Raw genomic sequence first — 139,240 nt, 5'->3', positions numbered from 1 at the left:
CAGAAATAAGAGAAAGACGATACAAGTTCCAGGAGGTACGTTTGGCTTTGGGTACCGAGCCTGGCCAGGGGACCACAGCGCTCACCTTGGTCTGGTACAGCGCCTCCGCCTCCTCCTTGCTCTTCTGGGCGATCATCTCGTACTGGGCCCGCACGGCGCTGATGATACTGTCCAGGTCCAGGGAGCGGTTGTTGTCCATGGACACGATGACTCTGGTGTCACTGACGTGGGTCTGCATCTGGGACAGCTCCTGCGAGGCAGGGACCACAGGTTAACTCCTTCCACTGTCCTCTTAGGGCCTCAGTTTCCCTTTTCTGCCCACCCACCCCCCTTGAGGCTCTGTGGAGAAGCCAGAAGCCTGGGCCAGGTAGGAGTCTTAGGGGAAATTTCTTTGAATTTTTGTTGTCCACTGACAGGTACCTTAGCTAAAGGTAAAGGCACCCAGACCTAGTTCCAGGAAGAAGAGAGAGCCTGAATTCAGAGCCCCTGTAGACACCACCTGCCCAGCATGCTGCTCCTGGGCCCTGTATACCTGCTTTACTCTGGCTTGGCTACCATCTTGAGCTGGGCCCTCTGATAGGCAGACTTGCTCCTTGAAACCACAGGAGCTCTCAAAGGCCATGGGAAAAAACTACACCTCTGCGGCCACTCACCCTCACTTCTGAGTCTGGGCTGTACCGTTGACTAGCTAGGTAATCTAGCAAGTGACTGACTCTCTCAGTGCCTCAGTTTTCTCATCTGTAGAGTGGAGATACCCAGGATATATGAAGCTTCTAGCACAGCATCTGGCCCAAAGCAGTGTTCCCAGTTTAGACATGGGTGACTGTAGGACCAGGTGCTAAGAGCATATTATCTGTCACCACTGCAGTCTTCATCCTCCTTCCCTCTAAGATCCACTCTGTCCTCTTCTATGGAGTTCCTCAATAGCCCCCATCAACTTGCCAGTGCCGATGAAGATTTCTGGTTGGTTTTGCCCATATATGTCCCAGGTATTAACCTCATTTCTTAGACAGAAGTGGGGACGGTTTCACCTTCTCCTACCTCAGGACTCTCCATGCCTCCCTTCTCCAGTACCCCCATCCAGGAATCATAAGCACTGAGGGTTAAGAGAATGGCTGACTCCTGCTCCACAGAGTTGAGGTGACTGGGGAGAGGTGTCCCTAGTAGGCAACGTTGGGTTGCAGGCCTCCCCCTTTCACAGCCCATTCCCCATGTAAGATGAGAAAAGACAAGGGTTTCTTATGAGGACTGAACTCACGATCTCAAATAATTGCTTCAGGAAATTGAGCTCCCCAAACAGAGAGTCCACCTTGGACTGCAGGTCCACTTTGTTCATAAAGGCAGAATCCACATCCTGAAGAGAAGGAAAGACAGTCTGACTTTTTGCCTGGTGTTGCCTGATACCAGCCGGCTGGGTGGCCCAGGCAAGTGGCAGGGCCCCTCTGGGTTTGTTTCCTCCCCTTATTCAAATAAGAGACCTGCAAACCTTGGTTTTTCTGGCCAGAAGGAAGTGTGACACCAAGCTGTTCATCTTGGTCAATCACACACGACACCCCAGGTCACTCCCCAGTCCCAAGGCCACAAATAACTGACACTCAAAAGCTGTCCGTTAATTTAATTTCACTTTCAGGCCCCTGGAGAGGTTAAAAACTCACGGATTCCTAAAGATTCATATTAACATCGCTTTCAAACTTTCCCCTTCAGTGTAAGCGTCCCAGCATTTGGCCAGCACACTCCACAAGCTGGCCCCCAAGGTCACCCTGTCTATCCCTCAGTCACACAGCATTTCACAGGAATTCCTCGCTCTATTCAGCCTCCTGGGCCAACTGTCCCCTTCGGGATACCCCCATTCCTCACCTTCTTCAGGATGACAAAGTCATTCTCATTGTTGGTCCTCCGGTTGATTTCTTCCTCATATCTGTGGGGGGAGGTAAGAAACAAGACAGGCTGCAGGGGCTGACCTTGACGCTTTGAGATTTCTCCTGCAGTGGAAGGCTTGGAATTCCTTAAGTGTTTACTGTCTTGGACGCTGGCTTCCCCCTCCCAGGGCTGCTGCTGTCACTGACAAGCAGCTGGAGCCAGGTCCTGGTTCTGCGGGTCAACAAAGGGGACAAGGACCCAACGTGGAAAACCTAGAGCCCCATTTGTATTTGTAAATTTGTCGAGCTCAATCATTTATTTTTTTTAATTGAGAACTTAAAGTAACCACTTTTGCTAAATCTTTTTAAAGAGAAAAAAATGTCACCTATGATTCTGCCCCCCAACACCTTCAGTGCGAATTTCATTTCTCCCTGTGAACTCACACACACTTGACTGTGTACTGGCCCAAGGCAATAAGCATGTCAGGGTGATGTTTAGAGAAGCGCCCTGCGCCCCTCAGCATGGGGAGGGAGAGGCCCCTTGTCTGCAGGTGTAGGAGCAGCTGGCCTAGAATAGACAGGTCCTGTTACTCCTATCGTTATGAATAATAGCCAGTGCCTACTGAGTACTTAGCAAGTGCAGGCACAGCCTACGAACTTGTTCAGAATAATTTCATCTAAACCAGTGGCTCTCCAAATGTGATCCCCAGTACCCACCATGAGTGTCACTTGGAAACATTAGAAGCGAAAACACTGCAGCCCCATCCCAGACCTACTTGATCAATCTGATTTTCACAAGCTAAGGCACGCTCACATTCGAAAGTGACAGATCTACCCCTCACGACAATCCAACAAGGAGGGTACTCACTATCCCCACTTTACTAATGTGAAAACTAAAGGCTTAGACAGCCAGAAAGTGGCAAAGTCCACACCAGAACCGAGACGTATCTGGTGCCAACACCCGTGAAGCTAGTCTGCCTCTCCCCACGCAATGCAATTGAGAGCTTACTGGCAATACCATCCTACTGGGGCGACCATGTGTAAAATGCCCCCCACCCCACAGCTGTGCGGTGCGGAGCCTGCATGGCTGTGTCTGGTGGGCCTGCTCCCACCCCTTACACATTAACACTGGAGCAGAAGGTCTTGCCCTGTGAATCAGTTCCCTGCCATGCTTCTCCCCAGGCCGTTCACCCCGCCTGGAGCCTTACTTGTTCTTGTAGTCCTCCACCATATCTTGCATGCTCATGACCTCCGAGTTCTGGCTCATCTGCTGCGCGTTGAGAAAATCCACCTGCCTCCTCAGCTCGCTGATGTAGTTCTCTAAGAAGGGTTCCAGGTTGTTGGTCCAAGTCGAGGTGTTTACCTGTTGCAGCAGCTCCCATTTTGTTTGTAGCACCTGATTCTGCTGTTCCAGGAATCGCACCTAAGAGGAAGAGACCTCCAACTTCACCCCAGGCTGTGGATCTGAGAAGCACCCCACGGGGAGGAGGATGGGCAGCCCCACAGCATGTCCAGGACTCAGAGAATCAGGATGGCCCCTCTAGGGGTCAGAGAGCTCCCCTTTCTCTGGGACCAGAACACATGGGCACAGTGTGGGGGCTGATGGTTGATAAATGGCTATCAGGTCAACTCACCTGAAATTAACACTAAGCTAACTTTGGTGTTGAAGGTAAATCCCTCCAACAGGCTCCTTGTTTCCCCTAACAACCCCCATTTACATCATAGAGCTGTCACTCAGTGTATTCATGCCAACATGAGGAAATGGTGATCAGCGCATCTGACACAGCCAAGGCTCATTTCTCTTTGTGGTTGAACTACGTTATGTGACTGAGGAAGGAAGGAACAATTTGACTTCGAGTATTACACTGATTCCTGAGCAAACTTGCCTGGGTGTCCCCTCCCTGCAGGCCCCACCACCCCTGCTGTCTGCCAGTATGTTTTTCAGGAAGGTTACCTCACGTAAATGTTCTTATAACCCAGACAGAATTTTAACAGTCAATAAATATTCTCTCTTTTTTTTCATGTTATATAATGCATTCCAGTGCCCCACAGTCAGAACTTTGGGGTTAGCTAGTATTCAGGTTCTATTTCCTCCATTCTCACGGAGAATGGAAAGTGGACATCATCCTATAGTCTTACCATCTGTTCCCCAAAACTGTGGCCACAAAGGTCAGGTACAGCGTCCAGAGAGCTGGGGGCTGTGCAGACCAAGTGCGTGGACTGTCAGTTGCCTGATAACGATCAACCCTCAGCTTACCTCTACTGGCTGCACACACATGGAGCCCCCCATGTCTTAGGTGAAGACCATGGATGCCTCTATGCTTTGTTCAGGTATACACACACACACTCCCCAGGACCTGTCTAGGGACAAACCCCCTGCTTCAGAATGCTGAAGACAGCCCCCTTCAACACGGCACTAAGGAGGGTGCTCAGAGTCCCCAGCCCTTGAGACGGCCCATCTGAGGATCCTGTCCTTGTCAACCACCTTGGGTTCTGACTCTAGGCTGCAAAATGAGTGCAGAGAACACGGTTACTCATGGCTTATTTTTGTTCAACTTATCAAAGCCAGAGATAAGGCAACTAGCTCTCACAGGTTTGTCCACACAGCTCGTAACAGCCCTGTGAGAAATTCTTGCCACCTGGCCTATTTTTCACTCTGGCAGCACTCCCAGGGAGTGGAGAAATCTGTTGAACACTTGTTCACAGCCCTGTGCTCTGCGTTGTGGGGATCAAAAGAAAGAATCCTAGGGGCCCACGGTGAATTTCCACATCAAGCAATGAGGGGACAGTAGGACACCTCTGGGTACTTTGGGTTTCTTTGAGTCCCCCTAGTCAAAGAAAGCATGGTGCTCATCAGGTCACCCAAACTGCAAAGGCAGAGGCTGGCATCACAGACTGCCAGACAATTTTAATGAGATTAAACCACTAAACAAGTCATTGAAAGTCACTGTGATCTTTCGCCAGGCCCCAAAACACTCCTGAGCTGTGTTCCCCATCGGCAATACTCAGGGGAAGCTCAGCTAACACAGATAAAACTTACAGCATGCTGAGCTAACCCTCTTACTGGAAAAAGCACACCCCACTCAGCCTCTCGTGCTTCTCTCCCTCCCACTCATGACTCTGTAGCCACAGAGACCTCCTGGTGCCTCCAGCAGCCCAGTCTCCCCAATTCTTAGCCTGGTACCTCCTATTCACCCTTTAGACCTCCACTGAAGTGGCATCCCCTGGTGTCTCACCTCTGCTTTTCCCCTGCAGCATCTTTCATGATTTACAGTCTTTTGGTGTGAGCCCCAGGAAGGCAAACCATGTCTGCTTTGTTCTCCAGTAAACAAGGTGTTTAGATCAGTGGACACATAGTGGCCGACACAGAGAAGACAGTTCGTAAGCATCACAGACTAAAGAAATGCTAACCGCTTTGAAATTGTCTGCTGGTGTAGACTTTCCAGGCTACTCGCTACCCTGGCATAGAGGACTCAAGTTTAGCTGAACAAATACAAGCCAGTATCCCCATGAAAAAGGCTGAAATCCCCCCCTTTCCTTCCTGAGATCCCTTTCTCTTGTCATTGGTTCTTGAAAAAAGCCTTTGTTCCCATTCCCACTCTCTGAGGGTCAAGCCCGATAGCTGAAGGGCTGACTCAGTTTTTCATTCAACACAGATTTATTGAACGATTATCATGTGCCAGACACCATTCTGGATGCTTAGAGATTCAATAATAAACAAAACAGAAAAAAAAACCTGCTTTCCAGGAGTTTGCATTCTATTCAGAGAGACAACTGTAAAGAAATTGTTGACATATACAGTGTATCAAATGGCGATAGCAGCTGTGGAGAAAAATTACACAGGAATAGCAGACAGAGATGCTGGAGTGGGCGTGTTACTTTAAATAGAGAGTTCAGGGAAGACCTCACTGAGACAGTGGCATCTGAGCAAAGACCTGAAGTAGATGAGGGGGGAAGCCAACCCATTCTTTGGAAGAGAGGAGTTCCAAGCAGAGGAAATAGCAAGTGCAAAGGCCCTGATGCAGGACCACGCTTCGGGTGCTAGAGGATGCAAGAATGCAATAGTGTGCTGGTAAGTAAGAGGAAAGAAAGCAGAGAGGGAGTGCAGGACCACTGCAGACCGTGAGTGTGTACCCTGGGGAGCTAAATTCCAGCCCTCATTCTGTTCACTAAAACTTGCGGCTTGAGAGTCGTTTCATCCAACGGTAGCAATATCGCCTAATTCTCACCACTGCAAGCTGAGGGTTAGCAGCAGCTGTGGGTTGGACAGCCAGATCATACAGGGCCTCATAGGATCTTGGCTTTTATTCTACCTGTGGCAAGAAGCCAATGGAGGAGTAATATGATAGTTTGAAAGGATATCTCCCATGTGGTGCTAAGAATAGGCTGGCTGGGGTTAAGGGTGAAAGCAGGGCCAGATCAGAAACTAGGGTCAGGAGTCACTGCAATGGAAGGCTTCTCCCTTCCAACCAGGCCAGGGCCCTCCTGGGTGAGGATTCTCTCCTCGTGGTCACCACAAACCATGCCCATGGGGAAGGACAAGAAGTCACGGTTTCCTGCATCTTGGCCTCTGTCTGCAGCCCCGTGCCAGAAAACTGAGCGGATGTCCTATCAATGACAGGAACCACAATCAAATGAGTCTCAGGAGACCAGCTGCAAGCAGCCCATGGCCATTTCACTGACTAACCCCCACCTCTCAACCAGCTTGTGTCCGTGACCCTGCCTTGGCCTATCCTTGACCTCTCCTTCACCTGTCACCTCCTTGCTCCAGTCAAGCTGTCCCAGTCCCTACCTGTGCCTGAGATGTGACCATATTCCGCCAAGTTTCCCACCCAAGATAACCAGAAGTAGCCAGAAGCATTGAGCTCTGTTGAACTCTTTTTCGGCTATCGCTAGGCCTCCTCCTCCCCCACACACTCTGGCCTGTCCCCAGCATTTACCCAAGTATCAGGGGCCTGGTATACAGCCCAATGTTGGGCTTTGGCCATGGCTACTGTGCAGTCAGATCACAGGTTAAGCTCTGGCCTTAACACAGAACTTCTGTGGGGACTGAGGGAAAGTCACTGAGCATCCAGCGGCCTTTGTGGTGCTTCCCACTACTTCCCAAGAGCCAAAACCTTCTGGGGATCCGACAGTAGCTGCCTTGCCTCCGCTTCTGGACAAGAGGAAATGCTGGAGGAAAGTTTTTACCATAGGTCTTCTACCAGCCTCTTCTTAGTGATTTCGGCCTGGACCAGACCTAATCTGAAATTTAATGAGGAAACTAGGCTAGGGAGAAGGGCGTCAGTGGCTTCATCTGGCCTATTTGGAGCCCTTAACAAGCTAAAATGAGGAATTCAGTTAGAATCCTATTTAATATGCTATTGACTTCACACCCCAGCAATACCCACCAGGGCATTCACCTGGGCTCTGCCATGGCTCCTGGAGGGCAGGACTGGTGACCTAGTCACCTTGTTGTCACCCTGTGGTACAGTGTCTGGCATATAGTAGATGCTTAGTAAGTGTTTGTGCGATGGATGAGTGGATGGAGGGAGGGAGGGAGGGATGGATAATGGATGGATGCAAAGTGAATAATGATGAATGAGAATAAGGTTACTACACCATGTCTGTTGGATATTTTCACATCTTTTATCTGCTTTCCTGCCAAAAGGAAAAGATAAAAATGAATTCCCTCATTAAGTCAAATTGAGGCCTAAACAAAGTAAATGTTTTCTTGAGGTCCCAGGATACACACATCTGGAAGTGATTGTCACCACCAACTGACACAGCACAGTGCTGTGAGAGGTGGCCGGGCACGCGGCCCTCTCGGTCCTTTGGTCAGGGACCAGAGAGTCCACCTGCCCCCGGAGCACTCACCTTGTCGATGAAGGAGGCGAACCTGTTGTTGAGAACCATGATCTGCTCCCGCTCCTGTGTCTTCACTCTCTGAATTTCAGGGTCCACCTCCAGGTCAAGCGGCTGCAGGAGGCTCCGGTTAACAGTCACCTCTTGGATGCCCCCCACGGGACAAGACGGACCAAAGGCCCTAAGCCCAAAATTACTCCCAAACCCAGCACCCCCAAAGCCACCTCGTCCATAGCCACCACTTCCAAAACTCCCACCCCCAAAAGCACCACCTCCAAAACCACCACCTCCAGAGCCAGCACCTCCAAAACCACCACCCCCAAAGTTTCTGCCCCCTCCAAACCCCCTTCCTGCTCCTGCACCCTGGCAGAAACTACTGGTGCCTCTCCCCACTAGGTTAACGGAGATGCTTTTACTGCCACCCAAATTGTAGAGGCTCCAAGAGCCAAACCCCCTCGCCTGGCTCCCATACCCACCACCGCCACACCTCCCTCGGGCCTGACACACGGAACCCACAGCCTGACTGCCACCACCAGTGCCTGCAGAAGAGCAAAGGCTGTAAACCCTCTTGCTCCTTGAGCTAAACGCCGACCGAGAGCTAAACTGGCGGCTCATGGTTGCTGGAGCATCCAGGCAAGCAGACACGAGAAAGGGCAGCTGGAAGGAGGCAGAGACAGGGGCGGGAAAGAGTGATGACTCCTTTGCAAGAGGCCTGGCTCACTCCCTATATATATAGACACACACACACACACACACACACACACACACACACGCACGCACTAGCTGGGCGGGGCACCCTCCCAAACCTGAGAAGGGAGTATCTATGTTTAGTTTGTCTGCCAGCAGCATCTGTTTAAAACCTCATACCTGTGACTTGCCGGAATTACACTGTAGACAAACTTCCCCAACTTGATCATTTATCATTCATCTCTTGCCATTTAGAGAGCAGAGTGCAGTAATCTCTTAGGATCAAGTCGCTGGAAACTCCTCTACAAGTTTCCCCCAAATCATGAGTTGATAGCTTCCTAAGAAACTCCACCATTGAGTTGCTTGTTTTTGAGGTGTGCCCTGGAGATCTGGGGCAAAGGTAGGGGATGTCCACCTGCCTTGGGACTACAGCGGGGACACCGGTGGAGACATATGCTGCCATAGAATTATGGTGGGGCAAAAGTTTGTTCTGGCCTCCCCCCTACCTGCTTCTGTTCCCCACTGTTACCATCACCATGTACACCCCAAATTTTAATCACATGAAAATACAGGATTGTGGTCATTGAGTGCAAGTGAAAACTAGGAGACTATGTCCAAAACCACCCACATTTTGCTGGGGGCATCACTGCTTCTCTGTACGCCTCAGGCTGCTCAAACACAGAACAGACAAGTCCTGTAGCACTAAAGTTCCATGGTTGTGGATTCACTGAGCGTCTACCAGGACCTACCATTGTCTGCTAGCCCCAAAGACAAGCTATCCCCAAATCTCTCTTTTCTTTTTCTCTTCATTTCCAATCTATTGTAGACCAATGCTTTTGTAAAATTGAATAAAAAATGAATTACTTTTAAAGGGAGATGTTTTAAAGATATACAAAATACAAACCCCAATTTTTTAATTTAGTATCAACATACATAAAATTGTTCTATTGCTAAAAGGAAAAAAGAAATTTAGAGTTCTTAAATGCTTCTTCTCGAATTCTGTAACTCTTATTCTCAAACCAATAACAAAGTGCCCTGGACCAGCACTCGTGTGTGGGCCCACATTCTGGAAAGCGCTGTCCCAGACGGTAAGCAGGGGTGTGAAGCTCATTCACTGAGCATCAACGCTGACCACCAAAAAAGGTGCACTTGCTCTCCACACTCAAATAGATGGTAGCTATCATCCGAAACTTAATGATGATGATGATGATGATGATAAATAACAAAGAATTGGGGGGGGGGGGGCGGGGGGAAACCTAAATATCCACACTCAGAAAAATGGCTGAATGATGGCTTGCTCACTTGGATACAATTATTTAAAATTATCATCATGGAGACCATGTAGCAGCATTGGAGATGCTTATGATACAATAGTAAATGAAAGAATGGAGTCTGCTGTGAATTCCTAAAAATTAAGAATGCAGAGAAGGCAGACTTAAAAAGTAACATAGAAAGTGAATTGATTATTAAAGATTATAGGAGGGGTTTCCCCTAATATTTTAAATGTCTTTTTCCTTTGTATTTGTGCCATAAGTCGTTATTTTTTGCAAAAGTTGGGGCTGAAATCACAGCTGCCAGCAGCTATAGAGGTTTAAAAGGTGGTTGGTGGGAAAGAACAAGAGAGGCTTTGGGAGCTGTGGTGAGAAGAAGGCATGCTTGGGCTGGGAGGGGCTCTGTGGGTAGCCTCAAGCCTTCACACCTTCATAGCGACTCAGTAACTGTTTAGTGGACTGTCTCCAGGAGCCACTGTGGGATAGAAGAGAGAGTGAACCTGAAATTTACTGTCACAAGAACTGGTTTCAGCTCCCAGCCTTGCTTCTACTGGCCTGTGATCTTAGGCAAGTCGCCTACTCTAGACTCTCAGATCCTTAAAGGAATCAGAGTATCTATTTCTCAAGGAGTCAATGCTTTTAAGGCCTGTGAAAAAGCACAGAACACTGTCATATACTAAATGATCATAACTATACCTACCCTCAGATCCTGGTAGGATGACTAATCGTCCCCCTTTGCCAGGACTTTCAGTGCTTAAACCCAGGTAGTCCCAGGCCAATCAGGACAGTTGTCACCCAAGTCTTGGCTCGTCAGGTCTGCACAGCCCTAGTCCTGACCCTAGCCCCCTCAGGGAGCTTCTAGTAGGAAAGGGAAACCCCCAGGCGCAGGAAACATAAGGAGAAAACCAGTAGAGCAAGAGGAAGGAAAGAGAAGTGCAGCTAAGGATTGGGATAGGTCCATGTGAGAGAATGGCCTGAAGGCAAGGATTCTGAGTCAGGTAGAGGCAGAGAGAAAAGACACAGAAAACTGAAGGTGTCTGGAGAAAGGGTGGAAACGGCAGTGGTGTGGCGAAAGATCCTTAAGTTCAGAATTGAATACCTGGCTTTGAAGCCAAGCTCTGCCCTTTCTGACCCCATGGCATGGATGGACACTGAATTCATTGAGCCTCAGTTTCCCGGCCTGTAAAATAAGGATCAAATACCAGCTTCACGGGGTGACCATAATGAGTAGCTGGGATCAAATATGGAAGAGCACATTGGAAACTCCAAAGAGTTGTACAAGTGGGATTCCTTCCCCGCCACCTCCCACAGCATCCCTGAAGATTCTAGACCTCAGGAGCCCACCTACCTCTCACCTGCTGCAGGGCTTTTTCTGCATCACTCACTTTCAGCTCCTGTCGTGAAGAATGCACATAATTAACCCCTTCACAAATGTCTCTACTACCAACTAAATAAATAGGAAGCTTACCCAGCTTATATTTACCCTCCTGCTGAATATGGGGAATCATTAAATTGTGATCAAACAAAAGAGCAAGCTCCAGGCAGCAGAATTTAGAAAGCCTCTCTGGTCTCTGGCCATGACCAGCTGCCACCATCCAGTGCCAACACTCCAATCCATTTCCCATCGGCTGGGTGGCTCTTGGGGGGCTGCTGTCACTCCCTTAAAGGGCTGGGGGTGAGGTGCCCATCAAATACGACTAATTGAGCTTTTCACCTAGGGTGACAGCTATTCTCTACTCCTTCAAAACAGGAAAAATTGGCTTAACTTGAGAAATTTAACTGTCCCAACGGAGATACTTAACCCCAGGGAAATATTAGATGGTGAATGAGGTTTCTAGGGCAATCTGCTATCCCCAAAGGAAACCACTCAACTGGATGGACAGCGTAGATCTGTGGTTTGTAAAACTGCTACACGTTCATATCATCCGGAGACCTTCAAAATCACTGGTGCTGGAGCCCACCCCTAGAGACTGGATTTCACTGGTCTGGGTGTAGTCTGGGTTTGGGAATTTTTTAAAATTCCCAGGTGGTTTTAATGGGCAGAGAAGTTTAGACACCACTGGCCTGGAGGAAGCAGAAGAACAAATGAAATGGCTTCTTCAAATTCCATTCAGTCTGAGGACAAAAGAATAACAATAGGCATGATCATAAGCGCTAACCTCTTGTGGAGTGTTTCCAGTGGGCTGTGCCCTGTGCTAGGTCTATAACAGTCTCATTAAATCTAAAAGCCAACCTTATAAGGAAGGTATTCTTATTATTGTCCTCATTTTACAGGTGGTTGGAAACAGACTTGGAGAAGTAACTCATTCAAGAACATGTAAATGAAAGTGATGAAATGAAGATTTGAACCCAGATACTCCCACTCCAGAACCCACATATGTTGCAAAAGAGATGGGTCTTTGGAGAGAGAGAGAGCTGCCCCCTTCCCATCTCTCCCTACCTGCTCTCCTTAAAAGGAAAGGGAGAAGTCAGTTGAGGTCCCCAGCTTGCCCTGCTTGTCTCCCAGGTACTGAAACCCAGGGCTGCCAAAAGGGAGAGGCCCAGGGCCATTATCAGCCATCAGATCCCAGTCTCGGTCAGTGGTGGGAGGCAGGGTTTGAAAGGAGTTGCTGGTGTGACTGGTAGGGGCAGCCCTTGCAGATCTGCTCCCCATGTCACCCTGCATCTCCCAGGTCTTGAGGTAGACATCACAGGGAAGCACAGAAGTATGACAGGGGCATGGGACAGAGGCAGGCCTCCTCGGGCAGAGAAAGGGAAGGGAGAATTTCACTCACCAGCCGTTGGCCGGAAAGGAAGGGAGAACTACAGCCCTGGTGTTGGTTTGAGGGCTTTCAATCTTCTTGAAATAGGAGCTTTTGGACCCGTGGGCAGCAGAGGAAGGCAGTGATGTGACAAGAGTCAGGGAGAGAAGCTTCCTGGATTTTAATCAAAGCTCCTGGCCCTGGCTTCCCACACCTACAGACCACTATTCTCCCCGCATAAGAGTGTCAGACCTGGACAGGTGACAGAAACCATCAGCCCGACGCCTTCATTTTACAAAAAGAAAATAGGTATGAAGAGAGGAAAGGACTTGGTGTAGGTTACAGGGTAAATTTGGTGGTGCAGCTAGAACGAGCTGGGTATCCTCCCTCACAATCCAAAAAAGAACGGTGGCGCCTATGAAGAGTTCCCGGCAGCCTCTGTGCTCCTACAGCCTGGGCGAGATGGGCATATGGGGAGCTCCCCTCCAATCTCTAACAGGCCCTGCCTGCAGGGTGGGAAGCTGGTACGGGGCACACAGGAACACACTTCGTGAATCCTTCTCCTGGTTTCTGGGGTATGGTGATTGTTTGAGGCAACAACTAAGCCTTTGAGCTCCTCAGGCTCCAAACAAGCCAGGCCCCTACCGCAGATATCCTTTTGACTAGAATCCTGGGGCTCATATGGAAACTAAGGATCAGACAGTGTTTCTCTTTCTCATTAAACCTAATAGATGCTCTTGAACGCGAAGGCCTTGCAAAGTCTCACATTCTCATGGCCAAGGTCCAGGGATAATATTGTCCTAGGCATATTAAGCTCTTCCATCCAACATGCTGGAAGTCATGACTATTTATACAACCACTTACAAAGCTGGCAACTCTCTCGTCTCTGAGACAAGGGAAGCAGCTATGTAGGTGTGGGCCCAAAGGAAAATGAAGCTGCAGGTTAGACTTGGACTGAATTGCAAGAGAAACTGTGAGGCCCCAGCAGGGCACAGGGGTCATCTAGGCAAAGGGTGCTTCTCTACGTTGGGTCAAAGAGGGAGACGGGACAGACTCAAGGTTACAGGTTAGTTAGTGGTGGGGTGGGCACCAGAATCTCAAATCCTTGGCGGGGGGGGGGGGTACAAGACCTGGAAATTCTCAGATCAGGTCTCACCTTGCCCATGGTAGGAGAGATTCGAGTGCTAAACAAATATAAACAGTTAACAATTTATTATTATATCTTCCACTTTAAGAATAGGTGAGTTCCTGGAATGTTGGCCATAAATTATAATGACACACAGACAAGGGGGAAGAACAAGAAAAGCCAAGATAAGACATCTGATAGAGGAAGAGTTTTCACAAAGATGGCAGAAGTCCCAGAATCTGAATAGAAAGTGTGGTGATAAATGTGGAAGAGTGAAAAAAAAAAAAAACAGGGCTTGAGAGTATCAGATCTTAAAACCATGAAAGAATAAAACAGAGCCTTACAGCTTCAAAGATGGTCTTCAGGAAGGAGACCTTATCTGTCAGAATCTCCACTTTGGCCTCCAGATCCACTTTGGTCATGAAGGAAGTATCCACTTCCTGGAGAGAGAGAATACCAGACCAGCAATTCGCACACACTGATTTGTTTAAAATATATACTTGTCAATAATTACAATTTTTATGAAGGGAAATGGAAACTATTTTTACTCTGGTCACTAATCCACGGAGAGTTAAGAGGGACTTGAAAATGGGACCCAGAAATTAAAGAGAGTTATTTTACATGATGCCAAGGTCATTGCAGCAAGAAAGTGGCATTATATTCCAAAAAGCTGAAAGTGGTTCGGCCACTGTTGAGCCCTTATAGTCTCTGGAGTAGCTCAGTCACAGGAAGAAAAAAAAAAGACAGCACAATTTATGCCTTAACATACTAGTGATGGTGGAACGCAAAGGGTTCAAGTGCAGCCCTTTCCCCAGCCTGAGAGGTTCCCTCTCTCCCTATAACCCCCTACCCCATTGTCCCTGCCTCTCTGACATTTGAGAGATCAGTTTCCAGCTCTGAGAAAGTCCTGGGAAATCCCACCAGCACAATGGGAACTTCTCCTGCCCTCAGGGCCAACCTGCCTTTGGCCCCGGTTCCACCCCTTTCCCTTCCTCACCCAGCCCATCTTTTCTCACCTTCTTGAGAACTACAAGTCATTCTCAGCTGCTATGCACTTGTTTCTCTCTTCACCTGCAGGAAGGGAGCAGCCTTATTCCGGGATAGCTATGCTAGACAGACGTGCTGGGAGAAGTTCCCTCAGCAGCCTCACCTGGTATAGACTGAGGATTCCATGGGGTTGGGGGAGCGGAGCAGAAATCTGACTTGGTCATAGGGACCCACTGAGCCCTGAGTCCTCCTAGCCCTTGTGGGCACTAACATGAATGCTCAGGATGTTGATAATGGAGACGGAGTAAGAGCTGTACTTCTCCAAACCCGATAGACCTAGATGTATGCAGGCTTTTTCATTCCCTACCCCTGTTCCTCGTGCTCAATCCTGTTTCCTCCCATCTGTCTCCATTCCCCCACTGAGGCTCGAGGGTCCTCCCACCACTCCAGGGTCTGTCTGTGTTCCTCAGTCATCACTGCTGTTAGGGGCCCTTCCCACCCACGGGGCTGGGAACTTCCAGAGAGCAACACAGAGCATCTGTCTCTTGGACCCTTCACCCGTCTAGTCCCTGAGCCACAGCCACAGCTGAGCTCTGAGCTACGCTGCTGCTGCTGCCACTTGCGAATGCAAATCTGATCCCCAGAGAGAGGGCCCTTTCAGAACAGGAACCATGAGCTTTTTGGTCACAGCAGCCCCGACACCTAATACAGTGCCAGGCAGACTAGGCCCCCGATACACTTTATTATTATGTACATTTTAGTTCATCTCATTGTAATAATAATAAAATGAATATTATTAATCTGATTACTGGGCCTTTAATTAATAACAATAATAATAATATGTCACTATTTGTCAGGCACTTTCGAAAGGCTCTGTATATGTTAAATTCATTAACTCTTACAACAAACCTCTGAGTTGGTACAATTATTATCATCACCACTTTACAAACGAGGAAACTGGGGCACAGAATGATTAAGTAAATGAACTATGACTATGCAGCTAGACAGTGACATAGTTAAGCTTAAACCCCGGCAGTGTGGTTTCACCCAGAAGCTTTGGAGCAGTTCCTGATGGAACCAGGGGCTCATAAACACAGTCTACACTGCAGCTCTACCAGTTAGCCACATGAAGCTTTGTCCTTCTTCATACTGTCCCACACCTGTGACCACAGAAGCCCAACGGTCTTCACACACACGACACCTGAGCCTCAGCACACAGAGGGCTGCTTATCACCTTCTCCTGTACTCCTCCCCCAGCACCTGCATCATGCCCCGCTCCTCAGCCAGCCCTGCCCCCTCAGCAGCCTGGCCAGGTGGGCCTGGAGGCGGCCGATGTAGGACTCCAAGAGGGGCTGCAGGTCGTTGGCACTGGCCCTGGAGGTGGTCGACTGCTCCTGCAGGAGGCACCACTTGGACTCCAGCACCTTGTTCTGCTGCTCCAGGAACCACACCTGTGGTCAACCACGGAAGAGAGGTCATGGCCACAAGAGAGGACATGGCCACTCAAACCGACCCCTCCTGCTCCCAGGCCCCTACTCCGCCACAGGCACTCACCTTGTCGATGAAGAAGGCAAACTTGTTAAGGGTCTTGAGCTGCTCATTCTCTTGCATCTTCACCTTCCCAATCTGGGGGTCGATCCCCATATTCAGGGGTTACAGAAGGCTCTGGTTTATGGTCACCTCATGGATACCAAGGGTGCCCCCTGTACCCCTAAAGCCCCCAGCTCCACCAGGTGCTCCTCAAAAGCTTATGGGTCTCCTTCCGATGCTGAAGGAGCCTCCTCCAAAGCCATCTCTCATGCCCCTTGCTCCAGCCCCACACAGGCTCCCTCCAAAGGCACCCCCAGCCAGGACAGCCCCTGCAGCCACACTGAGTGAGGACTTCTTGCTCTCCAAAGTTGTACAGGCTCAGGCTGACAAAGGCACCCCCTATCATAGCACAGGCCACTGCCTCCCCCAGTGCATGAGGCCGAGTGGGACCTGGTGGGCTGATGTGGCTCTGGCCAGACCCCACAACAGCAGAGTGGCCACTGGAGCCCTTGGTGGCCTGAGACAGCCTGCGTGACTGGTGGCTCATCGTCATCTTCTCTGGAGGCAGGAGGACGTCCTGGTTCAGAAGCCTCCAATACCTCTGACATAGGGAGAGGAGAGGCCCCTTTTGTAGGTCTCAGTGAATTGGTTCATTAATTGAATGGGTTTCATTCTCTGGCTAAAACTAATCCCTACATCAATTTCTTGCACTGTGATCCCAGGGTCTGCATTTTAGGCCTTTCCTGTGATTAACCTTGTGTAGATTTTGTGCAGGACCAAACTGGGGCCCTCCTTTGATGAATGAGCTTGGTTCCTGCCAGGCATGGCCCAGCACCAGGGCCCCAGGCACCAGCTTCTCAGGAGGCAGCTGGCTCAAATAAGTCATTCTGTGGCTCTTTCATTCCCCCAAAACCCTGAGCAGCCACTGGTACCCTCTGCCCTCTGCCTCCCAGAACAAACAAGACTCACATAGTAATCTGGGAAGAATTTGGGAAGATAGAGTGGAAAGCTGGATTCTTCCTAATTGTTGCATAGTGTGTATCCATGGAACTCCCTAGAGAACCTCAGATGCCCTTTCCTGGGTCTGCAACACAACCAGCACTTCTGCTATCCCAGTCGCAGAGGGGTATTAGTCCAGAAAGTACTAGACTGACCCAGAAGCCTGAGTGAGTGGACTAGATGCAGAGGATATTCACCTGTGCTTTGGCTTTGCTCATCGTTACAGTGACTCAGAGAGTTCCAAATGTCCCCTCTCTCTCCCTGTGGCTCCCTGGGTGTTTCTATTGCTTCTGCTTGACTCGCTGCCCCAGTGGCCTCCACATCTCCTGTCTTACTCCCACGCCCAGTCTCTTCCCCTTTCAAACATGCCTCCTCAGTCCCCTTTTCAGGAAGTCTCCCCTTTTCAGGCCCCTGTGGGTTCTGCAGCCTGCATGCTGTTCCTGCCTCTCCCCCACATGAGCGCTACAGCCCTGCCCCCTCAACAATATGTGCCATGAAGGCAGGGCCATATCTTCCTGGCCCACCAGTGTTCCCTACTGCCCAGCACAGCACCTGGCCAACAGTGGGCTCCCGGGTTCTGCAGGACGAAGGACTGTGCGGTTTCTCCTGCTTCTAGCACTGCCCCTCTATGTGGGTACCTTTGTGTCCCAGCTCCATTGTCACCCAGATAAGGAAAGTCTTCTCCCTACGGACACTCCTCCCGTCCCAATCGCCTCTGACTTCCAGTTCAGGACAGAGCCTTGATCCTGTGAGCTCAGGATGGGGTCTTGAAAGAGACTGGCTAACTCAGTTGCCATTTGTGTCACTGGCTTCCTTCTCTGCTAAAGATGTCACTTGTGCATCGAGTCTATCTTAAGTGTACAGGAAATGCAGCCCATAGTCCACAGGTGGGAGAAGAGACCTGACCGATTGGAAAGCCTTGAACTTCTCCTCAAATGCTTACACTTTCTTAGTCCCTAAAAGCCCCCTCACATCCCACCTTAGATACTTGTCTTCACAGCCTGACCCCCTGGGGGCCTAGGAGAGAGGCTGCTGGCTGTCCTCAAAATAGACAAAAGAGAGGTGATTCTATTAAGAACTCCACACTTGGAGGAATAGCAGCAGCCGTCTTGGCTACACGGAGAGATGAGGAGAATCTGGTGGTTTCTGGTGAACACTGTCCAAGGACAAGGACGCACGACCGTAAGAGGAAAGCCGGAGGCCTTCTGGACAGAGGCTTAGGAGCGCCGGGCACTGCTGTGAAATCGCCTCTGGAAGGGAAGGAAGTAGCATTGGGTGTCATGGGGGGTCCACTGCCATTTGACCCTGTGGGGGCAGAGGGGGGTAAACAACTTGGTGACTTGAGTGCCTTCTATGGATGATAGGAAGGAAGGGAAGGAGGAAGGAAGGGAAGGAGGAAGGAAGGGAGGAAAGAACAAAGGAAGGAAGGAAAGGGGGGAAAAAGGAAGCGCTGGGTGTACTGGAGTTGACAGAGTGTATCCCACCTCCAGGAGGTGCTTATATCAGGCTTGGAACAGACACATTAGTTCGTACCTCAGCACCTGTGTGGACCTAAAGCCATGCCTTGTGTCTATAAACAGCTCCACAGAACTAGCTCACAGAATGGCAAGTCCGCTCTCAAAGATGTTCAGGAAAGGTACTCGTTGCAAGACACATGAGACAGAATGAGAGCTGAAGTTAAACAAAAGCAGTTCCATTCCAGTATTATTGAGCAGTGTGTATGTATATGTATATGTATTTTATATGTGTATGTACATAGAAAACAAGGAGCACAGTAGAAGGAGATGGGTTCTGTACACCTAGGAGTCATCCTGAAACTCTCACTCAGAACATGAGACGAGCACAGGTAGAGCCAGAAACAGCCAGGTGTCTACTACAGTTACAAGAAGAGGTGAAAACGAGAACTGTGGAGGGAAGTTAGTCAAGGAAGTCTTCCCAGAGGGGGCATCGTGGGCCAATTTGATGGAGAAGACAGAGAGCATCTTACATTGGGATGCACAGAACCCATCTGTGCAGCAAACATTACAGCTTCATTTGAAGTTTAATCATTAGAAGCTACTGAAGGCAACAGAGGGGAGCATGTTATATACACAGATGCAGGGGCGTGTACCAGCCTAACCTTGGGAGTTGAGTGGGAAGAAATATGCTGGTCATGGCGAGCTGGAAAACTGCAATGGGTCATGAAGTTGGATGTGGTTCACTTCTCCCCAAAGACCCCCCAGAGCCTCTAGTCTGTCCTTGCTCCCACCCACCCCTACATCACTGCCAGCATGATCTTATGCAAATACCATTTTCATCATGTCACCTCCTACCCAGAAAATGACTGGACTACCTCTTCTAGAAGAATGAGTTCCTCTCTTGACCTCTAATGCCCTTCCACCTCTTTCCCTTATCCCTCTTCCCTCCCCAGTGCACCACTTTAATTAATAGTAAGACCTTACCACTCCATCCAAGCCAATCTTGTATCATTTGGTGGGAAGTTGGACCAAAGCACCTCTGAGGTTTCTTCCACCCTTGGGATTCTGAGATACCATTGAGGCTTCCCCTACCTTCTTTCACCATCATCTTTGAAGAGTTCTGCCCCTGAGAGGACACACCTAGCATCCCAGCCCTGGAATTTCTTGATCTTCTCAATTCCAGTCACCTTCTCCTCCACTCTAGCTCAGCCACCCACTCCAAGGGCCATGCTCTGGATTTTCACAAAGAGCTGTTCCCTCTTGAAAGTTTTATTTTTTTTTTTAATTAAAGTTTATCGGGGTGACAATTGTTAGTAAAGTTACATAGATTTCAGGTGTACAATTCTGTATTACATCATCTATAAATCCCATTGTGTGTTCACCACCCAGAGTCAGTTCTCCTTCCATCACCATATATTTGATCCCCCTTACCCTCATCTACCACCACCCCTTACCCTCTGGTAACCATTAAACTATTGTCTGTGTCTATGAGTTTTTGTTTCTCATTTGTTTGTCTTGTTCTTTTGTTGTTTTTGGTTTATATACGACATATCAGTGAAATCATATGGTTCTCTACTTTTTCTGTCTGACTTATTTCGCTTAGCATTATAATCTCAAGATCCATCCATGTTGTCACAAATGGTCCTCTTTCATCTTTTCTTATCACCCAATAGTATAGTCCATTGTGTATATACACCACAACTTCTTTATCCAGTCCTATCGAAGGACATTTTGGTTGTTTCCATGTCTTGGCCACCATAAATAAAGCTGCAATGAACAATGGAGCACATGTGTCTTCATGTATAAATGTTTTCAGATTTTTTGAGTAGAGACCCAGGAGAGGGATTGCTGGGTCATACGGTAATTCTATTTGTAATTCCCTCTTGAAAGTTTAAACCCCAAATCCCCACTCTCTAGCCATAACATCTCATCCTTCCAGATCTCTTCCACCTACCTCCCACCACACCTGCTCTTCAATCTTATAAATATTCCCACTGTTTTCATTCACTCATTTTCTCCCTATCTGTTAGCCCTCTTCTCACCTCTTTCCCTGTTCATCCAAACCTAAGCATTACTCATTCAATCACCCAACAAATACTTTTTGAGCATCTGTTATGTGCCCGTCATCGACCAGGTGCCGGGGGGGAGGATAAACAAAAGTAATGTTGTCTCCCTCATGGAACAGGCTAGTGACTGTCCAAGCAACCTTCACACCAGCATCTTGTTTCCCTTATCTCCCCATTCTTCCATCATCAGCCCAACAAAGTCCCATCTCTATGTAAAGACTACAACCTTCCTTCCCCCTCCTATTTCAGAGGCTGAGCCCTGCTGGGGAGAATCACATAAGCCTGTAATCTGAGGCAAAATGGAGTCCTGATCTCTGCCCTCAGCTGAGTGTTCAATTCCTTGCTTGTCCTGGTAGCTTATTCACTTCCCTGGACCTCTATTACAAATTTCCACTACTCTCCTCCAGCTCGCTTCAGTCCCCATTTCCTGCCCTCAGAAGATGGCCTGGTTTCCTACTTTACTGAGAAAACTGAAGTTGTCATAAGTGATCTTCCCTCAGCGTGTCTTCCATGCTTTTACTCTTAGCTGCCTCCACACCCACCTTATTTTCTTGTCTGTTGAACAAGGCTACAAGACAGCCTCAGCATCCGTCTCCTCTAGGTCTTTACTCCATCAGTGACCCTCCTCCCTCCCATGTCCTCAATGACTCCTCTATGCTCCTCTTTTCCATCCTTAACGGCCCCTCTTGACCCCGAGACACCTTCTTGCTATCATCCTGTCTGTCTCTTCTCCTTCTCAACTAAATGTCTCAAATGGTAACCCCAATTCATCTTGCCCACTTCCCCATCACTGATCAGCTCCTAAACCTATGAAATCTTGCTCTACATGTAACCCCCAGCATCATGGGCACCACACGCCTGAGAGTACATTCCTGCTGACTTCCTAAAAGTCAAACCCAACAGATACCCTTCAGCCCTCATCCCCCTAGATCTCTCTGCTGAAGTTGAAACATGGTATTAGAATTGTGACTACATAAAAACCATTATTTTAAGTACTAACTTGCCCGTATTGTTGTGAGTCTCCACATACCTTAAAGGGCTACAATCCGCATAAATAGGTTCCCAGTCCTCATCCCTTGGCAAATTTCTTCTGGATATGATGGTCAAACCATGGATAGATCTGACTTGTTGAGAGTATGGACAGAGCACTCCTTATGGATGAAAGCACACACCCATCCCTTGCAGGCTGAAATGAATCTAAAGCCATAACTTTATGTGAGACCCTGGGCCATTGAAGAGCAAATTAAGAGTAGCGGGGGTGTCATTACCGTCTTGTTAGAAAGGCAGCGCCAACCCTGCATGGAGGGGTGCAGAGGCAGGCCAGCTGCAGAGGCTGGGGGCAGAGAATCAACAAGGGATTGGGGATAGCTCCTCTCCTCCGCAGATCTCAGGGCTCAGACACAAAACCACCAGGGCCACCATGTACAGCTGTGCAGGTTGCATCCTACGCGAGGTTCCAGGCCAAGAGTCTTAAAGAGTTAAAATCCAGCCCACAGTCTGGTCACCAAGCTGTGTGCTGTAGCATGGGCTGTTTCCATCTAGATAAAGCACAGTCACCTTTTACTTTAAACAAAGTCATGTGCCTGTGGAGCTGTGTCTGCACAGAGTATATACTTATTTCTGATTCACAAAAAGACCAGGGGGCCAAGGAGAACTCAAAATACCAGAGTTGGACAATGTGAGTCTACGGGGTCTGACCCCATAGGGAAGGCCATGATGGCCCTGTGTTCTGGTAGGAAATCTGACCTGGTCTTGAGGTCCTGTAAAGGAAACCCATGCCTCCAAAGTATAAGTCACATTCTCCAATATCTGCTTTGTTGGTAATAAAGCCAATATTGGCTCTCCATTTGCTCATTCCTTTGTCTTATTTTTTAATTGGCTCGGAACCTGGTCAGGGAAAAGAGGGTGTGATGTATTGACCTCTTCAGACCCCAGAAGCTATGTTCACAGAAAGAGAATTTGCTCTGTATCTGGCTGGCATGGGAATGGAACAAAGGAGCCAAAGTCCTGGTGGAATCTATTGCCTTGATGAACTGTAAAACCCTCTCCTTCCAAGACTGGATCACGGAGGCCTGCTCAGAGGCAGGAAGATGGATGGGAAGACCTCTTTGTGAGTTGGGGGTTCCTCACTTAAACAACATAAATACTCTTGGACAGATCTATCACAAGACACCCAACCACAAAAAGGAGAGGCCAAGACTATTCAGTATCCTTTATATCCCCTACTGTACTTCTGGAAGACCAGCATACACATTTGATTTCCTTCCACTCTTGGGCTTTGGTTTATTCTGTGATTCCTTGAATGAAAGCCAAATACCAGAATATGAAATACAGTGCAATTTATTGAGAAAAGAAAATGTAACATAATCATCACCAAAGGATCCACAGCTCAGGGAATTAAAGGGATAGAGGTAAGTCAGAATACGATGTCCAGATGTGAGGAGGGCACCCTGGGAACCATCCACCCTCTAGCACTGTACACACTGCACTGCCCTCCTCAGGTGGGGCTGAAACATGCTAGTTTCAGACCATCGATTCCCAGTGCGAGAGGGAGATGAGCCAGAGTGGGAACAGGCCAGTCTGGGAAACAGGCCACACTGGTTTTGACTCAGGAGTTGCTGTCCACAATCAAGGGCCATCGCAAGGCACATCTAGGGACATCAGCATCCCAGACCAGCAGCTGGACCTCTCTGGCCTAGGACACATCTTGGGGAATAGAGGAGCCAGGAAGAAGTTCAGCCCCTTCTCCAGGGAACTTGAAGAAAAGCGAGGTTGCGGCTGGCATCTGTGGATGCCAAGCAGAGAGTGGACAGTGCTGCTGCAGGCTGAGGGGGAAGCAGGTGAGCACGGAGATTTGGCCCTGGGGGATTACTTGGAGTTGTGCTGGCTCATGCTGGTGGTCTGGGAGAAGCGGATACCAGTGCTGCCTCCACTGCCAGACTTGTAGCCACTACCTCCAGAGGACTGGATGCTGCCAGAGCTGGAGCCAATTCCACTCTGGCTCACAGAGCTGCTGCCTCCACTGCTGAGCCTGCTGCCACTGCCACCGCTCTGGTAGCCGCCAGTACTGCCGCCCGTCTGGTAGCCGCCGGTACTGCCACCGCTCTGGAAGCCACCAGTACTGCCGCCCGTCTGGTAGCCGCCGGTACTGCCGCTGGTCTGGTAACCGCCGGTACTGCCGCCGCTAACGCCACCATAGCCACTGCTGCTGCCACCCCTTACTCCTCTGTGGTCACCAATGCTGCCTCTGCTGGTGCTGCTGCCTCTGTAACCACCGCTGCTGCCACTGACCCCTCCAAAGCCTCCATGGCTTCCGCCAGAGCTGCTGCTTGTGTGGGCGACACTGCTGACCACCGCTAGGGAACAGGCTGGATTCAGGCTGACGGCCTGGCTCTATATCCCAGCTCCACCCTGCTTGGCTGTGTGACTTAAAAAAAGATACCTAACTTCTCTTAGGCCTCAGCTGGTAAACAGCAAGAGTGAGCCTGGCCCTCTGGTGCCCTTTTCCAAGAATAAGAGCTGGCAGTATCAACAGAAATGTCTGGTTCTCCAACCTAAGGAACTCCCCAAGGCCATCAAGGTTCTAACTTTGGCCTGAGAGTTTGCCAGTTTACACAAAGGACAGAGTGTGTGGCCATGGTCTGAGACTCTAGATGCCATTTGGTGGCCTGGCCTCCTTGCATGGGTCCGGTTTTCCTGCCTGAAGATCAGTCAGGAAGAATGTCCCTAGTTCCCTTTTTTCTAACGCAGGGAGAAGGTTTTTAAAGGGCTACTTACAAATGCTCACAGCACTCTGACATTCTCCAGACAGCCTAAAACGGAGGAGAGAAGATGTGGATTATTTCTGCAATGAGTCATTAGCCAAAAAGCTGAGAGTTCATGGTTTTGGGAGCCACATTCACCCATTTGTCCAACTCAGTTCCTCATTTCCACCAGCCACATTTCCAGTGCTCAAGAGGCTAATGGCTATTGCATTGGACATGCTGTTGCACAGATATAGAACATTTTTGTCATCTCAAAAAGTTCCGGTGCATAGCGCTATAACTTTTGTCATAACCCCAAAGCACTTTTTCTTACACATAGCACATAGCAAGGATCCACAGGGTTATGTAATGCAATATTGATGTCCATGATAAATTGGACAATTGGATGATCTCAGTTGACAAAAAATAATGGGGCTTGAATCCTAAGCACTGTCATTCAGGAGATGCTTTACCCTTTGTCTGAGTTGTCCTCTGCTTACCATGTTGCCCTGTTTCTTCATTATCAAAGATCACTCTAAAATTATACCCAAAGAATGCTGACTCCACGACCCTCACCTGCACTCCTCGCCCTCCAGCAGCTTCCTGTAGGTGGCGATCTCCACGTCCAGGGCCAGCTTGACGTTCATCAGCTCTTGGTAGTCACGCAGCAGGCGGGCCATGTCATCCTTGGCCTTCTGCAGGGCGGCCTTCAAGCTTTCAAGCTTGGCACTGGCATCCTTGAGGGCCATTTCCCCACGCTGCTCAGCTTCAGCAATGGCTGCCTGAAGGTTGGCATTCTGGGGCAGGGGGAGGTAGGTAGGAGACCGGTTAGCATAGTAACCAGGAAACAAACAACTGGTCTTTCCTGTGAGGTCTCTTCCCCATCCAGCATCCCTCCCTTTCTTTCCTTAGAAATCCAGTGGAGCATGCTCAGAAAACAGAAGTTAGTTTGCAAGTGGTTCATTCATTTTTGGTCCATTGAAATTAACTCATGTGTCTCATCAAGAAAAGGAACACTAATTTTCTGGGAAAGGTAGTAGGGATCTGGTAAATGGTTCTTTTTTGTAAGATTGTTTAAAAACTTCCTTTCTTAAGCATTTCATTCTAATGATACAAATTAGCCATCAAGGTTATGTGAAATACGTGACAAATAGTTCAGTGAAAGCAGATCCTACTGAGAGCTGACTGTTTAAGGCCACCTCTACAGGGATAAGATTTGCTGAGGAAACCAGAATGGGCAACCATCTCTCCTTAGGGAGACTTCAAGGAGCCCAGCCTCCAGGAGGAATGCCTGGGATATTGGAGTGTCCCAGGGACTGTGCTGTCCCTCATATGATACCGTGAAAAAAAAACAGAGAAGCCACATGGCAGAGGTACACACGTTGCCTCTCTTTCCCTCCAGGGCCCAGAAGACCTCCAGGATCTCTTCACTAAGCCCAGACCCACCTGCTTCTTGACGTTCTCGATCTCAGCCCGTAGCCTCTGGATCATCCTGTTGAGCTCCATGATCTCGCTCTTGGTGCTCTTCAGGTCATCTCCATGCCTGCCAGCGGTGGTCTGCAGTTCCCCAAGCTGACGGAGGAGAGACCAATCAACATAGCTTTGCAAAGTGAGGGAGCGTTCTTGAGGAAGGTCAGCAGGACCTAAAACTAGAGTGTGGGGATGAGGAGAGGGCTCCCACCTTGGTCTGGTACAGGGTTTCAGCCTCAGCCTTGCTCCTCTGGGCGATCTCCTCGTACTGGGCCTTGACCTCGGCGATGATACTGTCCAGGTCCAGGCAGCGATTGTTGTCCATGGACAGGACCACGGACGTGTCACTGACGTGACTCTGCATCTGGGACATCTCCTGGGGGTGGGAGCAGACATAGATGGTCATCTTCAGTATCCCCTGGCCCCAGGGAATGTTGGGAATAAAGAAGTCCAAGAATCTTCTATCAGCATAAATACCCCTACTATGGGGCCAGAAATAGGACAGTTAGAAAAATAAGTTTACATTTCAGGCCTGGCTATAGCCTAAAGGATACTAGACAACAGAGCTACAGGAAAAAGAAATACACAAATGTAACCAGGTGTCAGGCTGAAAGTATCAGCCACTGAGCATGCTGTGTGGGTTTCCATGGGACTGTAGCAGGGAAGAGGACTCTGAAGGAGCTAGCTGTGATTCTATAGTATAAGAGCCAGAGGGAAGGTGTAGAACAAAATGGGGGAACAGAGAGGACAGAAAGGGACGCTGGCCCTATGGGCCAGGTCTATACAGGCTGGGGGAGTTAAGTTAGCATTCCCTGGGTGGTGCAGAGCTCAGTTCTGAGCCCTGTCACTGCTTTTGTGAGTGTTCTGCCACTTGACTGTCCCCTCAAGTTACACTTGAGAAGCATATTTGGGGAGATGCAGACAGGAAAGCTCCGGAGCTTGGTAAACCAAAGAATCACCATCTCATAGAGGGTCCTCAGGAAGTTGAGTTCATCTGTCAGGCCGTCCGCCTTGGCCTGCAGCTCCACCTTGTTCATGTAGACCGCGTCCACGTCCTGGGGGGTCGGGGGAGAGGGCGGTCAGAAACCCAAAAGAAGGACCCTCTGCGCTCCTGCCACCAATACCTCTTTCCTAAGTCTTCATTTCTCCTCTCTGGCCCTCACCCATCCCTCCTCCTAATTGTGACTTCTCACCTTCCCTTTTCAAAGAAAGAAAAAGTGTTTTTCTTCCTTTTAATTGCTTTGACCAATTAAATCCCAATGCCGTAACCACTAATAAACCATATTAGTCAGGCATGGAGTAAGGGTAGGAAAAGCACATTTATCTAATATGTGGCTTTGGTTATCTTGTACCAAAAACCCAACCTCCTGAATAGAAATGAAGGTACTCTAACTACTTCATCTTTATGATAACTGGTTTAAACAAGCTACAAGTATTTGTGGCTTGTTGTTGCTAACAATATCCAGACACATTTGTAGGCTGAAAACCGTGATTAATGCTATACCGTATTAGTTGACATTACTAATTAGCTCATCAGTCACATTGCAAGATGTCTTTGAGCAGCTTCCTTCATCAAACACCTCATTTCCAAAAATGCAAAGATACATGTGAGCCCCATAACCCAGGATAGGGTCACTGTGCCCCAGAGCTGGCTCTGCTCTCTCTCCATGGTGGCAGTGCCCAGAAAAGAAGACTTGACCTGCCCGCCCTGCTCACTTACCTTTTTAAGTCCCACAAACTCATTCTCTGCCGCAGTGCGTTTGTTGATCTCATCTTCATACCTGGGAAAGAAAGAGGCACAAAATTTAACAGTGACATTTCAGAAGAAGAAGAAGGAGATCTCAAGCACTCATGTAGAATCTCCTCACTCAGAGTCAGGACCAGCTTTGCGGGTGTGTGGCCTGAGCAGTTACACAAGGCTCTGGGCTCAGAAAGTCCTCACACTCAGTTTAATGCTCTGCTGATGCCATCTTGAAATTTTTAATGATTTTTTTTAACAAGGGCCCTGCATTTTCATTTTGCACTGCCACCCCCAAAATATATAGCCAGTTCTCCCTAGAGGATGTTCAGAGCTCAGGCCACGGCCTCGCCCTCCTCCCTCTAAGTCCCAGTGACAGGCAGGGTAGACTTCAGGGAGCCTGACCCCTTGGACCGCTTGCCCGGCTCAGACAGATGTCACAAAGGTGCGCATGTGAGGTATTTGCTCAGAGAGAGTTTCTGTTTCTCTTTTCATTAATTAGAGTTGCTTCTTACAGGAAATTGGGATAAGAATGAACTCAGGTCTTCTGAATGCATCATGGTGATGAGCTTCGTGCCTGTTAAGGACTAAAATCTCCCACCACAAGTTTGAATTTTATGAAGATTAAAGACTGGAACAATTCTGGGAGAAAAGAAGTTTCCAGGCAATGGGAATATGAGTTGCCGCTGGATTCCAGAGTTGCCACTGGAGCCTGTCACAGATGGGTGGCCACCAGGTTTGTGTAGTTGAATTGGAATGGGGCCTACTCAGCGTGGGTGTACCCACTCCTGTGGGCCCTCACCCCTGAGAATGCCTGGAGCTCCCTTCCCACCTTGAGAGGCCCTGTTTACCTCTTACAGACCTCAGGGGTGTCCACTACAGCCCCAAACATGCAACAGAAGGCTGACTGAAGTTGCAGAGACATAGAATTGGACTGGACACACTGAAAGACTGCTTTACAAGGTGAGGCCTGGACCATCTGCCCAGAATCCCTGGGAGCTGTGAGGTGCTCAGACTCCTAGGACCTGCCCCACGCACACTGATTCAGAGTGTGTAGGACTGGAGCACAGAAATGTACATTTTTGACAAACATCCAGGGGGATTCCTATGTATAGTAAAGTGTGGAGGACTCTGCATCCTCAAGGACTTCAAACTCTGGGAGGCTGTCTCGTCCACCTGGGCTGGCGTAGGAGGGCTGAAAAATGTGTCATAATCAGCCCCTAGGATTCTCAGTCCCCACCGTCTCACCCCATTCTGCTCGGTCATGCTTCCCTCAATAAATCTATCCAAGAGTATTGATTGAAGGTGTAGTCAGGAACAGTTAAAATCCCAAATTGGGGCCACGCCTCCCTGCTAGTCCCCCAGAAGGAGAGACCCCCGGTTGGGGCCCTTACTTCTTTTTGAAGTCTTCCACCAGGCCCTGCATGTTCTTCAGCTCTCCTTCCAGGCTCCCCCTCTCCCCCAGAGCCAAATCCAGCTGCCTGCGCAGGAAGCTGATGTAGGATTCAAAGAAAGGCTCCAGGTTGTTGGGGCCCGAGCCGGAGCCTGAGGTCTGCTGCTGCAGCAGATCCCATTTGGTTTCCAGGACCTTGTTCTGCTGTTCCAGGAACCGCACCTGCATCAAGGGAGGAAGAAAAGGGATCAGCCTCTTGAGCTGGGCAGGGGGGCCAGCCATCCCGAAGGGTAGAAATATGGAATATGAGCCCAGTTTTTCAAACTGCAATAACCTCTAGGTTTGTTGTTGTTTTGTTTGTTTGCTTTTTGGAATTTGGGGAGGATGAGAATTTAGAAAAGGGAGAGCTAGAATACGTTAAGTGCTTACTCTATATCGGTTTTCACATATATCTCATGTAATCCTCACAACCACCAATAAAGGGGGTGTTATTATCCCCATTTTGTAGATAAGGAAACTGACATTCGAATAGCTTAATTAAGTTGCCCAGAGTGGCTACGACTGTAAGTGTCAAAGCTAAGAGTCAAACCAAGCACTGCCCTAGTCTATTGGGATCCTTTGGAATACAACTAAAAGAAGGTAGTATAAATAGTTATTTATCACTGAAAACTTGTTCACCTCCAAACAGGCAATGAAAACAGTCAACAAGGTGCAATTTTTTCAAAGTTGTTTCAGATTTTCCTTAGTCATTTCCCCTTTCAATTACTCGATTTACAGCTGACCTAGGCTTAACTTTCAATCCCAAGTTCATCCCGCAGACGCAGCTCACCCTCCCCTGTCCTAGCATGGACCACTCTATCTAATAGCAGCTGAGCACAGCACCATTCGGGAGGTAAGCCACTTGCCAACATTCATCCCTGAGAGGCACATGTTTTCTACTAGTGCAAGTTTGATTACCAGCTAGTTTAGATTATCAAGCAATTGCTTTGCTTAGCTGTGATAGTTTCATGGCTAATACTCTATTCTTAAAAAGAGCTAAGAGCATGTTTGGACCCTCACCTCATTTTCCCTGATCCTATCCCCAGAAGGAAATCAGCAGCCAGAATCCTTACCCCATTTCATAGCTGGGCCCAAAGAACAAGAAAAACATGCTCACTGTCCTATAGGGGCCAAGACAGAACCAGGACAAGAAGCCAGACCCCACCTCTAGGCCTGGCAGATCCCACTGGCATCATTCTATACTAACCCCCTGGGTGGCCCGCACCCTCCACGACCCCTCTGGGCTTTGCCCTCACCTTGTCGATGAAGGAGGCGAACTTGTTGTTGAGGGTCTTGATCTGCTCCTTCTCCTGGGCCTTGACTTGCCCAATCTGAGGGTCAATCTCCACATTGAGGGGCTGCAGGAGGCTCTGGTTGACAGTCACTTCCTGGATTCCCCCAGGGAAACCTCCAGGGCCAAAGCCACCAGGCCCGCCAAAGCCACCAGGCCCCCCAAAGCCACCAGCCCCTCCAAAGCCACCAGCCCCTCCAAAGCCACCAAATTTTCCAAAGCCACCAACTCCTCCAAAGCCACCAGTCCCTCCAAAGCCACATCCCGTTCCTCTGCCACCACCAAAGCCACCACCAAAGCCACCTCCATAGCTACCTGCAAAGCCACTGCCACAGCTACTATGCCCTCCCCCATAGCCACCCGCCACGCTGGTGGAGATGCTCTTGCAGCCCCCTAGGCTGTACAGGCTGCGACTGCCAAAGCCACCTGCTCCACCCCGGAGCCCACAGGCCCCTCCGCCGGCTCCCCCAGAGCGGGCCACACAGCTCATCCTGCTGCTGCCAGAGACCAGAGCGGAGCGTCCAGAGAAGCCCTGGCTCCCGCCACCTGATGTCTTGCAGACTTGTCCCTTCATGGTGAGAAAGCTTGGAGGTGAGCTAGCAATCACTAAGCAAGAGCTGAGAGGGATAAAGACAGAGGATGGGACAACAGAGGTGGATGGCCTTTATATACCAAGGAGTTCAGCTTAGCAGGAGACGCCTGCAATTAGCTGAGAGTCAACTTGGGTTTGGTTTGCCTCCCAGGCAATAAGTTATTTCTAAGTTCCCAACACACCTCAAAAATAATCCTCTGGACCAAAATGATTTTGCGTTCTCAGCTTAATCACCCAAACTTGCCTTAGTTAACAAAAGACTGTAGCTCTCCTCCTCCCTTCATTTCCTCAAGGGTCTTAGGAAAGTCAAACAACACCAATTCCAGCAGGGTGATTGGGTTTTGACACCAGGGGATTAGGAGCCACTAAGCTCCATGACACAGAGGTGAGGACCAGACAACTTCTGCCAGGTAGGCTGGGTCCCCTCCTGCAGTGCCTGAGTGCTATGGCCCAGTGACATGTCCTCTGTGCCTACCTCTTCAGGGAACTACCCAGAGGAGGACTTGGGGGAGGGGGAGAGGGATGAGAGGAACACTGACCCCGCAGGGTGCACCCTGGCACCACCTCAGCCAAAGGCATCCATTTAAGGCAGCCTGCCATTTGAGCTGAGAAATGTTGCTCATGGGAAACAAAATGAGAGAGAAAAAGACCTGTGGGAAAAGTGAGGGTCATACATGAAGCAAACAAGTATGAGGCTTAGGAAGAAGGAAAGGATGTGGGCAGGGAGAACTAAGCCCCTCCACCGCTGTCCTAGACCAACAGTCCATGATTTCTGGATCCTGAAGCAAGAGAGGACAAAATGGCCCCTCCAGGTGGCTAATAGAGTCAGCTGAAAGACCCCATTCATCTTAGGATGAGAGTGTGTGCTGTGTCAGATCTGGTGGCCTTAGGATCTCCTATCCCCTTTACCACCTGGTCTGAATTAGATGCCCCTCCCTGTTTTTCCACCATACCCTGTACTTTTCCCACCATGGCCCTGACTTAATGTGTACTTACCCGTTTATTGGTCAGTATCCCTCTAGTCCCTGAGCTTGTTGAAGGAAGGCATTGAGTCCTCCTCATTCTGAATCTCCAATTCTTGCATAGGGTAAGCACAACACAAACATGTGTCAACTAACTGATGACCAGTGTTTCAAAGTATAAATATCTAGACCCAAGTCCCACCCCACTCTTAGGGAATGAAAACCTTCAGAGGAAGGGCTTGAGTGTCTATATTTTTAACAAGCCCTCCAGGTAATCCTTATGACCAGGGAAGTTTGGGAAGCCCTAGTTTAGACTATGGGTGTTCCAATCTGGGCCAGGGAGTGGGGGTCCCATGGTGGTGGAGTGGGTACATAAATGCTTTACTGCTCTAACTTCTGACAGTTTAATAGACCTCCATCCCCATGTCAACCCACTTCCACATTCAACCACACCACACATGGCAAGAGCAAATTCTCAGGTTGTTATCTACATACGGGACTTCACAAAGTATGACAGGAGTAGGGGAGAGTGATTTTAGACTGCCCCAGAAATAGGTGGTGGGTATATCTCCAGAATTCCTGTCAAGTTAGCAGTGAGCCCTCTGTCTTTCTGGGATGGTTTCCAGACAAGGCAGTCTGGGGCAGAGGGTTGGTCTTAAAGACCCTGAAGAACCTCAAGTCAAGAAATATTAAGTGTTCTACAGCTAATTCTCAGTTCTCTGCTCTGTCGTTGGTCTGCCTGGTCAGAATCCCAGCTCTACCACTCACTAGCTCTTTGACCTTAGACAAGTTATTTAATTTTTGTGTGTCTTGGTTTCCTCAACTATAAAATGGGGGTAACGATAACAGATACTCCATGGGTTGTTGTGAGCATTAAACAAGTTAAATAAATATGAAGTGTTCCCACGGTGCTTGACACATAGTAAGCATTGCACGTTTAGCTATGGCTAGTACTCTATTTGGAGACATGGGGAAAGGGAATAACTTATGTTTGGACTTGGCTGTTCTCAAAACAACTTCACACCCCTGACAAACAATAACAACAACAAAAATGCTAGGGAAAGGAAGCTGAGTGTGAGTGGAGAGTAAGAAAACCAAGCTGAGAGCATAGAGAGCAAGACTTTTGCTAGAATGAATTTGGGTTGGGTGACCTTGGGCTGTGATTTAACACATAAGTGTGTGTTCTGATCTGTCAAACCCCTTCTGACCTCATTGGTTTGTGGTGAGCATCAACTTGTGATAATGAAAATAGTTTTAAACCTCAGGATTCCTCTTTGGCATCAAAGAGAAATACCCATCATTATCAAGGTATTTCTCCCAATAAATCTCTCTGACTTCTCTGCTGGAGATCAGAACTCTCCAGAGTTGACAGTAGGCCCACCCATGCTCACAGGGCCTCAGCTGGAGAAACCTCTCCTGCTAATATACGAACTTCAAGTTTAGTTTCCGGTTCCTCAAGACGCCAGAGAGTTGTTAGCACCATGTTCCAGAACTGGTACAAGAGAGGGCATCCAGGAAGCTGAGAAGTCAGCCAACCCCGTTCAACAGCATAGCACAGTGGTTACGAATGTAGGCCTTGGATTTGAGGCCCAGATCTGCCACTTCCACTGCTGATGCCAGGCATGTTACCCGGCCTCTAAGCCCCAGTTTCCTCGTCTGGAAAAAGAGGATAATTACTATCTGACTCCTATGGTAGTTGTGGGGATTAAATGAGATGACATGTATAAAATGCCCAATGTATGACTTGCACCAGTAAGAACCAAAAAAAAGTTAGTCGTTTAATGGTATTGTTTTTGTTAAATATGTGAGGACAGCAATTACATTTAAGAGTCTCCCCTATCATTTGCAAGCACCTCATTAGCTCAGTGATATTCACAGTGCCTACTATGTGCCAGGCATTATGCTGGGCATTGAGAGGCACAAAGATGAGGAAGGCACATCCATCCCCACAAGGTTGCTGGTTCAACTCCTCGAGTCCCACAAGGGATGGTGGGCTCTGCCCCCTGCAACTAAGTTTGAACACAGCACCTTGAGCCGAGCTGCCTCCCGGATGGCTCAGTTGTTTGGAGCACGCGCCATCAACCACAAGGTTGCCAGTTCGATTCCTCGACTCCCACAAGGGATGGTGGTCTGCGCCCCCTGCAATTAGCAACAGCAACTGGACCTGGAGCTGAGCTGCACCCTCCACAACTAAGACTGAAAGGACAACAACTTGAAGCTGAACGGCACCCTCCACAACTAAGATTGAAGGGACAACAAATTGACTTCGAAAAAAAGTCCTGGAAGTACACACTGTTCCCCAATAAAGTCCTCTTCCCCCTCCCCAATAAAAATAAAAATAAAAAAAGAATGGACAACACAGCACTAACTGGCTCCCAACTCAAATAATGAAAAGTCTAATCAAGTACAAGAAAGCAAATCCAAGCCCAGCAACTAAAGAGCACTTGAAAAATCAACATACAAAGAAATTCCATAAATGCTGAGGTGAAAGGAAGAGAATCAGGTAAAGTCCCCTGGAGGTAGTTCAGCCTGGTAGAAATGGTCGCAAGGCTGAGCTGAGAATACCTAGCCATGCATGGAAATAACTCCTTGGGTCTCAGGTCCTGGCCCCAAACTCACTTGCCTGGCCACTCCTCTGGCATGATAACCCTTCCAAGAAATACCCGTTTCTATGGTGCCATTCCTCCTGAGCCAGGCTACCACTGGCTACTCTTTCCTTGAAGAAACTACATGGGTTCCCCCCAGCCACTACAGCACACACAGGATCACTGGGCCAGTGGGCATCGGTTAGAGCACAGGGAGGAGCAGCAAAGGCAAGAGGCCACTGTCCAAACATGAGCCTTCAGACCAGTGGACAGTATCCCAAGGAAGATGGCCTGTTCAGGACTTCCCTTGGAGCCCATTTAGAAACCCTTGACCTCTTAAGTGGAGGCATTCTGGAAAACCTAGCTGACTCTCCTCTCTTCCTAACTGTAAATGCTGGGCTTCCTTGGAGCTCAGCCTGGGGCCTCTTCTCTTCCCTGTCTCTGGGAGAACTCCTCAGTTCTACAACTTTCGGAACCACCTTAACCATGCTTAGGCTGATGACGTCCAAACGTGAGTCTCCAGCCCTGAGCGGCCTTCCTTCTGAATCCACACTCACATCTCCAACTGTAGTTGGGTATCTCCACTTGGCTGTCTCTTGAGCAGCTCCAACTTTCCTAAAGCAAGGTCCTGGCGTTCCTCCTCAAACCCACCCCTCCCTCCTAGCCCTCCTTTCAGCTCAGCAAATGGCATCACCAGCCACCCACTTGCTCCTTCTGGGAAACTAGGCAGCCTGGTTGAATCTTCCCTCTCCTTTACCCCCCACATCCAATCCATTAACAAGTCCTGTCATTTTTCCAGTTCAGCCCCCAGTTTCTTTTCTTCCGACACTTATCACAACTTGAAGTTCTTTTGTTTGTTTGCTTTTGTGGTGTTGATAGACCCCCTCACCGAAAAGAGAGCAGGAGGCAACATCTTGTTTTTTCTCACTGATGCATCTCCAACATGTAGCCCAGGGCCAGAGCGTAAACATGTAATGAACGCTGGTTGTAGGAAGGAATTCATTAATAATGACTTTGTCCAGGGTGAAGCAGCGGTCCCGAAACTGGCCTGGCGCATTCCCATAGGGCCAACCCTCTGAGCTGGGGCAGGCATTGAGTCTCCCCACCTAGCTCTCTTTGTCCACAGAGGGATACCAGCCAGAAAGGCACCTTCCTGCCCCAAAATGAGGCGATAGCTACTAAATTCCACCTCCTTCATCGAGCCTTCCTGGGGAGGTCAGAGTGGAACTGACACTACTGTTCTGTCAAGCGTGGACATGGGAATTCTGTACAAATCTCTTCCAGCCCCTGTTGCTGGTTTTCTTTGTTTATTTAATGGTCATTCCCTTTGTCAGAAATAAATTCAGCTTTGGCCTAAAACGGGAGTACTGCTTCCCTGGCCTGACCTGGCTAAACATTTCTATCCATCACCTATATGTTCTGTGGGTCCCCACGCAGCAGCCATGCCAGCAGGGCAGCAGTGCAGCCTGAAAGACAGTGTAGGGACGTGGAAGGAGCTCTGGAGCCAGATACTTAGGGGTACCTCTGGCTCACACCCTCAGATGCTCTACACCCTAAGCAAGCCACTCCACCTATCGGAGCCTGTCTTCTCGTTTGCAAATGAAGTTCTTGGACTCCTTGTATCTGAGTCCCTTCCAGCCATGACCTTCCAGACAGCACACCCCTGGCTGGCTAACACTGCATCGGTGCTTCCCGGTACATGGCAGACGCCTGGAGCTTCCATGGCTGGTGCACATACCTGGGGGCCAAAAGTGCATGCAGACAGTGCTCAGGAACAGGACATTTTCTGAGGAGTGTTAATAGCTGTTTACCAGGAAGGGGACCTCTGTGGAAAATGCTGAGTTCAAGATAGCTAACAGGTATCCTTTGCTACAAGATTTCTCAGAACTTCTAATATGTGCTCCAAAGAGAGAAGATGTAATGGACATGGAAACATTTTTTTGCAGAGCTCCCCAACAGACTGGGGTCCCATGGGTCAGACTTTGAGGTAGGTAGCTCTCAGGAAATCCCTCCAGCCCTGGGGTTCTAGCAGCTCACACTTACCCAGATGCACCTCAATGGGGGTAAAGCTTTCAGGCTGTCAGATGGGGACCAGCACCAAGGAAAGCAGTCCTCTGTTCCCAAGTCCCTCAGCAACTCAAGGCCCTCTTAGGTTCCCCCAAATGAGAGAAGGCAAGGAGGAGATGAATGTCTGTATGGTCCCGCCTCCCCCTTGGAACTGTAAGGTCACGTGGCCTCCTGGAGTGTGCCCAGGCCCTCCCGGTAGTGTTCAGAGAACAAATGAACAACCAGATCTTAGGCCTATTTGGATCCCATGCAACGGACTGTATGAAGTAACCTCCTTGGTTTCAGAGGAACTGTACTCCAGCTGTTCTGAGGGTACTCAGCCCATGTGGGAGAAGATGAGAGAAATCAATCCAAGGGGGAGAAAGTTATCCAGGGAGGACCCAGAGGCCTGATGTGAAACAATGCATTTTATTGGTGACAGAATGGATCAGTTACAGGAGCCTGTGTGTTACACACATCAGAACTGTGGTGACCATTCCAGCCAGGGAGGGTACCCCACGGGCAGCAGAAGGTGGGGGCTGACGCCACACCTGGACAATCACAGCGCAGGCTGGAGCCCGAGAGAGCCCGAATGCTCAGAGCTGTGCCTGGCCCGAGAGCTGAATGGAGGAGCAAGAGGCCCCGGTCTTCGAGCCTGTAAGCGGGGCTCCAGTGGGGGACGGGGTGGGGAATGGAGCTGAGGGTGTTGCAGGTGTCGGTCAGAGGGGAGGAGTGGGTGGGGGCTGGCAGTGCTGGGGTAGCAGCGGTGCCCATGCGCGTCTCTATCTGGAACAGCGCTGGGAGGACTGGGAGAACTTGACGCTGCCACCCAGGCTGCTGCCTGAGCTGAAGCCTCCGCCACTGATCGCACCGCGAGCCCCGGAGCCAGAGCCAGAGCCAAAGCCGCCTCCGAAGCCACTGCCTCCTCCAAATCCGAATCCGCTGCCACCACTGAATCCGCTGCCGCCTGCAGGGCCGAAGCCACCACTGAAACTGCCTCCGTAACCACCTGCCGAGGCCGAGGTCGTGTTCCTGCTGCTGACCACCGCTGCAAGGGAGACGGCATTACTGCAACCAGCCCTCAGTGCCCAGCGCCCACCACACTGTACTGTAATTAATGATTCGCTGGGCTCAAGATGATTGAGAGGCGATCAACGCAGCTTTGCACCGAGGAGCATTGTGATACATCCTAATGTAACAAAGTGTTCAGCCCTATAGTGTTAAGACATCATGATTTGCCCAGTGCTTCCTTCTACATATGGTCAACGCTTGATGACGCCCTTAGAGATTAATCAGAATTTCTCCTCCTACGAATAGGCTCCCTATTGGATAGTCACCATGCGTGGTATAGACCTATTAATAGTACCTCGAACCCAGAGCAATGATAAAAGTGTATCTGCTGCCCCTTCCACCACCTCCAACTTCCATAGAAATATTTTTTAAATCAATTGCTACTGCCCTGTAGTACTACAGATATTTCAGAATCAATTCTCATTGTTATGGTTACTTTGTTTACTTACAGATGCTGACAGCATTCTGGCACTCTCCAGACATCCTGTATGAGGAAGAAAAAAAAAAAGAAAAAAAAGCTCCATCACAAGGCAAATTTCCAACAAGTCCATGAATGAAGATGATGAATAGCAACCAGAACTGAATTGAGAAGCCTGGCAGATCAGCCCCCTTTTTCTACCCTTCTGTGGCCCACAGCAAAGAGACCCTGTGCACACTGGTTACGTATGTCCTTTGACTAACTATGGAGAGATTGGGCCGGTAAAGACAAGTGCGTCTCTGCAAGGCCTATGGAAGGTGGGGGCCTCTCTCTATACTGCAGGCCTTCATCCCCATTTACGTGGTCACTTCTCTGGCCCACAGCATGTGACGGGTGAGGGAAGATGGGGAGTGGATTTCGAGGCCCACCTGCACTCCTCGCCCTCCAGCAGCTTCCTGTAGGTGGCGATCTCCACGTCCAGGGCCAGCTTGACATTCATCAGCTCCTGGTAGTCACGCAGCAGCCGGGCCAGGTCATCCTTGGCCTTCTGCAGGGCGGCCTGCAGCTCCTGGAGCTTGGCACTGGCATCATTGAGGGCCATCTCCCCACGCTGCTCAGCTTCTGCGATGGCCGCCTGAAGGTTGGCGTTCTGGGGCAGGGGGAGGTAGAAGACGGGATGAGCCCCGTAGGAGGGTCCCAGGCTCTCTGAGTCTCAGAACAGATTATCCCAGAGCACGCTTCTTAAAGTCAGGCAATATCATCCCTTCACTAGCACTTCTATCTTCTCTTCATCCATGGAGCTATTTTTCCTGTGGATTACCAGCCATCTAAGCTGGCTTGCTCTTTGAAAGCCCTGGAGGCCAATGCAGCCTGACACAACCCCAGAAGTCCATTCCAGACTCGGAGTCCTGAGATCCTAGCCGCCACCCCTCACCGGTCAGCCCAGGCATAAGCATCCAATGCCATCCCACCTGCTTCTTGACGTTCTCGATCTCAGCCCGCAGCCTCTGGATCATCCTGTTGAGCTCCATGATCTCGCTTTTGGTGCTCTTCAGGTCATCTCCATGCCTGCCAGCTGTGGTCTGCAGCTGTCCCAACTGGAGAACAGAAGGGAAGGTGGAGTGTGCATGCAGCTTTGTCTGACTTGCTTCTCTATCCCGAACATCACCCACCCAACTTGAGGTGCTCCGTAAGCATTTGTGAAAATGACACTGAGTTATGTTTCAGCAGGGACACCTCTGAGGCAGCAGGGAAGAGAACATTTGTGTTGTTGTGGTAGAAGAGACTCCCATCCTGCAGGCCCTGAGCAAACTAGAGTCAGTCCCATGTGGCCTGGCAGGGGACAATGGAACCACCTCCCCCCAGGAAGCAGTACTTTCTGTAGCTAAACAACCATTAGAGGGATATCTTCAGAGAATAGAACCAAGAGGGGTCTACTTAGTGATACTGGGGACTCATCAACCAGCCATCCTATAGGCCACAAGCTCCCTGAGACCCTCAGAGGATCCTTTGAAAGGTGCCTAGTTCCCACCTTGGTCTGGTAAAGGGCCTCAGCCTCGGCCTTGCTCTTGTGGGCGATCTCCTCATACTGGGCCTTGACCTCGGCAATGATGCTCTCCAGGTCCAGGGAGCGGTTGTTGTCCATGGACAGGACCACGGATGTGTCACTGACGTGACTCTGCATCTGGGACAGCTCCTGCCAACAGAGAGGGGTCTGTTCACTCTCAGGTCCTCTACAACAAGCACACACAGGCCCAGAGAGACTCCTGGTCAACAGTCCCAGTCATGACTCAGCTCTGAATATGATCTGCCCCACCCTGCCCCCAGCCCCTCAGAGAACCCCATGTCTGCAGCCCATCCTGTGGAACCACAACAAGGGACTTTATCTCTAGGCTCAGTATTTCCAGGCCCTAATACCAAATGCCCCAGCCTCAAATCTGAAAATGGCTCACCCTCCCTCTCTCCCCCTCTTAGTAGGCAGCTTCCCCACCATATCATAGAGGGTCGTCAGGAAGTTGATCTCGTCCATTAAGGCATCCACCTTGGCCTGCAGCTCCACCTTATTTGTGTAGGCAGCATCCACATCCTGAAAAAGACAGAACCATGAGGGCCTTATTCTCCCAAGGAACAAACAACAAACTGTAACTACAGCAAGGAAGAGTCAGGAGGACCAGGGATAGTGATGGATTGGTCTTTGTCCGACGCTGGTCTCCACATGAAGGAATGATATGCGTCTCATTGAGGTGGTTTAAGTTCAATCCTACTCAAAACCTAAAAACAAATGAACTGACTTATTTAGGGACCTTTCCAGACTAAGATGTACCTGACTTCTGTTTTCCCTCCAAGTGCCTGAACTTGGTGGCTCCATGGCCGTGGAGTAAGGAGATTCTCCCCAACCCAGCCGGAAACCTGCGCCTACCAGCCCCGGGAACCTCACACACAGCACTTACCTTCTTCAGGGTCACAAATTCATTCTCAGCAGCTGTACGCTTATTGATTTCATCCTCATATCTGTAAGAGTTAAAAAGAAATAGCAGACAGTTTTGGAAACATGGAGGAAAAACAGGGGGTTGCTAGAGGGGCGGGGGGGTGGGGATAAGGGGAAGGTGAGAGGTTTTGGGAACGTACGGGGGGATGGTGGATGGGGGGAGGGGGTTCACACAGTGTGAGGGATGTAAATGATAAACGTCTAAGTTTTGCTCTGTCTTGTGCACCTGAAACTAATTAAAAAACAAATAAAAATAAAAAAATAAAATATATAAAAAAAAAAAAAAAAGAAATAGCAGAGTTGGGTTTTTGAGGTAGTTATAAACAGCACTGTTCTCTGCAACTCTGAAAGTCCATTTCTTCCAGCCCTCTCCCACCCCTCTTAGACGAACACACCTTTTTACAATCTCTCTATTAGGAGGGCCAGCCATTCCAATTTGTCCAGGCAGACGGTCTTGGTTTTAGAACTGAAAGTCCCATGTCCTGGGAAACCCTTCAGTCCCAGGCAGACTGGGATGGTTGGTCAACACACCTTGAGTTTTCCCAGCATCCTTCAGATCCTAGAACCAGGATCTTCCCCAACCTGGCTTCTGAAGAAGTGCTTCCTCAATGCTAAACTCATCCTGCTTGCCACAATTCCATTTGTAAAAGACTATCCTTGGAAAAGCAAGGTGAGGAGGAACCTAATGAACCAAGCTGTCCTCCATGAAGGTAGGAAAATAGGCTATAGTGACAAAACTGCCCAGCAGGAGGAATGCAGTGAGGGCTGGGACCCTGAGATAGGGTGGCCCATGGCACCTGCCCACTCGTGCCCCTGTCACTCACTTATTCTTGAAGTCCTCCACCAGGTCCTGCATGCTCCTCAGCTCTGAGTCCAGGCGGCCTCTCTCCCCCAGGATGGTATCCAGGTAGCTCCGCTGGGAGCTGATATAGTTCTCAAAAAGAGGCTCAAGGTTGTTGGTGCCTGTGGTGGAATTGGTGCCCTGCTGTTGGAGTAGGTTCCACTTGGTCTCCAGGACCTTGTTCTGTTGCTCCAGGAACCGCACCTGCAGTGCATTGAGGAAAGCAACATCAGGCCACACTTGTTGCAGAGGAGCAGAGGGGCCTTGGCTCAGGTAAGACAGGGAGTCTCTATCTCCTCATCACCCAGCACAAAGGCCTAGAGGGGATATGAAGAGAGGTTCCTCCTGTAGCCGAAGAGGACACAGTCAGAGTCACCTCAGTCAGGCCACGAAGGATGCAGCATGGTTTAGACAGTTACAGAAGAAGGAGAGATAGGGGGTGGGGGGAAACGGAAGGGTCCCCTGCCTAGATGCAGAAGATGACCCCTTGGTGTCCCTGGGGATTTCATGACTATCATATCTCCCAAAAATACAGTACACGCTGCAAAAATGGGCTTACACCTTAGCAGCGTCATTTCTATTTAAGGCTCTCTGAACACTCCAGTCCTTCAAAGGATGTGAGTCACTGGGAACTGATACTGGTTGAAATGCCATAATCATCACGACAGGGGAGAGACAGCCAGTGTGAACTATCCTGGTCTGGAGGTAACCGACCACCCCTCTCTTTCTGCTGAGGTTGATTAGGGGTGCAGACAAGGTTGCCATGTTCTCCATTGCCCCTTGGGACTAAGGTTCTGTGTAAACCTCTGTAAGCCTTCTCTGGGGCATCTACTTCCTTTGCCTGGCACAGAGACAGATAGGGAACAGGCCCCCTGGAAAGCCTCAGAGGACAGCTTAGGTTTGAAAAGCTCCCAGTGCTGAGTCAGACCTTCCCTACCAGTGGTCAAGGCCCTTGCCATGTGCTGCCAGCTCTGCCAGCCTAGGCCTGGTAAGGCAACGAGGAGACGTCTTGCGCAGTCAGACAAGCAGGACTTGGGGATGTTCGGGTCCAAATAGGGGATCATTGTCTTTCCTACTCCCGTGATCATGTTGACAAGCTTAGGGGCCCTGAACAGTTCCACAGACCCTAGAACGCTGCCTAACCCCACCCCACCCCTCCAGCCTGGCCCATCCAGGACTGTTCCTAAACACTGTGTCTAAATGTCAAACTCAAAGTACCCAGCCCATAAATGGGGGCCCAGTCAGAGCTTCATCACCTTGTCAATGAAGGAGGCGAACTTGTTGTTGAGGGTCTTGATCTGCTCCTTCTCCTGGGCCTTGACTTGCCCAATCTGAGGGTCAATCTCCACATTGAGGGGCTGCAGGAGGCTCTGGTTGATAGTCACTTCCTGGATTCCCCCAGGGAAGCCTCCAGGGCCAAAGCCACCAGGCCCACCAAAGCCACCAGGCCCCCCTAAACCACCAAGTCCCCCAAAGCCACCAGCCCCTCCAAAGCCACCAGCCCCTCCAAAGCCACCAGCCCCTCCAAAGCCACCAACTTTTCCAAAGCCACCAACTCCTCCAAAGCCACCAGTCCCTCCAAAGCCACATCCCGTTCCTCTGCCACCACCAAAGCCACCACCAAAGCCACCTCCATAGCTACCCGCAAAGCCACTGCCACAGCTACTACGCCCTCCCCCATAGCCACCCGCCACGCTGGTGGAGATGCTCTTGTGGCCCCCCAGGCTGTACAGGCTGCGACTGCCAAAGCCACCTGCTCCACCCCGGAGCCCACAGGCCCCTCCACCGGCTCCCCCAGAGCGGGCCACACAGCTCATCCTGCTGCTGCCAGAGACCAGAGCGGAGCGGCCGGAGAAGCCCTGGTTCCCGCCACCTGATGTCTTGCAGACTTGTCCCTTCATGGTGAGAAGAAAGACTTGGTGAAAGAAAAGTGTGAGAATGAAGCAGGGACACCTAGAGTCAGAGGAAGAGGAAAGGAAACTGAAGACCTGTGCAGAATCAATCCCTTTATATACATCTAGGAGGTTGAAGGAGAGATAATTAATCCCAAATAGTCATGGGTTGGGTTTGCCTCCAAGGCAATAAGTTTGTTCCAGGCTGCTAAACACACCTTGAAAATAATCTGAAATGTTAAAAGTGCTAAGGTGGCAGGCTTACCGGGCAGGGGAAGGTGCGTGGCTTTGTCCCGTGCTTGGGCATGGCCAGCTCCTAGCTTTGTCTGACAGGACCCAGGAGGCACGTTCATCTGCATCAGGTATTCAGGGGCCATCTGTTTGCCAGCTGTTCCTGTCCCTACAGGAGCTGGGCTCAGCTCTGAAAAGGATGGAATAAAAGGTGGGTTGGGGAGATTCTGGTTTTCTGGGTCATAGCGACAGTGAAGCCCAGCCCAGGACTCGGGGGAAATATCTCCATAGAGGGGGTGATACAGTTCACCACACTGTGAGCACATGGTCACTGAGTGCCCACTGTGTGCCTAGCTCTGTGCTGGGTTTAGGATGAAATAATGGCTTCTCTTCCTCCCTTCCTGGAAACAAAGCCCAGAACGATCATAGGTCTGCCACCTGGGTTCCCCCTCTATCCCAAGGCAGTAGCATTACAGTTCATGACTATCTTCTGAGAAAAAGCGTAGTTAACACTTATGTACTTTGATGAAACATTAGCAAAATTCAAATGCAAAATGTGTATTTGTTTCCTTGTTCATTTGTTTTGAAAAGTTGTTACCCCCAGGCTAAGCAACATCCTAGAGCCTTCCCCAGAATAAAGCCATAGCCGTAAACTCTTCAGGAGCTAATGGACTTATTAATGTACTGGATCCCTTGATTCTTAATACAGTGCTTTAGTTAGTTGAATGAATGAATGAATGAACTGATGGATGGACTGATGGATGAACTGATGGATGGATTATGCTTTTATACTGGATTGCAACCAAATAAAAGCTAGTTCAAATCCCACTACATGCACTAGCCCAAGTTAGCTGAGATCCTCTTAACAGGAGGAATCCAGGCATTTCAAATTTGGTGTTCAGATTGAAGAAAGGGTACATTCACAATCAGTGTCACCTCCTCCCCAGTGGGGAAAAAAATGCTGTAGAATCACACTATCAAGAATCAATCAATCACAGAATCAACTGAAAATTGACTGGACATTTGAGGTCACGTAAGCTGCCCCTGCTCAGTAGTGGGATTCCCTCTCTAGCATGTCTGGCATAGCCCTGATCTGCCACAGCTATTGCCCAAGGCTTAATGGCACATGAAATTAGCCCAAGGCCACGGGGGTGGCCACACACAGACACCTCCTCTTCTTCACTCCCTCAGAGGAACCAAAGTTTAAAGAATGAACCAAACCCAGAGCTGGACCAGCCCCTCCCCATGACTAACCATGACCAAGGCTGTTTAAATTCTCTGTGCATCAGCATCATTAACCATTAAAGATGGTCAATCATCTCTGGCCCTCGGCATCTTGCAGGAACATAGCTGAATGAATGAACTCTGTCAAGTGCTTCAGGAAAAGTACCACAAAATTTAGGCCATATTTCTTTTTCTCTTAATATTTGAGAGTATGTACTTTAGAGCCAAACATCTCTAAGTTTTTTAATTAATTAATTTTTTAATTGAGGTGTCATTGACATACATTATTATATTAATTTTGGGTGTACATAGACCCAGTTTTTAAATCTCAGCTTTATCACTGCAAGTCTATGAGCAAGTTCTTTAAACTTTCTGTGCCTCAGTTTCCTCATCTACAAAATTAAATTACTAGCGGTACCTCTTTCATAGAGGTATTGTCATGCCTAAAAGGTACCTAGCACAGTCTAAGTGTTCAATCAATGTTCACTATTATTTTTAACCATTTTTGTTGGCAAGTCACATGGAGAATTTCAACTTTCAATCCTGTCAAAAGAATCCAGCCAGTAAAATGATGCTTCCATTTGCAAATTATCCACTGAGGCCCCACAGGGGATGTGAACATAACTTGGGGCTAGATAGCTAGAAATCATATCAACTCCATGACTTGGTGTGAGGGGAAGCAGGCCTCAGCTTCCAGCCCAATGAAGAGAAATCAGTGAACAAATATGAGGAGTGTTTATTGAGCAGGGACTCTCTCGGTCAGCATGGTTTTCAAAGAGCTCAACATCTAGACAAACAAACAATACACGATGATGTATAACTAAGTGCTGTGTTACAACTCCTATGAGAGCGTGGACCATTGGAAAAGCAAGAAAAAAAAGTCAGATCACATGGGAAGGTTTCATGAAGAGACATAAGCCAGAACTTTTAAGGAGGGCAGGATTTGGCCAGACAAAGGAAAGGCAGCTCAGCCCAGGTGGTCAGGAACCCACGCTCAGCACTGAAAACAAGCACAGTTGGATTTAGAAAGTGGAGAGACTATGGGGAACTTCTGTCATCTGTGGCTACACAACATCTTGGAATGCTTTCCGTTTTGGTCATTTCCCACATTGTAATCCCCATCTTCCTGGGTTAAAATCCAGAAAACACATTCCCAGCATCTTTTGCAGGTAGAAGCCAGGCCTTACAATCTTCCAGTGAAATAGACCCTTGTGAGACTTGGGGCCAACATAAGGAGAAGCCCCGGAGAGAGCAGTTGATCTTTCCAGAGAGCACAATGATGGGGACATCTGGGTCTCCACGGACAGAGGAGGAGTTTTGTGATTTTGCCCCAAGCATCACGGCTACAGCAGCTGTGGTCACCATGTTTTCACCAAAGCGGAGCGCAGGTGTGGCTGTGCATGGTTCCAGGCTACAGAGCCCCCAGAGATGTCATGAGCAACAATGTCCTTTACTAAATTATTTGCAGTTTATTTTAGACTGAACAGATGTTCATATTTGCAAGTATGAGCCCTGACTGATGCAGTGATAAGATAGGCCCAGCTAGAGCACCAAGGGATTGTCGGAGAAGATGCTAGGGAAGTGGGTGAGAACAGCAGGGAGGGTCTGCCTTTTGTGCCAGACAGACTGAGGCTGCTGTGTGACCAGCTGTGAGGCCCGAAACCCAGGCTGATAAGTCTCTAGGAATTCTTAAACCCATAGCGAATCAAAGTACTTTAGTGCCCCTCCCCCTCCCGCCAGGGCAGATACCAGCCATTGCCAGAGCCCATTGATTCTTGTCGTTCCTTTAGAGGGAATTCACTTCCAGAAGAATCTTTGAGAAGCAAAGCCACAACCACCCTTGTCATCAGCAAGTCCTGGATCTGAGACTTCCCCACGAGGTGGTGGAAGGAGTGGGAAGAGGAGCTTAATCTAGTCTTAGTCTGCAGCCAGGGTGATGGGGAAGACATTGCCCACGAGGAAACAAGAAGCAACACAGGGATTAGAAGTACATTAGCAGAACTATGATGTCAGTTCTGATTGGAGAGTCGTGAGCGATGGGGATGATGGAAGGAGAGGAAGCAATCAGTGAGTTGAAATTCTTGATGGTCATGCCCAGCCCTCTGGATTTGGGGAACCCAATAAATACTTTGAGAAAATGGAATTGGCTTACACTCACCTTCAACACCTGGATTATTTGAAGCTTAACTAAGTACCCTAAGTCCTTTCCTCCAGGGAGAAAAGAGTGACTCACTGTGTTGCAATGTATCGCATCAGAGCTTCATAGGCTGCTGGAAGCCAGGAGCCTATCCAGTCCACTCCTCTACCTTGAAGCAGCCCTCCCGCAGCCTCTCTGTTCGGGATCCCCACGGAAAGCGATTCATCAAATCTCCCGGCTTGCCCAGGCCAGCAAGTCACCACCCTGACCGGAGCAAGGTCTTCATGATCTAGCTCTAATGCCTTCTGCTCCAGTAGGAGCCAGACCCCTCTTCCTGCGACCAGTGAAGTTCCGGTTGTCAGGCCTCACCTCTCTGTCCATCATCATCATGGCACCCACCCCTCTCTGGATCTGAAGGCCCCTTTTAACACCAAAAGATTATATTGACCTTCATATATGTCAGAAGTAATACTTTCAATATCCTTTGAGAACGTATATTTTTACTACAAATTTAGCAGTAGTTTTCAATAAAGTTGCATCTTATAATCACATATATTTGGAAATGGTACTACAGATACCTGAAACATTTACTGTTTATTCAATCTACAGACATTTGTGCACATTCGGATGCTGGAAACACAACCACCACCCTAACTGGGACCTTTCAGCCTCAGGTCACAAACTCCTGCCAGCCAGCCTCTTCTACTGCTGGACAGCTCTGGCCTTTACACAGGGCTCACTGCCCCCTTCTGAGAGTGCCCGCTGGGCTGTACCCCTCCGAGCGCTGTTACCACCAGTCCTCCGCGCCTTTTCGTCCATCAGCATCTGGTGCTGGCAGGCCCTCAATGAATGTGACCTGAACTAAAATGACTTTGCTCTCGTCTGGCCATCCAGAGCAATGCACACACGCTTCCCTGGCTCCTGTCTGGCAACTCTTCCAATATTAGAACATCCTGTTGAATTTCCAGGAGCTGTGCTCCAGGTTCAATATAACCAGTTGCTTCTCCCGGTGTTCAGTGCACGTGGTTTCCAGGTCTCGTCACTCCCTTCCGTCAATGTACTTCTTAAAACCGTGGTGCCTAATTGAGATGTAATATTCAGAGGTGGTGTAATGTGCACTGAATCGCCAAGGAGGACTCTTACTGTCAGTGATGTGGACACGGTGCCTTTTTCAATGCAGGCTAAGATCCTATCCCCTTCTTTCACTGTTGGCTTCTAGCAATCCTGCCTGTGGGGCGAGACATGGACTTTGACCATGTAAGTCAGGCGGTCCTGGGTTTGAATCCTGGCTCTGCCTCTTACTTACCTGTGTGATCTCGGGCAACTTTCCACATCTGTGAAATGAAAATAATAGCAGATTAATCTTCCATAGCTGTTGTGAGACTTGAATTAAATAATGTATGGCAAACACTAAGGATGGTACCTAGATATAGTTAGTGCTCAGGAAACATGAGCTATTATTTTGAGTTTGTCATTTTGTGTCACTTTGGGGTGTGCTTCTTCCCTAGCATGAGAATAGGGCCTCTTCTGTCGCTCTGGAAAAATCATAGGTTAACTCATTGAATTAAATGCTCCAGTGACTACCCGTCTGACAGTGGGGCAAAGGTGTAATGGCCTCCATAATGAGAATGCATCTTCAGACCAAAAAACGAAGCAACCAACTCCATAGAATATAACACAATTTATTATAGGGTAATTTACTATCGGGAAGATTGGGAACAGAAAAGACGACCCGGCCGTTCTGAGCAAATTATTCTCTGTTAACAGATCCCCACAACAGTACCTTTTTTAATATAGTGTAACTTGGATACTAATTTTTGACAAGGAAAAGGAACAAAGAATGCAGTAACACCAAGAGCCATGCCTCCTGGTGGTCTTGTGATAGATGATTGCTTGTAATGAATACTATTTCCAGTTTGATATTTATCTTGAGGGTCAGGCCATTGCAGCTATTACTAACAAAAATATTTATGGCTACATTTTAAGGAACACAGATTATCATCCATTTGAAGGCTGTGATATGCTTGCTAAAGACAGTGAGGTTGATCAAAGGTCACAACATGAAACTTAAAAATGAAATGAAACCTGTGACATAGAGATGGAGTTGATTTTGTTCACATCTATATCAATAAATGACCCAAGCACCCATTTTCTTCATCATATTCTTGACTTAAGGTCCTTCGTCCACAGATGCAAAACATCAGCCTGCCCTGACCCTCTCTACTCAAACAAGTAATACTTGTTGAGCACTTACTGTTTACCAAGCACTGTTCTAAGCTTAAGGAATGCAGAAGTGGACCAAGCAGATGAAGTCCCTGCTCTCCTAGAACTCTGGTGCCAGTCGGGACAGATAATAAAGAAATAAATACATGTTACGCCAGGTGGTAAAAGAAGCTATGAAGTAAGTGCAGCAGGAAGGGGAGGTAGACATGACAGGAGTGCTATTTCATGGAGGGTGGTCTAAATGGACCTGAACAGGTATCTGAATGAAGAGAAGGAGCAAGACATGTAGACATCTGAGCAAAGGGTGTCCTAGGCAAAGGGAACCACAAGTGCAAAGGCCCTGAGGCAGGAGTGTAAGGGGTATCTGAGGGGCAGCATGGGGCCAGCACAGCTGAAGCTAATGAGGGAGGACAGGCATCAGAGATGAGGTCCGAAGTAGCTGGGAGGTGAATCATACAAGGCCCTGAGATGCTGAATAAGGCCAGCTTTTACTCTGAGAGGTGAAGCTCTTGAAGGATTTCAGCAAAGGTGAGACACAAGCTGACTTTTAAAAGGATGAGTCTGGCTGCTGTGTGGAGAATAGATCACAGGGGTCAAGGGGGAATGTGTTGAGACCACTCCACCTTCCTTACCTTCCGGGATGGAAACTTGCCTTCCGGTTTTAAACAACTCACTACCACTTCCTGCTGTAAAAATAAACTGAATAGTGGCCACAAAGTGTTTCAGAGAAAATAAGCAGGATAATAAAACTGAAGGCAAGGTTCACCTTGAGTAAGCTTTTATTTATATAATAAGATTCCTCTGGGGGCAGCCAGATGGCTCAGTTGGTTAGAGCATGAGCTCTTAACAAGTTTGCCAGTGTGATTCCCACATGGGATGGTGGGCTGCGCCCCCTGCAACTAAGATTGAGAATGGCGACTGGACTTGGAGCTGAGCTGTGCCCTCCATAACTAGATTGAAGGACAACGACTTGGAGCTGATGGGCCCTGGAGAAACACACTGTTCCCCAATATTCCCCAATTAATTTAAAAAACTTTATTTAAAAAAAGATTCCTCTGCAGATAGGAGCTCCCCCCATAATTGTGCTGAATCCTACTTGTCTCGTGTACCTCCACAAACTGGAGGTTTCAGGAGCAGAAATCACATCTTGTCCTTGCTGGGAGAGTCCCCCCAAAACGTAGGAAGTTAGTAAGTAAGTTGCTTGCAACAAAAGATAAAAAGGGAAGAGAAAAAAAATTAAGTGACCATTTAACCCGGAGAAGAAAAAATTAAGAGGAAATTTAAATCTATTGTTTCGTGCAATAATTTGAGAAGCATGGATCTCACTCTCTCCACTGGAAAATTTGAGGGATTCCAGCTGGACATAAAGCAGAGGGTGTGATTATGGTAGGAAAGAAGGTGACGGTGAGATACTATGTGAGTAATCTAAAGAGATTTACAAATAGTGATTCACAGCCCCTAGCGTATGGAAGATACACAACAAATATTGAAGGAATGAGGGAGACGCTTCTGCCGGGAGACGATTCTGCCAGGAGACAAAGGAATGACAGCAAACCTCTCAGTCCTAGGGACATTTCCTCATAGTACACAAGAGTGGAAAAGGAGGTGGAAAAGTTGCAAGTCTTAGCATTACGGCTCTGGCTCTGGCTCCGTGGAAAGGGAGTGAGGTACCAATGGGACACCTGAGTCCAAAGCCCATCATGGACCTAAAGGCCACACCCTGAAAACAGGTAGCCCAAAGTCCCCTCTTCGTCTCTTTCAAAGCTTGTTCTCTCACACATGCCTCATTCTGAGCTTGTCCAGTCAAGCCCCAAACAAATTGGACCAAATGGTCCAAGCCATGCTCCTCCACAGCCTGGCCTCAACCTACCTCTCCAACCTCCCCTCCCTTCCCTTAGTCTTGAGAGATGCTAGGCTGCATTGGGCTCGTACACATACTGGGCTGCACCACACTTCCCTGCCTTTACTCCAGTACTCTTCTGCCTAGAGTACCCTTCTTCCCTGCACCCTTCACCTCAACTCCAAGTCCATTCCTTCTCAGGCTTTAAGATTTACCTCAGGTGTCACCTCCTCCAGGGAGCCTTCCTTGAATCCCTAGGCAAAAGTAAATGCTTCTCCCTGGTCTTCCAGAGCTTCAGTGTTTACATCTACTTATCGCTCTAACACTCTCCTAAAAGTATGGAAAAATCTTATTTTTTTTCTTTAAGCAGGACTTTATTGGGGAACACTGTGTACTTCTAGGACTTTTTCCAAGTCAAGTTGTTGCTCTTTCAGTCTTAGTTGTGGAGGGCACAGCTCAGCTCCAGGTCCAGTTGCCTTTGTTAGTTACGGGGTGGGAGGCGCAGCCCACCATCCCTTGTGGGAGTCGAACCGGCAACCTTGTGGTTGAGAGGACGCACTCCAACCAACTGAGCCACCGGGCCGGCCTGGAAAATCTGTATTTAATGTGTCTGTATTCCCAACACTCCCCATACTTTCACATAAATATTCACACTGAACTGTAATCTCCTCAAGGGCAAGGACTCTGCCGTGATGCTTGTCAAGCTGAAGCTCTTACTTAAACAGTGGATTTGCAGGCAGAGGAGCTCCCAGTCTGATGAAGGAAATGCTGCAGCCCCTCAGGACCCCACATGGAATGGAGTGTGAGCAGAATGAGGTCTGAGGAGACCTACGGGTGACAGAGCAACTGGGTGAGCCAGTAGGGTGGAATCACTCCAGGGAGACTTCCTGGAAGAAAGGACTTCCTCTTAGGGGAGATTAGAACCCTGTCCTCTGTCAGATCACTTCCCCCATCTCTAACACCCAGGTCTACAAATCCTTCAAGGCCCCACTTAAATGCCACCCTCTGTATGAAGCCTCCTATGATTGCCAACCCTCTCACTCACCCAAGACTAGAAGTAATTTCACGTTCCTCTGGACTCCCATAGCCTTTGTTTGTAACCCCCAAGAGCATTTATCTATCTGGTTACCAAGTAATATTTTTATCTAAACATTATCATCTAGATTGAAAACTCCTTGAAAGCAGAGTCTAATATTTATCAGAACGTTGCCTGGAACAGACTAGGCACTCAGTAAACATCTGTTCATCCATTCAACCAATATTTGTTAAGTGTTTACTATGTGTCGAGCACAGTGGCTCTAAAAAATCAAAATGAATAAAGCATGGTTCCTGCCCCAAGAATTCAAAGGCTGAGGAATGGATGGGTTGGTAGATGAATGACAGATGGTACATAGGTGATTGGCAAATAGCAATAAAACTTTATCCAGAAAACCTCCTCCTACTTCATCTAGCTTCTCCTTCACCTTCTTCTTTGAATTCTTGAGGATCAAATCCACAACACTTCAATTTAAAAAACTGCAGACACAGAACAATTTTACCTTGACTCAAGTCAACCAGGAAACCCTGGCCAGCAAGAGTCCTGGGGCTTCCAGCACCACCAAGCCCCTTCACGGCCACAGCCCTACACTCTGAGTTTTGTCCCCATGGGATACAGAGATGGCTAACTGTTCAGTCCCTTACCTTCAACACAGCGAAAGGATGGAGCAGGGGCTAAAATGGCTTCTTCCCTCAGCCTTCCCTTTCCTTTGCCCTGGGTTAGCCCACTAGTACCATGTCCGGACGGGTCACAAGGGGCCACAGCTCCCTCCGTTATTTCCTCAGGTAGCGCTAGCTATCTCCCTGAACCTTGACCATCCACCCAAGATATGGTACTGGGCATGCCTTCGTCTGAGGTCCTCTGGTGTTAGAATCCAAAGCCTGGGTGCCAGCAGTAAGCGAAACCAAAACCCCACAGTAGGACACCACTGATAAACTCCTCTTGCTATGCCCTTCTGGTTTTACCAGCAACAAGGAAGGGAGACTTCAGAAGTGGTGGCAAGAATTTTCTGAAACTGAGAATGTTGAACCCAGAGCCGAGGGTCTGGGTAAAGGGAAAGGAGCCTGTGCAAATGTGGTCATTACTTAAGAGTCAGGAGCCTGAGCCAAACCAAGAATGAGACTGCAGCCAGGGCTAGAAGTCAAGAGCTTGGAGGGCTGAGATCAGGGCAGAAAAACCAACTAAATTCAGTTAACGATTTGACAGCTCACAATTGGGCCATTATGATGTGAGATGCGATTTCAGTATAGCTCAAGGTAAAGCATTTCAGAATGGGAGGAAGAGTGTGGGGCCACCCAAGGGGCAGGAAATGCAACCTGTGTCTCCAATGTTCCCCTGAACACAAAGCCCTGGCCAGAATCCAGTCCAAAAGATCTGAGAGAAGGGTGGTACCAGTTATCTCAGAAGTGGATTTTCTCCCCAAATAATTTTCTTTGATTAGCCAGCCAGCTTCAAACCTCTGGCTCATGGTCACGATTTACTCCCCTCAACTGTTCTGGAAACTAGAGGGAAACATGAAATTTGTTTTTCTTTTTTGCAAAACAGAAGTCTTCTTATATAAATAAAAAAACAAACACACGTAACCACTTGCCTACAAATGCAAACATGTTTATTCTAAGATACATATGCACATATATACTCTACAACCTGACTTCTTGTGTAAAAATGCAACTGAAGAGGCCCTGGAGACCTAGCAGAGCCACTCAGGCTGACACTTTGCTTGCTCAGAGGTCATGAGAAATTCCTTAACCTGCCCAACAACCTCTACCACCACCACCCCTGCTTTCTCAGTGGGCCCATCACAACTTGCAACTTCCTGGTAGGTGAACTTGAAAAGCCCCTTCCCTTCATCCAACCTTTGACTCCTCCTAGACACCCCAGAAACTCAGAAAAGAGCCAGTCCAGCATTTTTCCAGGAGAGGGGTGTAGTGATGGGAAGAAGTCAAAGACTTCCTGCTCTGACACAAGACGTGAGCCCCAAGACAATGGGGAGATTAGGGCGGGGCTTGTGAAGGACTGGGGAGTCCTGCCCAGGGAGTGGCTGTTTCTGGCAAAAGGCCCCAGCCCAGGGAGCTCAAGGCCCCGAGATTAACCCTTTGCTGCTCCACCTCTGCTGCCCTGAGCCTGCCTCTGGGTCTGCATGAAGGCCCGGTGAGCAGGGACTGGCCTCGGGCAAACTGTGTGCCTTCTGTCTGCACACAATCAGGTCCCCATGGGCACTGCACTGGAGGGATTGGAGTATGAATGAATGTCAAGGGTGCAAAGCACCAACTGGGTGACCAAGAGAATTGGTGTATTCTGCATCAGCAGTAAGAGGGATTTAGGTCAGACTGCACGTGGAGAGCTATGCAGTCTTTCTCTGCAGAAGGGAAGATTATGCTACTTCAGGTGTCTTGGAATTGGTCCAGTATAGAAAAAGAGTGACCACAAAGGCTATACCCAGACCCCCACTGCTAACAGTCCTCACCCCTGTTCTGCATTTCACCAACCAGAATTTCCACGGCTCACCCTAATCAGGCAGCTTCACCTCTACTGTTCCAGAAGACCTGCCTCCCCTCCCCCACTCTCTCACCACCCAGGAACTCCCGCCACTCCCCCAGCCATAGCCACTGGAAGAGCCCGGGAAGTGAGTACAGCACAAGAGCTCTGTAAAGATGACAGGCTTTCACTCTTCCTTCCAACAATTGTGACCTTACTCATTCTTGAAACAAGTTTCTGAAAGCCTTGCTGGTCCAGTGAGATTTAGCCCAGAGAATGGAGTTTCATAACTAAAGGGCCTTGCTGGATGCTGAGTATAGACACTCCATAAGCTCTATAACCCCTTGTCCAATATTCAGTAGAGATCCCTGACTGCCTCGCCTCATACACGTCCTGCACCCCACACCTCCAGACTTGTACCCCTGCCCTCCAGGTTCACTACAAGCTTAGCACTGAGCCGGCTCCTCCCTGATTGCCTATAGGGGACGATCTTTATATAACTGTTGGTTGCCTTCAGGCTCCACACACTGCACCTCCCCCTCAATAATCCGGGTAACTTAGAAGGAGACTCCTGAGAAATTAGCTGATGACCTTTATCTGTACAGATAGATCCCTCAGGCCCCCCACTTTCACCTGAATCCAGGAGACTTCTCCCCAGGGAACAAGAACAATTGCTCTGAGTGAATGAATGACAAAAGCATTTTATTAAAGATTCACCCAAAGATGGATAGAGGGAAGGAGAAGAATTGGATGGGACTGAGTGGTTCTTGTCCTGACCTTGCAGGGCCAGTTGCTGCCAAGTGATGGAGAAGGAGTCGGTCCTGATGCAGAAGGATATCTGGGATCTGGAAGGAGACAGCATTGGGCTGGGAGGGGACATATGTGACACTGATGATTCTGGAGCTGGAGCTCCTGGTTGTGTTGTCCTCAGTCCATGGGAAGGGATAGAGTCAGCCGGTACCCCTCCCATTCCAGGTGGGTCACCAAGCCCAAAGTGAGAAGAAGCTACAAAACTCCAAGAGGGCAGAGTCCACTCCCTGGCAGTGAGGTGACACTGGTGAGACGAGACCCAAAAAGGAGGCAAAGGTGAAGGAAGCACAGAGACACCCAAGCTGGGCCCAGCTGGCCTCAGGGGGCTGCAGGGACCTCATCTCCTCTATCGGTTGGATCTCTTGATCAGGTTGCTGGTAGAGACGGTCTTGCTGCTGGAACTTCCAAAGACACCACCACCAAATCCATAGCCACTTCCGGAGCCAGAGCCAAAGCCACTGCCAAGGCCAAACCCGGAACAGCTTCCTAGTCCTCCACCAATGCCTCCTGCGCTGACAGCACCACCAACCACAGCTGTGGGAGAAACACAAAGGACACGGTTATTCCAACAGCGCTGGCAACCAGGAGTCACAGCTCAAACCAGGGTGAACGAATGACCACGGCAGGGTCAGAAGGTACTTACAGATGCTCACAGCATTCTGGCATTCTCCAGACATTCTGTGGGGGAGAGAAAGAGCAGTGAGCCACAGCAGAGCCCGGAGCCACACTGCATTCCATAAGCAGGTATCAAGCACCTTTCTCATCTTTAAGCAGCCAAACATAAGGCCTGGATGTGAACGTGTTCTTTAACACTGTCCTGGTTTGTAAGGCACCAGCACACACTGAGGCAAGTGGTCCTGCAGAGATGGCCTGGACCTGCCATGGCGCCCACCTCTCCATTCCTCTTCTTCCCGCCCTGCCTTCCCCCTCTCACCGGCACTCCTCGCCCTCCAGCAGCTTGCGGTAGGTGGCGATCTCCACATCCAGGGCCAGCTTCACGCTCATGAGCTCCTGGTACTCGCGCAGCATCCGGGCCAGCTCCTCCTTGGCCTTCTTCAGGGCGGCCTCCAGCTCTGCACGCTTGCTGAAGGCGTCTTTCAGGGCCAGCTCCCCACGCTGCTCAGCGTCAGCCACAGAGGCCTGCAGAGTCTGGCACTGTGGACAAGGGTATGAGACAAGCCGTCATCAGCGTCCTGCTGTCAAGACCTCTACATCTGTCCCCTCTCATGTAGCAGCTTTGCTTGGGTTTAGCTGTCAGGATTCTGTCTCTCTTCCCCACTTTTCCTGATTTTTATGCATTTCATCCTTTCCAGCCAGAGCCCACCAATGCCCCTAGCAGGCTGATTAGATGCCGATGAGCAAAATCCAATGAAAAAGAGCCAAAAACCCTTTTTTACTCAGGTGGCATGTCATATTAAGTAGGATATTGCTGAAAAGATCAGGGTATGACTTAAAGAGCTGCAAATCCCCTTACAGACAAGCTCAGGATCTTCTGGCTTGATGCTTTCTCTGCTTGTCTAGTATGGAGACATCTGTCTTTGGCCCTTGGCCCTGTACTGCAGCTGGAAGGAGGGGACACCCACCTGCTTCTTGACGTTCTCAATCTCTGCCCGCAGCCTCTGGATCATTCTGTTGAGCTCTGCAATCTCAGTCTTGGTGCTCTTCAGATTGTCACCATACTGGTCAGCTGAGGTCTGAAGCTGCTGGAACTAAGACCCAGGAAACACAGGGAACGAGGAGTCAGGAGTGTTTGAGTAGGGTGTATTCTCAAGGCAACTTGGCAAGAATAGCCACAGGTGGCAGGGATAATAGCCACAGGGGCACAATGTCAAATAATCTCCAATCAGACCAGGATCAATGATGCCTGGCAGAATCAATTTATTGCTGACTTCTCTTGGGCGCGAGTTGATGATTGCCTGCTCGTAGACATAAAAAGCAGAGCCCCAGAAGCTACTCCCAACACCTGAGAGATCCCCAGCACCCACCTTGGTCTGGTACAGGGCCTCGGCCTCGGCCTTGCTCTTCAGGGCGATCTCCTCGTACTGGGCCCGGACCTCGGCGATAATGCTGTCGAGGTCCAGGCAGCGGTTGTTGTCCATGGACAGGACCACGGACGTGTCTGAGACGTGGGTCTGCATCTGAGCCAGCTCCTGTGGGAGAAATGCCTCACATCAGGCCTCCTGCAGTGTCTTTTCTCATCTCTGACACCAGAAATATGCTTTCATCATGGAAATGGCCATGCCACAGACTCCGACAGAAGCAGAGTTAGTGTTTCCAATGTGTAGGAAGGAGGAGGAGGGGCAAATTTCTCAGTAGACATCAAGTGGTTGGTGACATCTCAAGACAGAAAAGCAATGCTTGTCGTCTTTACTGCTCCCTGAGAACCCTAAGCCACTCCGTGGTAGTGGGAGCCTAGTCCGTTGGGTGGAAGGAAATGGAATGGGTCCATGTCACTAGAGAAATGGCAAATGGCAATAAGTTCTATCCCGTGCAATCTTTAGATCTAATCACCTCTTCTAAGGTAGCATCCGGTTTTGAGAACCTCTTACTTCAATTCTTTCTATCCATAACCTTGCTAAGAGCCCCCCTGAAGTAAAGAAGCTGGAGTCCTTCAAAGAACTGTGAACTCCAACCAGCAGCCTAGTGGAGGATTCCCTTCCATGAATGGGGTGCGGGGGTGGGGGGGGTGGAGGACGAGCAGGGAATGGAGTCCTCACCGCAGCATAGAGGACCCTCAGGAAGTTGATCTCATCATTAAGGGCGTCCACTTTGGCTTCCAACTCCACCTTGCTCATATAGGCAGCATCGACATCCTGCGGGGGTCGGGGGGACAGGGAGAAGAGACAAGGTATAGGAGTTACAACAGGAGGCAGCTGGTCTTAAGTGACACACAAAGGTATTCTCAGCAGTTTAGGAAATGCTTCTCAGCACCAGGTAAGGTGGTGAGGGACTAATCATTTGACAAATTCTGCCCCTAAAGCCACCTGAAGGCATGGAATTTAATTACCCAAATGGACTTTTTGCCCAGCCTTAATTCCTTAGGACCTGGTTTGTTAGGTCAGGATAGTACCTACGCACTGGGGTGGAAATGAGGCCGAGATGGACCAATCCCACGATTCCAGCCAAAGACCACTCCGGAGGGAGGGTGCCCTCACTGCATTTCCCCACCCTCCTTCAGCTCTTACCTTCTTGAGCACCACAAAGTCATTCTCAGCAGCTGTGCGTTTGTTGATCTCATCTTCATACCTGGGGGTGGGGACAGGAAGGAAAAGACAAAAGACCCACAGTGAATCAGTGTTCCTCAGCTCTGTGCTGCAGCTGTCTTACATCTATTTGGAAATATCCAGCTAATCGGCTACATTTGCTCATGTTCATACAGATACTCATTCAACCTACGTTTATTGAATAATGATCATTTTTGAGGTACAGTCTAGACTCTGGTTTATTAAGAGAAGTGAAAACCAAACTTTAAAAAGACTGTTTTCAAGAGATAAAATGTGAAGAGAAGAACCAGCAATGATCTGGTTGGTTTTATTTCCACAGAAAGACTGTCCTTTGGGCTATTTGGTGGATTAAATTCTCTTTGTTTCACGTGAGAGTGAATTGAGAGAGGGTTGGTATCTTCTCGACTCCCCCCCATAAAGAGCATAGGAAAAGCTACTATGGATTGAATGTTCATTATACGTCCAGCGCTATGCTACATACTTTCTCTACCTCATTTCATTTCAATTCATTCTCAACCAATAAGGTAGGACTATTACCCCCATTTTAAATTATAAGGAAACCTGAGGTTTAGAGAGGTTAGGCAGCTTACTCAAGGTTACACAGCTAGTAAGTGGAAGAATCAGTATTCAAACAGGTCCATCTGTCTCTACAACCTGTATTCTGAACATGCTGTAGTACGTTTCATCTGTTTGGTTTCTAATCTTGTTTGTATATGACAAACCCAGCTCTCTGAATGTATTATTCATTTTATGTTTGGGGCAACGAAGATCACTAGACATCACCCCATTAAAATGTGACCATGGAGATGCAGGGGAACAGACTAAAGAACCTTCCTGACCCCTTTGGGATATCTTCGGAGCCTGGAATTCTAAATTACTGGAGAGGAGCCCAGGAAGCCTGGGGCATGGCAGGGCAGATTTGCAGGATAGCATCCCCTCTTTCCTCCCCACATACTTGGTCTTGAAGTCCTCCACACTGTCCTGCATGGTCTTCAGCTCAGACTGCAGGCGTCCTTTGTCATTGAACAAGGAATCTAACTGTTTCCTCAGGGCACTGAGGTAGGCTTCAAAGAAAGGCTCTAGGTTTTTGCTGGTCGTGGTGGTCGTCTGTTGCTGGAGGAGGTTCCACTTGGTCTCCAGGACCTTATTCTGTTGCTCTAAGAACCGCACCTGGGTTTTAAAAAGGTACAGGCCAATTGATGAGGGCCTGAAACTTTGGCAGGAGGGCCAGACAAGGCCATCATGAACCCCACCAATCCAAGCCAACCAGGTGGCCCAAGAGCCATTCGAGTAGGACAACTATGTCACAACTCCAGGAATCATTCGCTGGGGACAATATGATGGCCCCACTTTTGAGCCCATAGCAGCAAATGAGCCATGTGGGTCATGGAGAACAGAGCACAGCCAGAGCAGCAAGGCCTGACTGTACAGCAAGAACAACTTCCCCTACAGAGATCCAGAGGCTCTGGAAGGAATTGCTGACAAGAACACTGAACTTCTATGAAAGAATAAAGTAAAACAAAATTAGAGGATACAACCACAGTATGAGGGCTTCCACTCAAAGCGATCCTGGTCCACAACAAAGGAATGATATACTCACTGCAGATTTTTTAAATATACTTACTTATAAATGGACCTGGGGTGTCCCTGTGAACCTGTGCACAACTGAATATAGTTAATTAAGATCAATTCCCCAGACAAATTCTGAGTCTCAGCTAGACTCCATTCTGCAAGAGGACATCCCAGAACTTTCCTTCTCTCTATGAAAGGACCTAGCCAGATGAATCAAGGTAGCAGCTTAGCATGATAATTCCAATTTATGTGCCTCAGAATCAAAATGAAAGCAGGTAAGGCTGACTGATCACAGTTTGAACTCGAAAGATAAGATGAGACAAGAAACCACAAAACCTTTGGTCTTGCTTTTGTATCCATATGTCCTAGAGCCACAATAAAGCCTCTTTAAGCTCCCATGGGTCTAGTCAAACTAATAAGAAGAGCAAATATTCCCACTCAGTCTACCCCAAGATTGTTCATTCTTGCCCCATACATCTAAGAGAACTAAGACTTCAATGCACGGAGAACCAGGGCGCCCTTGACCAAATGTGCTACACGTATCCATTCAGTCGTTAATCATTGGATGACTCGGCTCCCTGAGGCTGATTTGCTTGCTGCCATCCATCATTAGGGGCTGTAATTGAGCTTGAGGACCTGAAGCTCTAACCTTGCATAGTAAAGGAAGTTGGACTACAAAAAGAGAAGGAGAGACCCATCCTCTCATGTCTTCAAACAGACCCAGATACTGCCATTAGAGCCAGTCCCTTTTTCATTTGGGAAACCAGCCTGGTTTTCTTCTGCTCCAGCAACAGAAGTGCCAATGATTAAAATTATTATATTAACAACAATTAATGATTAATTATTAAATTATTGACTGTGTTATTTCCAAAACCAAAATCTGAGAAAAAGCAGGGCAACAATAAACCCACTTTTTAACTGGGTTGATCTGAACTCAGAAAAGTTGAGTTATTTGCCAAATATCATGCAGCACCTCTAGGGAAGGGTGACTAATCACAGTTTGAACCCGAAAGGTGACATGAGACAAGGAATCACCAAACCCTTGGTCTTGCTTTTATACCTGTGTATCCTAGAGTCACAATAAAGCCTCTTTAAGCTCCCATGGGTCTAGTCAAACTAACAAGAAGAGCAAATATTCCCACTCAGTCTACCCCAAGATTGTTCATTCTTGCCCCATACATCTAAGAGAACTAAGACTTCAATGCACGGAGAACCAGGGCACCCTTGACCAAATGTAGAAAACTTTAAATATTAAACTGTTTTGATGACAGCCTATCTTCCCACTAGTCATGGGACAAAAGACACTCGGAATAGTGACTGCCCTTTCACAGCTGGAAAGCGGAGGCCCAGAGTAGTTCAGTGGGAGGCCCAGAGTAGTTCCATGGCAGGCTCAGGTCTGAGACGCCGGGACGCAGCAGCCCTGGCTTCTACCACCTGGTCTGGCCAAGGGGGACGGCTCACCTTGTCGATGAAAGAGGCAAACTTGTTATTGAGGGTCTTGATCTGCTCGCGCTCCTCAGTCCGGACCTTCTGGATCTCGGGATCAATCTCCACATGGAGTGGAGTCAGCAGGCTCTGGTTGATAGTGACCTCCTGAATCCCCCCAGCAGGGCAGACAGGGAAGCCAGAACCACCCCGTCCACTGAAGGTGCCCCCAAATCCACCGCCAAAGCTGCCAGCACCGAAACCAGCACCAAAGCTGCCAGCGCCGAAACCTCCAGCAGCCCGCAAGCCAGCACCTGGACGGCATCCGGCCATGCTCATGGAGATGCTCTTGTTCCCTCCGAGGTTGTAGAGGCTCCTGCTGCCAAAGCCCCCAGAAGAGCAGCGGCCTGCACCCCCAGACACGGAGGCCGAGCTAAAAGCAACCTTCTTGACCCCACCTACGATAGCTGAGCCACTGCTAAAGCCCTGGGACCCTCCTCGGGCATAGTGCTGCCTGGAAATCATGGCTGGAGAGAGGAGAGCAAGCTCAGAGTTGTCAGACAGAAGCAAGAGGGACCAGGCCGATGAATGCTGCAGCCCTACCCTGGGTCTCTTATATGTGCTGGAGCAGCAGGGCTTGGTTACAGGGGCATAAAGGGAAAAATCTGAAACATCTCTGGGCTTGGCCTTTGGCACCAGCCCATCCTTCCCGCACCTGCTGAGCATGTCACTAAACACACCTACAAGAAGTCATTCGGAGGGCACAGGTTACTGGATCCCAACACTCCCCTCCAGGAGAACCTGCACCGGTGCCTCAGGGCCTTGTGCATCAGAGGCCCTGCCTGGCCAAGCCCTCTGGGCCCCCCACCCACTGTACTTCCTTCTCACCAGCCTCCTGCAGCCTCCCTGCTCCGGACAAGATGACCCATCATCTGTTCTCTCACTACACAGAGTTTAGAAGCGGAGGGCCTGGGTTCCAGTGCACAGCCTACCCTTACCAGATCTGCAAACCTGAAGCGAGTCACTCTCAGTGGCTTCACCCATAAATTGGAAATAATACAAATATTTACCTTTACCTCCTCTCAAGATGCAGGGAAATTACAGTTAGTGAAGTGCTTTGTAAACTGTCAGAAGCTGCACATATATTTGTTACTACTGTCATTATTTTTCCTCCATGTGCTCTTGGCCCCATACACACACAAAAGAGGAAATCCTGATATACAGCCTTATAGCCTTCTGAACCTGGATCAAGACTCACCTCGACTTGACACACAGTTATTGAGAACCTACTATGTGCCAGGCATGGAGCAAGGGACTAAATAGAGGTAACTCAAGCCCTCCAGCCTCGTGCTCTCCCTTGGCCTCTGTTCAGGTCTCTGTTTGGAGGATTCTAGATCAGTGTTTCATGCTAGGTCCTCACTGTGTGTGCCCTGCTTCTCTGTTCGCTGCCCAGTTGCTTGCTTGCCTCCACCAAGACAGAGTCTGTTCTGTTTTCCCATAATAGGGGAAGGGTAGGACTCTGTAATTTTTTGGTGTTGGAGACTCCTTTGGCAGAATGGTAAACCTACGAGCCCCTTCTCAGAACAATGTTTTCAAATACAAAATCCTAGTTTTAAACCCTGCCTTCAATTCTTCCCCACTGAGTGCAACAGATCTGTGTTCAAATCCCACCTGTTGCCACTAACCGTGCAGTCTTGGGCAGGTCAACTAACCCCTCTGAACACATTCAACCCATCCTCGCATCCATAAAATGGGACCTGCCTCAAAGAACTGTGAACTCCAACCAGCAGCCTTGTGGAGGATTCCCTTCCATGAATGGGGTGGGGTGGGGGGGTGGAGGACGAGCAGGGAATGGAGTCCTCACCGCAGCATAGAGGACCCTCAGGAAGTTGATCTCATCATTAAGGGCGTCCACTTTGGCTTCCAACTCCACCTTGCTCATATAGGCAGCATCGACATCCTGCGGGGGTCGGGGGGACAGGGAGAAGAGACAAGGTATAGGAGTTACAACAGGAGGCAGCTGGTCTTAAGTGACACACAAAAGTATTCTCAGCAGTTTAGGAAATGCTTCTCAGCACCAGGTAAGGTGGTGAGGGACTAATCATTTGACAAATTCTGCCCCTAAAGCCACCTGAAGACATGGAATTTACCCAAATGGACTTTTTGCCCAGCCTTAATTCCTTAGGACCTGGTTTGTTAGGTCTGGATAGTACCTACGCACTGGGGTGGAAATGAGGCCGAGATGGACCAATCCCACAATTCCAGCCAAAGACCACCACGGAGGGAGGGTGCCCTCACTGCATTTCCCCACCCTCCTTCAGCTCTTACCTTCTTGAGCACCACAAAGTCATTCTCAGCAGCTGTGCGTTTGTTGATCTCATCTTCATACCTGGGGGTGGGGACAGGAAGGAAAAGACAAAAGACCCACAGTGAATCAGTGTTCCTCAGCTCTGTGCTGCAGCTGTCTTACATCTATTTGGAAATATCCAGCTAATCGGCTACATTTGCTCATGTTCATACAGATACTCATTCAACCTACGTTTATTGAATAATGATCATTTTTGAGGTACAGTCTAGACTCTGGTTTATTAAGAGAAGTGAAAACCAAACTTTAAAAAGACTGTTTTCAAGAGATAAAATGTGAAGAGAAGAATCAGCAATGATCTGGTTGGTTTTATTTCCACAGAAAGACTGTCCTTTGGGCTATTTGGTGGATTAAATTCTCTTTGTTTCACGTGAGAGTGAATTGAGAGAGGGTTGGTATCTTCTCGACTCCCCCCCATAAAGAGCATAGGAAAAGCTACTATGGATTGAATGTTCATTATACGTCCAGCGCTATGCTACATACTTTCTCTACCTCATTTCATTTCAATTCATTCTCAACCAATAAGGTAGGACTATTACCCCCATTTTAAATTATAAGGAAACCTGAGGTTTAGAGAGGTTAGGCAGCTTACTCAAGGTTACACAGCTAGTAAGTGGAAGAATCAGTATTCAAACAGGTCCATCTGTCTCTACAACCTGTATTCTGAACATGCTGTAGTACGTTTCATCTGTTTGGTTTCTAATCTTGTTTGTATATGACAAACCCAGCTCTCTGAATGTATTATTCATTTTATGTTTGGGGCAACGAAGATCACTAGACATCACCCCATTAAAATGTGACCATGGAGATGCAGGGGAACAGACTAAAGAACCTTCCTGACCCCTTTGGGATATCTTCGGAGCCTGGAATTCTAAATTACTGGAGAGGAGCCCAGGAAGCCTGGGGCATGGCAGGGCAGATTTGCAGGATAGCATCCCTCTTTCCTCCCCACATACTTGGTCTTGAAGTCCTCCACACTGTCCTGCATGGTCTTCAGCTCAGACTGCAGGCGTCCTTTGTCATTGAACAAGGAATCTAACTGTTTCCTCAGGGCACTGAGGTAGGCTTCAAAGAAAGGCTCTAGGTTTTTGCTGGTCGTGGTGGTCGTCTGTTGCTGGAGGAGGTTCCACTTGGTCTCCAGGACCTTATTCTGTTGCTCTAAGAACCGCACCTGGGTTTTAAAAAGGTACAGGCCAATTGATGAGGGCCTGAAACTTTGGCAGGAGGGCCAGACAAGGCCATCATGAACCCCACCAATCCAAGCCAACCAGGTGGCCCAAGAGCCATTCGAGTAGGACAACTATGTCACAACTCCAGGAATCATTCGCTGGGGACAATATGATGGCCCCACTTTTGAGCCCATAGCAGCAAATGAGCCATGTGGGTCATGGAGAACAGAGCACAGCCAGAGCAGCAAGGCCTGACTGTACAGCAAGAACAACTTCCCCTACAGAGATCCAGAGGCTCTGGAAGGAATTGCTGACAAGAACACTGAACTTCTATGAAAGAATAAAGTAAAACAAAATTAGAGGATACAACCACAGTATGAGGGCTTCCACTCAAAGCGATCCTGGTCCACAACAAAGGAATGATATACTCACTGCAGATTTTTTAAATATACTTACTTATAAATGGACCTGGGGTGTCCCTGTGAACCTGTGCACAACTGAATATAGTTAATTAAGATCAATTCCCCAGACAAATTCTGAGTCTCAGCTAGACTCCATTCTGCAAGAGGACATCCCAGAACTTTCCTTCTCTCTATGAAAGGACCTAGCCAGATGAATCAAGGTAGCAGCTTAGCATGATAATTCCAATTTATGTGCCTCAGAATCAAAATGAAAGCAGGTAAGGCTGACTGATCACAGTTTGAACTCGAAAGATAAGATGAGACAAGAAACCACAAAACCTTTGGTCTTGCTTTTGTATCCATATGTCCTAGAGCCACAATAAAGCCTCTTTAAGCTCCCATGGGTCTAGTCAAACTAATAAGAAGAGCAAATATTCCCACTCAGTCTACCCCAAGATTGTTCATTCTTGCCCCATACATCTAAGAGAACTAAGACTTCAATGCACGGAGAACCAGGGCGCCTTGACCAAATGTGCTACACGTATCCATTCAGTCGTTAATCATTGGATGACTCGCTCCCTGAGGCTGATTTGCTTGCTGCCATCCATCATTAGGGGCTGTAATTGAGCTTGAGGACCTGAAGCTCTAACCTTGCATAGTAAAGGAAGTTGGACTACAAAAAGAGAAGGAGAGACCCATCCTCTCATGTCTTCAAACAGACCCAGATACTGCCATTAGAGCCAGTCCCTTTTTCATTTGGGAAACCAGCCTGGTTTTCTTCTGCTCCAGCAACAGAAGTGCCAATGATTAAAATTATTATATTAACAACAATTAATGATTAATTATTAAATTATTGACTGTGTTATTTCCAAAACCAAAATCTGAGAAAAGCAGGGCAACAATAAACCCACTTTTTAACTGGGTTGATCTGAACTCAGAAAAGTTGAGTTATTTGCCAAATATCATGCAGCACCTCTAGGGAAGGGTGACTAATCACAGTTTGAACCCGAAAGGTGACATGAGACAAGGAATCACCAAACCCTTGGTCTTGCTTTTATACCTATGTATCCTAGAGTCACAATAAAGCCTCTTTAAGCTCCCATGGGTCTAGTCAAACTAACAAGAAGAGCAAATATTCCCACTCAGTCTACCCCAAGATTGTTCATTCTTCCCCCATACATCTAAGAGAACTAAGACTTCAATGCAAGGAGAACCAGGGCACCCTTGACCAAATGTAGAAAACTTTAAATATTAAACTGTTTTGATGACAGCCTATCTTCCCACTAGTCATGGGACAAAAGACACTCGGAATAGTGACTGCCCTTTCACAGCTGGAAAGCGGAGGCCCAGAGTAGTTCAGTGGGAGGCCCAGAGTAGTTCCATGGCAGGCTCAGGTCTGAGACGCCGGGACGCAGCAGAACTGGCTTCTACCACCTGGTCTGGCCAAGGGGGATGGCTCACCTTGTCGATGAAAGAGGCAAACTTGTTATTGAGGGTCTTGATCTGCTCGCGCTCCTCAGTCCGGACCTTCTGGATCTCGGGATCAATCTCCACATGGAGTGGAGTCAGCAGGCTCTGGTTGATAGTGACCTCCTGAATCCCCCCAGCAGGGCAGACAGGGAAGCCAGAACCACCCCGTCCACTGAAGGTGCCCCCAAATCCACCGCCAAAGCTGCCAGCGCCGAAACCAGCACCAAAGCTGCCAGCGCCGAAACCTCCAGCAGCCCCGAAGCCAGCACCTGGACGGCATCCGGCCATGCTCATGGAGATGCTCTTGTTCCCTCCGAGGTTGTAGAGGCTCCTGCTGCCAAAGCCCCCAGAAGAGCAGCGGCCTGCACCCCCAGACACGGAGGCCGAGCTAAAAGCAACCTTCTTGACCCCACCTACGATAGCTGAGCCACTGCTAAAGCCCTGGGACCCTCCTCGGGCATAGTGCTGCCTGGAAATCATGGCTGGAGAGAGGAGAGCAAGCTCAGAGTTGTCAGACAGAAGCAAGAGGGACCAGGCCGATGAATGCTGCAGCCCTACCCTGGGTCTCTTATATGTGCTGGAGCAGCAGGGCTTGGTTACAGGGGCATAAAGGGAAAAATCTGAAACATCTCTGGGCTTGGCCTTTGGCACCAGCCCATCCTTCCCGCACCTGCTGAGCATGTCACTAAACACACCTACAAGAAGTCATTCGGAGGGCACAGGTTACTGGATCCCAACACTCCCCTCCAGGAGAACCTGCACCGGTGCCTCAGGGCCTTGTGCATCAGAGGCCCTGCCTGGCCAAGCCCTCTGGGCCCCCCACCCACTGTACTTCCTTCTCACCAGCCTTCCTGCAGCCTCCCTGCTCCGGACAAGATGACCCATCATCTGTTCTCTCACTACACAGAGTTTAGAAGCGGAGGGCCTGGGTTCCAGTGCACAGCCTACCCTTACCAGATCTGCAAACCTGAAGCGAGTCACTCTCAGTGGCTTCACCCATAAATTGGAAATAATACAAATATTTACCTTTACCTCCTCTCAAGATGCAGGGAAATTACAGTTAGTGAAGTGCTTTGTAAACTGTCAGAAGCTGCACATATATTTGTTACTACTGTCATTATTTTTCCTCCATGTGCTCTTGGCCCCATACACACACAAAAGAGGAAATCCTGATATACAGCCTTATAGCCTTCTGAACCTGGATCAAGACTCACCTCGACTTGACACACAGTTATTGAGAACCTACTATGTGCCAGGCATGGAGCAAGGGACTAAATAGAGGTAACTCAAGCCCTCCAGCCTCGTGCTCCCTTGGCCTCTGTTCAGGTCTCTGTTTGGAGGATTCTAGATCAGTGTTTCATGCTAGGTCCTCACTGTGTGTGCCCTGCTTCTCTGTTCGCTGCCCAGTTGCTTGCTTGCCTCCACCAAGACAGAGTCTGTTCTGTTTTCCCATAATAGGGGAAGGGTAGGACTCTGTAATTTTTTGGTGTTGGAGACTCCTTTGGCAGAATGGTAAACCTACGAGCCCCTTCTCAGAACAATGTTTTCAAATACAAAATCCTAGTTTTAAACCCTGCCTTAAATTCTTCCCCACTGAGTGCAACAGATCTGTGTTCAAATCCCACCTGTTGCCACTAACTGTGCAGTCTTGGGCAGGTCAACTAACCCCTCTGAACACATTCAACCCATCCTCGCATCCATAAAATGGGACCTGCCTCAAAGGTAATGAGACGATGTACCTAAGCCAGACACTTAGTAGGTCAGTAAGTATTCTTTTTCTGCCCAGGCTTTGCCATTGCCACTCATGAGGAGACATTGAGTCTGCACTTGTCTCCTCTTTTTAATCCCCCATGAGACTGCTAGTCCAAATCTGGGAAGTGACCAGGGCCTGGATAATTCCCACAGGCCTGAGCTGACCCTGACCGAATAAAAGCTGGCCATGGTAAAAATGTACAGCTCCTTCCATGCAAAGAGAGAGGACAGTGCCTGTGGGGTAAGAAGAAGGTGGTCGGTGAACCCAGGCTTGGGGACGGGGTTGCAGGGAAGGCTGAAGAGGCCAGGAGCTCTCTCTCCTCTGCCAGCTCCTCCTCTACCCACCTCTACCCTCATCCCCTCTCCCTACCCTCCCCTTGTCTCTACCTCTGATCTGCACCCCACCCTCTGTCTCATCCACCTCGGCCTTTGCTGAGATCTCCCTGCCCTGCCCGGGTGGACTCTGCATCAATGGAGAGTGGGTGGAAGAGCTGTGGCTGGGAAAACAGGAGACCCTCATGCTCCGTCCGAGGTCCCTGAGAGAAAGCCCAGGTGATGGTCTGTCCATCTGTAGTAAGAGAGCATTCTAGAGCCTGGGCCATCTCCGATAAGGGATGGGGTAGAGCATTCAATCATCCTTTCAGTGAGTATTTCGCGAGTGCCCACTTTTTGCCAGGCACAGTGCAGGATGCTTTATATGCATGTGATCATTTAATCTTCTCAAGTCCTGCGCAGTCAGTGTCATTCGCCCTGCCTGCAAATGAAGACCTGGAAGCTCAGGAGGGTAAAGGAGCCCCAGGGTCACACAGCGGCATGTGGTGGAGCTGGGACTTGAACCTGCATTAGTCTGATCCCAATGGCTTTGCAGTCCCTGGCCTCTCATCTGTACCGTCCTGCCTCATATGAAGTCAGTGTGACGAATCTGTGCAGAGGCCAAACCAGAACTGGACGCCTGACCGAGCCTGAGTGAACCGACTGATCAGGTTGAAGGGGCCCTGAGAACCCTGGCACCCTAACGTCTACATTTTTCCTCCCTGACCCCAGGGACGGGCCCTGGCAGGGAAGGAAGGGGGGCTACTCCAGGTCTGTGGGGCTGTAGCTGCAGACGCAGAGGAGACCTGGAGTTAACCCCTTGGGGAAATGAGGGGAACGTCTGGTTTCCTGCCCCGAGAGGCAGAAGGAAGGTCGTAGCCTGAGTGAGGGCCCAGGAGTTCAGACCTTTGGCTACCTCACCTGGCTCTCTAAACCTCCCACTCACAGTTCCATTCTCCCAGCGGACCCTGGAGGGTTGATGAGGACTTTTACGGGCTACAAAGAGGGATTGCAGCCACAGAGCTGAAGCCCCAAGGTGGCTCATGACGTGTCCCTTGTGTCTTGTAGATTGTGGCTGTGGCGCTCCATACTAAGGGAAAGTGATGTGGTGTGTTGTACCCAAAGGTGCACCCGATTGTGTCCAATGCCCAAAACAAAATGCAAGTGGGGCTGGAAGGGATTCAGGGAGAAATAATATATAATAATACATTCAATCTTATTTTGTGCTTGTGGAGCACCCAAACCATGGAGCCAAAATTGAGGTACTTCTTGTGAAGGTCACTGTAAATTGAGATATATACCATCCCTGAGACAAAAAGTAAGATGAGGGGAAAGCCACAGTGCTTTACAGGGAGAAGAAATTCTCATTTAGAGCTGTCGTTATGTGCTGGACACTGGGTGCTTTTCTTATAATAGTTCCATTCTTCACAACAACCCTGCAAAAGAGGTGTTGCTATGCTCGGTTTAGAGTTGCAGACATTGAGGCTCAGAGAGGTTATGTAACTTGCCTTAGATCACACAGCTAGGAAGTGGAAGAGATGAGAGGCCGGTCCTGTCTGATGTCAAAGCCTGTGACCTTAACCTCTATACCACAATGCTTGATATCAGTGACTCTGCCCCACACAGAAACTGAAGAAAAAAAAAAGTATATGACAAGTTATAAAGACCTGCAACTTATGGTCCACCAGAGCAGCAATGGGGTCTTGGACATTTTCTGCAGTCGTCTCTACTCTTTCCGTCCTTGCTCTTGTCACATGATCACTTGTTTGGTTTAAGTGGCCCTGACCTTACAAGTACCCAATAAGGTATGACACTGTTCCCAAGGGGCCAGTTCTGTGTCCTCCAGTTAACTAAATCCAAATTAACTTAATTAAAAATCCGGTAATAAACCCAAACCAAACCAGAGGAAAGTTCTAATTGAGAGCCATATTCTGTGGCCTTATTATTAAGTCAGAGTTGCCAGAAGCTCACAGAATCCTCAAACTGTAGCATGAGAAACAAAGGTAGACATAAGGAAGAGCTTCTTATACAAGAAAGCTTTTATCCTCTAATGAGAGAGGCAAAGAGAAGAGTTTCTATCCTGAAAATGAGAACGATACCTGCTGTCTACCTGGGCCAAAGGCAGGGGATTGGACAAGATAGCTCTACCTGGCATCAGCTGCTAAAAGCTGGTCCCGGCCCCAACCCCACAGCTTCCACTATTTTCCTCCGTGACCCTTCCTCACCTGGCAACTGTTCCAGACCTTGTCAAGAAGAATAAGCAGCTGACAGGGGTGTGGAGCAGGGCCAGGAGGGTGTGTTTGCTCAGGGTTTTCTGGATGAGGGAGTCAAGCCTCACATTCAGCCCTGGGATTACGGGGATCCCAAGGTCTTTCTCTCTCAGCCCCAAACCTGATGTGTGGTGTGGGAAAGCACCCTCACCCGGTTCCATCACAGTCACCAGCCTCGCAGCCCCACGGGGCCTGAGTCACTGTATGGGGAGCCAGAGCCAACTTGAGTATCAGAGACTCTAAAAAAAGAACCAGTCAGCATTTCAGGGAGGGGTCAGTGAGGGCAGTGACAGGGTGAAGTCTCCTTAGAATCAGAGGGTGGGGGGGCGAGGAGGGTCTGGGCACAGGATCCCCCCTTCCTAGGGGTAGAGAGCAACCTCTCCTGGTTGCCCACCCTGGGCATGTGCAAGCAGGGGTTACCCAACATGTAATAAATCTGTTCAGATTCCCTGTTTTTTCCCAATTCAGTCTTGGTAAGTTGTATGTTTCTGGGAATTTACCCATTTCTTCCAGGTTGCCCAGTTTGTTGCCATATAGATGTTCATAGTACCCTCTTACGATCCTTTGTAATTCTGTGGTGTCAGTTGTAATGTCTCCTCTTTTTGTTTATAATTTTGTTGATTTGGGTCCTCTCTCTTTTTTCTTGGTTAGTCTAGCTAAAGATTGTCAATTTCATGTATCTTTTCAAAGAACTAAGTCTTAGTTTTGGTAATCTTTTCCATTGTTGTCATGTTCTCTATTTAATTTATTTCTGCTCTAATCGTCATTATTTCCTTCCTTTTGCTAAATTTGGGCTTAGTTTTCTCTTCTTTTTCTAGTTCCTTGAGATGTAAAGTTAAGTTGTTTAAGATCTTACTTTTTTTTTTTGATGTATGTATTTATAACTATAAATTTCCCTCTGAGAATTGCTTTTGCTGCATCCCATATGTTTTGGTGTGTATGTGTTTCCATTTTTATTTGTCTCAAGAAACTTTTTGACTTTCCTTTCAATTTTTTTCTCTGATGCATTGGTTGTTCAAGAGAATGTTGTTTAATTTCCATGTATTCATCAATTTTCCAGTTTTCCTATGACTGACTTCCAATTTCATACTATTGTGGTCAACAGAGATATAGGGTATGATTTAAATCTTCTTAAATTTGCTAAGACTTGTTTTGTGGCCTAACATATGGGCCTAACATACGATCTATCCTAGAAAATATTCCATGTGCACTTGAGAAGATTATGTATTCAGACAAATGTGAATATTTATTGATGACTGGCTGAGAGGGCTAAGAGAGAAATCATCTGATTCCAAGATGACGAACTAGGAAACCAGAATCCATGGAGAGGAAAGCAAAGGGAAGCAATTCTCATCAAGGCGCTCATAAGCCAGATGTTTTACACGTGTTCTCATCACACCCTGCTTTTATTAGGTTGGTGCAAAAATAATTGCAGATTTTGCAATTATTTTTAACCTTTTAAACCACAATTATTTTTGCACCAACCTAATACAAAGGAGGAACCTGGAGCTCAGAGAGGTTAAGTAACTTGCCCAAGGTCACACTGCTAGTAAGTGGCAGAGGGGGAACTTAAACCTAAGTCTGCCCAGTTCTGCATGAAGCCCAAGATCTCTCCACTGAATAGTGTGCTGCCTGCCCCACAGAGTCAGTGGAGGGCTCAATAGCATCAGGGCATAGGCTGGGTGATTGGCAACTGCTCAGTAGCGGGGTCCTGACTTGAGCAACTTACTATTCCCTCCAGCCTTCTATGGGCTCTGCAAGGAAGAAAGGGCCAAACCTAAAGTGGTGATGGTATTGAGCTAATGTGCTTTCAGCACAACGATTGAGGCATAGTGAGCATGTGGTTATTGCTGCCTCAACCACCGGGGAGTTCATCAGTTGATAATTTCAGTTCCCCACACAGGCCAGACTGGAGCCACACACAGCTAGCTACAGATGCCATTTATTGAGACACGTCACAGGCACAGACAGCGGAGGGGGATGTGGGTAGATTCAGGGAGAGGGTGAGTCTAGTGGGAAACAGGAGAGGTTGAAGGGCATTTAGGGACCACTCCTGACTTCCCCTCCTCTCCCAGCCTGCCCTGAGCTCGGATCAGATGAGCAGAGGAGGTGAGGGAAGCTGAGATGGCCGGGAAATTCCAGCCTCCTCTCAGTGGTAAAAGGTCATCCCTAAGTCACCCAAACACATCACGCAAGCTGGTGGCCTTAACCTCCCATCCCATCGTAGAACCAGGGAGAAATCTGAGTAGAGTTGAGCCCTTCCCAAAATGCAGCTCACATGCCAAGAATCCGGCATGCAAATACACTGGATCTGTGGTCCCGGGACCGTTCCTGCTCCTAAGGAGGTGGGTGGGGAGGGCAGCCGAGGCGGGTGAGTGGGGCAGGGAAAAGACTGCAGGGGCCCCTGCTTGCAAGGCTCGGCAGCTAATACCTCCGGCTGGATGTCTTGACTGTGGTGGTCTTTCGCAGGATGGAGGTGCCACCAGGCCCTCCCTTGACAGTGCTGTAGCCCACGTTGGTGCTGAAACCACCCTTGCTGGTACCCCCACTCCCACCCAGGGAGATGCCACCCCCGAAGCCAGCCGCGCCACCTCCGCTCATAGTGGTAGAGTTGCCGGTCACAGCTGCAAGGCAAAGGGTCTGGGTGAGGCAGGGCAGCCATGCTGGAAGAGGGCCAGGGGCTCCGGTAATCAGTGAGGGGTGGGAAAAAATCAGGCAGTGGAGCCATGGGAATGGATGGAGAGCCTAGGGCAGGAAGCTCCTTCTCTGGGGACCCCTTGAACCTATCACCAGGGGGCTGAAATGGAGGGAATGTGTGCTTTGGGCCAAGGATTCACTAAGTGGACTGAGCAGAGGACTGGGGCCGGCCCTGGGGCTGGGTAGCAAGATACTCACAAATGCTGACAGCACTGGGACATTCTCCAGACATCCTGGGAAAAACAGAAAGGCCAGGAGAAGGGTTGGTGGTCCCAAGAGCCTGAGCAAAAGCCCTCTCCCTCCCTCTCTCTGCCTTTACAGTGGATCAATTCCGTTGGTCAACTCCCGAGAACCAGGGCCCGCATGACAAGACGAAGAGACATGAGGAAACTGTGCATGTGGCCACACTGGGCCTCAAAGCCAGTGCCACAGAGGAAGCCTAGCTGCAGCAGGCTGTGGCAGCCCGCCCTCCCCCACCCTCCCATCCCTCCCCTGCAGGCCACGGACAGACCCCTGCTCTGATGCATGAGAAACAAAACCCATGCCAAAATAGAGCGGCCCAGTTTCTGGCTGACTTTCTCTGCACCTCATGCCTTCCTCAAGGATGGAGATGATAAATTTTTTTTCAAAGCTTCCACTAGTGGTGGAATCTGGTATTGGAAGAAGCCTCACTCCTGTTGGCCTGCCAAGCCCCATAAGGATGACCGATGGTTGTGCCATTCAAGGAGACGCACAGCAGAGGCAGTGAACACAAGTGGGAGAGTCTCCCTCAGGTGATCAGTTAAGAGCCCCGCTCCTTGGTTCCTCCCTTATCCTCCTGCTTCAGGTACCACAGCCAACTACGCAGGCTCCCCCACAGGGCACGGCTGGGAAGCCCTCGGAATCAGGGCAAGAGGGGCCACTACCTGCTCTCCTCGCTCTCCAGCAGCTTCCTGTAGGTGGCGATCTCCACGTCCAGGGCCAGCTTGACGTTCATGAGGGCCTGGTAGTCACGCAGCAGGCGGGCCAGGTCCTCCTTGGCCTGGTGCAGGGCTGTGTCCAAGTCCATAAGCTTCTTCTGAGCATCCTTTAATGCCAGCTCCCCGCGTTGCTCTGCATCCGCAATGGCAGTCTGCAGCTGCTGGCACTGCCCAGGGAATGAGAGGTATTGGGTACACCCTCCAAGGTTGACGTATCCTTCTCTCTGCCCTTAAGCCAGACATCACCATCCTCCCCACCTGCCCCCACCGTAACCAACTGGGAAAGAAGGAAATCAGAAATATTCATTTGAAAGAGACGCTATTACACGAGAAGGATCATCTAGCACCAGTGGAAAGTCCTTACTGAAGTCTAATATAATCTTAGTTCCTCCTGCTGCAGCTCAGCCTAGTGCCTGAAAAGAGGTAAAATGAATAATACAGCCTCACCATTAACAAAATGCTTTACTCTGATCTGAGGAGGAGCCCACACTTTCAGCCACACCCTAGATGAAGTCAGCAGCTATGACCTGGACCCTGGAACCCCTAGCCTCTGCTCTGACCTCCTGGAGATGGGATCGATCTCCTTGAAGGAGAGTGTCCCACCTGCTCTACCACTAACATGCTGTGTGACCTCGGACAAGTCCCTTCCTTTCTCTGGGCCTCAGTTTCGTCTCTTGTAACAGGAGTGTGTTGATCTTGATGGTCCATATTGGAGTGTGTCCCACCCACCAGAAGAGCAGAGCTCACCCCTTAGAATGGCCATAAGAAGGCCCCTCACCTGCACCAATACCTGAGCCGGTCGCTCAGGCCCCCAGCCAGAGGCTCACCTGCTTCTTCACTGCATCCACCTCACCCTGCAGCCTCTGCACAGTGCGGGTGAGCTCAGCAATCTCGTTCTTGGTGTCCCGCAGGTTGTCCCCGTGCTTCCCAGCCGTCACCTGCAGCTCCTCATACTGGACACCAAAGAAGTGGCAGTGAGCGAGTTATCAGGTTGTTCCAGGCTCACATGGGTAACCACTTGCCCCCAACCCCATCCTCACAGCTGGAGGCCCCAATGTAGGGGGGGTGTCTGGCCCTGGGCAGACAAGGAGCCCAGTGGCCCGGGCCTCTCATAGGGAAAGCTCTGTGTCCAGTCCCAGCTCATATACCTGAGCCAGCCATTCTTCTCACCTTGCTATGGTACAGGGTCTCAGCCTCGGCCTTGCTCCTCTGGGCGATCTCCTCGTACTGGGCCTTGACCTCGGCGATGATACTGTCGAGGTCCAGGCAGCGGTTGTTGTCCATGGACAGGACCACATTGGTGTCAGACACATGGGTCTGCACATTGCTCAGCTCCTGCAGAAACAGAATTAGCTACCATCAGGCCTGGGAGGCCATCAAAGGATGGATGACAGGGGTACAAGTGGCATCGGGAGGCCTGTGCTCTTCCCCAGGCTCCACCCTAGAAGGAAGCTACACCTGCAAGAAAGGCCACAGTCTCTCAGGCTGTGAAATGGGCTCCCATTTTTATAGACGGCATTTCTTTTTGTGGATTTGTAGGCTTCCAAGAGATTCAAAAAGGGGGAATGGGATGTGTGCTTACAGCACTCAAGCTCGTGCCAGGCCCTGAGCCAGCACATTCACCTGCTTCTTTAATTTCCAGAACACTCTGTGAAGCAGGCAAAGCCACAGCTGGCCCACAGGGTGCTTTTGTGCAAACTGGGGAAAGGCTCCCCTCTGGGCAGAGGCAGCCTGTACCAGGGCCTGGGAAGCTGGGCATGGGCCTGATTCGAACCCCACTCTCCACTCAGCCAGTTAACAACTTGCACCACCATTCACAGTGGTCCTGACAGTAGGGAGGTGAGGAAAGAGGCTTGGAGAAGAGAAGTGACACACCCAAAATCACTAGATCCAAGGTCATCCAGTCTTGGTGGGGTCCAACCTGGAACCAATCAGTTGAGCAACAAAGCCCAAGGGGTTTCCTCTAGAAGGCACTGCCATTTATAGACCACAGTGATTTTCTCTCTCTCTCTCTCTCTCTCTCTCTCTCTCTCTCTCTCTCTCTCACACACACACACACACACATACACACACACACATGGTCCATCAGCTTTCACATGTAAACAGGCATTTAAAGATGCCATGAAAGGCAGGTTTGGTTTCTGGCTTTGAGTCACTAGGTCATGACCATGTTGGCTCCCCGCTGGACTATGCCTCTGTCTCTCCCATGGTCCTCCCTGCTCCAAATCCCAGCTCCAACCAAATTGCTCATCCACTCAGTGCTCCTGAGTGGCTTCCAGAGAGGAGACAATTTTCTCTCTAAAAGCCAGTGTCTTCCAACATATTCTGGTCTTGTGTCCGGTTTTTCTCACACACTGGCCCTTCACTACAGCCAATGGGATTATAACAGATAGAGACAGGTAATAACAACAACAGCTCTCATTTAGTGAGCATTTCCTGTAGTCAGGCCCTGTGTTAGACAATTGACAGGCACTAATTCATTACCCATCCTTTTCTAATAGCACGAAGAGCAGCTTGCCCCAAATCACAAACTAATAAGTAGGGAGCCCAGTCTCAAACCTGGGGAGTCTGAAACCTGAGATGACATAGACTAAAGTAGAGATAAGACAGAAATAAAGAAAGAGAGAACTACCAAATTCAAAACTGATATCCGTGGTGGCAAAGTAGATTATTAAATTTATTAGGCTGACATTGGTTAGTAAAATTATATAAGTTTCAAGCATTTTAAGAGGTGGAATAGGTTGCGGAGATGGGGACAGAAATCCATTCACTGAAATATTTGTGGTTTAGTGAAAAGATATGAGCTCTAGAGACAGACAAAATTAAGTTCAAGTTCCCAGGCTGACATTCACTAGCTGTATGACTAGGGTCATCACTAAGCCTCACGATAACTCAGTCCCCTCATCTGTAAAATGGACATGATGTAACACCTTCCTCATGTGGTTTGTGTGTTTTTTCAGACTCACACATGGGCCATTGTGAGTTCTCAGTAAAATGCATTATTTGCTCAGACTTTTCTGAAGGTCAGTCAAGGTGCCCACGAGGCACGTTTGCTACAGACGACGTCCCTTTGTCACAGTTGTTTTCCTCCCACCATGATAACACTGCTAGCATCATCTTACAGGATCACCCTGTCACCCTCCCCAGCTCAGCAACCCTCTACAGTCCCAAGCCAGACTGTGGTCCTGAGGAAAATCAACTTGGAATTTTGAAGACAAGGAGACAAAAACTATCTACCGAACACACCATGAGTGGATGACGGTGGTTTTGCTAGAACCAGGGGACAGAAGTCAGGGTTTCCAAAGAAACAGAGCCAATTCAAGTGGAGAGAGAAGAGCTCTGTTGATGAAAAGGCCTGTGTCTCCTCAGACACTGGGGACCATGAAGGGAAGAGTGGTGGAGAGCATCTGGGCAAGAGAAAAAGAGCCAGAGAGGCCGAAGTGATGGCACTGGCACAGGGCTGGATTCTGCAGGGACACTCCCCCCACCCTGCCGCCCCCAATCCAGAGGGAGGCCATGAGGCTCCTTTCCTGCCCTGTAAACATGCCTGGAATTGGTGGTGGGCCCTCCAGGTTTCCTTAAGATCTGGCTTGACCAAAACCAGACCGTGAAATCGATTACCAAATACCACATTGGCAATCATAGTTAATTTGCCCATGAGGCAGAAAGGGAATCACTGCTCTGGCCTTTGTTCTTAGCCCCCAAGGAGGTGAAGATAGGTGGTGAGGAACTTTGACAGGAAGTGCCCCTGGCTTGGTCCCTAGCTCACCTTCTCTCTCCACCTCTTCACCTAATTCTCCCACACGCTCAATGCCCAACACACCTGCTGCTCCTCAAACACACTGTTCTCTTTGGTGCCGCTGTGTCACTGCACAGGCCGGGGCCCGGTTGGAAAATCTTCCTCCTCCTCACCCTTCCTTCAAAATCCAACTCAAATGCCATCTCCCCTGAAGCTCCCCCAGCTCCCCAGAAAAGGTCATCCACAGCCTGCTCCATGCTCCCTGTCACTGTGATGGCTGTCATCCCATGGTAACACAGAAGGAAACTGCAAGCCCCCCAAAGGCAGGGACTTGGTCCTTTTGTTGTCTTATGGAAGGTACTCAGTAACTGTGTATTAAATAGGAAAAGAAAAGCAAAGGAAAGGAATGCTGAGTATGCCAGACATGTGCCTTAGAGAGTAAGAAAGCCACTTCCTACACATTCAGAGAAGAGGGGTGTGGGAACCATTGACCGAAAAGAGATAAATGAAAGAGGAAATGAGGGAGCCTCAAACAATAAATGACTATCAATGATCCCAGTAATGGAGAAACTGGTTAGGCACCTAAGACATCAGCATGATGGCACTGAACACTCCCCAACAAGCTCCATCCTGACAGGTCGTGTAGAAATGTTGGAAGGAGAGCAACGCAGCCAAGCATGAGCCAGGGCAACGCTAAAGCCCGCGGACGGGGCTGTTAGATAAGCTCTAGGCAAAAACAACAAGGGAGGCAGCATTTGGCTAACCCTACCGAAGACCCAGGCAAAGTCAACAACTCATCTGCCATGTCATTTGTTCTTTTGATCAAAGGGAACAGTCATCAAACTGGAAGGGCAGGATGCTTGACAAGAAATGGAAATCCAAGACAGACACACAGAGCATAAGAAGCCTTGGCCTTGTTGGGGATCTTAGCGGTCCAGGCAGAAGAGCATATCCTAGAAGGCCATGGGGATTGCCAAGACGATGAATGCCCCTGGTGATCCTTGAGAAATATGGAGAGTAGGAGAGGTTCCAGAACCCAGAACCCTAGACGTAGCACGTGTCCTCATTTCCAAAGGGGCAAAATTTTGATTTCTCCAAGTTAAACTTGATGTCAATCTCCTATGAACCTCCAGTATGAATTATAAAATGTGTATGAGAGGGTTACAGCCAGCAGGAACTACCCTAAGAAAAAGTCAAACCAAACGGATGTTTTTGAGGTTGTATCACTAAGCTGCTAAAGGACTGCGATGGACATTGTATGACCAAGCCTTTCTTTCAAAGGCACATTTTTTTCTCTCTCTTTGAAATGATTTTTTTTTTTCTGGCATTCTTTAAAATAAGACAGAAAAATGTGGGTTGGGTGATGGCATAGTTAACTGGATGTTAAAGTAGCTGAGCCACTTTCAACCACAAATTGCTGAGTGGGGTGAGGTGAGCCTGGTGGGAAGCCACTACTAAAAACCTAGTTCTTGGACTAGGACTCTGTTCTCACGCTGTCTGCCTTAATGTGTTTCTCAATGATTTACTGACGTATTATCAAACAACTAGACCCGCAGTTGACCAGTTTAACCCTGAAGATAACCTTAAGCTGATGCATCACTAATATATCCAATTATCCAATTGGGTATCTCCAATATTGGATAGGAGAATCCAATTTCAAAGTGCCCACAATGACGTCCAATGATGGGATGAAATTTCAATGACATTTCACAAGGAAAAAAAAAGGAGAATCGTTAGCTCTTGCATTCAGTTTCAAAAATTCAACTTCCTAAATACAGGAAGTTGGAGGACAGCCTATCTCACTTGAAAGCATTCATGTGAAAACAATTCGGGGGGCAGAGGGGAGTTGTTAAGGAACAAACATGGTGAAATGGTTTCTAAAAATAACACATAAACTAGTGTAATATTAGGCTGCATGAATGGAAGTTTGTATCGGTAACCTCCCTCCCCACCCTTCTGTTTTCTGAATTCTGGACTCAGAACCCTGTTTCCTGAACGTCTCACATGCCACAGATTTCAATCCCCTAATCATCATGACCTGTAAAGTGTTGTCATATGAAAAACATATGTCACATGGAAGATAGTAGAATACATGCAACCCAGAAGACAGAATCAGGGCCAATCAAGAGCAGAAGCCGTGGGGAAAAGATTCAAGTCAGCTTTCTAATAAAGTTTTTCAACAATGGAAATGCCTGCCCCCCAAAAAAATAGAAGTATTCAAGTAGAGGTTACATGATCCCCATCACGGGTATTAGAGAAAAGGCTTTAAGTTGAGTGGAAGGCTTGCCCTGAGGTCCCTTCCTATTCTAAGAGTCTATGATTCTAGAATCAACTCATGCTAAGTGCAACCCTCTCACCCAAGCTTTCAAAGCTCCCTTGTTTCCTGGGACCCCTCCTAGATTCTTTGATCTGCCCACTCTTTACACCTCACCCCTGGCTCTAACCTGGAATCCCAACCCCCATCTCAGTCTGCCCATCTCTGCTCCTTCATCCCTTGCTCCATTACAAACCGGACAAGAAGGGGAACACAGTATCACACAGTAGCAAGAGTCAGGCTTTAAAGTCCAAGACCAGATTTCAACTGCAGCACTGCCTCTAACTAGCTCTGTGACCGTGGACAAGTTACTCTGAGCCTCAGTGTCCCTGACTATAAAATGGAGACAATAATAGCACTTCTATAATATTATAGCATCATTGAGAGAATAACGTAAAAAGCTTAGCCCAGTGCCTGGTCCATCTGAAACACTTAATATACGGAAGCTGGTGTTCATTAAAGGTCCAGGTTCTCTCTTCTCTCCATGAAATGGCCTGGGAATTCAGATCAGACCTCCCAGGGGGATCCCCAGTGCTGTATGTGATGATTCCTGTCCATTGGCCATCTCACCATTTCATAGAGATGATTCAGGAAGTCGAGCTCCTCGGTCAAGGTGCCCACTTTGCCATGCAGGTCCATTCGGCCCATGTACGCAGCATCCACATCCTGGGGGCGAGGGATAGAGCAGGGCAGATGACTCGGCCCCCAGTCAGCCCAGCCCCACAGTAGCCAAAGAACCACCTGCCCCCACCCTGCCATCCTGCTCACCTTCTTGATCACCACGAACTCATTCTCGGCGGCAGTGCGCTTGTTGATTTCATCCTCATACCTGTTACACATGGAAAACTCAGGCTAGGCTCAGCCAAGCTCTGCCTTTTAAGGCATTGGACCCTTTTGGCTTTAAGGAAGCCCTGGTGGGTCCCATATTGGCTAAGAACAACTTTGGGGAGCAGTTCTGTAATGCAGCCAACCAACGAAGAAATTTGGGGTACAGTCTTTAAACATCCTTCCTCGCCCCTTTTAAGGAAATGGGCACAGAATTTGTGCAATACTGTGGCAGTCAAGAGCAGCCATCTCTTTGAATCAGAGCCCTTCGGTGGCTTTATAGGAACAAGTGGAGATGTGTCAACAGTGGTTAACCTTTGCTCCACTTTCAGCAAGTGGATGGCATTTGAAACAACTAATTTCTCTCCAACTGCTTTGGCTGAGGCTTTAAGGTTTAGAAATTGCCTGTGTCAAGTTGTAAAAATTAAGAAAAATTACACCTTCAAATTATAAATAAATAAATATATATGTGTATGTATATATATATATATATATCTGTACATATATATATATATATATATATATATATATCAACCAACCATAATGTGAAGTATATTTAGATGTTGATTCAAACAAACTGTATGTTTTTTAATTTATGACTTTAATGGGACAATTGGAAACTTAAAATTGACTGGATATTTGATGATATTGAGGAATTACTGTTTTAAAATTTTTTGGTATGATTATGGCATTGTGTTTATGTTTACTAAGTCGAGTTATGTAAATGAACTATATGAACATATCCAATAAAATTTTTGTCAATTGGATGACATGATGGCTGGGATTTGCTTCGGGACAATCAGGGAGGGGGGAAGTGAGTAGGGGTACAAAATAAACAAGATTAGCTGTGTTGACAATTATTAAAGCTGGGTAATGAGACCATGTAAGTTCATTACACTAGTCTTCCCACCTTGTAATAAAGAGTTTTCAAAATTATGAGCAGCAATGCACAGACAAGTGTGACAGTTCTCCAGGAGGAAATGGGTCCAGTGCCTGAGCACCGAGGGAAGCAGATCTGACTGTGCATCCCCCAGACAGATCCCAGGACACTGGGAATGGGCTGGCCCTCTCTGGGGAGACTGCCCACAATGTCCCCTCCCCACGCCCATAGGGCCCCCGCCTGTCCAGCCCTCCTCACTTGTTCTTGAAGTCCTCGACCAGCTCCTGCACGTTCCTCAGCTCCAAGTCCAGCTTCCCCCGCTCGCCCTGGAGGCCGTCCAGCTGCCTGCGCAGGCTGCCCAAGTAGGCCTCAAACAGGGGCTCCAGGTTGTTCCTGGTGACGCCCGAGCTCTGGCCCTGCTCTTGCAGCAGTGCCCACTTAGTCTCCAACACCTTATTCTGCTGCTCCAAGAAACGCACCTGAGCCAGAGCAAGAAGGGGGGTGGGCTGGACCATCCCCCGGCCCCAAGAGAGACCGAGAATGGGGCCCAGCGCCCCCATCTGTCCGTGACCAGGACATCACAGGGGCAGTATAGGCCCTACAGCTGCTGAGGGGGAGTTCCTGTGGGAACAATCTTTGCTAGAAAAGATAGTCCAGTGTGATGACAAGAACTCTAGAGAGCTAATAGATATGAAAGTCCCAGCTCAGTCATTTATTCATTAGTGACAGTCAAGCCACTTCTCTCTGGGGTTCCCTTCTCACTTGTCCTGGGTAATTGGACTAGATCGATGTTTCTGAACCCAATTCTGCATCAACATCAACTGTTCAAAATGCAGATGTGTGTGTGTGTGTGTCTGTCTGTCTGTCTGTCTGTCTGTCTGTGTCTGTGTGTATAATATACAACTCTGTTGTATATATTTGTATATATATTTATGATTATATGTATATAGATAGGTAGGTAGATAGATAGATAGATAGATAGATAGATAGATAGATAGATAGATAGATAGATGATAGATAGATATTATATGCATACAAACAAAGACAGAAAGAAAACAAATGTAACAAAATATTTAAAATTGGTGAATCTGGGTGAAAGTGTATATAGGAGTAGGTTATACCATTCTTGCAACTTTTCTGTAAGTCTGATTTTTTTCTGCCTAGCCAGGGTTCCCAGACACCAAACACAGACAACCTTTCAGACCCCCAGCAACCAGCCCAGGATTCATAGAGCCTGAGAGAGATTTTTTACTTATTTAACCTCTGGGACTGTCCCGCAGAAGAACCAAAAGTCACTAGGGGAGGAGGTGAAGAGAGTGGGCGGATGGGCTTGCTTCACCCTCTGCCATCCAGTGTCTCCAGGTCCCACCCCCACAGCACCGCAGGCCCAGTCACGTGGTCCAGGGACACCATGCAGCAGGTGTTCTGCCGTGAGTAGTAATGAGCCCTCTTAGTGCCGAGGACCACGAGACTCATGACCCTGGATCCAGGCTCACCTCTGCCCCGAGTACCGGCATGAACCTGGGCAAATCACATGACCTCTCTAAACCTCAGATTTTTCTTCTTAAAAACGGGCAGAATAATACTTGTTGTGATTCCTAACCTATTGTGGGTATCACACGAGAAAGGGGACATGAGTGTCTTCTAGGAGCCCACAAGTCACTGAATCAAGACATAGTCGTCCAGCAGGTTTTCCCCATCGTGGTCCCACTACCTGGGGTCTCAGGGTGCAGGTAGACAACGCCCGCAAAATGGACTTAGAAATGCCAGAGAACAGTACAAGAGCCACCCCAGTCAGCCTGGATGCCGGGGACACATCAAACCCCACTCCCCAGGTCATGGTGACATGGTGACCACTCTCCTCAGTGTTCACTCCAAACTGGATTTCTTGGCCAGAACAGCGAGAAGGAATAGGAGAAGCAAAAAGGGGATTTCCCTTAAGACTATACCGCCCCCCAATTGTGTCCTGATCACATCTTTGCCCTTAGGCCTCCACCAAAACTGAGAAAATAGGGAAAGGATGGGCTCCTTGGGTAACTTGTTTGACACTTGAGCCAGTTACCCAGCTGTCAAATCTCAACAGGCAATAAGCGCCACCCCACTAAGAGGAGCAATGAGTACAAGCCACTGTGCAATGGTAAGCTAACGCTGCTGTGTAATGATACCAGTGATGGCCACAGGAAGGGCTGCAGCATGCTCAGGGGGGGTTTGACACACAGGCCTCGTGAGTAGACTCGAGATTCACCTGAACAATTACAGTAAAGACCCAGAGGCTGTCTCCAGCCGTCCACACCCGGGCATCCGAGGCTCAGACCAGAGGCACTCCAAAAGTCATCCCACCAACCCCTACCTGAGTGCACGTGGGCTGTAACAGCCTCCACCCGGCCTCTCTCTCTCACAGACCCTGCTTCTGCTCCAGGCGCACTCTCTGCCTCCTTCTACCTCAGCTCACCTTGTCGATGAAGGAGGCGAACTTGTTGTTGAGGGTCTTGATCTGCTCCCGCTCCTGGGTGCGTACCCGCTGGATCTCCGGGTCGATCTCCACATTGAGGGGGGTCAGCAGGCTCTGATTGATGGTGACCTCCTGGATACCGCCAGGAGGACAGGCGGGCCCGAATGTCTGCCTTCCAGCCCCCAGGCCCATGTAGGCCCCACTGCCATGGCCGAAGCCTCCTAGGGCCCTCCCTGAGGAGGCCCCTCCAGCCACACTGACCGAGATGCTCTTACTGCCCCCCAAGTTATAGAGGCTCCGGCTGCCAAAGCCGCCAGTGCTGAGACCACTGCGGGTCCCTCCACCACTGCCACTGCTACGGGACATCGTCACTGAGCTGAAGCTGGTGTGGGCTCTGGACCCACCCCCTCCACTGGCAGAGTTGGAGCTGAAGCCCCCTTTGGTAGAGTACATCCGCCGGGATACAGAGGACCTCATGGCTGTCAGAGGGGCCGGAGCACAGGCTGAGAGAGCTGGGAGGAAGCACAGTGAGCTTCCCGGCAACTGATGGGCGTTTTATCTTTTCCCAGCTGGGCTGGGTCTTCGGTGCCATAGGCACTCCTGCCCCATCGCCCCAGGAGGAGAGGGAGAGGCCCTGTGGGTTGAGGGGTGGGGAATCCCTCTACCACAGCAGGAGGGAGGGGCTGCTCCCAGTTATCACCTGCGCTCCAGAGCTGGAGCTGAGCTGAGACTGTGTGGGGCGGGATGCCACCTTCTACCCCCTGGGGCTCTCCTGTCTTGCAACAAGATGATACGGCTCCCACGGCCACCTCCACTACCCGTGGCTGGTTTGGTCTCCTCCCACCCAGCCCTCATGGCCACCATCAATGGGGCTCTGTTCTATGCGCTTTATCCCAGGCCCCTGTTAGAAGCCAAGGCCTCAGGGCCCGGCTGTGCAGGTGGTAAGGGAGAAAGCATTGGGCAATGGGCTGTGGAGAGAGTGCCCAGGCCTGCTCCAGTCCCACCTCCCAGCCCACGGCCTTACTGGCCCCTGGCAGGCGGGGGGCACAGGTGACAGAGTGGGGGTGGGGGCAAGCTGTTCTTTTGTCATACACTAGCAGACTGTCTGTTGAGTGGAGATTCTGTGCTGGGCAATGTGGATGCAAGGACAGACAGAAGGTTCCTGTCCAACCATGGAGTCTGGGCACTTGATGAGGAAATAGAAAGGCTTGGGCTCTTCAGGCAGTGTCCAGAAGCCAGGGAGGTGAGGAGGGCAAAGCACACTCTTCTGGGGGCTAAAGAGAGACACGGGGCCTCGACCATTGTCTGAGATCCCTGACCTTCTGCCTCATGGCAGAGCTTCCCCAGAAATGTCCAGTCACTTTGGAGGGAGCTGGAGGTGGGTGGAGGACACCCCATCCTTGTTGGACATAGGTATAGATCCAGGAAGTGTGTATTCAACAAAAGCCCCAATAGGTCCATGGAGCACCCCCAACATTCCTGTCTTCCCATCCCACATGGAGCCCCATTGCTGGCTTCAGAAGGAGCCAGGGGTCTCCTCAAATCACTTCACACTGTCCCCTCCACACCCCACCCACTTCAGACTACTGGGACCAAACACAGTCCCAAGAGAAGACTTGGAGATGGCAAATGTTGGTCAACTGTTAGGACAAAGGAGTGTTGAGGTGACTTTAGAAATTGTCTCTCCTCATCCACTTCAGCTTTCAGCCAAAAAAGGGGGGCAGGGCGGGGAGAGAGGAGAGAGACTTGCCTGAGGGAAGAAGTGGAGACAGCATGGGCTGTGTTCCTCACACAGCTGCCAGGGCTAAAGCTGGACTCACACTGTCTTGTGTCCCCAGGATCCCAAAGGACAAGACATGGGGCCATACACACAGCCCAAGGAAGGCATACGGAGAGTGGACCCACTCCAGCCCCAGAGGAGGCTGTGGGATTCTTTTCTAGGACCACTAGGGAGCTGTCAGTGGCTCCCAGTTTCAAGAAGTTGAAGCAGCTCCCATAAGGCTGAGGGTGAGGGGCACTCACAGAATTGGTCCTTTCATGCCCAAGAGGGGATTTTCCTCCCTACTTAGAGCTAGGATACCCCTCATTTCGGGAGGACGGATGAATCCCCACTGAGCTGTGTGTCCTCCAACAACTCTCAACCTCTCTGGGCCTCCTTGCCTCTGTCTATAAGCAGGGCCCGTCAGGGAATTCCTTTCAAGAAGCACTGGCCTGCAATTGCAGGACTGAGTTGTCACTTCCCACTAACCTTTGTCTCCTGCCCCAGAGACTGTGATCACTTTCTCAGCCTCCCTTATCTCTCCCCAGCGGGGGTGTGGGAGGGACAGACAGTTGTGAGTGGGGCTCCCTCCCTGGGGAAAGGAGTGATGTCAGCCCTCTGAGTCAGGAGCCGCGGGGGTAGTGGGAGTAGAGTGGGCTGCAAACACACATTCCACCCCTCCCCAGACACTGACATCTCCACATATTTACTGGTGCTCTGTGCCAGGCTTTGTGTTGGGAGCTGGTGACAGACAGCAGGCAACCCAGGACCCACTCTCACAGTTACTTCCGGGAGAGAATCTGCCTCCTACCCAGGCAGCACATCTCACCAGTCCCAGCCCAGACAGCGTGGGAGTCACGGTGCCTCCTCCTGCCCTGACTCTCCACTTGACTTTCATACAGGACACTCAAGCTCAGACCTTTCTGCAGCCCAAGGAGGAGCAGTTTCCTCCTTCCACTGCAGCTGGGTTCAAGGGCCTCCATCTCTGGAGACTGTCACCTGCCCAGGGTTCCTCTCTGCAGCAGGATAAGAGGGCCATGGAGTGAGGGATGAGGCAAGACAATATAAAAGATACAAGGGTGAAGAAAACACATTGGCTGCCCTTGAGAGGCCCCCATACAGAGATAGGACTTTCTAATGTAATAGTCATGGTTATTATATCAGCAATTAATTGAGCACTTACTATAGGGCAGACAGGAACCTGTGCACTATCCATGCAATAACGCCCTTAGTCTCTGCACTGGGTGTGCTCTGTTTGCCTCCTTCCCACCCCAGATCCATTCCCCAACCTCCTTGACCTTGGTAGGCTGCTCCCTTGTTCTCTGGCTTCCAGATGGGTTGGCCAAGAGGAGACCCCAGCAAGAGATCCCAAAGTGAAGGAGGGTGGATATTTCTTCCTGCTCCCTCCCTGCTTCTGCACTAGGGGCATCCTCCTTCCAGGTGACCCCCCTCTACAGCCCCCAACTCTATCATCTAGTCCCTCCGCTTCTTCCTCCGGTCTCTCCAGCTCTACACAGGCTAACCACCTCATCCTGATTGTACCAGAATGTAACACTGAAAGTCCTACATTCCAGAAATCCCCTGGGCCTGGACAAACTAGATGGTCAGCCCCAGTGCTCTGGGGTGGCAGTGGCTTCCCAGTGCTGCCAGCCTCCGGCCTCTGCACCTTGTGTTTGTTCCCTTAACCATTCCCATGCCTCTGTAAGTAAGTCTTTCATTAAAGTCCATTGCACTGAACCATCTTGGGTGACTTTGTTTCCTTCTGGGATCCTGAATGGTATCATGCCCACATGGCCCTGTGAGATGGGTATTATTATTAATGTCTTTTCACAGATGAGGAAACTGAAGCACAGAGAGGTTAAGTAACTTGGTCCAAGTCACACCACTAGTACATGGCAGAGCTGGGATTCAAGCCCAAGAATTCTAGCTCCAAAGCCCTGTGCCCACCCACTCATGTCTCCCATAAAGAGGGCTGAAAAGCCTCTTTCATGGATACTTTTGATGGAGAGACCCATGGATCTAAGTAAAGGGTTGACCTCCCCCTAAAGCAGGGGCGGAATGACGTGACCTCCTGCAGCCCAGGCCCTGGAGTCTAGACTTGACCCAGGTAGAGGGGGGAGACAGGAGGAGCAGTGCAGCAGCCAGTGCAGCAGCTACGGTGGGGTGGGGAAGACCCTCCCTGCCTTCCTAGCACCTGGTGCCCACTCTCCTGGCTTCCTGCAGGAGAGGGAAGGAGGAGAAGCTTCCAGTCTCGTGTTCAGACAAGCCCATGGGTGGGATAGAGCCAGGGGTAAGGGGAATGGGGCATAGTTCCAGTCCCAAGTCTGCATCAGAGCCCCCAGCACCAACCAAGCTGATTCCCTGTCCTAGGTGCAGAAAAAGAACCTGCTCAGAGGTTCCAGGCTGAAAGAGAAGCTAGGTCCCAGACCAGAACAGATAGAAACAGAGCCCAGGACAGCAACAGGTGCAGCCAGGCTATACCAGAGACGGAAAGAGTCTGGTGGGTTCAGACACAGGCGATTAGGGACGGTTTCCAGGAGGAGGGAAATCTGGGACAGACTTGGGGGGAAGGAGGAGCAGGGACGAAGGGTCAGGAATAGGTCCTGGGTTAGGAATGAGCCTATTCTGGGGAATTAACCAGGGAACAAGCTACAAGAGATGCTAAAACATCAGTGGAGATGGAGGAAATGGAACGCACCCCAGGGAACACAGTGGAGGCCTGGAAGGAAGCCCCTGATCGGCTTATTGGGGTGAGGCGTGAGATGCCCATAGGATATAACCCAAACAACAATGGATATTCCACAGATCGCCTTCTGTGGAGAGTGGGCTGGGCAGCGGCACAGCTTCTGTTTCGCCAAGTAAGATGTGCAAACCTGGGGGCTGAGTTGAATTGCTGGAAGGAGTGGCAGAGACGCAGCACATTGCCACAGGAAACCTTTGTCCCTACCCTTCAATCTCTTCTCAAAACGCCCTTGGAACACGTATTTAAAGCTGTTGCTCAGCATCAGTGCTGAATTGTTAACCTACCCAAGGCATCCTGTCCAGAAGAAGGGCCAGGTTAACGCTCAGAGATAAGAGGTGGGAGTGAGGTGACTCTTGAGGGAGGTGACTCAGGCTTGCCACTCTGGATAGAGGTAGAGCCAGGGCGTCATCAGTAGGGGGACTAGAAGAAGGGACACGTCACAAAAAGGTCTCACCACAAATCCCCATCTCTCAACCCTAACCACGGGAAACTGGCCTCTGGCCTAGAAAAGTGCCTCAGGTGTGGTTTGTGCTCAATACTATTTGTGGGAGGGAGGGAGTGGGCGAGGGGAAGAGAAGAAGGAGGACTCATCCCCAGGGAGCGTTGGCTGCTGCTTCATCTCACAGGAGAGCTAGAGAAATGGAGGCCCAGAAGCAGGTGAATGGGATAGGGGTGGGCGCCCCTCATTCTAGCCTCCAGGCTCTGGTCAGTGGGCCTCAGACCTCTCCCCTCCCCACAGAGGAGAATACCTGGGATAGAAATGCAGTCTGGCCAAGCCCCACCCAGAGTTTTCCCAGCTCAGGCTGAAGGCTATGGAAATAGAAGAGGACGAGGCTGGCTGGCTGGAGGATAGGGCACTGTGCACCTTGGTTTGGGGAAGGTGGCAGACAAATTAGACAAACCAGTGTGCAGGGCAAGGCCAAACTGGGCAGACACTCAGAACAGCAGGCAGATGTGACTTTATTGACTTTTACAGCATCCCCTGTGGGTTAACTTGGGTGGTAGGCAGTGAACACAGAGCTGGCCACGCTGGGGTGGGGGTGAGGGAGGTAGGGGCAGGGCTGAGAAAGCTCAGGAAGGCAGGGGAGTGAGTAAGTGGCTGCCATGGTACTCAGTATGTGATGGACGTCTTGAGACTTGACTCGACTGTCTTCTTCAGGATGGTGTGGCAGCTGGAGCTGGACCCGCCACCAGACACAGAGCAGGAGCCCATAACAGGGCACTGCCCAGAGCCCAGGATGACGTTGGAGCCTCCAGTCACGACACTGGAACAGCTGGACCCAAACCTGCCGCCTCCGAATCCACAAGTGCCCACCAGGCTATCTCCAGCTCCTCCAGACACAGCGATGCTGCCTTCCCCCATGGCTGCCAAAAAATACACAAATACACCAGCGTCACAGCACAGTCCTTGGCTCCCCATGGGGACCCCTCAAAAGTCCCCTGATACTCACAGATAGTGACCTGGCTGGTGCATTCCCCAGACATCCTGGGGAAGAAAGGACAAGAGAAGGAACTGTTAAGATGGGCTGCAAAGAATTCATCCCCAGGTGTTTTAGGCCTCTTGGAGCAGCTCACCTACCCTCTCTGCAGATAAAACCCACGGTCCCCAATTTAGAACCACTCCCAGCAGAATGGATTGCCCTCGGTGGCTTAGGGTGTCAGGTAATCTCTCAGAATCCCCCTCAGCAAGGAAAGCTCTGTGTTGGCATTCCATCCACCACCTCAGGCACATATTCCCAGGTCCCTCTGACCAGCCCCACCTGTACTCCTCGCCCTCCAGCAGCCTGCGGTAGGTGGCGATCTCCACGTCCAGGGCCAGCTTTGTGCTCATGAGCTCCTGGTACTCGCGCAGCAGCCGGGCCATGTTCTCCTTGGCGGCTCTCAGAGCGGCCTCCAGCTTGGTCAGCTTGGTCTGAGCATCCTTGAGAGCCAGCTCCCCACGTTGCTCAGCATCAGTGATGGCGGCCTCCAGGTTGGCATTCTGGGAGAGATGTAGAAATGAGGGAGAAAGTGGCTATAAGCACAACACAGCCTCCCAAGCCACCCACTGTGGCTATAACTTGAAGGCTAGGATGGACCCTAATCTCATGAGCTCAAAATTATCCTTGGCCATCTCCCAGCTACTCCCATTCTAAGGGAAAGTATTGTCTCTTCTGTTCCTTAGCTCCCATAATGGGTTGACTAGTGACCCCAAAAATGTCATGTCCACCTAGAACTTTGAATGTGCTCCTTTTTGGAAATAGGGTTTTGCAGATGTAATTAGTTAAGGATTGCAAGATGATATCATATTGTATTTAGGGTAAGCCCTAAATCCAATGACTGGTATCCCTAGAAAAAATGAAACAACACAGAGACAGACACAGAGAGAAGACACCACATGAAGACGGAGGCAGATTGGAGTGATAAAGTGATGAAACAAGGAATGCCAAGGAATTGCTGGAGCCACCCGAGACTAGGAAGAGGTAAAGGAGGATTCTCCACTAGCTCTTTCAGAGGGACTGTGGCCCTGCTGACGCCTGATTTCAGACTTCCAGCCTCCAGAACTGAGAGAATAAATATCTGTTGTTTTGAGCCACCAAGTTTGTGGTACATTGTTACAGCAGCCACAGGAAACTAATCCCCCCTTTGCCACCTCCTCCAGGGATGTCCCCTATTTCTTCCCACCCCCAACCCTCAGCACTTTACCTGACTTTCTCCAGGGTACTTAAAGCATCTCTCAGGGTACTTCCTGTCCTGTTCGAGTCATTATCTACACGACTCATCTTGAGGGCCATCACAGTCCTTGATTTTTGTAGAACAGTCCCACTTCAAATATTTTGCCTTGTTGTCAGAGTTTATCAAACCGTGTGCCCCAATTTTTGGTTTGAAAAATATACTCTCTCTTACCTCACCAATTCCACAGAAAACAAGTAGAAGAAGGACAAGACCCCTGCCTAACCAGCCGTCCAGCTGATTGACCCTCACATTTGGTTCAGGAAAGAGGCATTTCCTAAAGGCTCTCGTGATTCTTTTCCCACACAAGCACCCTGCGGATATCATCTCCATCCTACAGATGAAGAAACTGAGGCTCAGGAAGGTGGTGAGTGGCAGAGCTGGGACCCTAACCCAGGACAACTGCTGTCCTGTCCACCACTCTAACTGTAGCCTGCAGGCTCTGCATGGGACCTGGCACTGAGGAGCCCCATTCATCGGGCTTGTGTATGAAGAGTAGGAGTAAAGGGGGGCTGTATCCCCAAGAGGGGTTCCCACAGGAAGTGTTTGTGAGAAGAGCTATTGTGGGGACAGAGTACCACTCCTAAGTGCTAGCAGCTGGGCTGTGAGACCACAGATTCACATCACCTGCGTGAACTTAGTTTAGCAAATAGGTTTCTGGGCTCCACCTTTGGAAACGCTGATTTCCTTAGTCTGGCAGGAGGCCCAGGAATCTGCATCTTAACAGACTACTCCAGGGAATTCCAAAGCAAGGATTCCAAATCTACAGGCAAAACACTGTGGCAGCAAATTGAATAATAAGATCTTGGGTCCTGCCATCACACTCCAAAGAAGAGCAGGTAAGGATGGTTGAAGACTGAGTGGGCTTTGGATGAGTTGTGCTCCAAGAACGTTCCCAGGAGGGCCCCGCTGGGAGTGGATGGGCCACGTGTGACTTGGGAGTCAAGCTGATGTGCTTAAGGAAACCTCCTGAGTCTGTGGTCTCAGCTCTCAATGCTCTGCTGGTCTCAAAACCAATTCTGCGGATTTGGGGAAAGTGAGTGCAAAGACGCTTGAAAACTTCAGAATCTGAAATCCTTCACATCTAGAAATGAGGTCTCCAGAAGGAGCAGGAAACTACCTCCTCGCCCTTGCCAGCCTCTCCCTCCGGCTCTCCTGCTCCTTCCCAGGCCAGGTCCCAACAGCCTCACCTCCTAAGGAGAGCTCTGCTCATGTCCCCTGCTCCCTGAGGGCCTGGTTCTCACCCTCCCCAACAGGGGACCAGGAAATTCAGTGCATGGCCTTAGAATCCCTACTGGGCTTGAAGAGTAAAAGTAAGAGATCAGAAAAGAGAAGAATTAACCTTCTCCCCAAGGAGCCTAGAGCAAGATGTAACCCGGACACGGAATGCAGCATGAGCAGTGCCGCCTGGAATTGTTGGGTGCAGAGCCAATGCAGCTAGAATTCACAGGAGGAAGGCTAAAGACCTCTTCAATGGGGCTTGAGGTTCTCTCCACCTCAAATTATCCAGAGCTCCAGCCAGTTATCGAGGTTTCACACGAACCCAGTGGTGACACAGGCAGTAAGAGGCAGGGCTTGGAGAGCTCTGGGACCCTCACCTGCTTCTTGAGGTTCTCCGTCTGACTCTGCAGCCTCTGGATCACCTGTTGCAGCTGAGAAATCTGGACTTTGGTTTCCTTCATGCTGTCCCCATGAAGCTGGGCAGACGCCTGAAGCTCCTGGTACTGAGGGGGGACAGAGGTGGCACCATTAGTTGAAAAGACCTTCACTTTTGACACCAAGACCATGAGAAACCCCATGTTCCCCATTCTTTGCCTCCTCACATCCTCATTTGGAACTTGGGTTATGAACACTGAAACGAGGACATGGGGGGATGTGCTTGCAGAAGTCGAGGCTTGTTTCCCATGGTTTCCCTGAGTTGCCTCCTTCCTGGAGAGCGGAAATGATCATGCCCACCCAGCCCTGGAGCTTCAGGAAGGTTATCAGAACTGCTCGATGAGACTGAGGTGGATGACCACCCTGGGGCGTGGGCATGGAGACCCCACCTTTTCCAGCGTGGTGCTGCTCCCTAGCCTGAGTACCTTGGTCTGGTACAGCGTCTGGGCCTCGGCTTTACTGGTCTGGGCAATCTCCTCGTACCGGGCGCGGACCTCGGCAATGATGTCATTGAAATCCAGGCAACGGTTGTTGTCCATGGAGAGCACCACGGACATGTCGCTGGCCTGGGTCTGGAGCTGGCCCAGTTCCTGCAGGGAAGACTGACTCAGTGTCCACTCGCCCCCCAACTCCCTTTTCCCTTGGAGTCCCGGGCAGGTAGACAGGATGCTGATTTTCTGCCCACACTCCATCAAGGGGCAGCCTCATTCGTGCTTGGTGGTGTGGAGCACACACTGCCTTCTGTGGACCTGTCTCCTCATCTAGAATGAAGGCTGTCTCCAAGACTACCTCCTTGGAGGTGGTCTCCAAGGGCTCTTGTAGCTTGGACATGAAAGGAAAATGTCCTGCAAGGCCAGAAATCACCTCGTCCCCATCACTCCTCAGACCTCTTCTCACCCTCCCCTCCCTCTCGCTCTGGCTGCTTCAGCCACACGGCCTCCTTGCATTTCCTCAGATACCAGCACACTCTAGCTGTGGGCCGCTCCCTCTGCCTGGAATGCCTGATTTCCACCTGTGTGCCTGACTTCCTCACCTCCTTCGAGTCTTTCCTCAAATTTTATCTTCTAAATAAGGCCACCCTGACCACCCTATTTGAAATTACCACCTGCCCTACTACCCACCTGCCCTACCCCCCACCTTCAAAATCTTCCTTTTCCTGTTCTAATTTTCCTTTTTTCTGTAACATGTATCACCTTCTAACATACTATATAAATTACTTATTTATTAGGTCTATCCTCTATTATCAGTCTCCCAATAGAAAGCAAGCTTCGTGACTTTTGTGGGGTTATTCACTGATATATGCTCCATACCTAGCAATCCATATAGTATGTTCTCAGTAATTGTTTGTCAAATGTCTGGGTGATTGGGATATAAGTCACCCTAACCAGACTTCCCTCCTGGCCACTCCCACTGTAGCCACAGGGAACCTGCCCACCCTTTCACCTCCCCTCACTCCCACCTGCCCTTGGAGACCACCATTTCTGCCCTTGACAGATTCTCACTTCTTCATACAGACGCCTCAAGAAGCAGATGTACTCTCTCAGAGCCTCCAGCTTGCCGTCCAACTCCATCTTGCTCAGGAAAACCTCATCCACATCCTGGGGACAAGGAGGCAAAACAATGTATCCCTGACTTCCTCTCTGTGGACCCTACTCTGGCTCAGGAGTACTGTTCACATACTGACCAACACCCACCCTCAGCCATCTCTGGGGCCCTGCTCCTTCCCCCTCCAGCCCTGCCCTGCCCTGTTCTCTCTTTTGCCTGACACTGACTGACACCGCCTTCAGGAAGCCTTCCCTGATTAACCCCAACCAGTTCTGCTTCTTCCACTCCCTCTCCACCCTTTCCTGCAGTCACATACAAAACTCATTACATGATCCTTCAGTTGGGGGTCCCTGGGTCTAGATAGATTTCCCATTTCCCCGTGGAATCCCTGCAGGCAGCATGAGAGCATATACTGCACTAGGACGTCCCACCCCTGCCCTCCCAGCCCAAAACTGGGCTGTGCACTGTGGGTACTCAGGATCCAAGTGAAGCAGCTGACCCTCACCCTCACCTTTTTGAGGACTACAAAGTCATTCTCAACAGTGGCGCGCTTGTGGCCTTCCTGTTCATACCTGCAGAGTAAGTACAGATGGACACTGCCTGAGGTGCCACGATGAGAACCCCTGCCCCTTCCCCAAGCACGACCTCCCTGAAGAGGCCACTCTTGCCTTTAGATGCTCCAAAGCAGGACACAAAACCCATCTGTGTCTGTTTATCAGAATGATTTTGTCACACCCTAGTTATGTCCGTCTCTACCCTTTCAGCCCATGTCCCCTTACTAAGGCCACTTCACTTCATGTTTCTAAGGCACATTCAAACACCCTTTCTCACTTACTACACACAGTCATCACCTGAAGCAGGCAGTCTGGATTTTATCACAGATTTTATACAACTGGATTTTATACAACTTGCCCGAGTCATAGATGATTAGGTAGCTAAGCAGACCTAAAACCCAGGTCTCCTGGCCCCAATCCTGGGCTCCTTCCAGGACCTGCTTTACCTCACATCCCATCCTCCCAACAGCCCTGGAAGGTAAGAAGGGCAGGTGACATCATCCCAGTTTTCAGATATAGAAACTGAGGCTGAGTGAGGTAAAACGCCCAAGGCCACACAGCTACCCTTTGCTCACAGTCGCTGAACCCAAGCCTCCTGTTAGTCCAGGGCTCTCGCCTCACCACCAAGTGACCTAGGTGGGGAGTTCAGAACCACAGCCCAGCTGTGAATCATGCCACGGGCCTGGGGATGGTCCCACAAAACGGATTCCCTTCCACCCCTGAGACCAGAGAACAGCTGAGTCACTTTAGTCCACAGCCTGTTCAACAGGAATTTCTCAAGAAAAAACCCACCAGCATTGTTTAAATAAGCCTCTCCCAGAGCTGACCAGAAACATGGGCCTGGGAGCTGGGGCCTGTTGGAACTAAGGCTCTCCCAACCTGGGCTTCAGGGGCAGCCAGAGCAGCCTGAGAGTCAGAGGAAATGGGATGCAGAGAGACTGAGGGGTGCCCAGGCGTGTGTGGGGGAGACCCTCAGCGACAGCCCTGATCCAGCCCTCCCGCAGCCCCCCCAGGGCCCACAGGGAACTGTGGTCTGCCTACTTGGTCTTGTACTCCTCCTCCTGGTCCCGGCAAGACTTCAGCTCAGCGTCCAGAGCCCAGCGTTGTCTCTGCAGCTCCTCGAGCTGCTTCCTGAGCTGGGCCAGGTAGACCTCAAAGGAAGCCTCAAGGCCCTGGGGGCTGTCACTCACCCCCAGCTGCTGCAGGAAGTGCCACTTGGTCTCCAGGACCTTGTTCTGCTGCTCTAAGAACCGTACCTGCAGACAAGCAGAGGACCCCTGAGGCTTCTGTGGGACTTCCTGGGCACAGCCTCTGGAAAGTGAAGACTCAGGGACCCTCCAATCAGCCCACCTTTCCCAGCCTGCAAAAGAGCAGGCTCCTGCCCTTTCATGAGACCCAGATCACATCAAAATGGTCGGAAAGACTAATGGGGAAGGTCTTCCCACTGCTGGCTGGATGTTTTCTGCTGCTGAGACCCGACCATGAAACAAAAGGGTCTCAGCCTAACCAGAGAGACTCCAGTTAGACCACAGAGGGACTTCCTTGCAGCAGAAGTCATTACAAAAGTGATAGGCCAGACTTCCCCATCGTCAAGTCCTCTGAGAATCGTTCCTCCAAAGGAGGCACTGAGACAGGCAGGAGCTTAGCTAAATTGACCCTCACCTTATCAATGAAGGAAGCAAACTGGTTGTTGAGGGTTCTGATCTGTTGGGTCTCCTGAGTCCTCACCACCTGGAACTGGGGGTCCATCTCAATCTTCAGTGGGGTCAGCAGATCCTGGTTGATGGTCACTTTCTGGATGCCCCCCGGAGGGCACAGGAAAAGCCCAGGCCCACCACTCCTCTCCCCAAACTGCATCCCTGGCCTTCCCGCTGACCCCCAGGCCCTTCCATGAGAGCTTCCTCGGCAACCCCCAAAGGCACTGAGGCTCCTGCTGCTGAAGCTGCCCCTGCTTCGGCCCCTGGAGCGAGCAGAACAGGCTGAGCGAGCACTGAAACCCCTCTGGGGCCTGCAAGGGGAGAGAGACATGGCAGAGACCCACAGTCACACAGCTGCAAACAGACAGAGGAGAGTCAAGCTGTGTGAGTTCCTGCCCCGAGGCACCAGCACGAGACTTTTATCCCCTCCCGTGCCTGGGCTGGGTCTCGGAGAGCAGGATGCTATCGGCCTGACTGTGTCTGTCTGTCACTGGCTCCAGATGACCTATTCTGACACACCTGGAGAATAGGTGAGCACACGTGCAGAGCCCAAGGAAGAAGGAGACCCAGACCCTGCCCTCAGAGCTCCCAGGCTGTGGGACAGCTGGGCATGTCCCCAAGACAAGGAAGCAGCCAGAGGCCTGAGTTTCAGTGCCGGGGATAGAAACGTCACTGAGTATCATTCAAAGAAGACTTCCTGAAGACGGAGATGGGGGAGAAAGGAGGAATGGTCAAGGGGAAAAGAGGATGGAGGGGGTTCAGATGGAGTATCTGAGTGCCCTGGAGATACTGGACAAAGGAGAGTGAAGCTTCTCAAGGAAGACTCTACCTATAAGAGTTGGAGAAGAAGGCACTTTGCAGCTCTAAGAGAAGCCAGGAGGTTAATAAGGTGTTGCTGTCATTGTCAGCTGAAAGACACTCCAGGATTTGGAAATGAAACAGAAAAACAGGGTGTCCAAGTCCCTCCTCTTGCCCAACCCAGCAATCATCCATGAGGCACCACCCCACTCAAACCAGGCCATTCCATCCAGGATCATGGCCAATGGAGCATTTCTGAGCCCAGCCTGTGTCCCTTCCACAAACACCCAGTACCAGGCCTATCCACCCGAGTTAAGCACTCCATTCTCAGGTTACAAATCAGAGGCACCTAGGCTCTGAAATAAAATGTGTACTGAGAAACATAATCCCTTGGGGGATTGGAATCGGAAACAGGAGCGTTAGGATTCCCCACGGGATAGAGTCTGTCTTTGCCCTGAGAGTCTGCTCAGTGGAAGAACCCAGGATGCATCTAGTAGTGAGTGAGTGAGCCTCCCACCTGGTGCACGACCCCTGGAAGGAGACATCCAGCCACCCCACTGAGGCTCCTTCGTGCTGGCACGCAGCGTTAGGCAGCTCTGATTTTTAGAAACTTCTAAAATGTCTTCTTTACGTGGTGGGAGAGCTATTTTTCCCTGCCTCCCTGCCACACTTACCTAGAGCGTTGTGTGCCCTGAAGCTAGAATACTGGGGTCTTTGATAATGCAACTCAAAGCAAGGACAGAGACTCAGCGTAATAAACACGCAAGACACATGCTATGAGGAAGTCAGTCCTAGCAGTGCAAATCATCCCATAGGTACTCCACCTCCTCCCCGCCCCCTGCCAGTCAGTGGGAGTGCGTCTCCCCGCCCTCCAGAGGATTAGAAGCCCCTTCTTCCTTCCCCTAAATGAAACTGAATGACAGATGACCCTAGAATAAGAGGGGTGTAAATGTCTAACTAGTACATTGTTTTGTACACCTGAAACTAATAAAAAAAAAGAATTATTCCTCCATTAGAAACATTAATACAGCTTTAGTAATACACAGTCAATTCCACCTTAAAAAAAAAAAAAATGCCAGGCCTTCCATGGGGAGAACCAAGAAGGAGCTTAAGGGACTCAGGTGCCAGATGAAGAAGAGGAGACAAAAGACCCAAGCAAGAGATTCAGGTACAGCAAAGAGAAGAAGTCAGTCTAGAAAGAGAATCTGGAAAATAGGCTGAATCCTGGCACCACTTTGCAGAGGCAAGGAGGGCCCGGTGCCTTCTTTCTGGGTCCCAGGAATACACGTAAGAAAGATCTCCATAGACAGAACTCGACCTTTCCTACCCCTGCCGCAGTATTAAAGGTAGAGGACAGAGGTCACACTTGGGATAGGGCCAAATTCACCTGCCTGGAACTTCCCCATATTTGTAATATTATCAAATATTACAGAGCCCGAGCAAGCTTCAAGGTCCAGTGCCCTCTATTTCACACTTAAGGACGCTGAGGCCCCACAGGGTGTAACACAGGGGGCAGAGAGTGTGTACGCTTGAGTAACAAGAAATTGCAGCAGATGACCTCTAAGCCTGCTTTGCCCCATTGCTCTGTGGTCTGAGTGATTTGCTCAAGACCACCCACACAGCTGATCAGACTGGACCCAGGACCCCCAGCCAGCTCAGACCACTGCCCCAGGGAGCAGCCCACTAAACCTTAGACCAGAACTCCACAACGTCTCTTTTGTTCACCACTCTATCCAGCTCAGGGTCTGGCATGCACTGGGCATTAATAAGCACTTTTTTAAGTTTTAAAAGATGAATTCTTATACATTACAGGAATCTTCTTAAATCCCCAGGCTCTCAAATGCTGCTGTAATATATGTTTTCTCCTATTAAAAATACACACGCACGCGCGCACACACACACACACACACACACACACACAAGTTCTGACGATTAAGTTCGCGAACTCATCGTAGAAAAGTTCTGCATACCTCACTGCTGAATATCACTATGGTCACCTTGAAGTACTCCCCTTGGGAAGCTATGCAGTGATGCCAGCACCTAGTCCACCCTTCAGAGCAATTTTGGAACTCTTTTTCTGGAACTGCCATCAAACTGTCGTCGTATTACCCTTGATGTCAGGAAAGTCATCAAAATGTCTTTCCTTTATCTTCAGGTAAAGAAAGAAGTCATTGGGGGTCAGATCAGGTGAGTAGGGAGGGTGTTCCAATACAGTTATTTGTTTACTGGCTAAAAACACCCTCACAGACAGTGCTGTGTGAGCTGGTGCATTGTCGTGATGCAAGAGCCATGAATTGTTGGCGAAAAGTTCAGGTCGTCTAACTTTTTCATGCAGCCATTTCAGCATTTCCAAATAGTAAACTTGGTTAACTGTTTGTCCAGTTGGTGCAAATTCATAATGAATAATCCCTCTGATATCAAAAAAGGTTAGCAACATCAGTGCAACAAAGTTCGTGAACTTAATTGTCAGACCATGTGGCGCGCGCAGTGATGGAGAGAACAACAAAATGGTTTGGAGATTTGAATGCTTGCCCCTCCCAGGCTGAGTGATTTGTTGATGCACACCAAAGCACCACAAAGAGATCCCAATTCATGCAGCAGCAAAGGTGCAAATGGCCCAAACCCTGCACTTAATATTAAACCAGCAATGCAAAGCTTCTAATGGGTTATATCTATTGGGTTACATTCTGCTCCAGGTTAACCATTCTCACCCACACCTCATGCTCTGCAGCCCCTACCCACCTGGTCCCTCCTTCAGGGAAAGCCGCTGGCCAGTTCAGCTCCTTGTGGCTCCCCAGCGGCCCCTTCTCTCACAGAACCCACCCCTTCTAAATTCCCTCCCCACCCCGGCCACAGCTACAATCCCCAGCCTCCTTGTGTCTGATTGCTCTCAAGCCTGTTCTGCTTGTGAAGTGGATTATTTGACCCAAAGCCATTTATCACACTTATTCATTTACTTCAACAAAATAGATTTTGTACTTGCTACATGCCAGGGCCTGTTCTGAGAGGAATTTGGCAAGGACCAAGGCCCAGCCCCTGCACCAAGAAAGCTTAGAGTCTAGTAGAGAAACAGACACTGACAAGGTCATTAGATAAGTATTTAATTGCAATTATGATAAGAAAAGAAAAGTATAGGACATGAAAAAGTTCCAACCTAGTTTATGCCCTAATTTATTCTTAAACATACCAGGAACACCCCTGCCTCAGGGCCTTTGCACTTGCTGTTCCCTCTTCCAGGAATGCTCCTCCCAGAATACCCTTGTAGCTAAAAGTCACCTCCCCTGGCTGCCCTAAACCAAAATTGCGACACTGAGGTAGTCTCTCCTCTGACACTTCCCATCCCCTTCCCTGCTTGTTTTCTTTCCGCTTAACACCTATCACTTTCTAACACATCATGTGTTTTACTTATTTCATTTGTCAGTCGCCCTGCACTGGAGTGTGAGCTCCATGAGGATGATATTTTGTCTCTTTCCTCATTTCTGTATCCTCTGCACTTAGAGTGGTGCCTGGCATACATACGGTAGGTACTCAATAAATATTTCTTAAATGAATGAATTCCCACTCAAGAATTCATCTTGTTGACTTTCGTCCATCTTTCATCCTCTGGAGATCCTTGTGACTCTTAATTTGTTCTCCAAAGCATTAATCACTCCCCACCCACCCACCCAAGGTTGGGACTACATACATTTAAGAAACATGGTCTCAGTGTGTGCGTGTGTGTGTGTGTGTGTGTGTGTGTGTGTCTGTGCACTGTCTGCCTTTACCCAGCCTCCCCTCCCTGACCACAGACAGCCCATGACTTCTCCTGATCTAGGAACCATGGAACCTTCCCTCAGTTCAGCCTTTGCAGCTTAGAAATACATGACAAATTCTAACCCAGAATATTCCAAATATCAGTCATTTACATTCAACCTTCACCATCATGCCATATCGTCATTCCATAAGAACTATTATGTAACTTAATATTTTTCATTAAATCCAATTTAAATCAATTCACTTTTTCTTATCCTGACCCTCAGCAATGATATCATTGAAAACATAGCTTTTGTGAGCTAATTCTAATTTTTCTAATTCATATTCAAATAAAACCTAAGTATTAAAATATAAAATATTTGTCCATGTGCCCATGGCTTACACAGCACCCTCTAGGAAACACAGGTCAACCTGACTCTGTTTGAGGGACCAAAACTGGAAAGCTAAAAACTGCCCGGAAGCCAGTGAGGGGGAGAATAGAGCAGCACCCTTTAGAGGTAGCCAATTTTTATCCGCCTAATAATTATACCTCTCTTGGCCTGTGGGGGCAGAATAGAGAAGGGAGGACATTAAAGAGACAGCCCCTCACTCTGCCCCAAGCCAGGAAAGCACACTCACTCCATCGTTCTCTGCCTGGCACTTCCCTGCCGGCTGGTCTGGGAGCAGGTAGCCCCTGCCCTCCTCACTGCACTGGCAGTGGAGTGTGGTAGCACCATCCAGCGAATGAACTTATTGCAACAGGACAGGGATGCCCACAGGTGAGCCAAGCTGCTGCCTCCACAGCCCCCCCATGCCCAGGTAATGAGACACCCAAAACCCACAGGGACCACATTCCCAAGACAAAGGCCTTGGAAAAGAGAAGTTCGCAAAGTTTTGCCTGGAAATTCAGAATTTAAATGTATGTCTCCAAGTTCCAGGTTGAGGGTGGAAAAGAGGGACAACACCAAACTCTAACTTTGGAATTCAGTCACATGTCACTTAACAACTGGGATCCATTCTGAGAAATACTTCGTGAGGCAATTTTTTCATTGTGTGAACACCATAAAGTGAGTGCGCTGACACACGCCTAGGTATCGTCTACTGCACACGGCCTATTGCTCCTGGGCTACAAGCCTGTACAGTACGTTACTGTACTGAATACTGTAGGCAACTGTAACACAATGGTTAGTATTTGTATGTCTAAACATAGTAAAGATACAGTCAAAATACCATGTAAAAGATTAAAAATGGCACACCTGTATAGGGCACTTACCATAAATGGAGCCTGCAGGACTGGAAGTTTCTCTGGGTGAGTCAGAGAGTGAGTGGGGAGTGAATGCAGGCCTGAGACGTGACTGTCCACTGCTGCAGCCTTTAGGACACTACACTTAGGCTGCGCTACATTTATTTTTTAAATGGGATCGCATTGCTCTACAACATTACGACAGCTACAACATCACTAGGTTTTGGGATTTTTTCGGCTCCATTATCTCATGGGACCACTTCATATATGTGGTCCATTTTTCACTGAAATATCGCTACGTGACACATGGCTGTAATAACTCATTAACATGGATAACGTGATAGTGTCTTACAAAGCTCTTCTAAAATTTCAAAACACCAAGGATGCTCTGAGTGCCATCACTAAGCCAGGCCTTTGCAGATCTTGAATCTTCACCTCAGTCTGAGAAGTGGGTACTACTGTTGTTCACTCTAAAGACACAGAAATAAAAGCAATCGCCCAAGACCTCGAAGATAAAAAGCTGGATAGAAAGTCAGGGTGAGAAACTAGATTTCTAACTAGTCCTGTGAGAGCATCCTCCAAGATTCCTTCATGCAATATGTATATGTATATGTTTCCTTCTTCAACAGAGACCCGGAAGCTTCCCCTGGCTGGGTGCTGGGCTTCCGGGCTGTGCAGGGTGTGCAGGCTCTCCACGGGGTTGGGAGAGCATGTCTCTGTTTTGTAGTGTTTGCCATTTTCTGGTGTGCAAACACTCTCACCATGGCTGATTTCAAGCGACCAGCGTGATGTCACGACCGTAGGGGCTGTCATTGACTAGTGATGTCACTGACTGCACAGCTGGGAAGAGGTGAACACAGTTAGCACTCTTGAGTCTGCACCCACTGGCTACAACTCACGAGGGGCTTGGTGTGGGGGCTGGGGCAGAAGAGGGAGGCCTCCCTGAGGAGGGGAGACTGTCCCAGACACGGGGAGCCAGGACCACACATCTGGGAGCAAACTGATAGAGCCTGGAAGAGGGAAGCGGGCTGAGCTGAGAGGGAAGGGGGAAGTGTTCAGACCAGAAAAGCTGAGTTGAGAGTCTAGACTTGCCCATCCAAGGCTCAGCACACAGCCACTGCCACTCTGACCCAATCAGGTTCAGCCAGTTTGGTGCCCTGCTGCTAGCAACTGCTCCTGGTTTGCCAAATATTTATGAGGCATGTTACTAAGGACAGCCTCCTAACACCCCAGAGGGTTAAAAGCCCATGGGTCAAGTTCTAGAGCAAAGTTCCCAGGATTCCTATAACCCTAGGAAAGTAAATTCAAGGCCCCAGAAGGAACTCCTGGACTGGGTAATGGGGGAGAGGATGACCTGGCCCTGCCCCCTGCCTCTCAGCCCCTCTCACCAGCGTCCCTCCCACGGCCGGCCGTCTGAAGAGCTGCACCCTGGGCATGAGGGGTGGGGTTACTCAGTCTGAGAGAACAGTATTTTCAAAACTGCAAGTTACAGCCCAGTGGTGCGTTGCGAAGTCAATTTAATTAATGAATCTTGACCAATATCAGAGTGTTTCAGTGTATCACAGGTAGAAAGGGTAATATTGTACCATGAAATTGTGTTCCATATGTGTGTGCGTGTCTGTGTAAGTGTGCACAGAACTGTGATATAAAGTGAATTTCTTACTAGGGATCATTGTCCAAAAAAGTTTCAGACAATGTGAGAAACTCTCTGACAGACGAGGTGGTCCCACACCCGAACACACATAAACCCAAGATAATACTAAGACGAGAATTAGGAGCAGCATTATGTCAGGACAGGGGGATGGGAAGCATTTCCAGAAGACAGAGCAATGACAGCCGGGTTGAACAGAGGGAAAACAGAGAGTGAGGATCTCTCACAATCTATTGCTGAGAGTTAGGCAATTCTCCTAATATGTCATTTAATCCCTAAACCCACTGATGCAGGCTCTGCCGGCAGCCCACCCACTCCCCAAAAGGAAGAACCATGGCCCCCTCCTCCCCATAATCACTGAGTCATGACAGTGACAAGGACGGGAATCACAGTTGAATCCAGGGAGGGGAAGGTCAGCTGGGCCGGGGAGAGCAGACTGCAGCAGGCTGAGTACAAACAGTTCAGGAAGACTGACTGTGGGCTGCTGGGGGCCAGCTGTGTGTGCTGTGGCCACATGGACCAGGTCAGACCATGTGTCAATGTAGATGCTAGTCAAGACGACCACAATAGGGGTGGCCGGATGGCTCAGTTGGTTAGAGCACGAGTTCTGAACAACAGGGTTGCCAGTTTGATTCCCATATGGGCCAGTGAGCTGCGCCCTCCACAACTAGATTGAAGACAACAAGCTGCCGCTGAGCTGCCAGTGGGGTGGCCGGATGGCTCAGCTGATTCGAGGGCAAGCTCTTAACCGCAAGGTTGATGGTCCAATTCCCATCTGGATGGTGGGCTGTGCCCCCCTGCAACTAGATTGAAAATGGCGACTGGACTTGGAGCTGATGGGTCCTGGAAAAACACACTGTTCTCCAATATTCCCCAATAAAAATGTAGAAAAAACAAAGTCCAGAATAATACACAGCTAGAGCTCAACCCAACAGCAAAAATAGCACACAAGAAACTGAGGCACAGAGAAAGAAAGTATCCTGTGCAGGGCACACGGCAAGGAATGGGGCTAGAACCCACTAAGCCAGGACTCATTTTACCCTGCACTACAGAGAGCCATGAGACTAGGATAGAGACCCACAGAGAAGGACCCAAACCCCCAGCCACCCAACCCCGCCATCCCAGAAAGTACATGAATGCTGTCATCTACCCATAACATTTACTAGACACTTAGCGCCAAGCACTGTGCTGGGTGCTTCAGATACAATGCGTACTTCCCTCCAGGTAAGAATGGAGTACACCTGCCCCAGCTGCCCTCCACAAAAGGAGACTGGCCCTATGACCTCCCTGACCTGCTCCGGATACTTATTGAGCTCAGGAAGCTCTTGGGTCAAACCTCACTCCTTCCTGCTGTAACATCAGCCTAGTTCCTCTTGACCCCAGAGACACCTGCTTGCCAGCCTGACCTGGCAGGTGGGGAGGGTGCCTGTGCTGCCCAGGGCTCTCTCCTGGCTCCTGAGTCAGCCCGTCCATTGTTCTGAAGACTTTGCCTACTAGGTTGGCATGAAAGCCCAGGGAGCTTTGCCAGCAGAAACTTGTGGGCGGGGAGGGGGCAGAGAGGGGAGAACTAGCAGGAAGACGCTGAGCGGGGCGTGGAGGGGGGAGAAAACCACCCACTACCTAGCTTCTTAAAGGCTAGGCTGTGGTTTTAAAGACGTGGAGGAAGACGGACATCCGAAGGTTTGTCACACTTCCATTTCTTTATCCAAATAATACAAATTCATTGTGGAAAAAATTAAAACAACAGATCAAAAAATAAAATGAGAAACAATAAAACTCTTCCAAAATTCAACCACCTACAAGTAGGCACTATTAACATTTTGATGTATAATCTTCCAGACTTTTCCTTATGTAAAACTCGTTCATTATTCATTCAAAGTGTCCATATTTATTGGACACATTCTCTGTGCCAAGTATTGTTCTAGCTCTAGGGATAAAGCAGTAAACAAAACAAATAAAAATCCATGCCCTTATGGAGTTGGCATGTCATCGTATGTGTATGCATATGTTATGTGTCGTCAGCCCTCCACATGTGCGGGCTCCACATCCACAGATTCAAGGTTACATTGTTGGTGACACATACTACGTAGTTAGTTAGGCCTACGATGGTTGTGTCGGTACTGGACATGAAGACTTCTTTTTCTGTTCATTATTCTCTAAACAATACACTATGACAACTATTTACATAGCATGTACATTGTATTAGGTATTATAAGTAATCTAGAGAAGATTTAAAGTATATGGGAGGATGATTTAAAATACTACTCCGTTTTATATCAGGGGCTTGAGCATCCGCAGATTTTGGTAACCAATTCCCCGCAGATACTGAGGGACGACTGCATATTTATATGTCTAGTATAGCACTATGTTGTACAGTAGTGTAAGCACCATTTACTCATATAAATATGTATTTCCCGGGAGTGGGATCATATTACACATATAGACTTATAGCCAGCTTTTCCCTGTCTGTGTCATTAAACATACCCTTAGATTATTGTGACTGGTTCAGAGTATTGTCTTGCATAGATTCTCAGGGCCTTTTGCCAAATCCACTGTCTGAGTTCTTTCCTGGAGGAGACATGAACTCTGGAAGCCCCATCTGAACGCAGGCACACACACACACACACACACACACACACACACACACGCAGTATGCACACACTGTAGGATCGCGGGACAGTGCAGTCTAACCCTGTCCTGGTCCCAGACATCTTTCCCGGATTCTCCAGGGCACAGACGCATTCCGGGCATTCCCTTCCTGGCAGGAGCAGAAGCCTGGCTTCTCCCACTCTTGACTCCGCCTGCAGGTGACCCGGGCTCTCGCAACTGGAGCGGGGCCTGGGAGCCACCTGGCAGGAGCTAGCATTGCAGCAATACATGAAACAGAAGCCGAGGCCGATCATAGTCTTCCTGAAATCCCTTCTTTGCCACCACCTCCCTGGTGCCTGATGGGGGTATAAAGCCCACACATGGAAACCTAAAGCACTAGTGATTTCTGGGCGTTTCGGGGGCATGTCGGCTGGCCCTGGGCCAACCTGGGAAATCCACAGTACATTGACTCCCTGGAAGCTAACTCCTGAGATCCTGGAGGTGCTTTGGGAAGAGCACAAGAGTAAGGCTGAGGATCAGGCTGGTGGTTAAAAACATGGGTCAGACTGCCCAGGCTCAGATGCTGTCTCCACTAGATGCTGACTAGCTGTGTGACCTCCAGCAAGTGACTTAACCTCTCTGTGCCTCCACATTCCTGACTGTAATAAGGTGATAATAATTCCTATTTCATAGCATTGCTGTGAATGTCAAACAATATGATACATGTAGAGAGTTCAGAATGGTGTGGTATCCACAAACTATTAGCCTTTATTATTATTATCTCCTGAGCCGCCCCACGCAACAACCAGGCCTGGCCTACTAAAGGCTGACTTTTCTGGGACTCATTTTGCTCTAACTATCATCTGAGGATAATTGGACCTTCTCACCTTCTGGGGCAAAAGAGACAGGGAGTAGGGACATGTCGTACATGAACATGTGTGTGAATACTCGTGGGAAGTGTATTGGAGGGAGCTTGTAAATGAATATGGGGGGATGAGGGTGAATGTGCAACATAGAATGATCAGATGCTCACGTAGGACCTTATGTGTGTGCGTACAAGTAAAATTGTAGGTGCCGTAAAAGTATAGTTTGTGTGTGAATGTGTAAACTAGTTGTGTAGTACAGGGTGAGAATGTGAATGTATAGCTTCTCTGACTGTGTGTCAGGGAAGACACCTGTGTACATCAGTGTGTAAGGGGGGGGTGTGGGGGAGAGACGTATAGGGATGTGAGTGTTTTGAATGCGTAAGGGTACACGTGTGTATGAAGGTTGTGTGTGAATGTGCACATTCCCCAGCCCCACCCCCAGAACACATCTCTTAGAAAAGGGGCTCTGTCAGAGACAAAAATTCCCCACGCTGAGAGGACAGTGCCCCTGATTTGATGTGGAACAGCCTTGATGTTTTTCTCTTTTCAAAGCTTTTGAGTTTCCTGGAGAAAAGCTGCTAGCTCAACAGAGCCCAGGCTTAAACCTACCCCACTGATAGAAACTGGGGAAAGGAAACCAACTCCAGCCATCCCCATCCTGCACCCCAACCACGGAATACACCCACTCCTCATCCCCCAACTCCCACCTGATGCCCTGCTCAGGCCCGCGCCCTCTCCCTGCCCCCCCCCCCAGCCCCTCGGAGAGCTCCCAGGGCAGCTCCCAGCCGTTGACAGAAAGCTTACGTCCCTCTGCAAGCTTTGAGAGCACTTTGCCTACCTGCCCAGGCTGGCCCATCCTGGAGGAAGTGGCAACTCCCTGCCAGAGGGAAACTGGGGCTGTGAAGGTAGTTTGTGTGTGAATGGGATGGGGGGACCAGCTTCAGAGCCCACAACCAACCCTCCTCCCAGGAGTCATGCACTCCACCTCACCCTGCATTTTCTAAAAAGGTAAAATCACGATAGAGGACTGGGTGGGGAGGGTGTCAAAGCAAGAAGGGCCACTTGGAAGCAGGGGTCGGACATCAAGAAGGGTCCTTCCTTTCATTTAGGGGTTCTCCCTTCCAAGAAGTTGTCTCAATAGTTAGTACTATTATATGTAGTGAGAATAATTATCACTTAACGAACAACTACTGCATGCCAGGTGCTTTACATATTGTACTTCTAATTGACCCATTTATAGATGGGAAAACCAAGGCTCAGTAAGGTTAAATAACTTGTCTTAGATCACACAATCAGTGGTGGCAGAGCCAGGAGTTGAACCCAAATTTAGCTGTAAAACCTGGATCCTTTCTCAGGTCTGTGCCTGCATCTGCCTGTCTGTTCTCAGCTCGAATAGATACCGCTGTTCTTCCCCTTCCACCGTGGGGGTGGGGAATCCAAAGAAAGACAGAGACATGCTCAGATCAGAGGAATCAACTAGGGGGATCATGAGATGGGGAGGTTGTCAAAGATTTCCAGAGGGGAGCATCGAGGGGTCTCAGAAAGCCAGGGGGAGAGATTGTTGAGAGGAAGGGATTGAAATTGATGATGAAGGGGACCTAGGCCTCTGTGACACCTGGCCAGGGGAAGCAGGTACATGGTTGCATGCAGTGGGGCAGAGAGTAGAGAGCAGAGATGGTAGAAAGTGAGGCCAGGGAGATGAACCACTTCCCCCACAAATACCTGTCCCCTGTGCCATCACTACCCCCAAGAAGGCCTACGCTATGTGCCTTATAGTCCCTGCTGGGGTCCAGGCGTCTCAGACCCCAAAGAAGCCTAGGTGGTGGGTAGGTGAACACCTTCAAACTCTGGGCCTCATTCCCAGCACGAGGGAGGAGCCCCTGGGCTTTCCAGAAAAAGGAACTTAGTGGGACACAAGAGTGACCAGCCAAGAGTGCCCAGGGCCAGGCACAGGCATGGAGAAGGGAGTGCCCAGCTGAAGATTCGGGAGAAAGGAGATGAGCTGGAGCCAGGGAGGGAGTGGTAGGGGGGAGAGCTAGCAGGGCAGGGTGAACGAATGAGGATGTAGGGGGGAGGAATAGGGGTGCCCTGGGAGGGGAGGAGTTCTTTGCTGAGGCTGGAAGGGGCAGGGCAAACCTCACCTGGCACCACCCCTAGCCCCCTTGTGGGCTAGTGCCACACTGAAGTCAGACCACTGAAACTAATGAGGAGTGGACAGAGTAAATGAGCCGTGGGACTGGGTCTAGGAGACCCAAGTCAGGCAGGGGGAGCCTGCTCCGAAGAGGCAAACGCACGCTCAAGATGACTTCGCTAGAATCCTCCCGCACGCTTGACCCCCAGGCGTCCTTTTGTGCCAAACCACCAACCTCGGCCCATCTCAGGGACCTCTCAGGAGGACTCTTCGGAGGGGGGTGGGGAGGGCGAGGAGGGGCGGGGGGGCGGGGAGGGGAGACTGGGGGACCCTGTCACATACTGTTCAAGCCCATCTGATACCTGGTGATTTGTGAGGGAAAAAGGGAGCGACTGGGAAACATTAACGCAACCCCGTGGGAGCCGTATGTAAACGAGAATGACTTTCCCTGCCAGTGGGTTACTGGGACAATTAAGTTCAGTATCTAAAGTATTTAGCACATGCCTGGCAGTTAGTTACTCAGAGGGAGAGAGCAGCAAAGATGGGATCCTAATACCCACAGATGGGTAGAAAACAGAAAGACAAGGTGTCTTGGCATCCCAGGACCACGGGAAGAGGGGCCTGGGCCCAAACACCCTCCCACTCTGGCCAGGGCAGGCAAGCCAGGTTCGTTTGCATTCATTTGCCTGTGCTCTGTCTGGACTCCACACGTCACTCCTGTCAACTTCAGAGCCTCTGGGGCCCCCCGTTGTCTCTGTCCCTTCCTAGTGGCCTTTCCTAGATTCCTGAGGGCTGGAGGACCCCGGAGGAAGAAGCGAGCCCGGCTTGGGGCAGAGGGTCTGAGATGAGACCGGCGGCGTCTGTAGACGACAGTACTGCAGCCGCGGGCCGGAAGCCTGGCTTAGGGCGACCCCTGCAGGACGTTCTCAGAATAGAGACAGAGAAGGACAGGCAAACGCTGGCTCCTCCCCGCTCCACGTGGGGCACAGATGCCCAGCCCCTTTGCCTCCGACGCCTTTTGCTGCTCCCAGCACAGTGGAGCCTTGGAGCAGCCCCCCACCAGATTCTGACAATCCAGAAACCCTCATCCCTCCCCCAATTAGCCAAGACCTGGGGAGTGATGTGGGTTGTAGCAAACACCAATGCAGCAATATTTGGGAACTCTGGGCTGTCAGCAACAGCCCTCCAGAGATCACCAGTTCTGCACCAGTGCCCACCTCCAGCTTCACACCAACCTGCAGCCGTGCAACAGAAGGAGTCGAGGTTTTAATTTTGGAAGCATTTAGGGTACAGAAAGAATTGTGAAGAAGTGAGAAGAAACACACACAGCCTGTAGTGAAAGTGGGCCCACTCAGGTCTCTGCAGCTGGGGCCTCGCCCCATAGGCTACAACTAGCTGGATTGAGGTCAAACCAGGGGAGGATTTCCCCACAGTAGTGGGGTATGTGGGGGCCCCTGGGAGACACCTAGCTCCCTTCCCATCCGTTAATTCTGCCGGTCTAGTTCAGCTGCGAGGGGAACAACAGGGGATGGCAACATCTAACTAGGAGGAAAAAAATGTCAAAAATGCTCTGAGCCTGCAGTTTGCTTGTTGACATCTACAGATGCTCACAACTCAAGCTTTCCCGTTGGGCTCCCTCCACCCGCCACCCCTGCTTTGGCTGGGCGTGTGAATGGGGGCAGAGGAGAGGGCAGGGCAGAAGGGTGTGTGTGTGAACAAGTGAAGTCATCTTCTCTGGGTGGCTCCTTTTAATTAACACCCTGAAAAACTCTCAGCCAGCAAAATTGGGTCTTGCCAATTGGGAGCCCAACCCTTCTGGCTCATCCAGACCCTGGGGGCAGAAGGGGGCAGGAAATCTGAGAGCTGGGAAGGAAGGGGTCTGTTGAAAGCCCGGACATTTGAGAAGTTTTCCCAGTCCTCTGAGGACCCATTGGCAGGGTAAGATGTTCTCTGGGAAGCTTGGATTCACTTTTTCTGGAGCAAGAGAGTGGAGGTCGGCAAGGCATTGGTGGAACCATCCCTTTGCTGCTGGCTCCCCCGGGAGACCAGCCACTAAAAGTGTCCAGTGTCCCAGCCCTGGAGGTTACACTATAGGATATGACACCCAGGTCCAAGCCAGGGCAAGACGTTCAGGCCTCCCTCTGGCCATTCCAGTTGTACCCAATATTCAAAGCAAAGAGTCACCTGGTCCTTCATGGCTAGAATCTAGTCCCCAGAGTGAGAAGCAGCAAGTTTACTCCGTGAAAGGAACAGAGCAAGCCTCTTTCATCTTCCCTCAAGACCCCCAGCCCCATGGTTCAGACTTGGACTTGTCCATGTCCCTCGGCTCCCCCGAAACCTTCCTCCCAGCAACTGCCTGGTAAAATAACCAGTCTGTGAGGTCCTTCTGGTCTGGTGTATGCAGGTCCCATCTGTTGCATGTGCCTCTCTGTTCTCTGGATCTGACCCCGTTCTCCCCCATTCAGGCTGGAGTTCCAGAGGACAGGGCCTGAGTTTCCTCCTTGCTTCATCCACAGCTCTTGGGACCACAGGACCATGGGAGGGGCACAGACCTGCTCACTGTGAAAATGGACATGGCAGAAGGGTAGATGGAAGCACTGAGACCCAGGGTTTTTCTGGATGAGGTAGGAGCCCCAAGCTCCATCCCACTGCTGCTTCTACAGAATCACTGTGTGGCCTCATACATGGGGCCTCCCTCTCAGGTCTTGGCTCGGTAACCTTGGGGTTCCCTTCTAGCTCTGACGGCCTCTGGAACTAGGATTATTCAGTATCCTAATGTGTTAATGGGGGCAGGGAATCCAGGGCAATGGGAGAGTGCTGGAAGAGGAAAGCCTGGATGACCAGGCTGGTGGTGTGGCCATGGCTTCACAGGAAAAGACTCTCACTCACAGAGCTTTCTCTGAGACGAGAGAACCATTTTCAAATGTCTCCAGTTCTAGGTAGGGGTGGGGGTCAGGAAAGAACTGGGGTTGGGGAGCACAAGGCCCAGGAGAGGGTGGCTCGGCTCTGCCAGGGAGTTCTAGAGAGCTTCTTCACAACACTGCAGTTAGCCATATTATACTGTACACAAAATGTGCTAAGAGGGTAGATCTCATATTAGGTGTTCTTACCTCAGTAAAAATAAGATAAAACGGAAGCTACCTGAAACCTGTCCAAGCCCAGAGGGGTATCCCCAGGTGCAGGTGGCCCCTCTCTGGCTGCTTCCAGGGCCCAGCAGCCAAATCCCCACAACTCCTACCCTTCAGAATCCACCAGCCCAGAGAAGTGGTGGGGATGGACCACCACTGCTGACCCCCAAGCCCTATCCAAAAAGCTAGGCCATCATGTCCCCCCCACCAACTACATGCGCCCCAAATCTTCTGGGGCTCAGCTTGTTAGGAGAGGGTGGGGCTTGTTAGGAGAGGGTGGAGAAAGGATGGGGTGACTGCTCTCGGGGAACAGAGAGGGGCGTGTTGAAAGAATGAAAGCGTCCTCTCCCTGGGGCTGAGTGGGAGCCAGAGCAGAGCGGGCACCGCCCGACGCGGAGGCCTCCACCCCCCGCCCAGCTGGGCCAGCTGTTCCCATCACACCCTGGGCAGTAAAACTTGCTTTTGTGGTAGTCGTGGGGGTTGCTGTTTTCCTTGGGGATGCTGTTTGTGTCTATGTATCTATATGCAAACACACCTGCTCCTTGCATATGTATTGATGTCTGAGGGTTGGTGGGTGTCTGTGTGCATTGGTGTGTGTTCATGAGTGTGTTTGTGTGGATATATCCACGTAGGTCTGGGCAATCATCGTAGTGACCATTTATTGAGTTATTACAGCCACTTTCCAGCTGTTATTGCCTTTAATCTTCACAACAACCCCATAAGGAAGGTGTTGCAGCTATCCCTATTTTAAATAAACAGAGTCGATAATCCACACCAAATCAGACAACTAGTAAGGGACAGAGCTGGGGCACTTGCCTCTCATGCTAAAAATGTCTGTGTGTATGTGTCTTCTCATAGACATGAGAATTTGGGCATAACATCTGCTTGCTTGTCTGTGTCTGTGTGTCTGCACAGTCTCTACCTGCTCAGGTGAATCTGTGCTTATCTGCCTGTGTGTTTTTGCCAAGGCCCAGCCCCTGGCCAGGCCAGGCTCAGTAGATGGAGTCACCAGAGCCTTAGGAACCATTACCCTCCTGAGAATAGTGACTGTATTTTCTGAAGCACAAAACAGAGCTTGTGGTGCGTCTGACTCTGGACAGAGAACTTTTGCTATCCAATCACAGGAAATGCCGGTGGGAAGCCAGCACACTCCTTTAGTCTGGGAAACAAGGGCAGTCTGGTCTCTTGGAGGTGGGGCTGAGGAGAGACAACTTGGGAAGAGCAGAGGGCAGCAAGAAAGAGGCAATCCCCCGTGTCCCCGGCAGGGCCACCCCTCCCAACCAGCAGGTGGGAGGGCAGGGAGGTGGACCCTGGGAGAGGAGCTGATTGACTCCTTGGCTGGGAGCTCTCACCCCTGAGAGCCCCGTGCCCCGTCTCCTACAGCCTCCCTTCGGAGGCACCAACCATGGGATTTGGTTGGGTGCTGGGTGCTGGGTGCGGGACCCAAGGGTCTCTCCGGCTGTGCGAGGGGCCCTGGGAACTGGGAGGCCAACGGCCCGCGGCGGGGGCGGAGCCTGAACCGTAGGCCGGGTGGCAGCTGCTGATTCGCTGGGCCTCTTACGCTCCCACGGCTGCCGGAGCCCAGGGCGGTTCCTCTGGGCCCAGCTCAGTGACTCACCCTCCACCCCACCCTGTAGCTGGACAAGTGCCCAGCTGCTTCCACCCAAGGCCCGCCCCGCTAAGCCGAGACAGCCTGACTCAGCAACGGGGTGGGGGGCCCTGCCTGTCTGCCGCCCTGTTCCGTCCTCCCCAGGGATGAGGGGCAACAGTGGAGAATGTGTGCATCCCTCTGAGAGAATTGAGCCCTCTGTAGAGGGGGGTCAGTCTGGCATCTGTCCTTGGGGTGGGGGGGACTTCTGTCCCTCTGAAATGAGAAGCTGTGTACCTATCCTTCAGTGGGGTGTCTCTATGTCTCCCTCTCCTGGATCTTTGTGGGTCCAGCTGATGGACTCTGGGTTTTTGGAGTCTTCATGTTGGTCCATTTGGGGTGTCCACCACTTCAAGATCATCTCTGTACCCCACCTCCATCCCTTGAAAACACACCCTAGACACCTTCTCTATGCCTCTGTCTAAGATGGGTACAAAGCTAGGGCTTCAGGAGGCCCAGGCAAGCCTGTCAGGGGCTACATTTGGGGAGTTCTCAGCTCTGGCTCTGCCTACCACACTGAGGGCCCCTGAATGTCAGAGACCAGATGCTCCCCTGTAGTCAGACTCAAGGTGCCCCCTCCAACCCTTCTGGCCCTTTCCTGCAAGATCTCACAGTGATCTCAAGGTGATCCCTTAGGAAAGGACCCACATTTGTCCGAGACCACTGCACACCGAGCCCTGTGTTAGGGGCTTCATGTCCATCTCATCTATTGCTTCTCAGGGCAACTTCAAGAAGAGACACTAAGGCATGGAGGGGTGACACAGGTGCAGTATGTGAAAGTCTGGATTTGAACCCAGGTCTGTCTGGAAGATACACTCTTCCCACTGACTGTGACTGCTCCCTGAACTCCTACCTGGCCCCATTACACTAACGCAAACTTGGGGAAACCACCGACTCCACAGGGAGGCCTAGTTCTCAGCTTTGCCCAGGGCTTCCCATCCCAGGGAGGGTCCCTAATGGCTGTGAGAAGGAGTGGGTGGGGATCAGGGAGGGGAGCAGAAAGATGCTGAGTGTCAGCACATGTGGGCTTTGGAGAAGACAATAGGACATAGGTGCCAGGGCCCCAGTGGTGAGAGGGCTGAGAAGGGACACTGTCAACTGGACACACACACTTCGTAGGACAAACACACACATGCGCAGTGATTGTGGGGCCACCACCCACAAATACACATACCCAGTTTATAGGGGTCGTTGCATACAGACACGCACACAGGAGTGTGTGTCACACACATGCATGTTTCACATGCTGCACACATGTTTTTTAGGATTGCTACAAGTACATATATAAGGCATCAGTGCAGTGGTTACACACAGACTTACAATGGTTTGTGGGTCATTACACACATACTGTCAAAACCACCAAAAAGGGTTGATGGGGAGTGGGAAGAACGTGTGAAATTGTTGCAGGAAGAAATTGGTCCCAGGGCCTGACCAAGCCCCAACCCAGGAAGCCCAAACCCCTTCCCTCCCCACACCCACTCACCCTGAACAGGCCACTACCAACCATTTCCACTCTGCTCTCTGGGCCCAAGATCTGAACTACTCACAGACACACAGAGGTATACACATATACACACATACACACACAAGGCCTTGGAAAAAGCTTTCACTGACTCACATAGATGTCTTCCACAAACATGACATACAGAAGCCACACAGGCCTTTCCAGCAAGGGCACACACACAGCAGTCATGTGGGCACACAGCCTTCCCACAAACACATTCGTGCAAGACCCTCACAGAAACATGCCCGGTGCCAGTCCCACACACAAAATCACCTTGGGCCTTACACAGACCCAAGGATACATGCACACAACAAAAGAGGAATACAAATGCATATGCAAATTAAATGAACATACAATAATGAGAGTAAGTGTGTACAGACACACCTCCCCTATCCCAAAGAAATCCTCCCCAGCAAAGACCACTGCCCCCAACCTTCCCTCTTGGCAAAACAAGGCCCAGGCTTGCCCTATCAGCTCTATCCCCTCTCTGGCCTGAGACAGGCCCTGCCCTACCTGCCCTGACCTGCTTGGGTGGGGCCCTGCCTGCTCCCAGCTGCCAGATGCCAGCTGCCAGCTCAGCAAAGGGCATGGTGCCCTGTGCTGCTGGCTGCCGTTCCCGCATGTTGCTGGCACCACCCACTCCTCCTAGGCCTGCCACCTCAGCATCTGGGACCCAGCCTCGGCTCCACCTAGCCCATTTCTGCAGGCAGTGGGCATGGTGCCTGATCCCCAGAGCTGGGGTCCAGGAGGAGGGGCCTGCTGGCAAGACCCCACGGGCAAGGGACAGCCCATCCACCCGCTGGTCCCTTCTTCAGATTGACCACTCCTTACCACTATGGAGTCCCCATAGTAACAGGTAACTTCTTGACTGTAGTGAGTAAATACACCCAGAGCTACAATTCCGTCCACATTGTCTCCTAACCCACAGACATCTGTCCATGCACATGGGCTTTCAAACACACACACACACAGACCAGCACTCCTTATCACAGTCCCACAACATGCAGCACTGCACACACGACCCCTCAGGCATCCACTCCCACACAGACTCACACAGTATCCTAGGCATTTATACCTGTCCCACAGCCATGCCAGTGCCGGTTGTCAGGGGCAGGTCTCTGTAACCCCCTGGTGTTCGCAGTTCCAGGACATTGGTGTGGGCTTCACTGTATCCCTGCTCTGTCCGTATTCTGGAGCTATGATAAGCCTGGCTGGGGCAGAGGGCTGGGAGATGGCACCCCAGAAGCCATGCCTCTCACAGATCGGCTCCCCGGCCATGGGGAAGACAAGCAACATTGGCCAACGGCTGAAGTGAGCACAGGACTGTAGGGACCCCACGGCACCTGAGGTGGACTGGGGAAGAAGATTAGCCCTGGGCCTGCTGCCCAAGGAAGCGGACCTTGCAAGGGCCGGGTAGCCTGGGTGCTGGAGGAGGAAGGACAATTACAAAATGGTGACAGGCATCGAGGCTAGGGCCTGGGGTTAAAACCAGTGGAGTCCTACAGCAAGACTGGGGAGGCCTAGACCTGGGGGGAGACAGGCAGAGGTGTGAATACCCCCAGCCTCTCTCCACTCTCTCCACCCCAAGCCCCTCCCTCCCTCTCCCAGCTTGAGAGTCAAGCGACAGGCATTTAAAAGCACCCGCTGTGGTCTTCAGGGGTTGGCCCTGCTTTTTCTTGGTCTGGGTGCTGGTGGCATGACGTGTTCCGTTTGTGAAAATTTGTCAAGTTGTACACTTATGACATGAGTACTTCTCTGTATGTGTGTTATGCTTCAAGGAAAATATTTTTTATAAGTAAATCCCCCAGTGCTTACAGAGCTCTGTGTCTTTGCGGGTTGATATGAACAGTCTGTGTGAGCCTGCCTGTGCCTGTCTGTGCTTGTGCACGTACAATCTCCCAGGTGAATCATTCTTTGTCTCTGCTGCCTGAGGCCCTCTGCGTGTGTGCTTACCACACATACATGGGCACACAAACGTGCACTCATATACACGCACACGCCTGTCTCCCCTCTGTGATGGTGAGGCTGCAGCTGGGTGGCGGGGGTAGATGTAGTCGGGCCTTGCTTTCATTTAAACAATAGAAATTTACGATCGCCAGCTCTGTGACAGGCACAGGGATACAGAAAGCATCCCAGGCAGACTTGACCTCACTGAGCTCAGCGTCTGCTGGGAGACTAGCAGCACAGTGAAAAGGCCCAAGTGGAGGAGTAGAGGGGAGGCAGGGTGGAGTCCAGCCCCGCCCCGCCCCCCCCCACGTGGAGGTGTGGGGGAGGACTCCCAGGTGGGCCACACAGGAGAGGCGCGTTGCAGGCAGGGGGAAAGCACACACAAAGCCTCAGAGGTGTAAGGGTCTGTGGCTTCCCCCAGGAACCAACAAGGAGTTCAGCTGTTAGAGTGGAAGCGGGGAGCTACAAGGAGGTCGGAGGGGTTGTGTCTTCAGTCAGGTCAGGCAGGCCTTGAGTGCCAAGTTCAGGGCCTCTGAATCCCCAAGGAAGGGGTTTGGGTCGGGTGTGACATGATCTGAATCAACCCAAAAGAGTGCTATGGAGGCAGGGGCACTGACTGGGAGCAAGGACACCCAGGTTTTCACCCCGGCTCTACCCAGACGCTCACTGCCTTCCCTCTCTGAGCCTCCGAAACAGCAGGTTCCCTGGCCTCTATGCTGCTGACACAGTGCCAGCTGTGTCCGCTCCTCCAGAGCCAGGAACCTTCTCTCCCATGCCTGCTGTGCACATCCTCCTGGGTCCTGCCCACCTCTCCCCAGCTTCACCTGCCAGCCCTTTGTCAGCATTGCCCTCCCACCCTGGCTTCAGTGGGCTCAGCTGATGGAGCCTGGAGCCTGCCACCTGCGAAAAAGGCAGGAGCCAGCAACCGACACCTGGCAATGTGGTGCCCTCTAGTGGAGAGCCTGCAGCCTCTTACCTGGAACTCAAACCTCCAGGGCAATCTAGCGGAGGACACACACCTGCAGGAACAGGGCTGCCCCACTCCACTCCTCAGCGCCCTCAGCGCCCTCAGCCCCGCACCACAGCAGTGACTCCTCATTGCTGGTGTGTACGGCATTGGTGGACGGGGACTAAAATCCACCCAAGCTCCACTCACCACGCCACACCCTGGCCCAAGGCTGTATCCCCCAGAAGGATAGGAGCTTCTTCTGATTTGCACAAAAGCACCCGGTGGGCTTGTGGTGGCCTGCAAACCAGTGGCCCCCCAGGTCTGGCTCCTGGAAAACGATGCAGGAGGCGGCCCGCTCTATTACTCTAAGGAGCATGTGGAGCTGCTCTTTCCCTGCTCCTCTGCTGCGCCCCAGTGGACACTTGCTGTACCTCCTCTTTGCTCAAATCCTACCTCCGTCGCTGGCACTGTAACCCAGGTCCAGACAAGCTGAGCATCAGGCAACAGGGAAAGATGAAAATCCAGGGCTTTCTGTGTCCCTCGGGGCCCCACCACTGCACTTTCCCCTGATTCCTATACTGGACTCCCAAAGTCTAGCTAATGGAGGCAGGAGCTGGTGGTGGAAGGTTTGCAGCCCCTTTTGTCGGCTTCCCCTCAGTCCCTCCTGTACTGGCTTGAGCTCCTCTGTTGTGGGAACCAAGTCAAGCCTTGTCTCTCTGACCTCCATCTCCCTACATGAACCAGAGCCCAAAGATATGTTTTCTGTGGCCTGGGTGGTCTTGGCCAGGACAGTGTTTTTTCTAAACATTTGAACTAGCTGCCTACATTTAAAAATCAGAAGATTTTATGTAAAAATCAGATTTCCAATTTCTGTTGAAAGTTCTGGGCCCTCTGGGACCACGTCCCCGCATGGCTACAGTAAAGAGGCTGACCCGGTCCTGGCCCCAACATTTGGGGAGCAGGGAAAGGGTGCAAAAGGAGGCCCACAGCCCCCTGCTCTTCTGACCCAGCTCCCTCCCACACCTCGTCCCACGTCCCACACTTGGAGGGGCTTCACTCGCCAGCCCATGGACACCCCAACAGCTCTCTAGGGCATCTGTACCAGCCCAGGCAAAATATATCATGTGAGCTACAAATGCAAGCCATGTATGGATTTTTTTATTTTCTAATAGTCACATTCATAAAGTGAAAAGAAATAGGTGGAATTAACTGTTCAGTATATTTCTTTAACCCAATATATCCAAAATATTATTTCAACATGTAATCAATTTTGAAAATTAATATTTTATGTTCATTTTTTTCTCATACTGTCTTCAAGATCTGACGTGTATTTTATATTTACAGTACATCTCAATGCTGACTAGCTACATGTCAACTCCTCAGCAGCCACGTGTGGCTAGCAGCTACCTAATTGGACAGCTCTAGACACTTCCTCACCCCAAGTCAGCCATCCCTCAGCCACAGTCAGATCTACTGTGTGCAGGAGGCAGCGCCCTGGGAAGAAGCCCAAGGAGTTGAGGAAAGTGAGCTCAGGGCCATCTTGACAGGGATGGGGAAGCATGGGCTCTGTCTGGGTGGGCACAATCCTTTGACCCCTCAGACTCCTCACCGGGATGCAGGGTTCAGTCAGAAGGTCACAGAGCAGGGCCTGCTAAACCAAGAACCCATAGCAGGGTGTCTTTGGCCCAGGTATTATAAGTCATTCTAGTTTGCCATCATCCCCGCCATTCCCTTTTATTGTCGTAACAATGAAGTCGAGTGTCAGATGCCATGTCTATACTTGGGCCAACTTATGATAGAGATAAAAAGAAAATTAAACCATCCCTGTGTCCATCTTTCAATCTTCAGTGGGAGAAGGAAAGACTGGAAAGTTTCAAAAAAGACAGTGGAAAGCATAATTCTTGTGGACAGAAAGGATATTCCCACATTTTTCATGTGCAAACAGTTTCATGTGTGTCTATCCAGTTTCTTACCCCAGACCCACTTCCTCCCTTACCTTAGCTGTCTGGCCCCTATAGGCATTTTAATTTAAACCTCCTAAACAAACAAAAACAAAAACAAAAATAAACCTCCCAGTTGCCTATATTCTCATTGTTCCTATAAGCCCCGAAGGTAAACCTGCAGCTGGAAGGAAAGGTTACATCAGGAGGAAACATCCAGAAGTCAGGAGCAGGGTGCAATGGAAATGGTAGTTGGCTGGGCACTCCCTGCAATGCCCTCCAGGGGGCGCTTGAAGCCTAGGTAAAGTGAGCCATGGGCATCAGATGATGAAGCACTGCCTTCCTCTTCCCCCACCCCTCAGGGTGCCCACCTACTAGTATGGTCCACTCCTTGGTCCTTCCTTCTAACCCCACATTTTTCCCCTAAACAAAAGGGTCTGGGCAGGTAAAATAATCTGGGACAAGCTCCAGGTTTAGAGCCCCTTGTTCTGATCCAAGCTCTGCCACCAAATAGCCAGGCAACCCTGAGCAAATGATTTCCTTTCCCAGGACTTCACCCCTCACCTATAAAATGAGAACTGAACCTTCTTCACAGTGAACATGTGAGAATCAAACTAGGTGAAGCCTTCGTAAGCATTTGGAAACCTACGAAGCCCAGTACAGAAGTAAGGAAGAAAAAATAACAGAGGTGGGGAGGTGGGCAGGGAGCAGGCAGCTGCCTTCGGGCCACTCTGCCTTCTTTCCAGCCTTTGATGCTTCTTAAGGCTCCCTGGCCTTTGGGGAGAGTGTGTGGTGCACTGGGGTGGGTGAGAGACACTGAATGGGAGATGGAGACAAACTTATCCTGAAAGGGTTCCTCAGGGCAAGAACAAGTGTCTGCATTCATAGTTCACAGAGCACATTAGCATATATTACTCTGGTCCATCCTCACAACCACCCTGGGACGGTGTTAATTGTCCCCATGGCACTATGCAAGCCCACAGACCCCGTGAGTGGCAGAGCCAGTGTCCTCCCAGGCCTTCTGACCCTCCCCCAGCACTCCTCCCATTTTAGTCATGTGTCTCTGTCAGGAGATGGCAGATTCATCTTCCTAAAGCACTGCCCCCATCCATTCATTTCCTTGCCCTCCACCAGAAAAAAAAAAAAAAAAACTCCAGTGACTGATTCTGAGATCAAGTACAAATTCCTCAGATAGGCATTCTGGGCCTTCATGAGTCACGAAAATATCCAGAAGATAAAATGGCAAGGAGATATCTTAGCAAGCATGGAGTCCAACCCATCTTTGTTCAAGAAGAGGGAACTGAGGCCCAGAGAGGGGAGGGATCTCCCAGACATCTCAGAACAAATCAAGGACTCATGCAGGGCGGGGCTGGAAGCCAATTTGCTTGCCCCAGTCAGCGCTTTCTCATCCTCCAGGCTCCTCTGGCAGCTGAGTCAGACTGATATGCTCACTGTATCAGGCTTGGCTTCAGCTGGGAGTAACAACAAAACCCAAACTAATGGTAGCTCAGTCCAGATAGAACCTTATTCTTCTCTCAATTTCCAGACATATGGACATACAGTTGACCCCTGAACAGCGTGTAGGGGTGCTGAACCTCACACAGTCGAAAATCCATGTATAAGTTTTGACTCCCCAGAAACGTAAGTCATCCCTTGGTATCCCAGGGTGATTGATGATGGATTCCAGGGCCCCCCGCAGATACCAAAATCCACAGATGCTCAAGTCCTTTACATAAAATGACATAGAACAATGCAAACAGTTGACCTCCGCATCTGTGGACTCCCAACCATGCATCAAATATATTGTTTTTGATCTGAGGTTGGTTGAATCCATGGGGATATGGAGGGCCAACTGTACATTTATTGAAAAAATCCGTGTATAAGTGGACCTGCGCAGTTCAAACCTGTATTGTTTAAGGCTCAACTGTAATCTGTCCAAGGCTAGTATGACATCCAATGATGGCATGGACCCAGGTCCCATCTGTGGGGACAGAGCCCCAGAAAGCAGTTTCCAGGCTCTCGGCCTCACATAGACAGGTGCTGGCTCAGGTAGTAAATGGCCATCAACCGTGATTGCATGGCCAGCAGCTGTGGCTAGTTGGCCGTCAGCTGTAACCAGTGAGCCATTGGCCACTAATATAACTGCTGTGGCTAGGCTAGCAGAAAGAGAGAAAAAATGGGGGCTAGCAAGAAGATGGTGGCTGGGCTGGCAAGCGCGGATTGCAGTTAGGATGGCTGGTTGCGGACAGTGTGGATCCAGCCTCCAGTGAGAGTATAGTGCCGCCAGCGAGAATATACTAGTATGACTCCCCTACTTATGGCTCCGTGGGTGTTCCTTTTGGCCACACCGTGTCCTGCATTCTTATGTGGGGAGCGGGAGCAGAGACCCCACAGGGTCTCCTGCACGACACCATCTCTCCTTTGCTCTGCCAAGGGTGGTTTCCATTGCCCAGGTCACCTCATGGTCCAAGATAGCTGCTGAGCTGCAGCTGTTATGCATACCCCCCTGCCAGCAGAAAGGAGGTGAGCAGCTCATGTTCTCTCCCCTTTAAGGACACTTCTCTAAAGTTGCAACCTCCACTTCGGCTCCTATCCCTTTGTCACATGGCCACAGCTAACTGCAAAGATGGTAAAAAAAAAAAAAAAATGTAGACAAATGAAAAATGTAGTCTTTATTTCAGGTAGTCATGTGCCCAACTAAAAAGTGGGGTTCTAATTACTGATGAAAAGGGGGAACCACCTGTAGTCACTGTCGTACTAAATCACCACTGAGTCCTCTCACTGCCCTGTGCCAAATATCCAGTCCTTCCTCCCCACTGTTGCTGATGTGTGGCTAAAGCCACTTTGCAGGGAAACCTTTTGAAAGACCGATACAGCAGCTGTTTCTAGACTAGGCCTGAGCAAATTGATCTATCTTCCCCAAAAGGAAAAATCTTACAAGGATTAAAATGACAGAAAACAAATTAAAAATAAATAGATGACTATCAATATGGAAATGGCTCATTCATTCTTTTATTTAATAAATGTTTATTGACCACCTGCTATGTGCCCAACGCTCTGCTGTCTACTGAAGAATCAGTGAAGAACCAGGCAGATGTGGTGTGGTCCCTTCCCCCATGGAGCTTACAGTCTGTCAGGTAAGGCTGACATTAATAAAACCCTACTGCAGATGAACAAATGACTATAATCTACGAAGAGAAAACACGGGCTACTTTGAGAACTTATTATGGAAATACCCTCCACCTCCCAACCTGTGGTGTCTGGAAGACTTTGCTGGGGAAGCTGCCTTTGAGCTGCATGACTAGCAAACTCCTACGTGTGCACAGAAAAGGTATCATGTTTCAAGCTGAGAGAACAGCATGTGCAGTGGCCCTGAGCGGAAGGAAACATGACATGAACTAAGCACTGAAAAGCCAGAACCAATGAGTTACAGAGCGCACGGGAGACAGTGGCCAGGAGGAGGCCTGAGAGGTGGGCAGAGGCCGAGCAGGCCCAGGCCATGGGCCAAGTCAGGACTGGGGGCTTTATCCTGGGTTTTAAGTAGGAGAGTAACCGAATCTGATTTGTATTTTTAAATACAAATATACAAGGGGTCCAAGCAACTCTTCTGAGATGCAAGAAATGGACTATGTTATGTTCACAGGTGTAAACCTAAGTAGAAATCCATCAAGCACTGACTGCATTTTATTGCTATACCACAGAAAGAAAAGGACAAAGGGCCTGTGATTGGCCGAGGCTGGCTCCCACCACCTCTGGGGGCCTGGAAGAGAGGTGCTGTGACTGGCAAGCCCACCAGAAACACGGGGTTAGGGCTAAGAAGGAAAGTTCCCGAAAAGAAGGGAGCCGTGGAGGGTGTGGGAGCGTGGGGGCAGTTTCTGTTTCCAGGCAGCAGAAGAGATGCTGACGAGACAAAGTAACTAATACCCACCAAGATAGGCAAAGAGGGAGCACAGTGGCTGCCCAGGGACCTCTCAGCCACGCTGCTCCCTGTCACTCGCTCCCCTTCCTCACAGGGTACTGCTCCCAGCAGTGCTGCTTCATTGCCACCCCCTCACACTCTTCTTTGTTTGGCCTTTACTTAACCTTCGCCCTCTTTACAATCCCCCTGCTGCAGTGATCAGGGACCATTTTCACCCAGATCATCTTGGGTAGGGCAAAACCTTGGAATGACAATGTGGGGACAGAGCCCCAGAAAGCAGTTTCCAGGCTCTAGGCCTCACATAGAAAGGTGCTGGCTCAGCTAGTAAATGGCCATCAACTGTGATGGGATGGCCATCAGCTGTGGCTAGTTGGCCGTCAGCTGTAACCAGTGAGCCATTGGCCACTAATATAACTGCTGTGGCTATGCTAGCAGCAAAATGGGGGCTAGCAAGAAGATGGCGGCTGAGCTAGCAAGCGCAGATTGCGAGAGGTGGATGCCACCAGCGGGAATATAGTGGTGTGACTCCCCTACCTATGGCTCCGTGGGTGTTCCTTTTTGGCCTCACCATATCCTGCGTTCTTGTGTGGGGAGTGGGAGCAGAGACCCCGCATGCCATCCTGCATGACAGACAATACATGAAGTATGGCCCACAAATGCTTGGAAGACTCATTATTTTATTCCTGGAGGAGAGAGAGGTGGGAAATAACACCTGGTTCATCTGGAATGGTCAAGCATGGGACTTCCACATATGTGGCTTTCTTAGAAAGCTAAAATTCAGTCCCATGAGAAGGCAAGCTTTTTTTTTCAATGTCTGTCAAAAATCTAAATGTACATACACTTTGAGTCAACAATTCCAGGAATTATTCAGATATCCTCATTGTGTGTCATAGGACATGTATCCAAGGTTAACTGCAACATTGTTGTCATAGCAGAAGGTTGAAAAGACCCACAAATTGAGGACTGGTTAAATTGTGATAGATCCTTAAGTGGAATATTACACAGCTGTGAAAAAGGGTGAGGCAGCAACATACATAATGATATGGAAGGAACAGGTGTTGAATAAATGCCAAAGCAAAACATATAACATCACATATCATATAATATCCTTTGTGAAAGATATGTACCATGTTTCCCCGAAAGTAAGACTGGGCCTTATATTAATTTTTGCTCCAACAGACATATTAGGGCTTATGTTCAGAGGACGTCATCCTGAAAAATCATGCTAGGGCTTATTTTCCAGTTAGGTCTTATTTTCGGGGAAACACGGTATACATGTATGTGTTTAAGGAATTATATAAATTGTGCTTGAAATGAATTACAAGAAACAGATAATATTAGTCTCTCTTGGAGAGAAACTGGGTGGCTGGTGAGGAAAAAGTCCCTTTTGTACTCTAGAACTATATAATTCTAGGAATATTTAATAAATAAATAAGGAATATTTATTTCCTACTCAAAAACAAGAAAAGGTTTAAACTTTTGAGCTATGTATGACATTCGTATGTATGATAAAAATCTAGTATTGTCAAAAAAGCACTGGCCGGGATAGCCAGTTAGCTCAGTTTGTTAGAACATGGTGCTGATAACACCAAGGTTGCTGGTTCGATCCCTGCATGGGCCACTGTGAGCTGTGCCCTCCTTAAAAAAACAAAAAAAGGCACTGGCCCAAGTGCCAGGACACCATTTCTATCACTTACAATGTAACCTTACTTAAGGTTACACAAAATGGGGATTTTAATATCTACCTCCCAGGATCATTGGAGGGTTGGAATGTACTGTAGCGCAAGATTTGCCATCAAGTAGGTATTTAAGAAATGGCAGTTTCCATCCTTCCTCAGTGTCCTCTTCTTAATGAGAACTGGATATCCAACTCTTACATTTATTTAAATACTGAAAGGTAAATGGGGGACAGTGTCTCCTGAACCCTGAGTGTCCTTGATCACATAATAGATACACAATAACCTGGAAAGGAAGGAGGAAGGGAAAGGGAATTCTCCCTGGAGCTTTCCTGCCTTTCCCTGAGCAAACACCTGGGGTGTGGAAACTCGGTGAGACTATCAGTGGGACCCTAGGCAGGGCCTGATAAGACAGCTTCAGAGAGGTTCAGGTGGGGCGCAATTGAAAATACTGACTTGGGGCCTTGGTGAGCAAGAGGACCCTCTCACTGGGTGCTGCCCCCGCCCTGGGCTCTGACACTACCCTCCTGGCTCCAGGGACTTGGTGAGAGGGCCAGTCACACACGAACAGTGGGCAGAAAGTTGGTATTGTTTTATGAAATTTTTCATGTATGTGTGTGTTTGCAGATTGTGATAAAAATGAATTTCTTGCCACGAGCTGCCAAAATAGTTACAGCCACAGTTCTAGATAATGGTGCTGTTCATTTTATCATCAAAAAGTGAAGTCCTTTATCGTGACACAGTCCAGAACCCTGGCCTGGCCCTGGGGCTGAGAGGGAGGGAGTGGGGGAGACAGAATGCCTGGACTCAGTCTGGAAGCAGCTCCACTGAGGTGGGCAGCTGGGAAGGCAGGTGGGATGAGCTCCCAGGCAGGGACCCAGGGTCTGGGAAGTCAAAGGCCCACGCAAGTCAAGAGGCCTGGAGGCCCCGCGGCAGGATCAGAACCTGTGTGTCTTGCACCAGGCTGTCCCTGCTGCTACACCCTCTGCGTGTGCTTCTTTATCCTCCCAGTGGTGTTTTCTGAAGTCTGAAGATGACCCCATTTCAGCTGTGCTAAGTAAGGGCCTATCCACTTTGTCCTGCGCTAAGGGGCCAGAGTGTATGCCTAGAACTCTGGTGTTGGCAGTGGAGCCAAGTGCCACGGACAGACACACTGCTCCACCCAGCTGTGTCCAAAACCTGTGCCTGCCCTACACCTTGGCGACTGTGTTTCAACAAAGACAGGCAAACCCATTTACACACTTACAAAACCCACACCCATACACACAGCACACCCTTGACATGCAAACCGAATGCACATGCCCTTTGTATACTCAGCCATAAATATGATACAAACACTGCATGTAAAAGGGCAGAGAGGGAGTGGTGAGGAGCAATGCAGGGTGGGTGTGACTGAGTAGAACAATAAGAGTCCACTTATCAATGCCAAGTCCTACACTATGTCGGCTTCTAGAAATTGTGGGTGTTAAGAATGGACTCTGGGCCTCTGAAGAAATGTTTGGAAAGCCAGGATTCCCAGGATCCCAGCTGCAAAGGAATGAAAATGGTAAAGAGACATCTCTGGCCACCAAGGAAACACCATGTGCCTGGCTGAAGAGGAGCACAGCCTTGAGAACTGGACAGCCCTGGTTCAAATCCTGTATCTGCCACTTTCTAGTTAGGCCAACTCCTTGGTCTCTCTGGGTCTGACTTTCCTTATCTGCAAGTATCCTGATGTCGACCTCCTGTGGTCTCTGGGAAGGGAAACTAAACTCTCTCCTGATAATACCATCTGAAACCTGCTCTGCCTACTTCCCAGGTTTGCTATGCAGATCAAATGAAATGGGATATGTGAGAGCACGTACATGACGAAGGCCTCAACCAGCTTTCAGCAAAGAAGTCTCTCTGGGAACCGTCTGGAGGAGGCCAGACTTTCCTCCCAATGCCCACCCCCCTCCAGGCCCTACCAGCTTCTGATTCCAGGGACCACTCCATGGACAAGGACCACACACACAAGTAGGGTTGGCATACAGCCAGCTGAGATTTTATTTTGGAAAAAACACTTGACTTGGTTTTCAGTTGGGGGTGTGGGGCAGAGGCGGTCCCCCAAGCAGTAGACTCCTCCCCCAAGGGTGGGCTGAGGACTGGGGTGTCTCCCGTGCCCAAAGTCCCCTTGCTCAGCTCCTTTCCCACAGGGTCGGAGGCCAGGAAGGACCCCGGTAGCCTAGCCTTTTACTTGGGCAGGACATCAGAGGACTCAGACACCAGCTTGCCGTCTCGAGTCTCGATCTTCTTCACAACCACGGTCCTGGAGGAGCTGGTGCTGGAGCGGCTGGAGTAGCCAGAGTCCCTGCCAGAGCTGAAGTTGGGCTGGAAGTTTACGCCATAGTTGAAGCCAGGGCTTGTGACGTTTCCATAGGCTGGGCTCAGCGCACCTGGTCGGGGAGAGGCAGCCACATGAGCATAGGAGCCTTACATCCATCAGGCTCCAATGCCCTCTTCCCCCTCTAATCCCTCCACACTCCCAAGGTGGGACAGAGCTTTGATGTTAGCTATGTGACCTTGGACTAGACAGTTAATCGGGCCTCAGCTTCCTCAGCTGTTCAAGAGGAAAATGGATAGGGGTTATGTAAAAAGGTCCTGCCCTCCTGCCCTGCTCCCCAGAGCCGGGGCACTCACCTGAGAAGCCACTGCTGATCTTGGTATGGATACTCATGTTTTGCATGCCAGACTCCAGCCTGTACCCGAAGGACATATGAGATGTCAGGACCAACTCCTGGTCTTGTCATAGGACAACAGGACCCACTCCTCCCCACCCCAGGTCCCAGGGAGACAGCACCAGGGCCAAGACCCCCCACACTCACCGGCTCTCCTCGCCCTCCAGCAGCTTCCTGTAGGTGGCGATCTCCACGTCCAGGGCCAGCTTGACGTTCATGAGCTCCTGGTACTCACGCAGCTGCCGGGCCATGTCCTGCTTGGCGGCTCTCAGAGCGGCCTCCAACTCGGAGACCTTGGCCTGAGCATCCTTGAGGGCCAGCTCCCCACGCTGCTCAGCATCAGTGATGGCAGCCTCCAGGGAAGCCCTCTGTCGGGGGGTGGGGGGTACAGGTAAGCAAATAGAGCAGAGTGTGGTTGCCTCCTGCCCCAGCACCCACCCTCCCTTCCTCCTCCTTTAGGGACCCACTCCCTGACCTAGACTAACCAACTCCACCCAGCTCAAAGAAAATGCTACCAGTGAGTTCTGGAAGCAGAATGGGAAAATGTGAGCAGCTTCCAGGCACTTCCCCACATAAACTTCTCACCTGGGACACTATAAGGTATTATCCCTGCCCTAACTGGACTAGATCTCTGCACTCTAGACTTCCTTAAAGCACCAATCTTACTCTGATATGCAGTACATAAAACAAAGCAGGCTTGGGGGACCCATCCGGCCTCCCACCTACCTGCCAAGTCCCCTTTGACCCCTGTCATGGCCCCAGGGGCTTCCTCCACACCCCTCAACCTCCCAGGAACAGTCTGAGAAGCTGAACTATAAATGCCCTTCCAACACCTGAACTCTTATCTAGGATTCCTCCCCCATCCCGACCCCTCCCCCTTCCTGTAGTCTCTTCTCTCACTGGGAGGTCTGAGGATCCTCTCCCACCCCCAGTCCAGCCCATACCTGGCCTTTGAGGGCCTCGATCTCAGCCTGGATTCGGCTGATGTTCCGGTTCATCTCAGAAATCTCCGTCTTCGTGCGACGCAGGTCATCCCCGTGCTTCCCAGCCAACGTCTGCAGTTCTTCGTACTGCAAAGGTGAGATGAGGAGTGAGGCTTGAGAGGACCCCTGGAACCCAAGGTACCCTCCCATCCAAGAGAGTGCCATCGGCCAAAGTCACCAGAACCTAGGTCACCTTCTGCCCAACCCCCACCCCACACATTCAAGACCTTCTTACAGACCCTAAGGCACAGGGATATCTTAATATCCCCGGCACCCATCCAGCAGGCCCAGCTCATAGCAGGCAGAGTGGCATTTGAAATCCTGCTCCCTGCTCATGAATTAGGCCACAGAATTGTCCGGAGGGTAGGGCCAGCCTAGTGACCCTGCTCTTCACCTTGATCTGGTACATGGTCTCAGCCTCGGCCCGGCTGCGGTTGGCGATCTCCTCGTACTGGGCCTTGACCTCAGCGATGATGCCGTCCAGGTCCAGGGAACGGTTGTTGTCCATGGACAGGACCACGGACGTGTCAGAGATCTGGGCCTGCAGCTCACGGATCTCCTATGGGGGAGGGGAGAGGTGGTGAGGCCTTATCCCTGCACACAAGGAGCCCCCTTTTGCAGAGGGCCTTCCTTAGGGGGCAAGCCGGGGGCGGGGGCGGCAACAGCGCAGAAGACCAGGTGGGCATGAGGACTAGGGAGAGGACAAAATTCCTGAAGTAGGAAGATGGGTCAAAGACCTGGAACCTAGAGAGACGTAAAGATGAAATGAGGCCAGAATCAAAGCAAACCTAGCTTTGGGTGAAAACCCAGAGGGGCAGGGCCCTTCCATGCTCTCAGCTACCAATACTGAGCCCACACATGGCCCAAAGACTCAGAACAAAAGTACTGGGACAGAGCAGGCCCAAGTTGCCACTGGGTCACCACTCTGTGTATGATGACATTGGACTATTTCAGTTCTCTGAGCACATGTTCTCCTCTGTGAAATGGGATCATCAAACCTCTCTCATGCGGGGGGACAGAACATACAGAAAGTCTGTTGGGTTAACATCAGTAGCTATAATTATTCAGGGGTGGGCTTGTCTGTTGGTACATGGGGACCAGGAGGAGCCTCTGATGTGGTTGAAGGAACAAGAACGTACCTCTGCGTACAGCTGCCTGTAGAAGTTGATCTCATCCGTCAGCCCTTCCAGGCGGGACTCCAGCTCTACCTTGTTCATGTAAGCTTCATCCACATCCTGGGGGGTGTGGTGGGAGAGGGAGATTGAGCTGAGTGCCCACCCTGGACCCCAACCCAGAGGTACCCAATGGCCTGGACATCGAACCTTCTAACTATTGCCTGGCCCGCCTCACTTTATGGCCTGATCCACCAGCCAGGCCTCTGCCCCATCGCACCTGCATCCGCAGCCCAAACACCTTTACTCAGCGTCCTGCAGCACTCCTCCTCCTCTATGGCCAGACCTCCAATCTACTGCTTCATTTTCTTAACCATGTCCCAACATCGATGTCCAGAGTTCTGTCCAAACACACCTCCTTACCTCTCTGTCCTTGCCTACCTTTCTATGCTGCATATCGAGGAGGGACCCAAATGATGGCCGATTACTTAGAAACATTTAGGGACAGAACCCAGAAATCCTCTTAGTCTGAGTCTCTAAGCCCCTGCCTCCAATGTCTGGTGGGGGTAGAGGACTCCCTCACCTTCTTGATGAGGACAAATTCATTCTCCATCTCTGTGCGCTTGTTGATCTCATCCTCGTACCTGGAAAGGAAAAGACAGAATCAAAGGGTGAAGACAAAGGGGAGGTTGCCCTGAGACTTTTGAGGGAGGGCAAGGATATCTAGAAAATTCAGTTCATGGAAATGCAAGATATGAGAGGGCTAGGCTGCCTGGTCCTTCTGCCCATCAGCCAGGGGGGAGGCCTGGCGCAGGAAATCTCTCTAAATCCATGAATACACATTGGATTTGACATAGTAGGGATATTAGGAGGGTTAGCAACAGGTTCTGACATGAAACCTCAGACAACTTTCTGGGTTGTGCTGGAAATCAAGGGTAAAGAAGAAAAAGGGGCCAGGGTTGTAAGTATACAAGAGGCCTGTTGGTTACCCATCTCTCCCATCTAAGGTTTACTACATAAACATTAACGTATAATTTGTTGTCCAAATCCGAACAATTCTGAGATTGAAAGGGGATGGGTGCTACTAATAATTATTCCAGGACAATGGGCATAAACTAGACCGTCCTGAGAAAACCTGGTCATAGGGTTGCCCTGATTAAATACAATTGCATTGCCCAACAAACAGTGGGCCATGGGGTCTTAAGCCTCTGGTCCCCTGGGGTGGGACAGGACGAGATGACTTCAGTTGGGTAGGTGGTGGTGGGGAGGAGGGCAGCTCACTTATTCTTCAAGTCTTCCACCAGCCCCTGCATGTTGCCAAACTCCGACTCCAGCCTCAGTTTCTCCTGGCCCAATGTGTCCAGCTGCCGCCGAAGGTTGTTGATGTAGCTCTCAAACATGTTGTCCATGTTGCTGCGGGTCGTCTTCTGCTGCTGCAGGAGGCTCCATTTGGTCTCCAGAATCTTGTTCTGCTGCTCCAAGCTCCGCACCTGCATGAGGGAGAAGGGAGCAAAAAGGTCCACATCAGGCCAGGGCTCAGAGTCTGCGGGGAAGCAAGCAGCGTTTTCCACTCCCCAAACAGCGGGTGTCCAGAACCCAGGGACCTGTTTAGCTATGACCTGAGAGAGACAGCACGGTGAGTGGGGGGAGCCATGTCCGTCTAATTCGGACACCTTCTGATGCAAGGGTGTATGACTGGAAGGAGACAGGAGAGTCATGTTGAAGCTGTGTTTGCAGAACAAATAGGTCTTCTTGATTTAGATTATATATTACAGATCAGTAAGAAGAGCCAAGTGTTGATCAACACTTTATAGAAGACTGAAAAAGAACATGTAGATTGTTCATAGCAAATACTATTATCATCATTATTTGGAGTGACTTTGAGGAGTTCATACAGTTTATATGTCTGAATGCGCCCTAGGGCCTGGAGAACATAGACCTAGGTTTTAGCCAAACACTGCTGCTAACCTGGGCTGCATAACCTTGAGCTGCTTCCCCGCTCAGAGCATGGGGCTCCTCAAACCCTGCAATGGCCTAGAGGAACTCAGGCAAGTCCTTTCAGGAACCCCATCTCTGTGCAGAAGTCACTCGTGGCCAAGGAAGCTCTTTACCTACATTACATGCTTGAATAGGCAAAACTTCTGACTTAGGAATTATTATGCCCATTTTATGGATGAGGAAATCAGATTCAGCAAGGAAGCCCATTACAGGAAAGGGCAGGGCACTCGGAAGTAGGGATTCGGACTCAGGGCCTGTTTAACTGCCACTCACGGGGAGGACTCCAGAGCTAACAGAACGAAGTCAAGAAGCAAACACAAGGGTGCCAAGAGCCAAGGGTGCCAAGGAACTAAGTAAGAAGCCCTTCCCAAAGAACAGTGGAGTGCGGGCTTCCTAAGGGACTCCAATCCCTAAGGCATTAATCTGCCCCAGGATTTCCCGCCTTTCGTTCCCACAATGCCTCCTAGGAGCCAGTCAGCAGGGAGGGACCCAATCTTCCAGCGTGCTGAGAACCCTGGTTCACCCCCGCTAAGGGAGCACAACCCCCTAGGCTGCAAAAAGCTGCCTGGCTTCTTCGCCGGGAAACTGGAGCCAGGACGTCGGGGCAGAGATGGGGAGGGAAGAGACAGAGGGGACAAGGGCCGAATGGGATGAGGGGCGTAGGCCAACAGACGCGTTATCTGAAGCCAAAAACTCTGAGGTTTAACAGGACGTGAAAAGTGGGCGGGGTGTCCAACGCCCGCAGGCTTTGAATCCTGGATGGGCTTTCCTGAAGCCAGCCCCTGGCGTCCTCCCCACGCCCACTCCACCCGGTCCGGACACAGAACCATCCCCCCAACCCCAGGCGCTACGAGCTCCCCAAGTAGACCAGTGCGTCGCCCAGACGGCAGATCTCAGCCCCTCACCCCACGGTGGGGGCGGGTCTCTGCCGCTCCCCAGCCCCGCCCACCGCAGGCTCCAGGGCAGGGGCCAAGTATGACTCATCTAGGTGTATAGGTGCCCCGCACACTCAGGCCTTGGGACGCCGGAGGCTTCAATCAATATTTGTCCGTGTGAATCAAGACACCACTTCCAACTCCCAGAATCCTATCAAACCCCCATTAAAAAAAAAAAAAAAAAAAAGCCCAGGGACACCTTCGAGAAGCTGCTGGGGCAGTGCTAGCGGGGAAGGGTGAACCTGGAGGACGGGCTCCCCTCCCACCCCACAGCTGTACTCTTCCAGGCTGAAAGTTTTATCCACAGTTGGAACTCGGGTCCGGGTGAGATGGGTGAAGGGGGTAGGAAGCCCCAAGATTTAAAGTCAGAAGCCTCCCAGACCCTCTCCCCATTCCTGCCTCAGCCAAAACAAAAGTGCATGGGAGGAGTGAGTCATAGGTAGGAAAGGAGTGTTGCCAGGGTGGGTGGGGCCCAGCAGGACGCCAGTGGGGGGCTAGAGACGTGCCCACGGACGGGGTGACCAAGAGAAAGGGTGTGGACCCTCGTTGGGCCCCAGGCACAGCCAGCCACGCAGGGGGAGCCCGCTCACCTTGTCGATGAAGGAGGCAAACTTGTTGTTGAGGGTCTTGATCTGCTCCTTCTCCTGGTTGCGCACCGCCTGGATGTTGGGGTCCACCTCCAACTTCAGGGGGTTCAACAGGCTCTGGTTCACTTGGACAGCTGTGATGGTCCCCATATTCCCAGCCCCGCCGTAACCTCCGGCCAGATTCATGATGCCCAGACCAGACCGGTAGCCGCTGCCCGCCCGGAAAAAGGACGAGGAGCTCATGCGGGAGCTGGGTGTACTCGAGTACGAGCGGCTGCTGAAGGCCCGGGGGGCAGAGATGGTCCCCTTGTAGGTCTTCTGGGTCACCCTTGTGGACATTGTGGACATGGTGGAGGCTGGAGTGGAAGCGAGGCGACGAGTAGACGGAACCAGACAGACTCGAGTAGGAGCCAAAAAGTTGCTTCTAAGTGGGGGACAGCATGGCCCTTTATAAAAGAGAGCCCAGCCCAAAGGGGAGGGGAGTGGGCCTGGTACCTGAGTGGCTAGGCCCTGAGGGGGCCGGGCCTAACCCAGTACCTGCCACCTACAGGCCGGACTCAGGTGGGGGCAGCAGAGAGCTGCTCCCACCCTGGAGCCCATTAGAGCACCACCCCAGAAGCCCAAGAAAGAGCAATCCTGTGAATGTGAAACTGGCAGGAATCCAGTGGCCTTGCCCAAGGTCTCTTAACAAAGAGCCACCGCAATCCTGACTCCTGGGTCTTGTCTCTTTCCCTCCTGTGGGAAGCACAGCAGGAAAAGATCCCTGGCATCCGGGTCTCCTCTAAGCTGCGGGGACACCACCCCATGTTCTTTTCTCCACTTTGAGTGATTATGAAGGTCTGCCCAAGCTGGAGGACAGGAAACCTGGGTTCTAAATTTGAACCTGAAGTCAACCATTTGCCTAGTCTCTCCTCAGTTACTGTTGTACCCTCAGCGCCTGGTTCCGTGTCAAGAGGGGCTGGGTAAATATTTGTGGAACAAATGAATGACAACACACATGCACACAGAGTCTGTCTTCCCTCCAAGTCTGTTAGGTACAAGATAAAGTGAGATCCAACACACCACTTTTCATGACTACAACCCAGTGCCCTCTCTCCTCGCAAGATCTCAGGATTCCCAGGAATATTGTAGGCCTTGCTAAAGGGCACAGAGGATGAAGAACAAGAGCTAAAGAGGTGGAGGAGTAGGGGAGACTCAGGAGAGTTGGGGCGTTCACTGTTCTCACTGCTCCTTGGGAGAGTCGTTCCCATAGCTCCCAATGGGTAAATTGGGAAAAGAGGTGGGATGGGGTGGGGTGGGAGGGAGCAGGGGGGAGGGGTACTGATAGTGAATCAGTCTGCAGCCATCTGGGCCCTCCCTCTCTTCCCAGGCCCCCAACTGGCCCGAGGAGGTGGAGGCACAGTCCCTGCACCTGTCTCCCTGAACCCATTATCAAAATGAGTCAGGAGAGCAGGTTGGGGCACAGCACACACCTGCTGGTTGGCAAATGGGGAACTAAACAAGACACCCCAGGCCTAGGTGGAGCTGGGTGGAGCAAGTTGTGGGTAGAAAGCAAGAGGTTTGGGTCCCCGAGGCAGGGATTCCAGCTGCAGTCACCTGATGATGAGGGTGGATTCTCTGAAAGATCCTGCCAGGCATGAAATGGGGACTGGATGGCTCTGACTAGAGAGACCAACACCCAGATCCCCTGGGGGAGAGGAAAAGGCAGCCCACAGCCCCAAACCTAGGGAAGGGGGTGACTACAACTGCCCACTTCCCACCTACCAGGAACACAGTTATACAGATTCCTCCCCGTCCTTCTCCAGGAGAGGCACCAGGGCCCACCGAAGGAAGTGGACATAGACCCCGACAGAGGGACAGAGAGACCCAAAAGCCCTCTCCTTGGGGGACAGACATAAATCCAAAAAGGCAGACAAAGAGACAAGCGCCCCTCAGACTAACACACACACACACACACACACACACACACACCACACACACACCCAAGACAAAGACACACTTTGAAGTCCCATCCAAAAAGACAAATCCAGAGATTCCCAGAGGGGTCACAATAATCACATCCCTTTCTCCCTCCCCTCTTTTCTTTCTCTTCCTCACCCTCCCCAAGGCTCTGGCCTCCTGATGTGTTAAACCAGGCAAGGGGAAATCCAGTTAGTACCTGTTTACATCAGGCCCTCTCCCAGCCCCTTTAAACAATGCTTAATTTTCCAAAGAGTGATTTGAATGCATGCCACCCCCTCCCCAACAAACACCCACACCTGGAAGGGCAGAGAGACATCTCCTTCTAGACACCAAAGGGCGGGGTATGGGCCTGGTGCCAAACCTGGGACAGAGAAGGCGGAAGGAGAGAGGGAGGGGCCGGTCAGACTGGTATGGCAGCCATGGTGAGAGAGGACAACCAGCTCCCCCCTTCTTCCCCTCCCCCACACTGTTGTTGGGTGGACCTGGGCAGATTCGGAGAGGAGGGGCAGTACCTGAAGTCCTGAGCACAAAACAGCAACCCAGGGCCCCCCAGACATCTGAGCCGTTCAGCCACCGCCCACCTGGTTCCCTGATTCCAGGAGTGCCTTGTGTTTAAAGTGAGAACAAAGGGGGCTACAAGGGACCCTGTGGTTGTCAGGCTGTATGGCTGGCCCAGGTCTCACTCAAGGGGAGCCCCTCTTTGCTGAGGCAGCCCAGAACAACCCAGGACCAGAGTGTCTGCATCTCATCTGTCAGCTTCTTATTGCCCAGAGACCCCAGCCAACCCCTCCCCTGTGTCCCAAGCCCAGCCTCTGTGCAAGAGAAGAGGCCAGCGCTGCCCTCTCCAACATCCCTGCCTGAGGTTCGGGTGGAGGCAGAGGGGAAAGGCCCCAGAACTAGGACCAAGCAGTGAGGGAAGAGAAAACTGGACTGGGGCAGCTTGCAGGTACAACTAACTCCTTGTAAGGCTGTCTCTGGCCAGTGTTGTCTGCATACTGCTGCTGCCTGCCTAACAAAAGGAAAAGTGTTTTTGGTGACTCCCTCACCCAGAAGACACTGCCCCAAACTGCCTTTCCTGGAGAACAGAGCGGAGAAGGAGGAGACGCTCAGCCATCTCCCACACTCGATGGCAATGGTGCAGAATGACGCAGGAGAACCTGAGCCCTGGGCAGCTGTGTCAAGGCTGGGGGCAGAAGTGGGTGGGCAGAGGAGCTGTTATCATTACATCACTTGCAATCATTAGAAAAGATGGTCTGAACAAGTTCTTCTCAGTGCTCAGGACTGATGACACGAAGAGACCATATTCACAGCAGCACTATTCATAATAGCCAAAACAGAAATAACCCAAATGTCCACCATTTGATGAATGAATAAACAAAATGTGACATATCCATACAACAGTGTATTACTCACAATAAAAAGGAATGAAGTACTGATACATGCTATTACATGGAAGAACCTTGAAAACATTAAGCAAAGGGAAGCAAGCCAGTCACAGAAGGCCACGTATTGCTTAATTCCATTTATACGAAATGTCCAGAATAAGCAAATCCGTAGAGACAGAAAAGAGATTCTTGTCTGCCCAGGCTGGTAGGAATGGAGGTGATGGCTAAAGAATAGAGTGTTTCTTTGGAGGTGA

General features: G+C 50.1%; 8 protein-coding genes across 9 annotated transcripts in view; all 8 read right to left on the bottom strand.

Moving 5' to 3' along the window:
• Positions 1 to 8,387, bottom strand: part of LOC109443755 (keratin, type II cytoskeletal 1b) — a 12,667-nt gene extending 4,280 nt beyond the window's left edge. Inside the window, exons 1-5 of the mRNA XM_074325649.1 lie at positions 7,716 to 8,387; positions 3,068 to 3,282; positions 1,858 to 1,918; positions 1,259 to 1,354; positions 86 to 250 (exon numbers count right to left, since the gene is read on the bottom strand). Coding sequence (XP_074181750.1) covers positions 86 to 250; positions 1,259 to 1,354; positions 1,858 to 1,918; positions 3,068 to 3,282; positions 7,716 to 8,318 — 1,140 coding nt within the window. The 5' untranslated portion in view covers positions 8,319 to 8,387. The remainder of the gene's footprint in view (positions 1 to 85; positions 251 to 1,258; positions 1,355 to 1,857; positions 1,919 to 3,067; positions 3,283 to 7,715) is intronic.
• Positions 8,388 to 23,435: 15,048 nt separating this feature from the next.
• LOC109443663 (keratin, type II cytoskeletal 2 oral) lies at positions 23,436 to 30,815 on the bottom strand. 2 transcript variants are annotated; one of them, XM_074319114.1, is made up of 10 exons: positions 30,207 to 30,815; positions 28,913 to 29,133; positions 27,501 to 27,561; positions 26,740 to 26,835; positions 25,992 to 26,156; positions 25,757 to 25,882; positions 24,887 to 25,107; positions 24,345 to 24,379; positions 23,734 to 23,923; positions 23,436 to 23,643 (listed from the first exon to the last, which is right to left on the bottom strand). In XM_074319114.1, the coding sequence occupies exons 1-10, from the start codon at positions 30,813 to 30,815 to the stop codon at positions 23,436 to 23,438; spliced, it is 1,932 nt and encodes a 643-aa protein (XP_074175215.1). The 2 variants fall into 2 exon arrangements, with proteins under 2 accessions (XP_074175215.1, XP_074175211.1); XM_074319110.1 differs by having other exon boundaries at positions 23,436 to 23,923.
• A 6,264-nt stretch (positions 30,816 to 37,079) lies between these two features.
• On the bottom strand, positions 37,080 to 43,076 carry KRT3 (keratin 3). Its single transcript, XM_019724376.2, has 9 exons — positions 42,501 to 43,076; positions 41,228 to 41,448; positions 40,366 to 40,426; positions 39,906 to 40,001; positions 39,447 to 39,611; positions 38,887 to 39,012; positions 38,344 to 38,564; positions 37,947 to 37,981; positions 37,080 to 37,474 (listed from the first exon to the last, which is right to left on the bottom strand). The coding sequence occupies exons 1-9, from the start codon at positions 43,059 to 43,061 to the stop codon at positions 37,209 to 37,211; spliced, it is 1,752 nt and encodes a 583-aa protein (XP_019579935.2). The 5' UTR covers positions 43,062 to 43,076; the 3' UTR covers positions 37,080 to 37,208.
• An 11,914-nt stretch (positions 43,077 to 54,990) lies between these two features.
• LOC109443694 (keratin, type II cytoskeletal 4) lies at positions 54,991 to 61,920 on the bottom strand. The gene is made up of 9 exons (XM_019724375.2): positions 61,373 to 61,920; positions 59,295 to 59,509; positions 58,301 to 58,361; positions 57,833 to 57,928; positions 57,101 to 57,265; positions 56,699 to 56,824; positions 56,050 to 56,270; positions 55,759 to 55,793; positions 54,991 to 55,649 (listed from the first exon to the last, which is right to left on the bottom strand). The coding sequence occupies exons 1-9, from the start codon at positions 61,859 to 61,861 to the stop codon at positions 55,462 to 55,464; spliced, it is 1,596 nt and encodes a 531-aa protein (XP_019579934.2). The 5' UTR covers positions 61,862 to 61,920; the 3' UTR covers positions 54,991 to 55,461.
• A 1,178-nt stretch (positions 61,921 to 63,098) lies between these two features.
• Positions 63,099 to 67,271, bottom strand: LOC141570018 (keratin, type II cytoskeletal 4-like). Its single transcript, XM_074324888.1, has 4 exons — positions 66,733 to 67,271; positions 64,658 to 64,872; positions 63,665 to 63,725; positions 63,099 to 63,296 (listed from the first exon to the last, which is right to left on the bottom strand). The coding sequence occupies exons 1-4, from the start codon at positions 67,219 to 67,221 to the stop codon at positions 63,099 to 63,101; spliced, it is 963 nt and encodes a 320-aa protein (XP_074180989.1). The 5' UTR covers positions 67,222 to 67,271.
• A 5,730-nt stretch (positions 67,272 to 73,001) lies between these two features.
• KRT79 (keratin 79) lies at positions 73,002 to 85,452 on the bottom strand. The gene is made up of 9 exons (XM_019724374.2): positions 84,942 to 85,452; positions 82,748 to 82,968; positions 81,553 to 81,613; positions 81,355 to 81,450; positions 75,902 to 76,066; positions 75,559 to 75,684; positions 74,678 to 74,898; positions 73,971 to 74,005; positions 73,002 to 73,699 (listed from the first exon to the last, which is right to left on the bottom strand). Exons 1-9 carry the CDS (start codon positions 85,416 to 85,418, stop codon positions 73,500 to 73,502), a joined length of 1,602 nt encoding a protein of 533 aa, XP_019579933.2. The 5' UTR covers positions 85,419 to 85,452; the 3' UTR covers positions 73,002 to 73,499.
• A 4,935-nt stretch (positions 85,453 to 90,387) lies between these two features.
• KRT78 (keratin 78) lies at positions 90,388 to 97,981 on the bottom strand. Its single transcript, XM_019724372.2, has 9 exons — positions 97,573 to 97,981; positions 96,952 to 97,166; positions 95,868 to 95,928; positions 95,314 to 95,409; positions 94,237 to 94,401; positions 93,754 to 93,879; positions 91,204 to 91,424; positions 90,895 to 90,929; positions 90,388 to 90,808 (listed from the first exon to the last, which is right to left on the bottom strand). Exons 1-9 carry the CDS (start codon positions 97,936 to 97,938, stop codon positions 90,555 to 90,557), a joined length of 1,539 nt encoding a protein of 512 aa, XP_019579931.2. The 5' UTR covers positions 97,939 to 97,981; the 3' UTR covers positions 90,388 to 90,554.
• Positions 97,982 to 129,324: 31,343 nt separating this feature from the next.
• KRT8 (keratin 8) lies at positions 129,325 to 136,077 on the bottom strand. Its single transcript, XM_019724499.2, has 9 exons — positions 135,643 to 136,077; positions 133,401 to 133,609; positions 132,703 to 132,763; positions 132,147 to 132,242; positions 131,402 to 131,566; positions 130,969 to 131,094; positions 130,172 to 130,392; positions 129,987 to 130,045; positions 129,325 to 129,742 (listed from the first exon to the last, which is right to left on the bottom strand). The coding sequence occupies exons 1-9, from the start codon at positions 135,985 to 135,987 to the stop codon at positions 129,540 to 129,542; spliced, it is 1,485 nt and encodes a 494-aa protein (XP_019580058.1). The 5' UTR covers positions 135,988 to 136,077; the 3' UTR covers positions 129,325 to 129,539.
• Positions 136,078 to 139,240: the final 3,163 nt, after the last annotated feature.

Source organism: Rhinolophus sinicus, linkage group LG02 (assembly GCF_036562045.2).
Source record: "Rhinolophus sinicus isolate RSC01 linkage group LG02, ASM3656204v1, whole genome shotgun sequence".
Classification (NCBI taxonomy): Eukaryota; Metazoa; Chordata; class Mammalia; order Chiroptera; family Rhinolophidae; genus Rhinolophus; species Rhinolophus sinicus.
Note: the sequence above shows the minus strand (reverse complement) of the source record. Positions and strands in the feature narration are given on the sequence as shown.

Bases quoted from the DNA above. Each gene is read 5' to 3' on its own strand.
- LOC109443663 (XM_074319110.1), bottom strand. From the start codon at position 30,815: ATGAAGGGACAAGTCTGCAAGACATCAGGTGGCGGGAGCCAGGGCTTC. The intron at 27,562-28,912 runs GTAAGGGCCCCA...TTTCTTTCCCAG, and splicing joins GTGGAAGACTTCAAAAAGAA to GTATGAAGATGAGATCAACA. The intron at 26,157-26,739 runs GTGATTCTTTGG...TCCCACCCCCAG, and splicing joins TGAGGACCCTCTATGAGATG to GAGATGTCCCAGATGCAGAG.
- KRT3 (XM_019724376.2), bottom strand. From the start codon at position 43,061: ATGAGCTGTGTGGCCCGCTCTGGGGGAGCCGGTGGAGGGGCCTGTGGG. The intron at 40,427-41,227 runs GTGAGTGACAGG...TAACTCTTACAG, and splicing joins GTGGAGGACTTCAAGAATAA to ATATGAGGATGAAATCAATA. The intron at 40,002-40,365 runs GTAAGTGCTGTG...TGTCTTTTTCAG, and splicing joins AATTTGTGACCCTGAAGAAG to GATGTGGATGCTGCCTACAC.
- LOC109443694 (XM_019724375.2), bottom strand. From the start codon at position 61,861: ATGATTTCCAGGCAGCACTATGCCCGAGGAGGGTCCCAGGGCTTTAGC. The intron at 59,510-61,372 runs GTGAGCCGTCCC...TTTAAAACCCAG, and splicing joins TTGCCTCTTTCATCGACAAG to GTGCGGTTCTTAGAGCAACA. The intron at 58,362-59,294 runs GTATGTGGGGAG...CCCCACCCCCAG, and splicing joins GTGGAGGACTTCAAGACCAA to GTATGAAGATGAGATCAACA.
- LOC141570018 (XM_074324888.1), bottom strand. From the start codon at position 67,221: ATGATTTCCAGGCAGCACTATGCCCGAGGAGGGTCCCAGGGCTTTAGC. The intron at 64,873-66,732 runs GTGAGCCATCCC...TTTAAAACCCAG, and splicing joins TTGCCTCTTTCATCGACAAG to GTGCGGTTCTTAGAGCAACA. The intron at 63,726-64,657 runs GTATGTGGGGAG...CCCCACCCCCAG, and splicing joins GTGGAGGACTTCAAGACCAA to GTATGAAGATGAGATCAACA.
- KRT79 (XM_019724374.2), bottom strand. From the start codon at position 85,418: ATGAGGTCCTCTGTATCCCGGCGGATGTACTCTACCAAAGGGGGCTTC. The intron at 81,451-81,552 runs GTGAGCAGGATG...CCTCGCCCCCAG, and splicing joins AGTTCGTGGTGATCAAGAAG to GATGTGGATGCTGCGTACAT. The intron at 75,685-75,901 runs GTGAGAAGAATG...TTTGGTGTCCAG, and splicing joins AGACCCTGTACCATAGCAAG to TATGAGGAGCTGCAGGTGAC.
- KRT78 (XM_019724372.2), bottom strand. From the start codon at position 97,938: ATGTCTCTCTCCCCTTGCAGGCCCCAGAGGGGTTTCAGTGCTCGCTCA. The intron at 94,402-95,313 runs GTGAGAATCTGT...TCTTCCCTGCAG, and splicing joins TGAGGCGTCTGTATGAAGAA to GAACTGGGCCAGCTCCAGAC. The intron at 91,425-93,753 runs GTGAGGGTCCCA...CATCTCTCCCAG, and splicing joins CGGAGAACCTCAAGAAGCAG to AATGCCAACCTGGAGGCCGC.
- KRT8 (XM_019724499.2), bottom strand. From the start codon at position 135,987: ATGTCCACAATGTCCACAAGGGTGACCCAGAAGACCTACAAGGGGACC. The intron at 133,610-135,642 runs GTGAGCGGGCTC...TCCCTCATGCAG, and splicing joins TTGCCTCCTTCATCGACAAG to GTGCGGAGCTTGGAGCAGCA. The intron at 129,743-129,986 runs GTGAGTGCCCCG...CTCCCCGACCAG, and splicing joins GATCAGCAGTGGCTTCTCAG to GTGCGCTGAGCCCAGCCTAT.